Source organism: Sciurus vulgaris (genome assembly GCF_902686455.1).
Source record: "Sciurus vulgaris genome assembly, chromosome: 3".
In the NCBI taxonomy this organism is placed as follows: Eukaryota; Metazoa; Chordata; class Mammalia; order Rodentia; family Sciuridae; genus Sciurus; species Sciurus vulgaris.
The window spans coordinates 19,286,646-19,430,530 of record NC_136463.1 but is presented as its reverse complement, the minus strand read 5'-3'; the positions used below and the strand labels follow the sequence as shown (position 1 = coordinate 19,430,530).

General features: G+C 42.2%; 4 protein-coding genes across 12 annotated transcripts; 1 reads left to right on the top strand and 3 right to left on the bottom strand.

Moving 5' to 3' along the window:
* The first annotated feature begins 15,513 nt into the window (after nt 1-15,513).
* On the top strand, nt 15,514-19,926 carry GRN (granulin precursor). The gene is made up of 14 exons (XM_079133052.1): nt 15,514-15,593; nt 15,747-15,800; nt 15,873-16,017; nt 16,129-16,254; nt 16,368-16,452; nt 16,908-17,020; nt 17,121-17,256; nt 17,344-17,453; nt 17,684-17,807; nt 18,095-18,192; nt 18,282-18,527; nt 18,768-19,001; nt 19,094-19,321; nt 19,411-19,926. The coding sequence occupies exons 3-14, from the start codon at nt 15,880-15,882 to the stop codon at nt 19,561-19,563; spliced, it is 1,791 nt and encodes a 596-aa protein (XP_078989178.1). The 5' UTR covers nt 15,514-15,593; nt 15,747-15,800; nt 15,873-15,879; the 3' UTR covers nt 19,564-19,926.
* Nucleotides 19,927-20,023: 97 nt separating this feature from the next.
* On the bottom strand, nt 20,024-30,166 carry FAM171A2 (family with sequence similarity 171 member A2). The gene is made up of 8 exons (XM_079133051.1): nt 29,884-30,166; nt 26,164-26,391; nt 25,845-25,937; nt 23,250-23,408; nt 22,991-23,170; nt 22,767-22,883; nt 22,519-22,645; nt 20,024-21,986 (listed from the first exon to the last, which is right to left on the bottom strand). Exons 1-8 carry the CDS (start codon nt 29,999-30,001, stop codon nt 20,525-20,527), a joined length of 2,484 nt encoding a protein of 827 aa, XP_078989177.1. The 5' UTR covers nt 30,002-30,166; the 3' UTR covers nt 20,024-20,524.
* A 3,112-nt stretch (nt 30,167-33,278) lies between these two features.
* ITGA2B (integrin subunit alpha 2b) lies at nt 33,279-51,245 on the bottom strand. Its single transcript, XM_079134001.1, has 30 exons — nt 46,883-51,245; nt 44,958-45,079; nt 44,773-44,870; nt 44,501-44,666; nt 44,190-44,239; nt 44,067-44,112; nt 43,849-43,977; nt 43,452-43,499; nt 43,272-43,315; nt 43,061-43,114; nt 42,871-42,923; nt 42,475-42,686; nt 39,866-40,048; nt 39,562-39,607; nt 39,358-39,462; nt 39,219-39,274; nt 38,975-39,126; nt 38,651-38,776; nt 38,218-38,285; nt 37,937-38,084; nt 37,307-37,399; nt 36,965-37,044; nt 36,583-36,663; nt 36,255-36,354; nt 36,019-36,171; nt 35,777-35,899; nt 35,214-35,327; nt 34,859-34,960; nt 34,514-34,630; nt 33,279-33,561 (listed from the first exon to the last, which is right to left on the bottom strand). Exons 1-30 carry the CDS (start codon nt 47,068-47,070, stop codon nt 33,505-33,507), a joined length of 3,114 nt encoding a protein of 1,037 aa, XP_078990127.1. The 5' UTR covers nt 47,071-51,245; the 3' UTR covers nt 33,279-33,504.
* Nucleotides 51,246-51,465: 220 nt separating this feature from the next.
* GPATCH8 (G-patch domain containing 8) lies at nt 51,466-142,099 on the bottom strand. Of its 9 annotated transcripts, XM_079133992.1 has the most exons (13): nt 141,992-142,053; nt 119,524-119,598; nt 118,362-118,396; nt 112,401-112,417; nt 109,664-109,736; nt 86,599-86,643; nt 84,490-84,557; nt 83,814-83,900; nt 73,806-73,949; nt 70,767-70,803; nt 63,303-63,352; nt 62,019-62,149; nt 51,466-57,611 (listed from the first exon to the last, which is right to left on the bottom strand). In XM_079133992.1, exons 7-13 carry the CDS (start codon nt 84,514-84,516, stop codon nt 53,726-53,728), a joined length of 4,362 nt encoding a protein of 1,453 aa, XP_078990118.1. In that variant the 5' UTR covers nt 84,517-84,557; nt 86,599-86,643; nt 109,664-109,736; nt 112,401-112,417; nt 118,362-118,396; nt 119,524-119,598; nt 141,992-142,053; the 3' UTR covers nt 51,466-53,725. The 9 variants fall into 9 exon arrangements, with proteins under 9 accessions (XP_078990118.1, XP_078990117.1, XP_078990116.1 ...); XM_079133991.1 differs by lacking the exon at nt 118,362-118,396 and having other exon boundaries at nt 141,992-142,056; XM_079133990.1 differs by lacking the exon at nt 86,599-86,643.
* Nucleotides 142,100-143,885: the final 1,786 nt, after the last annotated feature.

Below are 143,885 nucleotides of genomic sequence, written 5' to 3'. Positions count from 1 at the left end.
TCAGTTGGTAGAATGCTTGCTTTGCAAGCACAAGGCCCTGGGTTCAATCCCCAGCACCACAAAAAAAAAGAGTCAGAGAAGTTGCCCTAGCTGGCCTCCAATTTGCAATCCTCCTGCCTCAAATTCCTGAGTAGCTGAGATTACAGTTTCTCCACCTTGCCTGGCTAAAAATAGTTTTAATATACATTGAACTTTCCAGGAATAAAACCACCATCCAATCCTAGGGTAGTTCGATCTTCATTCCCCCTATCCTTTACAGTATCTGAACTTTATTCAGATTTCTAAAAAATGTCGTGTGTAGGAACATTATCTATGAATTGCATTTATGAATATTACAGGAGAGCTAGAAAACAGCAATTACCAACTGCAGGTTCTGGATCTGCTTTTGTTAAAAAACCTTGCCAAGGACTGTGAGTTCATCAAACACCACCCGCCCCATGGAATGTCCCTGCTTTCTGCAGGCTACAAGTTCTGACTTCGCTGTGCATGGTGTTCATCATATGGATATGCTGTCCCGCACCTGGCAGGCCCTCTTCTTTTTTTGGAACCGGGAGTTGAATCCAGGGGTGCTTAACCACTGAGTCACATCCCAAGTCCTTTTTTTTTGTGTGTGCTGGGGATGGAACCCAGCAAGGCAAGCACTCTACCACCTGAGCTATCTCCCCAGCCCCCAAGTCCTTTTTTATATTTTATTTAGAGACAAGGTCTCTCTCAGCTGAGGCTGGCTTTGAACTTGCAATCCTCCTGCCTCAGCCTCCCCAGCCACTGGGATTACAGGCGTGTGGGCCACTGCGCTGGCCCTTTTGAAGAATATTCCACTGTTACAAACAAGACTTCATTTAGAAAGAACTGGGATAAATTGGCCACCAGACCCACGCGGCTATGCCACAGGAGTAATAATTGAAACCTACCTCAAAGTGTGTGTTAAAGATTAAAGGAGAACTTAAACAGAACCTGGAATGATAGCAATTTCAATAAGCATTAGCAAGACCTACTTTTCAAAAACACTGAAATCCAGTATACCAGCCCAATTGAATGGAAGTTTCGTTCCCAGCTAGGCATTTGAGGACAGGGTTCTCTGCTAACTTGTTGGGGGACTTTGTCTCTTTTCTGGGCTCAGTTTCTTCATCTTTTAAATGGAAAGAATAACCAGGAGTGGTGGGACATGCCTGTAATACCAGCGACTTGGGAGGCCAAGGCAGGAGGACTCCAACAAATTTGAGGCCAGCCTGGGCAACTTAGTGAGACCCTGTCTCAAAATTAAAAAATGAAAAGATTGGGGATGTAGTTCAGTGGTAAAGCACCCCAGGGTTCAGTCCCCACTACCAAAACATAAAAATAAAATGAAAAGAATAATGGTCCTGGCCCTACTTCCTTCCTGGGCTGCTGAGGTTTAAATGGAGAGGTGTGGTGGGGGACAGGTAGTTTGTGAGGGGAAGGTGCCCTGGGAGGGCAGTTCCTTCTGCCACTGCCTCTTGGCTGTTCTTCTCTGGGTTTGGGAGATGATGCCGATCTATCAGGGAAGGGTAGTTTCCTCACCTAGCCCCTGGCCCATTGCTTCAGAGACAAATCACCAGGTTAACCAGAGAAACCTTTTGATGTCCTAAGAAAGAATGTCTCCTGTTTTTAATGTGCCAGTTTACAAGATTTCCTCACATCCATTATCCTGTTTGAACCTCATGTGACTGTGGGAAGGGTGTGCTAGGGTTATTGTGTTACCCATTTTACAGATGAGGAAACTGAGGAGTTAAGTGGCCTCTCCAAGTCACTCAGAGTTGGAATTTCCAGACTCCTGGAGGAACTGCCTAGAGAAGGGCCACAAGCTCAAGTGAGTTGGAAGAGCTGTGGGGCAGCCAGCTGAGCCGTCGCTAGCACCCAGCAGAGTCTGGTATCATGTGTAAAAGCTGTGGGATCTGACTAACTTGGACTCGGATATTGACACCACTACCTCCTGGCTGGGTGACTTGGAACAAGACCCTTAGCATCTGGCTTATGCGTGAGATGGAGCTGATGCTCTGCAGTGTCACAGACATACAAAACAGTTCAGATCTTGTTCTCTCCGCTCCTGCTTCCTGCCCTACCCTCCTGAAAACCCAGCCCTAACAGTCAGTGAGTCCACAGTGGCACAGACCAGGCTATTCTTCGTTTCCAGGTGCCAGATTGTCTACTTGCTGCCCTTGATGACAGTGGGGCTCCATCTTCAAGTCCATGAGCAATGCAGAGACCATTCGGTGAGGGCTGAAGATGTAGCTCAGTGGTAGGGTGCTTGCCCAGCATGTGCAAGGCCCTGGGTTCCATTCCCAGCACAAAAAGCAAAACAAAATCTCAGAGACCAGCTGGTGACATAGCTATGCCCAACGACCCTCAAGCTCAGAAAAGCACAGGGTGGAGAAAGTTAGTCCATATACCACAGGGACTCAATACCCTGGCCAGACGCCCAAGCAGGGGATCAGGCCCTGCAAGTCTTCTAGGCCCAACAGCCACTCCCTCCCAGAGGAAGGTCATGATGTCCTTAGATGTGAGCCAAGGGACACCATCATAGAGCAGCTGGGAATGTTTTAGAGGACCTGAGTGCTTGTGTCTGGTTTGGTTTGGATGTCTTATTTTTCACTTTACTAGCATCAGATTCTATATCACTAATTTTGCCAGGCGCAGTGGCGCACGCCTGTAATCCCAGTGAGACCCTGTCTCTAAATAAAATACAAAATAGGGCTGAGGATGTGGCTCAGTGGTTGAGCACCCCTGAGTTCAATCTCTGGTACCAAAAAAAAAAAAAAAAAAAAAAAAAAAATTATCATTAATTTAGCGAAGTTCAATTGGGAAATAAATTTCCTTGTCCTGAATACATACAACTTGCTTGTGCAAATTCTTTCAAACAGATGTGATGGAGAAGGAAATAAGTTTATTGAGGAATTACTATGTGCTCAGCTTTTTACACAGCAGCTTTTCCACATTCGATCCTCCTGCACGCGCTAGAAGGTAGGTGTTACCCCATTCCCCCCGTGAAGACATTTAGGGTCAGATAAATAAGCCCAAGTCACCCAGCTGCTGAGAGTCAGAGCTGAAACTGGGCTCAGTTGACAGGGATGAGGTCTGTCTGTCTGATCCCAGCCCACTTCCAGGCTTGTGGGAAAGAGTGAACTCTTGCCTCTAGTCCCCTTGTCAGTCTGTTGGGTGGGGAAGGACAAAAGCACTGCTTCAGGTTATAAATTTTGGCATGGTGTGGATTGAACCCAGGAGTGCTTCACCACTGAGCTACATCCCCAGTCCTCACACTTTGTTAAAAACCAGTGATTGAGTAAAAAGCAAACAAAACAGGGAAGTGACCTGCTCACTGTCACTGGCAAGTTCTTGGACTATGCTGGGACAGCAACAGGGTGCTCCTAACTTCACCCAGTGCCTCTGTTCCCAAATACCCTGCCACAGCCTAGGAACCAGTCTGGTCCTGCCTCCCCTCCCCACCCCCACCCACGGCCCAGGGGCCCTGCCCCCCAGCTCTGGTTTCCCTTTCCTCCTAAAGAGGGACACTGTTATGCAATGGGACTTCCCCCGCCCCACTTGTGAGCTGAGGATTCAGCCTCCACCCCTGCTCTCTCTGCTTGCTTGTCCTGGAGTTCAGCTGGATAGAAAGAGGGAGCCAAGGGACCAGAGGGTCGCGCCTGGCTAAGGGGCTTCTGGAGACCTGGGTACACAACCCAGCCCCATCTCCCCGCTCCCCGTTACTGGGGATTGAACTCAGGGTCGCCTTACCACTGAGCTACACCCTTAGCCCTTTCGATTTCTTATTTTGGGACAGGGTCTTGCTAAATTGCTGAGGCTGGCCTAGAACTTGCGATCCTCTTGCCTCAAGACCCTCTTGTAATTACAGGTGTGCACCACCATGCCCTGCTGCCGGCTCCATCTTAAACTAAAAAACTCTGCTTCTTTAGAGCATTTGCTGTTGATGAAGCATTTTCTTGACCCTACCACTCCATCCGATCTTCATAATGAAGAAGGAATTCCAGGAATCTGCATTGCATCTTGAATTTGAGGATGCAGAGGTTGAGAGGGACCTGGGCCTAGAACTAGTTCGGGTTATATAATTTGCATGGTCCAATGCAAATGAAAATATGGGGTCCTTTGTTAGAAAATTATTTTTAAAAATTCAGGATGGGGTGTAACTCAGTGGTAGAGCACTTGCCTAGTGCGTGCGAGGTCCTGGGTTCCACCCCCAGCACCACAAAAAATAATTTCAAGAACTGGACAGATCATTCAAGCAAGCACAGGCTCCTCTCAGTGCCAGGTCTGGTGACAACCTGTGAAGTTGACCCTGCCTCAACCCAGAACCCCGGCATGGGCACTTGACACCTCGTAAGTCCTCCAGGCCTCAGCCTGAGCCTGTCTGAGCCTCAGTTTCCTCTCCTGTGAAGTGGGGGAGCACCGAGCACCAACCTCCCTTCCAGTCTAGCTTTTTGAAACAGTTGAATGTCTCCCACCTGCAAGTTTTCCCCAGTATCCTCTCCCAAAAGACCCCCCCCCCCCCCGTCAGGCTTCTGGGACTTTATCACTCCCTCGTCCACCCTTGAGAAATCTGAAAAGGTAGGTGGCTGTGTGACTCTCTCTGGGCTTCTGTGGAGGGGGTGGGGTCTCCTCTGAAAGCTAGACTTCTGGGTGACTCATCTCCCCCTCATGTCTGCTGGGTGCAGAGCCCAGCAGGTGGCCAGTCAGATGCCCCATGATGAGGGCAGATGATGGGGACAGGGGCCTCAGGAACCGGGGCAATAATTGCTCACAAGGTGACTCAGGCAGAAAGGGGGAGGTGGGGGTGGAGAAGGCGGCTGGTTTTGTGCCCTCTCTCCAACTGTAGCCTTCCAGAATGGCCAAATTTAGCAAATAAAAATACAAGGTACCCAGTGAAATTTGAATTTCAGGAACAAGAAATAATATTTTTTAAAAATGCCTCTATTAGTTGTTGGTGGACATTTATTTATTTGTTTGTGTGCGGTGCAGAGGACCGAACCCAGTGCCTCGCACATGCTAGGCAAGCACTCTACCACTGAGCCACAATCCCAGCCCCAAGGAATAATTTTTAAGAATAATAATGTCTCAGATATTTCATGGGACTTATACTACAGAAAATTCACTTGTAATCTGCAAACACAAATTTAATTGGGCATTTTGCATTTTATCTGGTAACTCCTGGGCCAAAAGACTGTGGCCTTTCTGCGGGTGCAGAATAGTAATTCTGAATGAAGAAACCCTGGATCAGGGAGAGGATGAGAGAAGTGGAGGGAGAGAAGGAGAGAAAACACCTGGAGCCGCATCTACCTCAGCAGGCAGTGCTAGGGGGGCCTACCTGGAGAAGCAGAAACGGAAGGAAGTGTGATTTCACCCTGGGGGGCCTCAATGGCCAGGCTCCAAAACAGGACCTCCTGTTGTTACTCGGAGCTGGGGCCCTCCTGAGACTGAGGCAGCTTCAAGACCTCCCTCTTCAAACCCCTATTCATGTCAGAAAGATTTCAGACATGTCACTCAGAGTAAAAAAATGAGTTTGTTGAAGGGGTGGGAAAGGGAAAAGGGACGCATTCAAGGGAGAGAGTGCGTCCTCTCAGAGAGAAGAGGGACAATGTGCCTCTCCTGCACGCCAGTTTTATTGGGGATCCCAGAGAAGTTTCCAGAGAGTCCCCACCCAGGTCCACCTCTTGACTTTTGACTGACAGCAGGGTGACATTAGATTTCAAGTCCCCCATTGTCATGGCAACTCTAGGTCACCTTAGCCCATGCTGACCGGCTCTAATTGGATTCATAACCATACATTCTTACAGATTTATGGTTGGGAGGAATTATCCCTATCTTCCAGAGTTTCAGGATCTGGTCACCAAAGTCTGCTCCTTCAGGGTAACTTGGGTTCCTCTTATCAACATCATTTTGGGCCTGCATTTCTCCTGCAGGGAACAGGTAGTTTGCTGAGGAATGTGACATAGCCTGTCCAATGAGGCCAGGCAGGGCTGCAGGTAAATTGCTTCTTAGAAAAGAACGTTTGTGGGGGTCAGCACAGTGGGCCTATTTGATAGAATTATTCTCGTCACCTTGTGTCCCCACCATCCGCATCCGCCTGTCCCCTAACACTGCCACTTGTACAGCTTCACTCCAGGGCAGGGCTAGTAAGTGGGGCAGCGGGAATGGAAATGGACCACAACACATTTGTAACTTCCCTCGTTTGTTATTTTTGCGGTGCTGGGGATGGAACCCAGGCAACATGTGCCCTACTATTGAGCTCCGCCTCAGCTCATATTTATAACTTCTTAAGCAAGAAGGGGAGGGAAGCAGAAGCCACAAAGCAAAGGCTGATAAATAGATTTCCAATGATAAAACACCACAAGAGATAAATGACAGACTGGGAGGAAATATCTGCAACATATGTAATAGCTAGAATAAATAGACATGGTGGTGTGTGCCTATAATCTAGCAACTCAGAAGGATTGCAAGTTTGAGGCCAGCCTGGGCAATTTATCAAGACCCTGTCTCAAAAACAGGGGTGGGGGCTTGGGATGGAGCTCATGGAGCTCAGTGGTAGAGTACCCTTCAGTTCAATCTCCAGTACCAAGAAATAAAACAAAAACCCCAAACAGAATATATTCACAGCTCCTACAGTTCAAAAAAAAAAAAAAACAAAGCAAAGAATAATGTGAGGGTTTATGTGTCTACTCAGCTAGTGTTTTTGGATGAGATTAACATTTAGATCACTGAATTCTGGTTAAAGCAAATTGCCCTCCATAATGTGGGTGGGCCTCATCCAATCAGTGGAAGGCCTGACTAGAACAAAAAGATGGGCCTCCCCAAGCAAGAGGGAACTCTCCGGCAGACCACCTTTGGACTTCAAATGCACAATTTGAACCTGAGTCTTGAACCTCCCCAACCACACTAAAAATTTAGAAGAGCTGGGAGGGTATAGCTCAGTGGTAGAAAAATTTGTTAGCATGCTTGAGGTCCTGGATTTCATCCCCAGCACCTCAGAAAGAAAAAAAAAGAATGGCTATGGTAACAAAGACAGGTGGTAACAGAAGTTGGTGAGGAGGAGGAGAAATTGAAACTCTGATGTATTGCTTATGGGAATGCAAAATGGTCTAGCCAATGTTTGGAAAACATTCTGGGAGTTACTCAAAATATTAAACAGAATTCCTATATGATCCAGCAATTCTACTTCTGGTTGTAGACCCAAAAGAAATGAAAACATGCCCCCACAAAAGCTTGAACAGGAATATTCACAGCAGCACTATTCACGGTAGCCAAAAAGTGGCAACAACCCCAATGTTCATCAATTTAAATAGGTGAGCTACAGGGAGAGACAGAGAAAGAAAGAGACCCTAATTATAAGGAGACCTGGATCTATGAGCATGACCAGCCATGCTTGTCATGCATTGTATGCTTGTATCAGATTAACTGAAACAAAAACATAATCCATTTAAAGGTGGCCAGGTTTAAAGACCTACACAATGCGCTCACAACTGATTTACGGCTAGACCGCTTAACCAGAAAGAAACATTCGGAACCCCAAATGATTACCATGGGATTTGATTTTCACAAAAGCTTGCCTGGGAACTTGCACTCTTCTTCCCAGGAAAATCCTGTATATAATCAGAAAGCTCATCCCTGGGTGTCACTCCCCTGAGAGGAGAGGACCTTTGGGGTATGTATGCCTTTGCTTTGCTGTCCTTTAGCAAATCTTTGCTTGTATGGTGCATTTGACGTGTTCTGAAAATTTTTTTAGCATTAGTCAAAAACCTGCCCAAGCCGAGTGGAGGTCCCACTGACCCCTTGGAGGGAGGGATCTCCTTGGACCCCTGTCCAGTGACAGATTGATGAATGACTAAACAAATTATGGCATATTTATAATAGAATATTTTTGGCAATAAAAAGGAATAAAGTACTCAGATGTGCTCCATGGTACACTTTGAAAGAAACCAGTCACAGTTCACATATTGTGAATTTTTATTTCTATCAAATGCCCCAAATAGGCAAATCTATAGATCTAGAGAGTGGATTAGTGGTTTCCTAGGACTAGAGAGGGATGGGGGACTAGGGAATGATAGCTAAGGGCACAGAGCTACCTTTGGCTTGATGGAAATGGTCTGAAATTGATTGTAGTAATGATTGCAGCATTCTGTTAACATGCTAAAACCATTGAATTGTAATTTTTTTTCCCAATACTAGGGATCAAACCCAGGGTCACTCTACCACTGACCTACACTCCCAGCCCTTTTTATTTTTGAGACAGGGTCTTCCTAAATTTCTCAGGCTGGTTGAACTCGTGATCATCCTGCCTCAGCCTCCCAAGTCTCTAGGATTACAGGGGAGGGCCACCATATTTTTGATATGGCTGACACCTCCCTATTGTGGAAATGGATGCCTGAAAGGACTTTTCCCCATAAAGAGGCCAAGTGATGGCAGGTTTAGGAAAGGATAACTGTCTTACTTGAGGGCAGTATTTCAGGCTACAAATTGAACTCTTTGTGACCTGGCGCAGGACCCCAGGGCCTTCACTCACATGGATCAGCACACACTGCCAGGGTGCTACGGGAACCAGACATCAGGCAGGACCCAGAGTGGTGGGCACAACTTAAGAACAGACTAATCACTGAGAAGTTCAAATTTGAGAGTCTTTATTAAGTGGTCAGCTGACTGCATGGCTATTGGGAGGACAGTCCCCAGTGTAGAATTGCAGGGGTTTTTATACCATAAGTAAAGCATGTTGATACATTAATCATAAGTGGCTGTTGTTATAATTTAAAACTACAAACTAACATCACGAGATCTAAAATCATAAGCAGAAGGGGAAGTGGGTCAAAATGACCTCAGTCAGGTACAAGTTAAAGAATGGGTACTAACATTTAGACAATCATTCTCTGACAGGGTACATTGTCCTCTAAAAAAAAAAAAACAATTGCCATTCGATGTTGCCAAACATGCTAAGCTAAGCAACCATTGATGGGTACAGAGTTGGGGTGTTCTCTCCAAAGAAACATTTCCTGCAAGACATGGAGTCTCAGGGTAAAATGGAGTCTGTTTTGTCATTGCCCATATAGCCTGGCCCATAACACCCACTCCTCTTCCAAGATGCCTTTCTAATTACTGTGCCTGCAAAGTGGAGAACACTGTTAGTAGAATAATATACCTTTCAATATTTTGCAAATCTAGGTTTGTGTAAGTACAATCTGGTGTTTGCACAACAAAGAAATCACTCAGTGACACTTCTCAAACCGTATCCGTGCTATTAAGTGACACATGGCTATATATCTCCTTAAAGGAGTTATTTTAATAAAACAACCAGAGCCAGACTGATGCCTGTAATTCCAAGGATGTGGGAAGCTGAGGCAGGAGGGTTGCAAGTTCAAGGATCACCTAGGCAACTTAGTGAGATCCTGTTTCAAAATAAAAAATAAAAAGGGCTGTGAATGCAGCTCAGTGGTAGCACACCCCTGGGTTCAGTCTCCAGTACTACTAAATAAACTACTTTATGAAATTAAATGGGCTGGGGAGGTGGTCGAGTACTGGCCTAACATGGGGGAGGCCCAGTACTACCACCCCACCAAATTATAAAACCTTTTGTACAATATTGCTTCGTTTATATTTAATGGAAAAAAACCCAAACTCAAACTTTTTCTATGGGTGCCAATAGATGTCAGAGAACTGGAAAAGACAATCTATAATCTATAAAGACAAACTGACATCAGGAGTCCCTGTGGAAGGTAAAAGGATAAGATTGCTCAGGAAGGGGCATAGGCCTAGCAAAAAGACTTTTTGGCGCATTTATATTGAATTATGTATTTACAACCAAACAAAACAAGAAAATAGATGGAGGAGGAGAAGAAAGGAAAGAAGAGGGGAAGGGAGGTAAGAAGATTTAAAACCCCCAAAAGGACAGAGGCTGGCTCCATGTTCCTGCCTTCCTCTGGTCACCAAGGACCGCAGGCTCTACACTGGAGCCAAAGCAAGTGCAGTGCCCACCTTGGAGCCAGACAGAAGGACAGGACATTCAGGTTAGAAGGTGAGACAGCACCCTAGGTAGAGGTGGTTGCAATCTAGGCCCACAGCAGCAGCCTTGGCAGTGGGGCCCTGCAGCAACAGGAAGCAGGAAGGAGAGCAGACAGAGTTGCAGGGACGTCTAGAGGTTGCAGACAGGCAGCACTGGTTTGCCCTGGGACCAGGGAACTGGGGTTGCAGATTTGGAGGAAAAAGCACATCTGCGGGGATTTCAGGCAGTGATTCATTTCCTCATGAGCAAAGGTGAAAGAAGCAAGGGTCGCGGTACTAACTCTCGGACTAGGCCTGATGGGCTGTGCCAGGAAAGCCAAAAGCACCCTGGAAACCGTAGCCTGGCGAAAGCAAACTGGGAGGCCTCAGGGAAGGAGATAGGGACCTGCCCCTTCACGTTACACTCTTATGGTCCTGGAAACTCGCTTCTCTTCAGTCTTCCTGTTCACAAAAGGATTCTCTATCTTTGTTGTTTTTTTTTTTATTTTATATATTTTTTTAGATGTCGATGGACCTTATTTTATTATTTATATGTGGTGCTGAGAATTGAACCCAGTGCCTCACACATGCTAGGCAAGCGCTCTTCCACTGAGCCACAACCCTAGCTCCGGATGGATTCTCCATTTTTGAAAGCAAAAAGCAGTGGAAGAGATTCCTGCTTTGGACAGTGTAAGAATGCTGGAGGTATTCTTGGGGACTGGGAGATGTTCCACAGTCCTTCCACAGTCCCACGGTATGCTCCCCTGTACTGTCTCCACTGAAGCGCCACAGGTTCATTGCCCCCATCTGACAAATTCTTCAGTAAACCTTTTTCACGTGTCTTTGCCACAGTAACCAGAGTAAGTGCATGTTTCAAACTTCTGAATGCTCCAGGCTAATACCCTGACTGTTAATTATGGTCCTTTAAGACTGATGGCCTTAAGGTATCTCTGACTGTTTGCCCTATAATCAACGTTCCCAAGAGGCAGGACTTCTATGTTATTCAGTCTGCTTTTTGCAATTTTCCCCACTGAATGCTTTCGATGTTTGCTAAACTCAAGGAGACAACTTCTAGAAACTTCAACATACATCCTCTGATCTTCCCTCAGGAAGGGAGAAGATAGAGACACACTGTCAAGTGGAGGCATACATGTGCTAAAGACCGAGCTCAGGGTCTTCCGTGCTAGGCAAGCACTACACTACTAAACTACACCCCCAGATCTCCCTGATATTTCAATAATCTATTGTTGCTGGGAGATCAGACAGCAGAATTTGTTAAAGGTGTGTGAAATAAGCTGGGCATTGTATTGTACACCTGTAAGGTGACTGACTCAGGCCAGTCAGGGCAATTTAGCAAGACCTTGTCTCCAAAAATAAAAAGAGCTGAGGACATAGCTCAGTTAGAGCACTTGCCTAATGTGTGTTAAGCCCAGGGTTCAATCACCAAACTGCGGTGTGGTGGGGGTGGGGGCAGGGAGAGTAAATAAGAAAGAAAGGAAGCTCTAATTGAGGAGAACTTCCTTCGGCTCTTTTTTTTTTTTTTTTTTTTTTTTTTTTTTGAGGTGGGGTATTGGGGATTGAACTCAGGAACACTGGATCGCTGAGCCACTTCCCAGCCAAATTTTGTATTTTATTTAGAGACAGGGTCTCACTGAGTTGTTTAGCACCTCGCCATTGCTGAGTCTGGCTTTGAACTTTCGATTCTCCTGCTTCAGCCTCTGGAGATGCTGGAATTACAGGCCAGCGCCACTACGCCTGGCAACTTTAGCTCTTTCAAGGAGAAAATGTGTGATGCCCTAGAGTAAGACTTCTCTGCCTCAGCACTATCCACTTGCTGAAAGGATGGTTCTTTGTTGTGTGGGGTTGTAGGATATTTGGTAGGATATTTGGTAGGATCCTTGACCTCTGCCACACCAGTCGCCAACATCCCTTGCTTCCAAGTGTGACAATCCAGAATTCTCCAGACACCACCAAAGGTCCCTGGTGGGCAAAACTGTCCTGTTTGAGAATCACTGATTTGAAAATTAAACTCCTGAGGTTTGTTTCAGTCACTTTGGAGTTGTTTTCTCTGCATGTATTTTTTTCTGGTTCTATGTAGTTGTGATTAATAGTTTCATTTATTGATTTGCCTCCTACTATTTCATGAAAATTGTGTGTGGTGTGTGTGTTTAGGTGGAAGCAGAAGGTATATTCCCATGGGGCTGGGTTGTGGCTCAGTGGTAGAGTACTTGCCTAGCATGTGAGAGACACTGGGTTTGATTCTCACACCACATAAACATAAATAAATTAAATAAAGGTATTGTGTCCATCTACAACTTAAAAAAATTAAAAAAAAAAAAAAAAAAAAAAAAAAAAGAAGATACATTCCCTGGCTTTGAAATACACAAGAAGGGAAATCTGGACAAATATATCGCCAGGGTAAAGAATTGTCCTAAATCCTCAGCAGGAATATAATCCATTTTTCTGGGCCCTCTATAGTTTTCAGCTAAGAAACTGACTACGCAATTCCATAGCTCTGCCAGAGTCCCACCCAACCTGAACTTGGCTATTTATCCCCCAACTCCAACCTCGCTCTCAGCTCAAGCTCTTTGTTCAGCCTGCTGAGCTTTCCTTTCACTCTGGGAAAGCAAATACCGCCCTTCCTCCAAGGCCCCAGCATCAGGCTTTCCCTGGGCCTTTCCTCCCTCCTGGCCCATCTCCCATCACCCATCTCTGCCTGGCCCAGGCCCTTTGGCACTGAGCAGTCTGGCTCTTGTCCAGGCTAATCTGCTCTGCCTGGTAAATTTTCTCCCCTCACCCCCCATGTCAATTCCTAGAAGGCAGAGGATAAACTGAAAGTAGGAAGCCATTTGGACAACTCCCATCCCCTAGTTCGTCTTAGTGCCAGGCACCCACATCTCCTCAAGCCCCTTGCCTTGAACGTAGCATTCAAACTCTACCCAAGGTTGCCCTTCCCCCCTGGTTTCCTCATCTCTTCCCGTCACCCCTCCCCCACCCCGTCTAACTACTCCTCCATCCAAAACCCCACTTCCGCTTAAAATCCTCCCAGACTCAGGTGGGGTGGCGCTTCCAAGGTGGACTTGAATCTTTTTTCCCCCGTCTTCAACTAACCTTTCCCCTCGAGGAAGAAGGGCCAGGAGGCTGTTAATCTTTGTCTTCACAACTATCCCTCAACTTCCTTCGTCGCTGGGCTACCTAGCATTTAATCAAAGTTCGTTGACTAGAACAGAGAGGAAATGAACAAATGTCCCCAATCCAGAAGCAACCATCCTGTCAAAGACCCTGAAAGGATCCCCTCAGAAACAGCCCTCCTGGTTGTCAATGTCCCTAGACACGCGACGTCCATCTCGAACATAAACTCTTCCAGGCGCCTGCAGGAAGAGGACAGGCAGTGAAGCGAGCAGGGGCTGCCCAGCCGAGGCCGGCCATGTGTCATATGATTCCATAATCACATGATCCCTAGAAATGGGGTGTGAGGAAAGGGGGAGGAGAGTGAATTGAGTAGAAAAGAAACACAGCTTTCCAGGATGGCCCTGCCTCTACGCCCAGAGATAACCAATGGGAACGCGGCAGCCCGCGTCCATGGCCAATGGAAACTGAGCTGGGCGGGCCATCACGCAGAGGGACCGTAGTCCCTGAGCTGATCGCCTGCTGCTACCCAGCGAGCGCGGACCCGGAGGCAGGTAGGAGGGCGGCGGTGAAGACCTCTCGCCTGTTCACCCCAGAGGCCTGGCTAAGGACGTGTGCACTTGGGGTTCCTCTGGAATCTCAGCCCGGAGACAAGAGTAGACCCGCTCATAGAAACTCTTTTGGAGATTTCTGGGGTTTTTTGGGGGGTGGGTCGTAAGCAGTAATTGCAGAGATCCGCATTAAAAGGGGGGTTTTTCCCTCCCCAACATGCCGGGAAGCTGCAGCCCTTTCCCCCAAAGCGAGGAACATCCCCTCTTTGAACCAGCTCCACCCCTTACGGCAGGTGCTGGCTCTTTTCCCTTCTGAGATGGTGGGTGGTCGCCGGCGGCGGCATGAAGGAGTGGGTAAGCTCGCTCCTGATCCCGGAGCTGCGAGGAGCTGGAAGTGGGTCGCGGGAGTGGACTCTGAACTCGTGGGTTGCATCTGCCTTCCTTCCTCTCTTGGGTGGTGAAACAAGCCAACTTCCGCTTCTCCCCGCCACTTTTTCCTATCTCTTAGCATCTGAGTTGGTTCACCTTTTGGGAAATTTCACTCCCCTTGGCACTCGAAGTTGGGGGGTGCCACCTAGTGGAAGATTACGGAGTTAGGGGTTTGTCGAGGCGTCTGTCCTCTGGCTGCTTTGGCCCTGTGACGCGGGAGTGAGAGAGGCCGCCGCTGAAATCCTAAGAGGAATTGGGCCTCGCTCCATAGTCTCTGGTTCTGTGTGGCGTGCCGCGCGAGCGTGTGAGTTTGTGTATATGAGTTAAGGGAGGGTCACTTGAAGAAAGCCAGGTGAGGATTTGAGTGACTGAATGGGATTTCCTGCCTCCACCTCTGCCCCCTGTCCACACATAGATATTAGGAATTGAGGCACACAAACAGGGAGCAACTTCTGAGGCCTGCACGATCCATGGATGGCAATTCTAGAAATAAGACCCACGTGTCATTTCCAGTTCCTGTACCCCCCATTTCTGTCCTGCCTGGTCCACTTGCCCAAGAAACACTTCTGTCCCTCTGCTCTGCTAGTACCTCAGGCCTTTATTCCCCTGAGGTTTGGGGCTCATTTCTAGGCAGTGTCAGGTTGCCACCCTTGTGATATGAACCCATGTCCCATATGCTCTGGAGCCATCAAAGCCTGTTATCACCATGACTTGACACATGACATGTTATTTAGCATTGCTGAGTTTCAGTTTCCTCTGTTGAAAAGTGAAGGTAATAATCACTACTTTGGATGGTTGTTGCAAAGAAATGAAGATAGTTACGATTGGCTCCCTAGAGTCACAGGACATTGCCATTTTTGCTCCCCTAGGCAGGGTAGCATCACTTCACTGCCCCATAGAACTGGCTTAGCCAGCTGAGCTGGGGGAAGACTTGTTAGGGAAGTGAGAGGCTGTTGCCCCGGAGACTGAAGGCTCAGTTCCTCCCACTGACTCAGATGGGCACCCCTGTGAGCAGGCAAGGTCTTTGCATATGCAACTGAGTTTTGCTTCCTGGCTGGGGGCAGGGATGTGTTTGGGGAGTTCAAAAGGGCCTTGGTGGTATAAGGGGGACCTCAAAGCACAATTGTCTCAAAGGCTGACTCAGCCTCTATATCCCCTTCCCCATGTCTAGGAGGGGACAGTTATGGGCAAGTGGTGACTGGCCTCTGGGAAGGCAGTCCAGTCTCTACTGGCCACCATATTTCCTTTTTCACAACTTTCTCAACCTTGTGGTTTCTCATATGATCATGTGACTGTTCCACTCTCTAAGTGTAGGTGGAGCAGGTGTAGGTGGAGCAGGCTTTAAGCACGGAGGCATCTGGAGGGGCTGGCTGCAGAAGGGAAGCCCTGACTTACCCTGGAAAGAGGAGCGAACCACAAAAAACACACCTTCCTGACTCTCATAAGCCTGCATCAGCACACTTACCATAGAGACTCAGGTTCAGTCCACGGGTAAGGACAGATCCATACACATGCTCATGTCAACATTGAGCTCACGGAAGGCACGTGCTGATGATAGGCACATACTGGTGCATGTGTGACACCTATACAAGACATATATAGGAAGCTGACTCTCAAGTCACATCTTTCTGCTTGTCTGAACAGGGAGTTGTTGGAGAAGCTCAGCAAGCCCAGGGCTGGACTTTGGCTTGGGGTTGGGTGAGTGGCTTCAGAATTGAAAATGGCATGGTCTTTATTAAGCTGGGTGCCAAACACTTTGGTATTTTGCAGGCAGACCATGTGGATCCTGGTGAGCTGGGTCATGTTAGTGGCAGGGTTGGTGGCTGGAACACAATGCCCAGATGGTCAGCTCTGTCCTATAGCCTGCTGCCTGGACCCGGGAGGAGCCAGTTACAGCTGCTGCAATCCTGTTCTAGTGAGTGAGCTTTAACCCTGGCAAAAGTTGGTAGCCTGGGTGATCTTAGATTAGCTGGAGGAGGAGACCAGGCACAGGTCCTTTGGTTTATCCTCTCCGCTCTTTTCCCAGGAAAAATGGCCTACAACATTGAGCAGGCGTCTGAGCATCCCCTGCCAGACCCCTGCCCATTGCCCTGCCGGCCACTCCTGCATCCTCACCATCTCAGGGACTTCCAGTTGCTGCCCTTTTCCTAAGGTGAGGGTGTCACTGGCTCCAAGGAGGGGTTTAAATCTGCATTTACCCTTTCCTGCACCTTCCTGCCCCCAGGTAAAGGGCCTCACCCATGCAAGCTTCTCTGTGTCCCATAGGCCGTGTCATGTGGGGATGGCAGCCACTGCTGCCCCTGGGGCTTCCACTGCAGTGCTGACGGGCAATCCTGTTTCCGAACACCAGGTATGGCAGGGGTGCTGGTGGAGGGCAGGTGGATGGGCAACATGCTCCTGGTGTGTCCAAGAGCCCAGCCAGCTGGGTGGCCCTGATTCCTGCCTTTGTGTCCTTATTTGTGTGGCATCTGTACTAAGCAAACCTGTGCTCTGGACAGAGGGGCAGCTGTAGGAGGGGGCAGGAGAAAACACAGGACTCACAGTATTGTGGGGTCGGGACCAATGGGCTGATTTGATGCCAACTGACTTTCAGTAGATGCCCTGCTCCTGGTCATCTTTCTGAGGTAGGGACTGGCTTGTCTGGGGGAGTGGATTAGGGAATCCTGGGAGGTCACAGAACCCTGGTGCCAACCCCTAGGCCCCCTGTAGCTGGGCCTGCAGGCCCTGGTGCCCCCAGTTCCTTGAGTGATGTGGGAATAACCTTCACCAACCAGTTTGTTGAATCCTGGATCATCCTGTCCACAGATGACAACCTCTTGGGTGCTGTCCAGTGCCCTGGTAGCCAATTCGAATGCCCTGACTCCTCCACGTGCTGTATTATGCTTGATGGCTCCTGGGGATGTTGCCCCATGCCCCAGGTACAGGTTTGGAGAGATGGAGGTGAATGGAAAATGGCGGGGCCAGAGCTAGAAGTTGGGGTTAGGGGACAAAGATGGATTCAGGACCATCTCTTCTCAGGCTTCGTGCTGTGAAGACAGGGTGCATTGCTGTCCTCATGGGGCATCCTGTGACCTGGTTCATACTCGCTGCATCACACCCACAGGCACCCAACCCCTGGCAAAGAAGATCCCTGCACGAAGGACTAAAGGGGAAGGTGAGAGCATCAGACTGGGGTTGGGGGCAGCTGGGAAAAAGTTCCCCTTCATCTTGGATCCCCCTTCATACCTTGCTCTTCTTCCAGCGGCTTTGCCCAACTCTATTGTGTGCCCTGATGCACAATCCCAATGCCCTGATGATTCTACCTGTTGTGAGCTGCCCAGTGGGAAGTATGGCTGCTGTCCAATGCCCAATGTGAGTAAGGGGCTGGAGCCAGCTTGGCGTTTGCCCATAGCCATATGGCCTGGACAATGCCTTACAGGGGCTTCCTGGGGCTGAGGCCCTTAGACTGGTGCTGGGAGCCTGACTGACTCAGGACTCATGCTGCCCCCTAGTGGGGAATTGGAGCAGTGCCAGCTGTCAGCCTGACAACTTGTGCTCACCTGAGGTTGGAAGTCATAAGACTCACCCCTCTCCCCACCCAGGCCATCTGCTGCTCAGACCACCTGCACTGCTGCCCCCAGGACACTGTTTGTGACCTGATCCAGAGTAAGTGCCTTTCCAAAGAAAATGCTACGGACCTTCTGACCAAGATGCCAGCACACACAGGTACTAGAGGCAAACCATAGACCCCATTCCATCTGCACCATAAGGAGGGCTCTCCTCCAAGTTATTCCAGGATGAGATGTGGGGGTGGGTGCTTATGGACACATGGAGGGATCAGGCAGCTGCAGCCCCCTTTCCTCCACATCGGCCTTGCCTTAGGATCACTACGGGGTGGCATAAACTGTACCCTCCATCCTCAACATCTGGCTCCAGCTGTGGAGCCTAAAAAGTGTGGGGTACCTTGAGGGTCCCTAGTGCCACTGCTGATCTGTCCTCTGCCTACTTCACAGTGCAGGAGGTGAAGTGTGACATGGAGGTGAGCTGCCCAGATGGCTATACCTGCTGTCGCCTCCAGTCAGGGGCTTGGGGCTGCTGCCCTTTTACACAGGTACCCGGGAACAGTGGGTAGGCTGGGTTGAGCAGAGAGGGTAGCTGGCTAGACTACTGTGCCCACTGGCCCTTCTCCGTCCACCCTAGGCTGTATGCTGTGAGGACCACATACACTGCTGCCCAGCGGGCTTTAAGTGTTACACAGAGAAGGGAACATGTGAACAGGGGACCTTCCAAGTGCCCTGGATGGAGAAGGTCCCAGCCCATCTCAGCCTGCCAGACCCACCAGCCTTGAAGACTGATGTCCCCTGTGATAACTTCACCAGCTGTCCCCCCTCTAATACCTGCTGCAGACTCTCTTCTGGGGAGTGGGGCTGCTGTCCTATCCCAGAGGTGCATGAGTAGAGGGGCAGCAAGGTGCATGGGTAGGGGAGAGCACTGGGGGGACAGCATCAAGATTGGGGCAGGTGGGTGACCAGAATCCTATTACCTTGCTCTTCTACGTTCTGCCTATCCCACAGTGGCACCCAGCTCTGTGATTTGTCTCCAGTCCTAGGAGCTATTAGCAAGAGGGGTGGGCCCTGCAGAGTTGCTTCCTGCTTCCTAGAACACCCTTTTCTGCCTCTACCCCAGGCTGTCTGCTGCTTAGACCACCTGCACTGCTGCCCCGAGGGCTACACATGTACAGCGGAGGGACAGTGTCAATGGGGGAACAAGATAGTAGCAGGACTGGAGAAGGTGCCCACCCGCCAGGCTTCTCTGTCCCACTCGAGAGACATCGGCTGTGACCAGCACACCAGCTGTCCTGTGGGGCAGACCTGCTGCCCAAGCCTGAGTGGGGGTTGGGCCTGCTGCCAGTTGCCTCATGTGAGTGCCCATCTGCCCACTAGGGGAGGAAGGTGCTAAGTCCAGTGGGGTGCAGGGAATTATAGTAGTGTGATGTCATTTTGTCACCCCAGGCCGTGTGCTGTGAGGATCGCCAGCATTGCTGCCCAGCTGGGTACACCTGCAACGTGAAGGCCCGGTCCTGTGAGAAGGAAGTGGATTCTTCCTACCCTGCTGCCCACCTGGCCCTCAGCTCTGCGGATGTGAGGGATGTGGCATGTGGATCAGGACGCTTCTGTCATGATAACCAGACCTGCTGCCAAGATAAACGAGGGAGCTGGGCCTGTTGTCCCTACCGCCAGGTCAGTTCCACCCCTGGCCCTGGGGCTATATATGGGTGAGGGCCAGGTCCTGCTTCGACCAACTCTTTCATCCTCCTCTGACCATCCAGGGTGTCTGCTGTGCTGATCGGCGTCACTGTTGTCCCATTGGCTTCCGCTGTGGAGCCAAGGGAACCAAGTGTTTGCGCAAGAACAACCTGCGCTGGGACACACCGCACTGGGACACCCCTTTAAGGGGCCCAGCCCCAAGACAGCTGCTATGAAGCGGGGCTGAGGACTGGAGACACACCACAGCCCTTGAGACCCCACTCAGAGGGTACCTGCTCAGGCCTTCCCAGCACCTCTTCCCTCCAAATTCTCCCTTACCCCCTCTCCCATTCTCAGTCTCCCCATCACCATGGGAGGTGGGGCCTCAATCTAAAGCCTTCCTATCAGAAAGGAGCTGTGGCAACAGCCACGTTACAAACTGCCATCCCCTTCCCCAATTTCTGTGGACTGTGGCCAGGTGCTCTCCCCTATCCACAGGTGTGTGTGTACTTTTGTGTGCATATGTGAGTGTGTGTGTGTGTGTGTGCACGCCCATGCGTGTGCCTGTGTGCTCGTTCCAATAAAGTTTGTACACTTTCTTAACAGTGTCTGATTTGGCAACCCTGCCTGCCCTCCCTAGGGGACCCCTGAGCAAGGGTCCTCCTCCAGTGCCAACATTCCCCCTATACCCCATAAAAAGTCACACAAGGCCTTAACCTCACCAGTTTTATATTTGCTCTTGCCCACAGCGGCCCCATCACATTACCCCCCAGTCCCCAGGGCTGCCCCAGCCACCAGCCCTGTAACATGGTAGCCCAGAGGCTAGTCAGCAAGCAGCACCCCCTCCCAACCCAGGGGTATACAGAATGCCCCTCCCTTCCCAGCCCTCACACTAGCAGCCAAGGCCAGGCAGCCCCTCCTGCTCTCCATAGAGCTTTCTATGTACAACCACGTTTATACAGGCACTGCTTCCCCCGCAGCCCTCCTCCCCAGCCCCTCCCAATGGGGACCGGACCCTTCTCGCCTCCTTTGGCTTGGAGGCAAAGCGTGGCTCCCTTCCCAAAACATGACCCAGCACATACCACAGACGGCTCCGCAGGTCCCTGGGCACTTTTCCGGGCTAAGAGCGAGTGCCCCAGGCACGCACCCTGGGGACCGGGTGGGGCGGGAGGGGCGGGGGCAGGCCCGGAGGCGGTGCTACTTGACGTTGAACACCATCAGCGGCCGCTCCTCCCTCCGCTGCCAGGGGCTCTTCTTGTCGCCCGCCTCGTCGCCCACTTCCGCCCCCAGCTCGTCCTCCGGGCTGGTGAGCGAGTCGCGCCGCAGCTCGCTGGCGCTGCTGCGGGAACTGTCCCCACGGCTGCGGCCCCGACCTCGGGGAACGGTGGCCGCGCGGCCCTCGGGAGCCGCAACCTCGTCCAGCAGCGGCGTCAGCGAGTTGTCCTCCGGAGAGCAGAGGCCAGTGCGGCTCTCGCTGCTGCTGGGCTCCGTGTCCTCGCTGAGCGCCAGGCGCGGGGGCGCAGGTGGCGGCGGCGGAGCAGCTGGCGGGGCGCGCTCCCGCTCCTCCCGCGGGGGTCGCCGGCGCGCGGGCCGCGCTTCGTGCACGTCGACGCCCGAGTCCAGGCTGGCGTCGGTGCTGCGGCCCCCGCCTCCCGCCTGCAGGTCGATGTAGGAGTGGCGCACCTGCGAGTTGGAGCGCCCATCCAGGGACACGAACCAGGCGCGCGGGTGAGGCTTCACGCCCAGTTCCAGCAGCTTCTTCTCGGTCAGCGCCTGCAGCTCCCCGTTGAGCTGCGCCATGGTGGATTCGTTGAACAGCACCGGGATAGTGACCGAGCCGCTGACGGGCGCTGAGCGCCCGCCCCCCCAGCCCTCGCCGCCGCCACCACCGCCGCCCTCGCCCCCCGCGCCCGAGTGGCCCTGCATCAGCGGGCGCTGGGGGTCGGGCTGGGGAAAAGGGCGCGCCGGGCCGGGGGCCGAACCCTCAGGCGGGGCGGGCTCATCGCCCACTCCCGCGGCGCCCGCCTCGCCGCCTAGGCGCACGTAGTGTGCGGGGATCACCAGGGTGGGCATGACGTTGCGGTAGACATTGTCCTTGAGGTGGTCGATGGAGCCACAGAAGATGAGCTGCCCCGCCTGGCTGAGCGACGGCGGCCGCGCCAGCTGGTCCACCGACTGCGACAGCAGAAAGTCGGGGGTCTTGCTCTCGGCCGCCCCCTTGTGGCCCAGGTAATGGTCGAAGGGCGGCGGCGGCGAGGGCGGCTCGTGTAGGAAGGCCGTGGCCCCCGAGGGCCCCCGCCGGTACTCCTCCAGACCGGGCTCCAGTCCGCCAGGCCCCTCGACGGAGCGGGCGCCCTTGAGCCCGGCACCCTCACCCCCGCGGGCACCCGGAGGCTCCGCGGCGGGGCGGCTGGCCGAGCGGGGCTTGGCACGGAAGAAGTCATCTCGGGAGGCGGTCAAGTCCCGGGAGCTAGAGAAGGCCGAGTGCAGAGGGCCTGGAGGTGGGGCCTCGGGGTCCCCCGACGAGGCGGGCTCCAGGGGTCCTCCACAGATGAGGTGGAGCTGGGACATCGAGGTGGCCTGGTCTCGTTTGTTACCGTCAGAAGGTCCGGAGAGTTGCAGCTTGCGGTGCTGTTGCCTCGGCTTCAGGCAGCGCCTCCTGGAGAGGGAGACGGCCAGGTTGAGGGCCAGAGTGGCTTCCTAAACCCTGCTGTTGCAGGCTGAGGGGTGAAGATAGTTGGAGGACTGGGCGCATGCCTGGGGCGTTCAGAGAGATGGGGATCCAGAGAAGGGCCTGAGAGAGGTTTATGGGACAGGGTTTAAGGGTGCAGTGTGAGGCCATCCAGCAGCTGTGGTCCATCTGCCTTCCCATGGGGGAAACTATATATCCTGGAAGGGCACCTAAGCCAACTAGGGGTGTTTGGCCTGGAGTCCCGGGGATGTGAGAGCTGGGCTGGTACGAGCAGCTGTAGATTGCCTCTGGAGGGGTCTGGCCTGCAGGTCCTACCACTTGTCCCCCCCACTTCTCTTAAGCTGCCAGACTTTCCGGTCTTCACTTGCGCACATGCATGCCTTTCCTGACAGCACCACGAGGATCAGAATCGCTGATGCATCTTTGGGGCCCCATGCTCAGCACAAGACCAGGCAGAGCAGGCCTCAGATAAAAGGAGACAGGTCCCCCACACACTCACCGGCAGTAGTAGATGAGCAGACACAGCAGAATGAGCACCAGCAGGGCCAGGGCTGCGAGGATGGTGAGCAGGAAGATGGTGTGGTAGGTGCCAATGTCCTGGATGCCCGATGTGATAGTGACCAGCCCTGTGCCAGACAAGGGCTTAGTGTTCAGGTGTGGATGCCCTTTCTGCTTTTCACAAAGTGTCCACTCTTCCATCCTTCCCTTTCACCACTGTCCCCTGCCCCAATGCCCCACCACTCTCACCAGTCGTGGGGGAGGCCATAGCAGCCACCCAGTACCCCAACTGGGGAGAGACGAAGGTCCAGTAGAGCTGCCGGCCTTCCTTCCTGATCACACCAGTGCCATTGCGTACCCACAGTCCTGGGAGAGGCAGGGGTCTCATCAAACTCAGTGTCCCTCCACCACCCACCACCTAAGTCCTATGTTCCTTCCCCAAACTCCAAACCTGAAGCTCCCTGAGAACTTACCACTCTTGGGGTCAAACCTCCAAGCTGGTATGCTGGTGCCCACAGCGAGGGCACGAGGCTCTGAGGGCACTGGCAGGGACAGGTGAATGGGACCTGAGAGTGGCACCTCTGTCCCATTGCCTGTCAGCAGGTGCACACTCACAGCAGCCAAGGGCATCAGCTCCAGCCAGGAGCCATTGCCTGAGGGAAGAGGACACAGGGCTGAGGACTAACTTCTGGGGTGGGGGTGGGGGTCCCTGCTATACAGTGCCTGGCATACCTGAGCTGGAGGACTCGGTGCCCAGGAAGGCAGGGAAAGCCCGCAACTCCTGCTGGGTGCTGGCAGGTGTGAGCGAGGCCCAGAGTTGGCTGTAGGTGGAGCTGACAGGCAGGCGGGCAGCCCGGCGCTGGAACTGCACCCAGGGCTGGGATCGGGCTCCTGGATGGAGAGAGGGACTGCAGTGGCCTGGTCAAGGACCAGGACAAAAGGCAAGTATCTAAGAAGGGGGCATGGGGTCAGGCCAATTGGGAAGGCCAGGGAGGACTTGGAGAGAATTGGGCAGTCCAAATGTTAACCTGGAAACCTCCAATCCTGACTATGTGACCCTCAGCAAGTTACTTGCTGTCCTTGAAACACTGTTTGGTTGTAAACTGAGAAAATGATGAGGGGCAAGTCCTGGAGCAATTAATTCTCCTGTATGGCAGGCATCAGGTCAGTTCCTGGGATGCAGAGATGAATATGGCCAGCTTCCCTGCCTACAGGTTCACAGTCTAGTGTGGTTCTGTCCTGTAGAGGACTGTTAGAACTTTCCATTGTGATGGATGATGGTTACGCCCACTACTGTACCCACTAGACACACATGGCTATTAAGCATTTGAAACGTGGTTAGTGTAACTGAGGAAGAGAATTTACTTTTAACTTTTAAGGATTTGAGGAAATTTTAATTTCTGTTATTTCTGTTTAAATAGACACAGTGGCTACTTCATTTGTGTGTGTGTGTGTGTGTTGAGGTGAAGGGGATAGACATAAACAGAATTCAAATACTGTATGATCATAGATAACATTTATTAAGCTTTAAAATATACTGGGCACTGTTCTAAGCTGGTTACTATAGTAACCCCTGTAATTAGCATAACAGCCCCTGAGTTAGGTGCCTTTATTATCAATTCCATTTTATAGATATGCAAATAGAGGCAAAAGTTTGATAACTTGCCCTAAGTCACCATCTGTGAGCCCAGATTGATGCCCTGGCTCTGGGGCCAGGGCCCCCTCTCACCCCCACTCCATCCTGCCTGTCTACTAAACGCTGGGAGCACCTGACCAGCCCAGCACTGACTGGAGTCTTGCAGAACAAGTGAGACTCAGCCAGGAACGTGGGAAAGGACTTCCAGGACTGGCAGGAGAAAGCTCCGCAGCGAGGCAGTGGCTGCCTGTCCTGGAGGGTGCTGCCAGCTCTGTGAAGGCTTTCACTGAAAGCAGCGATCACTGTGGGAGAGCTGTAGCTCTGGGCAACCAAAGGTCCATCTGGCACCTTAGAAACCTCCAGGAGGCTTAGAAGCCTCTGGTGCAGGGTCAGTGTGATGAAGACAACAAAGAGTTATTTAGAAACAAGGGCACAAGCTAAGAATTTTAACTGGGGAGGGTCTTCTCCCACTCCAAAACCCACTGTGGCTCTGTAGTGGTAGCTGGGTGGAATCTACCCTCAGCATGGCCAGGCCAGAACCTTCCCCAAACCCTTACTATCCCCTTCTGCCACATCACCACGATGACTTGGCCAGGCCTTACTCTCAAGCAAGTGTCTCTCCTTGCTTTCTGCTCCTGAGCCCAGAGTCCAGCTGCTTCCTCCACCGAGTGCTCTGGTCCACTTGGCTCTGTGCAGGTTAGGGACATCTCTGAACACAGCTGCCCCTTCTCCACTGCCCTGCTAGTTCTGCATCTATCCCAGGGTGTGCAATGATGTTTGTCTGTCTTCCTACTTGTCTGTGACTTTTTAAGGCAGGGAGCGGGTATGTTCATTATACCTCTGCACCAGCCACCATGCCTGGCCCAGTGCAGGTGCTGAGGTATTTAGGTGAGACTGAGAGCCTGTGGGTAGACAAGGACCACTGCAGGGTAACTCCAGGCCTTGCACTTGATTGGTGTTCAATACCTGCAGAAGGACCAACCCTCTCATGGTCTCCTAACAGCCAGGCACCCAGCACGTGACGATAAAGGTAGCAGGGAAGTAGGAGCAGAGAGAATAGAAACCACGAGAAGCCCCAACAAACTATAAACATTTATTGAACACCTCTGTATTGTTTTTTTTTGCACACTTGATGCTTTAATTAATTTGTTTGGTACTGGGGATTGAATCCAGGTGTGTTCTACCACTGAGCTACATCCCCAACACTTTTTGATTTTTATTTTGAAACAGGGTCTCACTAAGTTGCTGAGGCTGGCCTTGAACCTGCTATTCTCCTGCTTTAACCTCCGGAGTAACTGGGATTACAGGCATGAGCCACCAGACCCAGCACACTTGATGTGACTTATTCCTTACCTCAATATATTTTTTATTTATTTTATTTTTTTGTTCTAATTAGTTATACATGACAGTAGAATTCATTTATACATTTTGATAGATCATACATAAATGAAGTGTGATCTCTCATTTTTCTGATTATACAAATTGTAGGATCACACCGTCATGCCGTCTCCTTTCCTCAGTTCAATGTAGGTATTATGCTTCCACATCTTACACATGAACAAAGTATGGTTCAGAGAGGTTAAGTCTCTTGCCCAAGGGCACCCAGCTGATATGTGAAGAAGCAGAAGTTTCTGCACCCAGGTCAGGAGGAAAGAAGTGGAGCTGGTGTGGGATGGAAGTGTGGGGCTTACCAGGAGAGCCTAGGAGGATGTGCACAAGGTCCTCATAGAGGATGAGGGTGGCTGGTCGCTCGGGGAGCAGGTAGAGGCTGACAGATGCGTACACTGCAAGAGGGGTGGCCTGTCAGCTCCAGAAAAAGCACACCCCCTTCCAGGCACCCCCACATCCGAATCCCAGTGGCTTCATCTCCCTCAGCCCCCTCTGCATACCCCAGCCCAGGGAGCAGCTGCTGGAAAGCCTGTCCCCTCCACCCCCAAAGACTATTTTGGGAAGGGGCTAATGGAAGATCAGCTGCTGCTCCCCCCGCCCTCCACCTGCCCCTCCACTCACAGGGCAGCTTGTCAACACGCCAGGGCACAGAGTTGGTGAGGAAGCCAGGGCGGGCAGCAGTGACCAGCACCCAAGTGCCCAAGCGGTAACTGAGAGGCAGTGTGGCCACGCCCTCTGAGTCCGTGGTGCCCGCAGCCAGCAAGGTCCGGTTCCCAAACACGTCCACTGAGGCCCGGGCCAGGGGCACCAGCTCCCCGCTCACATACACCTGCACCTTGATCAGGATCTCTGTGGGCAAGATGGGGTGAGGGGAATGAGGAGTGGGGAGGGAGGATGAGAAGTAGGGGAAGCCCCAAGATCAAAGGAAGGGGCTGCTGGTTGCAGGGGGGATTTGGGTCTGTTGCCAGACCAGTATTATAATGAAAGCCAGTATTTATTTCCTTTTCTAGTGCTGGGCGTGGAACCCAGGGCTTCCAGAAGCACACCAGGCAAGAAGTACACTGAGCCACAGCCAGCATGTATGGAATGCTATCATTTAAGCCTAAATGCAGCCTGAGAAGTAGGTGGTGCTATTACTGTATTTCATCAAGTCTAACCCATGCAGCCTTTCACATTTTAACATTGCTGAACTCAAGCTGTATTTGTGATGTCATCATTAAAATTGACAGCACTTTTTCCTTTTTTTTTTTTTTCAGCACTGGGAATTGAACCCAGGTTTGCTCTGTCACTGAGCTGTATCTCCTGCCCTTTTAATATTTTATTTTGAGACATTGTCTTGCTAAGTTACACAAGTAGGCCTGGAACTTGTGATTCTCCTGCCTCAGCCTCTAAAGTGGCTGGGATTACAGGCAGGTGCCACTGGGCCCAGAGCAAAATAATGATGCATCTTACAGTCAGTGATGTGTTAGATTTGATAAAATATGCTCTTACCCCATTTTACACATAAACTGAGATTCAGAGTGTTTAGATACATAGACTACAGTTGAGAAATCTGGGATCCAAACCTGGTAGTCACTGCTAGGACATAAATTCTTAGCCATTTGACCCTAGGAGACCAGTGTTTGAGGAGGGGAAGGGAAATGAGGGCTGAAAAAAGGATGAATACAAGGAGGAGGGGCCTGCTGAGGTCAGGATCCAGCAGTTTGAAAGGGAGGATGGGGGCCAGGTCTGGTGGCACATGCCTGTAATCCTAGCAGCTTGAGAGGCTGAGGCAGGAGGATCATGAGTACAAAGCCAGTCTCACTCAGCAACTCAGTGAGAGTTGCTCACTGTCTCTAAATAAAATACAGAAAAGGGCTGGGGATGTGACTCAGTGGTTAAGTGCCCCTGGATTCACTCCCCAGTGCCAGTACCAAAAAAAAAAAAAAAAGGAAAGGGAGGATGAGAGTTCAGTTCTCAAGGGAAAAAAAATTGAAAAGGGGACACTAAAGAACTGGACATTTCCATCATTCCCCCTCTTCCCAGAATCCTTTGCACAAGTCTGCTTCCCTTCAAATTTAGGGATACACCCCAACCCCTAAGCCTGAACAAGGATCTCCTGACCCCTCCCCTTCATGTCTATCGCTGGTCAGTGACAGTCAGTCACCATGGCAACGCCCTCATTCCTCCCAGGAGATCAGGCAGGGAGCTGGGGCCCTAGCAAGGGGAAGGCAATCTGGAGGGCCCACCAGACTCCAAGAAAACTGATAGGCAGGGAACTGGGATGGGAAGCCCAAGTCTTCTGGTTTCCAGGGCTGCCTCTACCCCAAGTCCCTGAATAGTCAGGCCAGGCTGGCCTGCAGTTATCCTGAACTCCACTGGGGTGAAAGGGCCTTGAGTTTCCCTATGGATTCTCAGGCAGCCTCTTGGATCCACAGCCCATCTACCCTATCCTCTTTCCTTCAGGAAGACCTTACACGTGGAGCCTGACACTCAACAGTAACAGGTGTTTTATCTCAGGCTTCCAGTCCAGGGCCAGGGCCACGCCTGCTGGTGGCATCCCATCCAGCTGTTCACCAGAGCCCAGCTCCCTCTCCCCTCTCAGGCCAGAACCCAACACTGTTGGGTGGAGCACACACTCAGCCCACTCAGGTCTCTCCCAACACACAGTAGGAATTCTGAGAAGCTAGAAGGGCCTGGCTACCCCCCAGCCCTACCCTGGCAAGGAGCAGCTGGAAGAGCAGCTGGGAAGAGGGGATCCAGCAGTCTTAAAAATGGTCACTTGAAGGAATGCCTTGTGCTCAAGGGCCAGAGATGCAGAAGAGGGGAGGGGCTGGGGGCACAAAATAGAAGTGGGCAGGTAAAGCCTGAAGGAGATATCAGTGCCAACGGGGTGGGCAGGGCAGGTGTGGAGCAGATTCGCTCTCCTCAACCTGGGCTCCCAGCCAGCTGCCTGAGAACCCCCTAGCCTGGCTTATTCTGCCAATTCCCTGGGCCCTTTCCTCTGGGGTGCAGGGCCTTGAGAGAGAGACTTCCTAAGAAACTAGGGACGCCTCCTACCTGGCAAAGCCTCCTCTCCTCCCTGGGAAAGCAGAGCAGAAGAGACTGAGGCAGAGGGAGATCCTTCCCCATTCCTCAAAACTTGACATTCCATACAGTGCCTGCCTCCCGGCTTCAGCCCTGCCTCATTCCAGGAGGAAATCGGACCTCCTCCCTTCATCCGGATCCCACTTCCCGCAACCAGACCCCCCACCCTGCCTTTCCTGCCAGCTCCGTGAAGGTGCTGGTGGTGGGGATTGAGAACACAGAGAACACGGTTTCAGGCAGGGATGTGGCCCTCAGACAGGGGAGGGAAGAGCAGTATGGGGTGATGGCGCAGGAGGCTGGGAGGTGGGCGCAGGGCTGGAGTGAATGGAGGCCGAAACACCCTGGCAACGGTGTGGAGTCCTGGTCTTCTCTCCCGCTGCAGGAGCCGGCCCCACCCCCATCTCACACACCCACCTTGGCTGGGTAAGGCGCTGGGAGGGGCTCTTCCATTGGGAAGGAGAGGTGAGGCGAGGAGGGGGTGATCTGGGAGCGGGAAGAGGACAGAAGTGGCAGGACGCGGGCTGGACGGAGACCCAGGCACCTGCCCTCCCAGCTGGCACTCAGCATGGCTCCGCGACCACAGCCCAGCCATGCGCCTTGAGTTGAGAATCACAATGTACCCCCTTTTCTACGAGACCATCAACTGCAGCCTCTCCTCCATCATGGGATAATCAGCGCTTATTTGTACACCCCAAATTCTAAAACTGGGGGGCCGTCTGTAAGCTGTCAGGCTCCCTGGGCGAAGAACCCCATTCGAGCAGTCGATCCCGCCCACAGCCTCACCCACTCCCCCTTTTCCCCTCCCCCCTTCAAGCCCAGCTCTGGGCGCCCAGCCCCCGTCCGGGCCCTGGGTGGCTGTCGATGCCTGCGCCCCCACCCAACCGGGGTCCAAAGCGAGGAACCCGCGGGGGGCTGCGGAACCAGTGCCCGCCCCAGCCGGCCCCTGGGCGGGTGTCTTCCGTAGACAATGGCTCAGGCAGCAGCGCCTCGAGGACCAGGAGGGAGAAAAACAAGTCGGGAGGGGGTTGGCGACGCCAAGCCTGGGTACCCCCGCCCTCCGCATTGTGTCTCCCGGAGACCCCCCACTCCGGACAGTCTCTCCCCCACCCATCACTTTCCCCCAGAAGCCGACCCTAGGTCCCCTAGCTCCCCCCACCCCAATCCAGTGAACAGAATGCACCCCAATTCACGAGCAACGCGAAGAGGGGCAGGCGGTCTGGGGCCTGATCCGGGGGCGCAGGCCCGCGATCGCTGCCCCTCCCAACCGAGACTCACCCTGCGGGCTGGGGGGCTCCGGCGGCGACTTGCCGGGAGCCCGGGAGGCGCCGCCGAGCAGTAGCCCCAGCAGCGGCAGGAGCCGCGCTAGGACGCTGGGGCCACTCGGCGGCGGCATCGCGGGGCTCGGCTCCGCCCGGCCCTAGCGGTCCATAGCTCCCGCCTGGCCCATCTCTGCCGGCCCCGCTCAACCCCAGCTCTGCGCGGCGCCGCGCCGCTTAGGCTCCCGCTCCGGCTGCGGCGCCCGCTCAGCGCGATTGTCTCCGCCCGGAGCTGCCGTCAGCGCCCCCTGCAGGCCTGTTCTGGCACCGCGGGCCTGCGGGCACCGCCCCCTTGCGGCCCGGCTCCTCCCGCCACCCCATCACTGCCCGCCTGCTGTCCAGCCCATCCTCCCAGAATCTGAGCTGCTAGGGAGTGTAGCAATTAGAGTCCAATTTCAGGAGGACTTGGAGTTCGTAAGATTTGGTGCAAAATTGGGAGAGGGTTTTTGCTTACTTTCAAAGGGGCACAGCCATGAATGTCTCAAAAAGGTGTTAAGAATTTCCTGCCACTTCTTCCCTCAGACACTCACAGAGTGTTAGGCAGGTTGTGCTCTCTAAAAATTGGAATCTGTCAGATCTGGGGACTGGTCTAGTCTCAGCCTCTTATTAAGTCTCCTGCAAGTTAATTTAGCGTTATGGTCCTCAGTCATTGTTTATCATGGGAATTGTAATTATCTACCTGATAGGGTTGTTGTAACAATTAAATGAGATAATTATATAAAAAAAAGTCCAGCACAAACCTAACAGGAGCGGAAGTGCAATAAATACTGCTGTGCCTTAGAGCCAAGAGGGGGCTCAACTTCCCTTAGGTGATAAGACCCATGCCAGGGTAGACACCCTAGCTAGAAAGTTCTCCCAGAGAAGGAAGCAGCTTTTTTTCTCCCACTCAGGTCCCACTAGTTCTGGCCTCGTGAATGACAGCTTGGATCTTTTCCTTCTTCACCATTACACCCCATTTTGAAGAGTAGCCCCAGCCAACCTTTCTTTCCTCTCAGTTCATTATTTCCGGCTGTCAACATCACTCAGCTTCTGCTCTGCATGATCAAACCATCATCGAACTTGATGCTATAGCCCTCTCTTGTTTGTCACTGGCTTGTTACTTTCTCTTTAGCACAACATGGTGCCCAGGAGGGGACTGGATACACAAGGCAAAGACCTTATTCCCCAGAGGCCAGCAGGCTCCCCTCCTGGTGAGCTCCACTGGATATTTGTCTTCCTCCTCTGTTTTCCTCCTCCTCTCTCCTTCCTCTTCCGCTTCCTCCTCCTCCTCTTTCTCTTTTTTTCCTTCAGTGCTGGGGATTGAATCTAGGAGCGCTCAACCACTGAGCTACATCCCCAACCCTCTTTGTTTTTTTTTTTTTTTTTGTTTTTTTTTTTTTTAATTTTGAGACAGGGTCTTGCTAATTTGCTGAATCTGGTCTTGAACTTGTGATCTTCTTTCTTCAGCCTCCTGAGTCACTGGAATTACAGGTGTGCACCACCAGCTCTATTTCTTTCAACAGAAATTTCCATTTAACCAGATTCCCAGTCCGATTCTTATGTAACCAATGTATTGGAACCAAAACACAGGATTTAGCACTCATCCTTGGTGAATTTCATCTTGCTGGTTTCAACCCAACTTTACAATCTGTCAAGGCTGCTTCGAATCTACTTCAGTCACCCATTGTATTGGCGCCCCCTTTCTCCCTTCCACCCCAGCCAGCAACCATCTGCAGGGTGAAAGTGGCTTTCTCTGCCTCCCTGCAAGGAACTCATGACAATGCCAGAAAGCCCAGGGCCACAGCAGAGGTTTGAGACACCATCACAGAGATTTAGACCATCAGGTCTAAATCCAAGTCTCTATGATCCAGCTCACATTTCTGTCTTGTCTATGAGGACTAATGCCAAATGCTTTGCTGGATCAAGATGAGTTGTCTGGGGCCATCCAATCATAGGATGAAGGGGGAATTTGGCTGGTGTTCAACGATCATGGTTTAATCTTTTCTCGAATGTTCACAGTCACCCAACTAGAAATCTGTCCTGGAACTTGCCATGCATGGAGGTCAAATTATTCTTCTTAGAATTTACCATTAACCCCTTTGGTAAAAACAAATACCATCAGCTCTTGTGAGGTAAGTTTGTTCCTCCATGGCTTCCCCCACCACTTAGCATCAAATCCAAAGTTCAGCCCATGGCCACAGGGTGTGCCTGCCTGACTGCCCTTCCCTACCTTTCTGACCTCCTCTCCTGGACCTTTCACCCAGCTGCCCTTCTTGCTTTTGTTTGAACACATAAAATCTGCTCCTCAGGGTCTTCTCGCTGGCTGCTCTTTCTGCCAGAACACTATCCCCATGTCCCAGCATGCTTCCTTCATCCCTCTCTGTTCACCTCATCAAAGACACTTCCCCTGACCATTCTCCTGAAGATGGTGGCCCCCTCTCAACACCCACACATGTTCCATCACTATCTCCTTTCCTTTATTTTCACTCATAGTACTGACCACCACTGACCATTTATTTATTTCTTTTCTTTTTTTTGGGGGGGAAGGGGGTACTTGGGATTGAACCCAGGGGTGCTCTATCACTGAGCTACATCCTGGACTTTTTATTTTGAGACAGGGTCTTGCTAAGTTGCTAAGTCTGGCCTTGAACTTGCAATCCTCCTGCCTCATCCTCCCAAGTAACTGGGATTACAGGCGTGTGCCACTGTGCTCAACTCTATTTCTTGCTTTATTCTTTTCTCACTTGAATGCAAGTTCCAGGAGGGCAATGACTTTATTCACGACTTCATCCCAGCACTGGAATAGTCCAAGGCACATGGTAGGTTCTCAATAAATATTTATGGAACACAAGAATCAGTTGGAGAGTTGTCTTCCACTCCTCATCCCCTTATTGACAGAAGACCCTTCTTCTCAGTGGGGAAGAAGGAACAGCAGCAGGGTGGTAGTGGCAGGGTTTGGGGATGGGTGCAACCTTTGCTGTCCCTTCTCTGGTGTGACACTGCCCTCCTCACAGTTTTACAGGTTTTTTTTTGTTTTGGGGTGGAGAGAGGCTGGGAGATCATGTTATTTTCCCAAGGCTCAGACAATTTTAGATCTAACTCTCAAAAATCATGAAAAATACACTGTTTAAATCTGCCCGCCAGGTACCCAACTGCCCTTTTCTGCCTCACCCAACCCCACCCACCCATGCGCCAGCAGACACCCTCACCCTCCTCCAGTCTTGCCTGGAGGCCCTGCTACGCAATCTCCCTCATACCTGCCACCCCACTCTCTGCTCCTTGACAGTAAGTTGCAACATTTGCCCTGGTGGAGACGCTCTCTGCTCAGACTTCTGCCAGCTCTGGTCCCCACTCCAAATATCCCTTCACTTCCTCTCTCTTCCTCTGACCCCAAGAGGAGGCAGCACACTGGACTTTGGGGGTCAGTGTCTTTATTAGGCAGCATAAAAGGAAGGGGTGACCCTGCTCCATTGGAAGAGGAGGGACACCAAAGACCACCATGGAACAGCTCCAACCCATAGAGGTCAGAGCAAGGGTGCATGTTGGAGATGAGCGGGCAAAGCAGATACCACCCTCGGCCAGAACAGTCCCCAGCTGTGCTTCACTCCTCCTCTTCATCTTCTTCCAGGGGTGGCCGATTTCGCTTGAAGAAGCCAACCTGGGGTGCACAGGGGCTGGGATCAGGAACTAGGGATAATCGTTGGGCCTCAAAGTGTCAGTAAGAAAGTGTGCTAGGCTCCTGCAGCCACAGATCCTCTCCCTGGATCAGCACAGTACCTGAGCCCCCCTGCTGGACATAGCTGGAGACATTTCTCCATTTAGAAACAATGCAAGGCAACTAATAGTTGGGTTTTTAGGGGAAAAAAAACTTTTTTTTTTTTTTTGTTTTTTCCCCCCTCATTTTTTCCTTTTTCTTTTGGGGTACCAAGGATCAAATCCCTGGGTCTCAAGCATTCTAGGCAAGTGCTCTACCACTGAGCCATACCCCAATCCTTTTACAAATTTTATGTTTGAGACAGGGTCTCACTAAGTTGTTGAGGCTGACCTCAAACTTGGGATCCTCCTGCCTCAGCCTTCTGAGGAGCTGGGATTACAGGCTTGTGCCTCTACATCCAGCTCTGATTTTGTCTTAAATATTGAAGTTTGTCTCTACATGACTCAAGCATGTGATGATATATATGTGATGATTATAGGTCTAATGTGTTTTTTTCCCTAAAAGCACCACGTTTTCCCAGGGCTTGGGCACTGTTCTCCAGGAGCAGAGCAGTGAGTGTTCCTCCAGGGCCTCCTAAGGAGCAAGGAGCAGGGATAGGACCAATCCCAGGGTCTCTCTCCTCAATTGGGGAAGGACAGAGCTGGAGGAGGTGAACCTATCCACAGCGGTCAGGAATTCCAGAAGACAGGACTCATCCCTGTGACCCTTCCTCAAAGGGAGAAAGGGTCTAAAGGCCTTAGGATTTCAGTTGCCAACCCTTCCAGGAGGGAGAGTCCTGGAAGAGGTCCTTGGAGAATGACATTCTAATAGCAAAGATGTATACAGGACAGGCCTGGTCGCTCCCTGCCTTCTAGTCCGTGCCCACCTGGGGACTCCGCCATCCTTCATGCCTCACCTTCCACATGGCCAGGACCAGAAGGGTGAGCAGCAGCAGGCCACCCAGAGCTCCCACCAGCACCCACCAGATGGGAATGGCCCGCTCCTCCAGAGCCCGAAACAACTGTGTCTGCACCTGGGGACAAACCCTGGTGTCTCCTCAGACCCTTGACACCCACTTTTCCAAAGATTCACCCGTGGGGCCTGTGACACCGCCCTCCCCACCCCAGCCCCAGCCAAGCCATCACCTCCCTGTACCACCCCTCAGCCCCAGGGAGACCCTGGCTCCAAGCTGGCTGGGCACCGACACAGGAATACCAATGGGTCCTGCAGGCCACATCTCCCTGTGGTCCTCCCTGCTCACCAGGGCTTCTCCGCTGGGCAGGCTGAGCGCAGGCACCGCATAGGGAAGGGAAGAGACATTGAACCAAGCGTGTGACTGCAGCACAAACAGATCCAGCGGCCTCTACAGAGGGCGGGGGTAAAAGCCACTTGCACAAGTCACAGGACGCCGATGGGTGGCAGGAGTCCAAGTCCTCGCTGGGAATACCTGCTCCTGGTTTAATCACGCCCTCACACCCCAAAGCAAACCTCGCCCTCTCCTTTTCCCCGCCCCGAAACCACGCCTCCCTTCCCCGCCCCCCCGAAGCCCCGCCTCTCCCCCCAGCAAACTCGGGTCCCGCGTCCAGAGGGCCCTGCCCACTCGCGTCCAACCCCACCTGGCGGAGGCTGGGCAGCGACAGCAGGGCCAGCACCGTGACCATGGCCCGTTGCCCGCGCGCCATCTCCTGCAGCTCACACTGCACCACAGTACAGGGCGCCGACTCACAGCTCTGAGGGGATGTGTCATCAGTTCCCAGCCCCTCCTGGCCCTGATCCCCCTGCCCCTCACTCCAGGGACCCAACACAGAGAGGGCCAGGAGGGTCAAGAAGCTCGGGCTTTCCCCTCAGGAAGGGGCTCGGGTTAGAGTTTCGGATGGTATCTCTACGTGCAGTTTGCTCAACAGCCCGGAAGTTCAGGGACAAGTCTGGAAGGAGTGGGTCATGGCATAGCCTTCAATACCCAGAACGTTTGTAACCTTGCTTTGGCAATTTTTTAATGTACTGGGAAGCTTAACTGCAAGTGTCCCCCAGCCCTCTCCAGATACCAGCGCGGTATCATCTTTCATGTTCACTTTGAAGTACTCTATGGGACCAAGGTGGGGTGCTCTTCCTGCCTTTTATCCCCTCTGGCTCCTGGGCCCCAGGTAGGCCCCACCCAGAGACCTCAGGGCCTGCTCACCACCAGAACTGGATCCCGTTCTCCAGGCTGCTTAGGCCCTGGCAGTAATGCCTGTCTGCGTTCCCGCTTGTGATGGACCGGTTGAGTGGGGGAAGGGCTGGGCGTGGGCAGCCTCCAGTCCAGCTGGAGAGGCAAGGGAGCTATCAGTTCCCCTCTGTGGTCTATGCCCCCAACTTCAGAGTACTCTGACTGATGGTCTGGAGACCCCCCCCCCCAACTCTTTCTCCTACCCAGCTTCTTACCTTGAGGGGGTTGGGAGAAGGTTCTGAGGAGCACAGAAGGCCCCCCTGGGGCTGTATATCCAGGATATAGAGCAGGTCCGAGGGTTGGGACTGGCCAGGGAGATGGATGCTGAGGCGGAGGCCATTCGCAGTACCAGGACCATTATTATGGAGCTGGGGGTGGGACAGCAGGATGAGCAGGGCGTTCAGCATATAGCCCTCTCACACTAGCCTGGGACCCAGAAGCTCCTTCCTACCTCATAGGTGTGTTCCACTTTGGAGACCCAGCTCTCCAAGCTGTTCTGCTCCCTGTCACTTTCTTCTGCTGCCACCACCAGAGAGGCTGGGAAGGAGTTCCTGTAGGTGCCCAAGCCTCCGGAGTGAGTTTGATCCCTAGGAGGGTCTGTGGGGAACCCTCCGTGGCCTCAAGTTTAATTCTTTGTGTTTTTGTGTTTGTAGTGCTGCAGATGGAACCTGGAGCCCCACACATGCTAAGCATGCACTCTGTCGCTGAGCCACACCCAGCCCCGTCCCTGAACTTCACAGCCCTTCTGCCATCTCCCTTTTCCTGTCCTGGCTGCTCACCCTCGAAGCTCCACTCTGGCCTCTGCCCAGACTGGCACATCCAGCAGCACAATCTCACTGTTCGGATTCTGGCTGTTCTTGCTGTGGGGGAAAGGGTGAGAAGAGGCAGGTCAGGAAGACTGGCCCAGGGATTCTCTGGAGTTCAGTCAGAATTTCAGAGGGCTCAGAGAGAGCTAATTTCACGAATAGTCATGCTACACTGAAGATAGGCCCAGGTGGGTTGGGGGGACTTCCTCTGGAGCTCTAAGACTCAGAAACAAGTCTCTGAGGAAGCAAGAGGGCAGGGAAATGCAAAGGACAGACACCACTGAAGACCCTTCTGTAAGGAAGGGTCCCTGCATGGGGATCAGGTAGGGAAAAGGAGTGCCCCCCAGTCTAGTACCTTCTCATCTGCAGCTGGAAGGACACATGTTCTCCAGCCTCTTCTAGGTTTTCCACACTCACCCACATCGTGATTCCTATCTGGGAGAGGTGGAGGGCCAAAGTCACTGCCAAGATGTCTACTCCACTCTGGGCAGCCCTGCCCTGAATATGGCCTCCAGCCTACCCACTCCAAAGTTACCATTATTATCTCCATTTTACCCAGAAGCCCACTTGGAGAGGGAAAGTCACTCACCCAGGAACATGCTGATAGGCAGTATGAGACAAGGATGCCAGCCCAGAGCTACCTGACTCCAGACCCCGTGCCCTCGCCCGCGGTCCATGCATGCCTTAGAGGCCTCACCCTGGTGTTCTTCTTCATGGGGTTGCCCAGCTCACATAGCACCACCTTGGTCTCATTCTCCTTCTTCTGGTTGCAGACGAGCCTCTCAAAGCCCTTTTAGGAGCAGTTGGGAGGCACAGGTGGGTTGCCGAGCAGGTCAAAGTGTATTGGCGCTCCCTTGGCAAATCCGTGAGACTTATGTGCCAGGATGGGGCGGGGCTCAAGGGACTACCCCATTCTATTTTCTCTATTGCTGTGCACTTTAATATGTTTTAAAGTAAATTTTCATTTTGAAGATTCGAAAGAACACAGAATATCGCATAGAATACAGCCCCATTGTAATAAACTACATCAGCACGATGGAAAACAGATACCCAGGTAAGTACCTGCCAATGTTGGAGGAAAAAACTGGAAGGAAAGTCAGCAAATGTTAAGAGAGGTTCCTGTTAACATTTGGTTCCTGAGCCTTATTGGGCGTTTTATAATAGAGTCTTCAATTTTGTGTCATTAGCAAGAATTTTCTCTTTCAAATATGTATTTTTAAAAAGTCAGTCATCTTTTACAGCAAAAGGTAAGAGAGTGGGAGCACGCAAGTGGGAGTTGAGAGTCACCTCCCAAGCCCCTGGCAATGCCGCAGGGTGGGGGACTCACCTCCAGGTTGCCGAGGGCCCGCATGTAGTGGGCTCCCTGGGGCAGGTGCACGGCCAGCTCTGTCTCATAAGCCCCCTCACCCTCATTGGCTGCATCCATCTGTAGCTCCAGCACATTATCAGCCCCAATTAGGAGTGGAGAGCCCACCCTGTGGGGGAAAATAGGTGAAGCCAGGGAGACTGGGTCCAGGTACAGGGTCTAGGAAAAAGAGCCGGAACCCAGATGGGAAGCAGGTCTCATGGGACAGAAGGGGGCAAGGGTAGAGCGAGAGGTTCCCTTACACCATGGCAGTGAGCTGAAGCTGGGGCACACACAGGTCATCTTCCCCACAGTCCAGGATGATGCGGGTCTGCAAGGACACATCAGGATGTGTGGGTCAGCTAGAGGTGCTTGAAGTTTGGGGAGCTGGGGGTGGTTACATCAGGGTTAGGAATACAAGAATGGGTTTGGGACTTGTGTCAGAGCTCAGGAGTAAGACAACCAGAGATGAGGAATGTGGAGAAGCTCTCAAACTTTTGGGGTTGATACAAAGGATTGGGATGCTATAGGGCTTGGCGGTGATATTAGGGTTTATGAGTTTACATCAGAGCTTAGAGGATGTTGAAAGGTGACATCAAGATTTCGGCATTCACATTGCAACTTGTGCACTAAACCTAACCCTGATTTCTTGGCAGGAGTTGTGCCCCTCCCTTGCCTGCCCTCTCCCCAACCCACCTGCTCCTGGACATGCGTGTCTCCATGTAGCACGAGAGCAGGGGCTACTCCAGTCTTCTCAGGTGGCAGGGACACGTTGAGGCTGAGCACAATAGGGCTCAGCTTATCCCGGAAATCTGTCTCATCCTAAGAGGGGGTCAAGAGTTGGGCAATCTTGCTACTTGTACACCCTGCCTTCCCTGGCAAGAGTTCAGCAGTAGGGACCATGTCCTACTGACCATTTCTGGGCCCACAGCACCCATCCCAGTGCCCCAGGGCTGAATGAACAAGTCTGGTGGGTGAACTTCACACACCCAGTCCCATCAGTCCCTAGCCTGGGCATACTCGAAGGAAGGCTGTAAAGGTGCGGCAGATGGGGCTGTGCCTTCCACTCAGGTCCAGACTCCAGGTAATGCCCGCCTGTTGAGAGTTCAGCAGCAGCACCCGCCGGCCCTGGCGGGGCTTCTGCCGGTCCAGCTGCAGTTCAGCATTTATATCTGGCAGGGCAAACAATGAGGATCAGGATCTCCCTGGCCAGCCTCTGGGGAGCCCAGACCCACTTCCCTACAACATCCTCCATGACACTCACGCAGCTTCTGAGGAATGTTGTGCCCAGTGGCACCCACACATATTTGGATGTTGAAGCTACAAAGATAAGACTGGGCTCAGGGGCAGGGGCCTCTCCGAGGTTCTGGATCCTGCCCGTCCCATGCCCTCCACCACCTCACCAGCTCACTGGTGTTTTGGTCTGCTCCAGAACACAGTTCTTCACAGCAGGATTCAGTGAGTCTTGTACCAGCAGCTGGACAGTGGCCCTCACCACCGGTTGAGCTCTGATGGGATCAGGGGAAGCCTACCATGGTGACCTTTCCTGGCCTGGCCTCCTCTGATCATTTGGGTCTTCCCTACCCTGCCCGTGGCCCAGTGCTCACCTGTACACAGCTACCTTGCTGGCCCCATAGGCTCCCACCAGCAAGTCTATAGACATTGGGGGAGGAGTCAGAAGTGGCAATTAGAGAGAGCACAGAGTCTTTATGTCACCTTCCTAGAGGTGCCTCATACCATCTCCCCTACTGAAGGCTCAATTTCTCCGCCCCTGCAGGCATCCCCACCATACAGATCAGAGCTTACAGTGGGGCACCAAGTCAGGCATGGCCCCCAGCTTTGTCTGTCAGCACTTCCCGCAAATGCCCTAAGGCATTAAGGAATGTCTTGCTGGAGGCAGTCCAAGGGCACCTGGATATCCGTTATCGTCTATGTCGATGGCACCTCGAAGGGAGAAGCCAAAGCCAGAGCCTGTGGGGAAGGGACTGTCCAGGACCTGGGCAGGGCGTGAGCTCAGTCCCTCACTCTGACCCAGGAAAATCAGCACTTGGCCCCGACCACTAGGACCCCCATAGGGGGCAGCCACCGCAACATCTGGAAGGAATAACAGAAAGGGAGTGTCTGTCATTCCACCTCCTCAGGGACTCTGTAAAATCCTCCTGAGCTTCTTCTGTGAGCAGACCAGAAGAGCCAAGAAGGGTGCAAAGTCTGGGGCAAGGAGGTGGCTGCACTGCCCTCTGGGAGTTTACAATCTGGCACGAGAGAGACCAGTCAAGTAAGATTATTGTTATTGAAATAGTAAAAGTTCTTACTATCTATACAGGAAACAATATTGACACTATTTCATTTCATCTTAAAATCTAGCATTATTATTTCCATTCAAGACGCAAAAATTGAATCCCAGAAGACTAAGTAACCGAGAATTATTAAATACTGGTCCCTCTTTCCTGAGGAACCTTTTTCCCTATTTTTCTATTCCACTTTCACCATGCAAACTCAGAACCACATCAGCACCAGTTTATTATCCCTATTTTTTCCCCCACTACCGGGTGGAACCCCAGACCTTGGGCATGGAAGGTAAGTGCTCTACCACTGAGCTAACAAGCCCACTAATAATTTTTACAATCAGCTTTGAAAATGTATTTTCAATGTAAAATAATCTTATAATCTTATAAAGTTCCTTGGCCAGGCATGGTGGCACCTGCCTGTAATCCCAATGACCCAAGAAGCTGAGGCAGAAGAGTCGTAAACTTTAAGGCCTGCCTCAGCAACTTAGCAAGACCCTATCTCAAAATAAAATAAAATAAAATAAAAAGGGCTGGGGGATGTAGCTCAGTGGTAGAACGCCCTGGGTTCAATCCTCAGAACTGAAAAAAGTCTTTGCACATGTTAAGAATTAAGGTCTTTGATATATATGTTGCAACTATCTTTCCTTTGTCTTCAGATTTGGTTTATGATATGTTTTCTGTACAGCTCTTTTCCTTTGAAATGCCATTGTTGCTTTTCCTAATCAAGTTACACAGAACTTGTCCTCAGGCTGCGGTCCCCACTCTCCTGATCCCTGGCCTCCTCCTCTCTTATCTCCCTTGTCATATCCTCCTCGTTGTGGCCCCATTGCCACTTTTTGCTCTGGCTAATTCAGATTGGGCATCATGAATTCCAGATCTCTAGCCTTCACTGGGACCCCGAGGTGCACAGCCTCATGGCAATCTCAAGAGTTTTCTACTCAGCACCTATTTCAAAACTTCTCCATTCTGACAAGCCACCTCCGCCCTCTTCCTTCAGTAGGTGATCTCATCTCTACTTCACAAAGAGAAGCAGTGCAACTGTTGTTTTATAAATTCACACCTACTTTCTCTCCCTCTCCTCATATGACCCTTGAATAGGTGCTCCTCTTTGACCCTGCCTCTAGGTGGAGTGCTCCTACCCCTGACATCTCAGCGACCCTCTTCTGGCTCATCACTAAGTTTTCCCACAAGACCATTTTCCTCCACATTCAATATACTCCCTATTCTTCTGAATTGAAATAATCTTCCCTTGACCCCCATCTCCTTTCCATGAGGGTCCTTTTTCTTTTTGTTTTCTTAAGTCAAACTGGTTGAAAGAGTCTTCTATATTGCCTGCTTCCAATTCTTCACCTTAATTCATACCTTGCCCCATGGTATTCTGACTTCTGTCCCCATCCCACCCTGGATCGGTCTTGTCACTCTCACCAGTGAACTCCTTCTTGCCCATGGGATACTTCCCCAGTCCCATCTAACGGTACCTTTCAAGAGCAGGGGGAACCACTGATCCTATCCTTCCTCCTGCTTAAAGTACTCTCTTCCCTAGAGTTCTAGGTCACTGGATCTCAAGGTTCCCTTCTACCCCTCTGGACACTCCTTTTCTGTTTCCTTCTGAGTCACCTCCTCTAGGTATCCCGGAAATGCTCTGAGTGAGATAGAAGTCCCTAGGGTTCTATCCTGGGCCTCTTCTCATTTCGCAGGCTCCAGACCTGAACCATTCTCCCCAAGTAGCTATCTCCCACTCAGCCCTCTCTCCTAGAGGAGGGGGAAGTCAAGTCCAAGGATTCTCTGGGCCTTTCCACCTAATGAACCCAAGCCTTTCAGCGGTGTGGATCTCCTCCCTCCTCCAGACCTGTGCCATGGCCTGAGTTCCAGGCAGTGAAGAGCACCACCTACCCATCCAACTCCTCTCTCCCTTCCCCATATCACACAACCCATCAAGTCCTAATAATCCAATTCCTAATTATCTATGAAGTCACCCTCATCTCTAACTTCACTGCCAAATTCTGCTGTCCAGATGATCGTCTTGCCTGGATTAGGACAAATCCATCCTAATTGATCCGCTTTAACTCTCCTCTCTGCTCTTCACTCAGCCGCAGGATATTAAAACCACATATAGGATAGGGTCACTCCTTGCTTGAGTCTTTCCTGGCTCCTGCTGCCCAGAGATCAAGTTCTGCTTTTTATGTTGGCTGTCAACCCCCCTCCAGCAAGTGAGGTTCTTCTCTTCCCTACCATTGTAGCCATCCCGGTTGAGGTCGCCCAGAGGTGCAATAGCCGAGCCAAATCGCCCATAGAGGTGTGTGCCGGTTAGTAGGAGGCTGGGGGCACCCAGCGCCTGGGGGCCTCGCGGTTGCAGGAACAAATACACGCGTCCCACCTCGGCCAGCTTGCGATCGGCCCGGCTCTCCATATACAGTGGAGCGCCCACCAACAGGTCGTGCCTCCTGCAAGCCAGGTGGGTGATTAGGATTCTGGAGAGAAGGGTAAAATCTCATCCAACCCCCTTCTACTGCTCCCCTAGGTAGTCACAGGAAAGTGAGGGCGGGGCAAAGAAGAGATGGAGGCTAGCTTCGGCCTCTGTTATTTGGGTACGCAACTGGATAGGGGTGGGGCTCTCCCCCTCCTCACCCGTCCCCGTTGACGTCAGTGACGGCCACAGAATGCCCGAAATAAGAAGCCATCTGCAAGATGAGGAGCACCTTAGTTCGTGCCTCCAGATTCAACACCCTCTGTTAAACATCCGCCCTTGTATCCCATGAAATATTCTGGGGTCTCAGATCCAGGGCCTTTGGCTCTCCAAGTGGGACGTGGCGCCCACCTGCTCTCCGTGCAACCGGTGCAGGGTCTGGTAGTGGTAATCCAAAATTTCCACCTGCACGTAGAACGCAACGTAGCGCATTATTCCTGCTTCCTTGGAAGCCCCCAGCTCCCAATGAGAAAGGCCAGGAGGTTTGGGGGCGCAAGGAAGTTGTCATCGTGAGGATTGTCAGGGCTTCTGAATGTTGAGTGGCGGGGCAGGGAGAACTCACCGCTCCCAAGGTCCAGCTCCAAGTGGGGGCACCGAAGACATACTCTGGGGAACCCAGGGAATGAGATCTTTAGAATCTATCTACCACGCCCCTCCCCCATTCCGCACCCAGGGGAGATTGGGGAGATCCTCCTCCCGGTGGACTCCCCAACCCCTGCCCCTGACTAAGTGGATTTCTTGCCTGTAGTGTTCAGATCCCCGTCGAACTCTCCCACGGCTACTGAGTACCCTGAGAACAGCACAAATCAGTGTTTTCGGAAGCGTTAAGCAGGGAAGGAAAGCCAGGTCAAAGAAGCCACCGAGTTCAACCCTGCATTGTATTAACTGAAGCCATCAAAAGTAAACCCTGCCCGAGGCCTCACTGTGAGTCCAAGGCGGAAAGGGCGAGGTGGGGTGCACTCGAGTTGGGTAAGCTGCAAGGCGGGGAGAGACTGAGCTCAGAGCGGGGGCGCCTCTGTTCTGGGGCTGGCCAGCTGGGATTGTCATGGGGACTCAGACGGCGACAGGATCTCAGAGCTGAGGTGGGAGGTGACTATCTTAGAGTGCCGGGAAGCCAGGAGGGGAGGTGCCAGGGTTACCCCGATAGCCGTCGAAATACTCTGGTTTGCTGGAGTCGTAGGTAAAACTCTGGGTGGGAACGTTCCACAAAAGGGTGCCGGGGCGGTAACTTGACATAATATCGGCAATTGGAGCCCGGGCCAGGAGACCTAACAGGTGAGGGACAGGAGGCGTGTGTGACCCCGTATAAGGGAGACCTCCGGCGAGAGGGAGGGAATTGGTATCGCTCGACTCTTACCTAAGAAAAAATAGCCGCCAGGGGCCCCAAGCACCAGCTCCCCAGCCTGAAAGGGAAGCCTGAAGTTGAGGCGGGGGGGGTCCAGCTCAGGGACGCCCCACACCGCTTTTGCTCCCTACTTGCCTGGGTTACAACAGAGCTGAAGCCCGCTTCACAGTATCGCTTGTCTCCGCCTAGAGGAGGCGAGGAAAAGGGATCAGCAAAGGGACTGATGATGGATACACTTCAACCTGAAGAGGGGGGAGGGAGCAGAGGCATGTAGGGGCGGGGCCAAGGGACAGTGTGGAGGCGTGGCCTTGAGCAGAAGGGGCGGGGCCAGGAGCTGAGCGGACGCCTGATTGAAGGCAGGGCCCGGGTCGCTAGGGAGCTGTCAGATTAAGGGCCGAGGTAAATGGCAGAGAGTAGGCGGAGCCAAAATGAAGGGCGGAGCTTACTAAAAAAATTTCCTACATAAACCCTGCTCATGGTGTTGGACCGACAGGGTGAGTATTCAGCGCGGCCGCCGTTTTGAAGTTGAGCTACGAAGCAGCCACCTACGGGCGTCTTTTCAGCTTCCTGGGTCCTTTCTAGGACGTTCCAGTGTTGCCAGGGGGCGCAGGCCTGGAGCAGGGCCACAGTACAGTGGAGAATGGCGCGAGACTCGGGCTACCCCCACGTGTCCCTGTCCGCGACTGCTCCTTGTGTCCTGCCTGTCCACAGCGCCTACCACAATTATGTCGTTCCAGCTGACCACCGACGCCCCAAGTCCTTGCCGGGCTTTGAAGGTTTGGAACGTTTGGGAGCCAATATTTCGGATCTCATCCCCTGGAGGGTACAGGAGGGATGGGGAGCTGAAACCTGGCCGTTCACATCTCTATGGTCCCTCCTTTTACCTCCATGCCTGAGACTCACTGAAATTGAAGGATAGCGAGTTGCACTGGCCTCCTTCAACACTCCAGGGGCACAGGAACACGCCGCCAGTCTCCTCCTGGCTTGGGCCCAGGTTCCGCGGGGCGCCCACCACTATGGCCACTCTGTGCAGAAAAGCCGGGTGAATGCTGAGTGCGGAGCAGATTCCTGCGTATCCTGGTTGCCTGCCCTGTGAGCAGTGCTGGGAAGACGGTGTGGCCCAGCACTGGTCGATCTTTCCTCTGTCCTTCATTTTAATGTCCTTCATTTCCATTTCATTGTCCTTCATTTTATGGACAGTGAAATGGACTCTTGGTGAGGGAATTCACATGCCTATTGTAATCCAGTGAGCTGGGACTAAAACCATTTGGTTTGATTTAACACCAGGGGTTTAATATCTTTGCTGAAAGAGACCTCCTGAACGCTGTTCTTTATCCTCCTACTCCCAACAAAAAGCAGAGGTTCACATGCTCCTAGAATGCCTAGACTCACTAGATCCCTTTTTTTCTTTTTTTTTTTTTTTTTTTTTTTTTGGTACCAGAGATTGAACACTCGACCACTGAGTCGCATCCCCAGTCTACTTTGTATTTTATTTAGAGACAGGGTCTCATTGAGTTTCTTGGTGCCTTGCCATTGCTGAGGCCTCCCCAGCTGCTGGGATTATAGGTGTGCATCACCACCTAGGGCTACCAGATCCCTTCTTGAGAGTTGGTTTTAATGGTGAAGAATGAGAGAAGCTAAGGTGGGATGCGAGTGCTGGTAAAGCTGAGGATCCTTGCTGATCTAGGTTTAAATGACCATTTTGCCTTATGTAAGCTTTAACAGGGATAACACTAACCAATTAAGGCTGTCAGGAGTAAATGTAATAAATGTATGAGGGAAATTGGGTGCAGGGCGGCACACTTGTGATTCCATTGAATTCCAGTGACTCATGAGGCTGAGGAGGGATTCTAAGTTTGATGCCAGTCCAGGCAACTTAGCAAGACCCTGTCTCAAAATAAAAAAATAGAGGGCTGGGGATGTAGCTTAGTGGTAAAGCAACCTGGGTTTAATCTCCAGATATATTATATATATATATATATATATATATATATATATATATATATATATATATATAAAATTTAGCATGGTCCTGGTCAAGCACTTTTGAAAAAAATGCATGCTTCTCATTGATCACTCATTGGATGCAAGCCACCTTCAGAAGCAGACTTGATTTTAGGTGAAGTAGTTCTCTTCAGCAGAGGAAGACTGTTACTTGAAGGCTATCTGCCATCACCAGTCTCCAAAGCTGGGTATCCCAGTGTCAGCCAGAGTAAGTCATATAGCTACAGAGACTAATTCCAAAGGCTGATCAATACCAAGAAGCACTCCATTGCTTCTTTTTGAATATCTACAATTTGTATGGGGATGAGGGGATATAATTTAGGATGCGTGCTCCCCCACCTTTTTTTTTTTTTTTTTGGTCCCAGGGATTGAACCCAGGGGCATGTAACCACGCTTTTTAAAAAATGTTTTGAGACATGGTCTTGCTAAATTGTGGCCTTCACTAAGTTGCCAGGGTTGTCCTGGAACTTGCAATCCTCCTTCCCCAGCCCCGAGTTGCTGGGATTACAGGTGTGCACCACCGTGCCTGGCACTCCTTTTTACTTTTTGAAGGGATGAGGGTAAAGTGTCATACAATTGACACTTGAGGAAAAAGAATTATCTTTTGTCTTCTTGTTGTAGTTTCAGTGCTCATCTCTTCACTGGCACCCTTCCCTGACACCCTTGCCTGAACCCCAGCATTCCTGACAAGAATTTAACCCAAGTAAACCCCAGAATCTTCAACTGCTGTCACAAATGGGGAACCAGAAGCCCACAGAAGCACTGTGTATGTGTGTGTGGGGGGTGGGATCCTTTCTCTCTACCCATACTCCCCCAGGGCTTACCTTCCTTGGTTGTCCTTGTGAAAGTCCACTGAAAATCCAAAGTGGCTGCTATTGGGGCCTGTATAGAAAGTGAGTCGCACAGGGTCCAGGTTCAAGGCCAAGGCTGTTGGGGCAGCACTAGGTCCCAAGAGCAGTGGTGCCCACTCCAGAAGCCAGAAGGCATGCAGTGGACACAAAGCTCTGGCCATCCTACTCCCACCACCTCCTGAGCAGAAATGGGCAGCTCTTTCCTTTTTCCTCCAATTTCCACCACAGGAAATCTTCTTATCAAACTAGAACCCAAAGTAACTCGCTGGGCAGCAGGCAGAGCAAAGGGCTATAGCCCCTGGGTTATATAATCTCTAGGACTGACAGGAAGCGGGTGAGGCCATCCTGGGGGGTAGAAGCTTATGGTTGGAAGCCATGACTCCTCCCTTTTCCTGTGGGCAATATATCAACTCCTGTTGTTCCAGCCTCCCCACTGTGTATCTTGAACATTCATCCATCTCCCATAACAACATATTAGTCTAGAGCAACTGCTTGGGAGAGTGGAACTGTGAACCAGTAGGCCTATAAAACTACATTCCAGCCCATAATTCCAAAGCTGCCCCTTCTCCCTCATCCATCTGGTTACACTGCTGTGACACTCTGTGACTTGGCCAGAGGTAGGGGGAGTAAGGAAGCTAGCTGCAGCCCCGATAAGACCTGAGGCTGCCATCTTTTTGGACAAGGCACTTATCCACTTCCTCCTTCTAGGGCCCTGGGCAGCCTCAGCCAGCCGTATCGAGAGGTTCTATGGCTGTAGCTTCCTCACTCCTCCTCCGTCTTAAGATATGTCTTAGTGTAGCCATAGCAGTGCAGCCAGTGCTGGGGAAGGAATGGTCAGTGGGTCTTGGCCTAAGGGGCAAGGAGATGGAGAAAAGGAAGAGACATTGCAGGGCATTGTGGATCACTATCTTTGAGATTATGCACCAGCTGTTCAGTTGGAGGCAGCTCTTCACTCCTTGAATGACAGAGCTTCTGTCCAACTGTGAAGACTTGATCCTTGCTGGGGTTGTCTAGAGAAAGCCTTCCCAGCCTCTTCAGGCTGCACCCTAAGCTAACACACATGGGCACAGCACTGATCACACTGGTGAGTTATGGTCTGCTTTCTGAATGAGTCCCTTGAGAGTAAGGTTCCTTTCTGCAGCCTCAGGGACTAGCCAAGAAACCCTCATGCAGTAGGTCTTGTTGCAAGACTGAACAGAAGCATGCACTGAGGGTGAAAGATGCTAACCTAGGTTGACAAGTGGCAAGAAAAGTTTTGAGCAGAAAGGCAGTCATTTTCCATGGTCGAGGATGGAAAGATTGAGTGCCAGTCTTATTGGCACTGCATGCCTTGCCAAAAAGCAGGTTCTCAGGAAGGCAATTCAAGAGGTCTGCTAGGAGTAAAGGAAAATCCATAGCCACATCCTCCTTTTGATCTATATTTTCTGATCAAACCTAACCACTGCCTTTATCTTACTCAGCCACCCTGTGCCATTCTGAAGTCCCTTCAGCTCCTTCCTTCCTCTTGTACTTCACCTTAGCACACAGCTAAAAATCCTGTCCCTGACTAGGTTAAAAGATCCTTTAACTTGAGTCAGGGACTTCTTCATTATTGAATTCCCAGTGTCAAGTTCATATTACAAGGCATGTAACTTGTTAGAATGTCTTTTATTTACCCTCCATCCTCCCACTGTCCTCAACTGTGGTTGGTTACTGTATGGTGTATTCTGTGTAGCACAATACTAACTCACATTTTACTCAAGTTTTCAAATGTACTTACTCTCTTCAAGGTTCTGAGTTGATAAAGATCCTAAATTTAGTCCAAAGGGAGTTTAAGACATTGAACACATATAACTGCTGCAGAGGGATAACAAGTATGCCTTGAAAACAACATAGAAATTTTGAAAAGAATATTCCTCACAACGAAGTAGCTACTGTTACGACAATTTTATAAACACAGAGTGTATGACACAAGGGAGTTTTAAGTGAATTGCTGAATTTTTCAAAACCAGTGGGTAACAAAACTAGGATTCAAACACAGGCTTGAATGGATATTCCAGCATAAGGAATAACATAAGGGAGCTCAGAAGTCAACTACAAAAAGGAAGGGCAAATAATGGATTCTGGAGAGAATGCTTAAAAGGGTGGACTTGGGGCATGAGGGTGGAAAGGAAGGTGGGGCTCAAATCACTGGAGGTCCAATAATGCCATATTAGGGAATTTAATTTGTAGGGGATGGAGAATATAAAGATCTTTTAAGTCAGGGAATAAGAGATTCAATGATCAATTGTGCTCTAATTTAGAAGACTGTACTGGATGCCTGCAGAAAGAAGGAACTGGAGGATTTAGTTGGAAGACCAGATGGGTAGGGATTGCAATGCTGTGCTCTGGGTTACAGGTGATGAGGCCTGGACCTGGGCACAGGTGGAAAGAATGAGAGTGAGCAGAAATTAGACTCAATAGCTGGTTGTGGCTGGGTGTGGTGGTGTACACCTGTAAACCCAACAGCATGGGAGGCTGAGGCAGGAGGATCCTGAGTTCAAAGTCAGCCTCAGCAATGGTGAGGTACGAAGCAACACAGTGAGACCCTGTATCTAAATGAAAACACAAAATAGGGGTAGGGATGTGGCTCAGTGGTTGAGTGCCCCTGAGTTCAATCCCTGCCCCCCGTCTCCCAAAAAAAGCTGGGTCCTAGGGAGGCATCAAAAGCAAGTTTTGGTGCTTGGCTGGCTGGTTAGGAGTGTTACCACTAATTTTGAAATTAGGAGGATCAGATTTAGGAAGGTAAAGGAGTTTGGTTTTTGGTATGTGTTGTGTTCCTTTGGTGTCAGAGCTGGGTTGATCTCTAAGAGTGGGCAGAGTGCTCACACCTCGTTCCCACTTTGGCAACCTACCAGTCAGTCTTAGAATCCCTCAGTGCATTCGTAGTTCTGTTAAGGTTTCATATAGTTAGGAATTATTACAATAACCTCAACTGCTTAACCATGTGCTTGCTTGGCACTGAGCAAGGTGATGTGGAGATTAAAGAAACTGATTTTTTTTTTAAAAGACAGGGCTTGCCCCAGTTGGCCTCAAATTTGCAGTCCTCCTGCCTGTGTCCCCAGTAGCTTAGATTATACTAAAGGCATGTGCCTCCATGCCTGGCTTACAGAAATTTTTTGAAATCATTTTAAATGCTCCCTTGCTCAATCCTGATGCATAATATTCAGTTAATAGTATTTTACTTTGCTTACATCTTTCTCGAACATATGATAAAAATATTTACTATGACTCAGCATGGTGGTGCACACCTATAATCCCAGCTATCTGGGAGGTTGAGGCAAGAAGATCCCAAATTTGAGACCAGCCTAAGCAAATTAATGAGACCCTGTCTCAAAAAAGAAAAAAAGTGTGAGAAGAATCAGCTTGTCATCTCAGTGTTCACAATCCTACTAGGAAGCAGTCAACATAAAATGAATCACACCAATTCTGAAACACCAATTAGTTAGTTTCAGGGAGGCCAGACAGGAAAATGCTGCAATAATTCAGATGTGGGTTGATAGAGAGGTGAGGGTACTTCTGGCAAATATAAATGGAAATGGTTGACAAGGCCTGAATTAGTCCTCAAGGATTTAGGAATCAAGGTGGTTGAGGCCTTATCAGAACAAGGCAGCTGCACGTTCTTACACAGCATACTCTATGCAGGCCAGTTTGCCTCTTGCTTGTCACCTTCTTCGTTCCTGGAAATTTACTTTTTCTCTTTTTGCAGTACTGGGGATTGAACCTAGGGGTGCTCTACCATTGAGCTACATCCCAGGATCTTGCTAAGATGCTGAAGCTGGCCTAGAACTTGTGATCCTCCTGCCTTACCCTCCCCAAGTAACTGGGATTACACGTGTGCCCTGTTGTGGTTTTTTGACATGGTGAGTAGGGTTTTTATTGTCTCAGTAACAATTTGGGCTTATTTCCTTAAATCAGGTGGAAGGGCTCAAACACTGCAGTGGTATTAAAAGGGCTGAGGATGGTAATTCAAGCTCAGTTATACAGAACTTCAATAGGAGGACAAAGGTCAAGCAGATGACTCCCGTAATCCTTGAATTAACCCCAAATTCTAAAAACAAAAGCTGGAAGTTCCATATCAATTTAATGAGTACCTCCACACTCTATGTATTCTACTACATACAGATTATAGAGTTAAAATGGAAAAAAAAAAAAAAAAAAAGAAAAGCCGTATGAGAAAGAGGGAGCAGAAAGGTACACATTCCAAGTCATCTACCTAAAACTAAGAAATATATCACTACTAGTCCTTCTTCCCAGGGCTATCTTTCTCCTCTCTTTGGGCAAACCTGAACTTTCAGAAACACAATTCCAAACATCTCAAACTGACTCACAAGAATCTATTCTTAATAATTTCAAATAAGGTGTTATTTATAAGCCCAAACTCCAACCATTCCCAACTTGAGTGGATGGGGCAACAATCATGACAGACTCTGCTAAAGTTTCCACAAATCATTGGTTTATTAGAAAGCTCCTTTCCCTCATTTTACAGCATATATAGCTCTATCATATGTGATAAAGTTAAATACAATCTGTTATGCTTGTAAGTAAGGATAGGTTATTTTGTTTTTCCTTTTTTTTTTTTTCTTTAAGGTTTTTAAAGTCACTATTCTGGAAGTTAAAGAAAACTGCCCCCAGGAAGGCAGAGAGGTGGCCAGAGTATGGCTCAATCTACAGGCTAAAGGGAAGCAGCACAAAAATGTTAATACTGTATTATTTAAATATTTACATGGGCTGAAAGCAAAGAAAAATGAGTCCCTTCACTTCAAACAGATGGTTTCATCTTTCCAGTGCTAGCTATCCAAAAAGTGATGCTTCTGAATCAGATGAGGAGCACTGAACAGGCAGGAGTGGGTGTTCGGTCAAGAGTCTTGTTTGCCCAGCACTTGCTTCTCATCAGCTCAAAGTCTTTTTCTTTTGGGAATTTGAGAAGAAGGGCAGGAACAGAGTCTTGGCCCAGGTAAATGTTTTTTCTTGTCACGTGACCACTCAACCAATTCTAGCCACGGGAACTGGTAAGGATATGCCAAAGAGGAAACCACTAACTACACCAAAGGAGATGGGACCTGCAATACAAGCAAGCACCTTTGGGTCATTGTGTTAATTAGAGCTGAGAGCCTGGGTGAAAGGCAAGAAGATGGGAAAGCAGGGCTGAGGCAGCAATTCCTCTGGTCAGTGTCATGGGAGAGATAGAAATAGGAACCTCTACTGCTGAAACTGAGTTGGGTAGAAGGCATGGAACTCTGAAGCAACAAGTACCTATAAATGTGCTTACCTCCCAACAAAAGAAGGAGAAAACCGTCCCAACTCTATTACCTTCTGGTCTACTTCTACTTCAGTTTCTAGCCAACCCAAAAGGCACATTTAAAAAAAAAAAAAAAAAAAAATTGTCAGAGGGCTAAGTTCTAGGAAGGCAAATGGTCTGCCTGGAACAAGATACCCAGGGAAACCCAGGAATTCCAACCCCGCTACCCCAGACAATCAATGAATCTCACTGCTTCCAGAGAGTAAAGCTGTTGCATCTCCCCCTCCTCTCTGGGGCCACCTGTTTCTCTGTGTAAAACAACAAAGCACATGAGGGAGACCATCACAACTGAGCATCCCTCTGACACCCGCAGCTGACTGCTGCCCATTAACTCAAAAATCCCAGTGCTGGGGGCACCACTTACTGCAAGTTACTTAACATTTTGTCCCAGTGAAAAATGTTTTAACATTTTTATAGTTCATAACTTCAAAAAATACATGAGCTTGATAAAATATACATGCTTAGTCATTTTTGTATCTAGCAGAAAACAAATACTTTATTTTTTTTGTTTTCATTTTATAACCTTTAAAGTTTCTTAATTCAACTAGGGCAAACATATTTACACAAAGCCACCAGAACAAGGATCACTTAAAGAGCTGGATGTAAAAAATATTATTGCAGTATACTACAAATATGGAACTTTTTTATATGAGCTACAAAAAGCAGCATTTACGTTTATAGAGTTCAGTGCAATTTTTACATTAAAAAATCCTATAAATTAAGAAGGAAACATCAACACAACAGAAGAAAATATACCCTTCAGACACATGAGCTCCTCTCTGGGGAAGCACACGGGCGACTCTATGTTCCGCATAGCTTCAATTCATGATAGGATCTTCTTTACTGAGATATGCAGATGCCTTTTCTGGGATGAGGGATTTGAGGACAATAGTGCCAAATGTGTGGTTGTTTGTGTGGAAAGTGGATCAAATGGCAGCCTGAGTTGCATCTGGGTCCAGATCAGACTCCCTTTCCACCTCACCTGGGATAACATGTCACTAAGGGATAGTCAAAGACACTGCCCAAAAGTAGATCTTTCACTGTTGGAGAGACAGCTTGGCCTTCCTTGTGGCACTGAGAAGGCAGGGCGAGATGGACCTATGGCAAGTGCTTTGGTGACAACTCACCAGAGAGGAGGAAAATGTTTTAAAATTTATAGAAGGGAAGGATAAAAAGTAGAGGGAGGAGGGAACTATTTAAATTTGACATTTTGGAGACATTGCTGCAGAGGGGTGGATAGCACTTACTGGTGTTTCCCTAGCTTAGAAACACAGGAGAGGGGGGGACAAATAGAAAGGAGGAAGGGGGGGGGAATCCCTGATAATAACCCAAAGCAAACCTCAAATCTAAACCCATCCCTGCAAGCCAAAACAACTCTTTGGCTGTCTGACACTGCCCATTCCAGCTTTTACTTGCTGGTATTAATGGCTCAACACCCCCAAGGGAAGAATCCTGGGTCACCTTCCCTGGCCCTACAAACGCTCCCATCCCCCAATTCATGTGCCATGGCTGGGGGGGTGTTGCAGGTCCTGACCTGAGAAGATGGGGTGAAGTAGTGGGTGAAGGTGGAGGGCAGTAGCAGCTGCTGCAGCAGGCCGTGGGGCAAGAAGGGTAGGGTAGAGGGCAGCATGTGGAACAGGGTGGAAAGTGAAGGGTCCAGGATGGATGGCTGAGGCAGGAATGATGTGGATGGGATGGCTAGCGAGAAAGGTGGCAGGGTGGCCAGGGATAATTGAGTGAGTGAGGTGGGACAAAGAAATTGGGGTTAGATGGGGCTGGGGAATATGATGCACTTGGGCAAGTGGCTGGGGATGAGGGTGGGGGTGAATGCCAATAGCAGCAGCAGCAGCCGCAGCATGATGCTGTAGGATGGCATGCTGAACAGTTGTGATGGAGGTGGCAGAGGCCGTGGCTGGCTGCTGAATGTGGATGGGCTGCAGGGCTGGTGTTGCTGGAGCCAGGGCTGCAGAGGCTGGAAAGGCCTTTACTTGCTTGGCCAGAAGCTGCTGCTGGATGTGCTGCTGTGCGGCCTGCTGGAGCTTGCTATACTTCTCCATCTCCTCAGGGGTGAAGGTGATGGGCTGGCTCTCCAGCGGGGCCAGTGAAGCATCCTCAGCCCCATCTGTTGACTCAATACTAGGTTCCCCACTGGGAGGCGCATAACTGGGAAAGTGCTCAAGGTCTGGAGCTATAGGCAGCAAGCTGGATTCCACAGGACCTGGTTGACTGCCACTATCCAGGGACTCTAAGGTGTCCCCATCGCTGGGGTCAGGGAGGTAGTTATGGGAGATGGATGGGTCCCCAGAGTAGCAGTCAGTGTGTGCTGGGGTACCTAGTGGAGCCACAGGGTGATCAGCAGTAGCTTCTTCAGACTTTGGCTCTTCTGGGGGTGGGTCTGATAAAGGGCCAGATGTTTCCTCTGAGGGGAACTGATGCCCAAAGGGGGCATCACTATTCCCTGAGGGCCCTTCTTCCGTCTCTGACTGCTCTTGTTCTTCCCCCCTTTCCAAGCCAGACTCTTCACATTTCTTGTTGGGCTTGCGGGTAGCTGGGAGCTTCCCTATCAGTGGAAGAACAGGCTTATTGCCAAGAGAAGGGGGAAGCTTGGGCCCAAAGTAACCTTGTGGGGGGTCCTTGAGCTTGAGTCCAGCTTTACTGGGGGTGGCCAGCACCTCCTCACTCATACTGGGTTTCCTCTCCACTTTCCTAGACTGGATCTTCTCTAACAGCAGTTTGGCAGTGACAGAGTTCTTGTCTTCAGGGCTGCAGTCATTTTCTGACCCCCTTCCTGTGCCAGTGCTGCTGTTCTGGGAGGGTGGGCCTGTCCCTTTATTGTCATCTCCCCTGCCATCATCTTTCTTCCCAGGACCTTCACTCCGTCCTGATCGGAAATAGTGGGGGGACTGAGATCGATAGATCTTTGAGCGAATGAAGTCCCGACGACCAGAACGCCTTTCCTCAGGACTTTCATGACCCCATGATCCCTTTCTGGAGCCTGATCTCTGGGAAGGACTCCTGGTGCTGCGGCTGCGGTCCCGGCTATAGCTCCGGCTCCGTTGCCAGCTGTGGGCTGTGGTGCTGCGACTTCTCCTCTTACTCCGACTGCGACTACAACTGCTGCTGCGGCTGCGGCCCCGGGATCTCGAGCGCTCTCTGGTATGACTCCGAGAACGGCTTCGAGACTGGCTGCAACTGAGGCTATAGTCATCATCAGAAGATGAGTATTTGTGTCGTTTGGATCGGTGCTTGGAGCTGGCATAATCTGAGTCATCTGAGTCATGAGAGCGCTTAGAGTGTCTTCGTGACCGGTCACTATAGTCACTATAGCTGTCATCAGAGTAACTATGCTGTCTACTATAGCAGCTCTGGTCTGAAGAGGCATCTGAGCTACTTGAGTAAGAGCGCCGGGAAGAATGGTGTGAGGAATGGTGCCGGCCAGACCGTGAGCGGCTACGGGAATGCTCACTGCCTGAGTCTTCCTCCTCTTCTTCCTCTTCTTCCTCCTCACTGTACTGGGATGGAGACTTTGGGTGCTGCCTGCGGGATGAAGCATCATCACTATCCTCATCCCCACTACTGGGTCTGCTCCGATGGCTAGATCGACTGCTCCGTTTGGTGCCAGCTCTCCGCTGGCAGGATGAAGCTGGTGGTTCACCTTTATGTTTCCTCCCACCATGATCTTGGGAACTGCTACCACCCCCACCTTCATCTTTCTTGCTACTGCTCCCTTCTTCAGCAGGGAGCGATCTCCTCTGGGAGTCATCTTGAGCTCGTCGCCGTCTTCTTGGTGGTGCAGGGCTACCGCTCCCAGGAGGTTCTGGCTTGGGTCCTCGTTCAGAATCTGCTGGGGCTGATGACTTATTCTTCTTTCGTTTTCGTTTCTTACGCTTCTTAGACTTCTCCCCAGACTCTGCCTTAGAGCTTTTCTCTTCTGTGTCAGTCTTGTGTTTCCGTTTGTGTTTGCTGGACTTTTTGTGTTTCTTTTTCTTTTTGTGTCGATGGGACTTCCCAGATCGTTCTTTCTTGCTTGGAAGGCTTTTCCCTACATCTTCAGTCTCTGACCCATGGCTGCCCCCAGGCTCCTGTTTGTTCAGGTTGCTACAGGCAGGCCCTGAAGCAGGTACATCCATTCTACCTCCTGATGAATGTACTACATTCTCTCCCCCTTCCTTGCTTATATTTGGCTCCCCAGGATCAAGGCCTTGGAGATAGTCCTTTGAGGATCCTCCAATATCCTTTGGTTTTTCTGTCCCTTTAGCTCTGGCATCTTTGTTCCTTGAAAGTTTAAAGTCAAAGTATAAAGGGTTACAACTGTAGGAAATGGACGGTTCTGCCTTGGTGAAGATTAATAGTTCTGATGGCCACTGGAGGGCAGTGCTTTCATCTTTGCTCAAAACCGGGAAAAAGGGGCCAGTAGGATGTTTGGGTCCTTCCTGGCTTTCTTTCCCTGCTGGGTTGGCCTGACAGGTTTCTTTAGAAGGATTAGACTCACACATTTGGATCTCTGAAGACTTCTGACTTTCTAAACTCTGCTCATTTACATCCCCTCCTATGGTCTTCTTTGTGTCAGTTTTGCTTCCAGGCTCTGAGGGCTCAGTCACAGTGGCTTCCTTCTGCTGCTCAGAGACTTCACTCACTGTCTTTTCTGCTCCTTGGCTTGCTGTAACCTTAACACAGCCTTTAGGCTTGGGAGAACTGCTTTTTTTGCTTTCTGGGGCATTCTTTGAATGTGTAGTATTATCACCTTCCATTTGTTCACTGGCTCTCATAAAGAGTAAGAAGGGAAAATTAGGTTTTACTTTGCAGTGCGCTGGGGGAATATAGTGGTAATACTCTGGCTCTGTACCTCCAGTTCCTTCCTCTCGCTTCATCCTTTTTAACTTGGATAATGTCGAGGCAAGGGACCCTCCATCCTGAGGGTCTTCATCTTCTTTTTTACCATCAAGATTACTGCTACCATCAGCATCTCCCACCTTTTGCAGTCCTTGGTCAGCACCCTTCTCATCAGATTTTGTTCCATCTTCAGAGGTCCCCTCCTCTGCATGATCCTTGAAAACAGATGCTATTGATTCAAGTTTAACAGGAGCCTTCTTGGCAAAGGAAAATGACACTCCCAATTTTTGCAATGGGGTCCCCAAATTATTCTTAATGCCAAAGCTGATACCTTGAGAGGACGACCCAGAAGCGTGTGCCAGTCCAGGGGTATTAGTGATCTGTACTGCAGTGAAGGGGCCTCCTTTATCTGTGGAAAATTCAGATCCCAAGCCACAAGTGGCAGTACCTGTGCCACTGTTTGTAGTTGATTCATCCTTATCCTCATCTCCACCTTCTTCATCTACAGCCACTGTGGTTGGCCTGAACATAGGACCACTTCCAGGTGCACTACACAATGGTTTAAAAAAAGTGAAAGGGGGGAAAAAAAAAAGGTTTAAGGGTACATTTTATATATCTCATAAAGTACTCATCTTTTATGTCCTATCATTTATCACAGGTAGGTCTCAAAGATGCTAAGAGGTGGCCATTCTGTATCCCTGTGCTAATGAAGGAAGCTGCTCAGTGGACATTAAGCAACATTTCATTCTATTAATTTACCAACCTAAATTCCCAGGGCCAGCCAGTTACTGCTGTTTTTTCTAAGCTGTCTACACTACAAAAAAATAAGTCTTATCTCAAATACACCATCATTACCATCTTGTACAGTCTATAGCAACCGGCTTCTGATCTTTTTATTACTACATCATTCTATCCATTAGTATGCTATAAATCTATCCACAAAGGTCATATTTCATTCAGCTAAAGAAAAAAAAAAAAAAGTGCCGGGCATGGTAGCAAACACCTGTAATCCCGGAGACTCAGGAGGCTAAGGCAAGAGGACTGTAAATTCAAAGTCAGTCTCAGCAAATTAATGAGGACCTAAGCAACATACCAAGACCCTGTCTCAAAAAATAAAAAGGACGGGGGATGTAGCTCAGTGGTTAACATACCCATGAGTTGAATCCTCATTACCAAAAAACCAAAAAACAAAAACTAATTTCTCAGATTTCATTTTTTTAAAAAATGGGCATATTTTGCATTAGACACAGAAACTTCTACCATGCTATTCTATAGTAATGTGTGGGTTAGTTAGAAACGAAAAAGCCTGTGCCTATCTCCTGGACACCACATCCGAATATTTGCTTTGGTTTTATATACAATAGTACCCCCTTATCCATGGGGGAAGTTCCATCCAAGACCCACAGTAGATACCTGAAATTGTAGGTCGTATTAAACCCCACATGTGTGCATGCACACACATATACACACACTTTTTTCCCATACATACACACTCACCTATGATGAAGTTTAATTTATATACTAGGCGCAGTAAGAGATTAACAACAACAATAAGGGGGCTTGGGTTGTGGCTAAGTGGCAGAGTGCCTGCCTGATACATGTGAGGCACTGGGTTTGATTCTCAGCACAATAATAAATAAGTAAAATGTCCATCAACAACTAAAAATATATATATTTAAAAAACAACAACGGGGGCTGAAGTTGTGGCTCAGTGGTAGAATACTTGCCTGGCATGTGTGAGGCACTGGGTTCGATCCTCAGCACCACATATAAACAAACAAAAGATCCATTGACAACTAAAAATATTTAAAGAACAATAACAAAATAAAAGTTATAAGACAATATAATGTAATAAAAATTATACGTAAATGGTCTCTCTTTCTCTAGTGGGCTTACAGTGTCTATAGCACGGACATGTTGGACAGAGGGATGTTTCACGTTCCCCTAAGGATGAAGTGGGACAGCTTGGGCTTTCATTACACTATTCAGAATAGCACACAATTTAAAAAACTTACGATTTCTTTATTTATGGTATTTCAATTTAATATTTTCAGACCACAGCTGAGTGTGGATAACTGAAACCACAGAAAGTGATACCACAGGAGCTACTGTATTTTCTGGGTACTCAGAACAATGGCCATAACGCTACCAAGCATCTACAACTTTTACAACAGGAACAGTGAGAAGTCTTAAGAGTAGTATTCTAAACTGCCTATCTTGCCTGCATTTCCATGTGTGGACTATCCAGGTATCCTACGAATTCCAAACTCAAGAACTAAATAGAATTAGATCTCCATTTAGATAAAAACCCTTGTTATATGACCAGTAGCTATTAAGTGTCCTCAACTCAGGTACCAAAAGGTTCAAATGATCTCTTGCCACATGAACTGCTACTATTGGAAAATGGGAACCCAACAGATTTGGACAGTCAAGAGATACTTACACTATGCTATGAAACCTACCCCACAGAAACAAACTGCCTATACTATACAATGGAAAACTATTAAATTGAATAAAAAGGACATTTGTTTTGATTTTTTGTTTAGTCTTTGCCATGTTTTAAAAAAATTTTTTAGATGTTGATGGACCTTTATTTTATTCATTTATTTATATGCAATGCTAAGAGTTGAACCCAGTGCCTCACACATGCTAGGCAAGCAAGCGCTCTATTACGAGTCACAACTCCAGTCCCTAGTCTGTGACATGTTACTTCAATAATACTTACTATGGGGTCATGCATTATTTCTAGTATAAAGAAATACCTGATGATGGATCAAAATATACATTTTTTATTCCCTTAAAATTACTTGGTCTCTTTTTTTTCCCCCCTTTTCTTTTTATGATGCTGGGGATCAAACTCGGGACTGCGTGTGGTGGACAAGCACTCAGCCACTGCACCTCCAGCCCTACTTGGTCATCTATTAAGTATTCATTTATAAAACTAGGAACTAAAAATTACCTTTGAAGAAAAATATGTCCTGAACTAAAAGTGGCATGGTGTACATGTTTTTTTCTTAGTTTTTTTGTGGTGCTGGGGCTTGATCCCAGGGGTGCTCTACACTGAACTCTATCCCCAGCCAGCCCTTTTTATTTTTTGAGATAGGGTCTTGCTAAATTGCCCAGGCTGGCCTTGAACTTGTAATTCTCCTGCCTCAGCCTCCCAGGTAGCTGGGATTCCAGGTGTGTGCCAACACACCTGGCATAGTGTATCTATTTTAAGGAGGTACCCTTGCAACATGCCCCAGCTTTCTTCTGTGTTTACTACATAAGGAGTTGCCAGTCAGGCATGGTGGCAATTGTCTGTAAATTCCAGTGACTTGGGAGGATAGTAAATTTGATGCCAGTCTCTACAACTTAAGAGACCTTGTCTCATAGTAAAAGAATAAAAAGGGCTGGGGATATAGCTAAGTGTTTCTGGGTTCAATTCCCAGTACCAAAAAAAAAAATTTGTTAAAGACAAACAGAACTGGGGCTGGGGTTGTGGCTCAGTGGTAGAGCGCTTGCTTCGCATATGTGAGGCACTGGGTTTGATCCTCAGCACCACGTTAAAAAAATAAATATGATAAAGGCATTGTGTCCATCTACAACTAAAAATTTAAAAAAAGACAATGAACCAACATATGAAGGAAGAAAGGAAATAAATTTAAAAAAATAACAATTATTTTATAGGCAGTTTAACTCAACATTAGAACTCACAGGCTGATTCTGCTAAAAATTTACACTGCATATATATTCTTTTACTTCTTTCTTCTTCAGAATGTAAGTCAGTAAGTGGAAGGTAGGGGAGGGCAAAATAAAACCAGTAAATCCAGTGGGGAGGTAGCTCAGTGGTAGAGCATTTGTCTAGCATGTGCAAGGCCCTGGGGTTTGATCACTAGTACTACATAAAACAAAACAAAAATTTCAAAGAGTGGGTTTTCAGAGTCTAATTATTTGGAAGATCTGTCCTAGGTGAGGTAAGGTAATCTTTTTTTTTTTTTTTTTGCAGTCCTGGAGATTGAACCCAGGGCCTTGTGTTTACAAGGCAAGCACTCTACCAACTGAGCTATATTCCCAGACCGAGGTAATCTGCTTAAGGTTAAACACTAGACAAAAATTCGATAATGAGTAAGAACCATGAAGGAACATTAAAAACAGCATTCAAAGGGGCAGGACCCTACAGAGAAATAAACTAATGGAATTTTGTAAGTTTCAGAATACTTAATACTAACTATATAGTACTTAAAAAGCAATGACAACCCTTAAATCTGTGCCCTATCACTTTTTACCTGTAAAATAGAATACTGTGCTTCTCCATAAAAGAGGAATATTGGAGAATGGAAATAATGGTAGTAGTGGCATTATATACTGATTCACTGTGCATCTGAGATGTGCCAGGCACTCTTTTAAGCGCTTACAATAACTCAATCACTCCTCACAACTGTGAGAAGTAAATTGTTACTACCTTTATCCTGCAGATAAAGAAATTAAAACACAGTTTAGATACAAGTTGAATAAGCCACACAGATAGTAAGTAGAATATGGCCTCAAAAGAGCACATAATCAATATATTATTCTCCAAGTATAAATATACTGTAAGTTTGAAAGAAGGGTCTATTGCAAATCTTTTTTTTTGGTGGTGCTAGGGATTGATCCCAGGGCCTTTTGCATGGTAGGCAAGCACTCTACCAGCCGAGCTATATCCCTAATCCTGAAAATCTTAAGGCTTATAATTTATTTATTTTTAAAATCTTTTAAAACAATTTTTTGCAGTTGTAGCTGGGAAGAATGCCTTTATTTTATTTATTTTATGCAGTGCTAAGGATCAAACCCAGTGCCTCACATGTGCTAGGCAAGTGCTCTGCCACTGAGCTACCGTCCCAGTTCCTGAGGCTTATAATTTAATCTTAAATCTATTAAATTAAAATATTAAGGATTATAATTATCTGTAGAAAATTCTGAGGAAAATTTCCTCACCATTCAGCTTGTTTTCTTTGCTCTGCCAACTCATGGAGCCGCCGAAGGGCTTTTTCTTGTTTCTTCTCATCCTTGCGAGATCTTGAAGAGACATTTCGGGCAAACTCTCTCTGTTTGAGATCTTTTAATCTCTGGGTTAATGAAAAGAAAGAAACAGAGGTGGGTGATTTAAAGTAACTGAAAGCAAAGCTTTTAGAAATTTATCCTCAATCAATGCATACAGTACTAGTGCAGAATACATCATTATACTCTCTTATCATAACCAAAAACATAATAGCTGATTACTTTGTGTATGACACTTGAACTATCTGCATTTCTAATTAGGACAGCATATTATTTGCTTTATTGGGCAATATAAAATTATTTCAGAAGCAAAGAGCAAATATTTATAACATTGGCGGAAAGAAAAGGGACTATTTAATCACCTGCTCTTCCAGGATGCAAAACTAGACAAACAGAACATGAGATAAATTGCAGTAACACAGGTCAAAGAAAACAGAAAGGGTTTTTAGGCTAGTACAGAAAATCGCCCAAGGTGCAAGATCTTAAAAAGCAATGTACAGCTTACATGGGGAGGTTATTTGAATCAGAACAAATAGAAAACATACTTTTATTTCACCATAAATGGTGTTATCTCTTTTCAGCACAATTAGAGATTTCCTGGTAACTATTAAACAAACCCAAGAAAGGTCTTCTAATGCTAGCATGTTCAGAGCTCGCCAGTATGATCATTTTCATCTGGTCAGTATGTTGAAATTAGAGAGTAATATGTATAGCTTTTCATTCCTTCATGGCCTTGAGAGGAATATCCAGGGGATAGAGAAGGAGAATAGAGATAAGTCAAAAATTTTGTTACTTAAAATCCAGATAACAGAATGGTCTTTTATTTTCAGAAGCTACTGTACAATTTTCCTTAAAACAAAAGAAACAACAACAACCAAAAAGAACAGTGCCATGACACACTGGTGACAGAGTCCAGACATATCTATCTGTAATGAAGACAGAACTAAAATTATTTTCAACACATTAGATAATATTTAAAAACAAAGAAGACAAAACATACTCATTAGGTTATGCTTTTACAATAGCATTGAGAAAAGCAATTTGACCCAATATAAAGTGGACATTGCTTTGTGGAAAGGCATGATGTTCAACAGACAAAGGAATTTTCTTACCTAATATTTATGAAATGTATTTTGAGTCTTTTATAATTGGGAGGAGGAAGGGTAGAAAGACACACACAAAAAAAGATATACAGCTAAAGACACTAGTAGAAAAACTCACTCTTGTGATCTGGGCTCCCAAATTAGAAGGATTTGCTTTCAATACATCAGCTGAAAATGTCACATCACAAAGAAAAAAAAGTAAAAAATAAAACAAGAGTAGAAGAGAAAAAAAAAAAAATAAAGCAAGCATTACTACACAAGCTCTCTTAGTCAATCTACAAACTATTATACTGAACAATCAAGGACAAAGCCGTCAACTCTAAAAGGGCTGGGGAGAAGGAAGCACCTACACAACATATATAGGTGTACATACACACAGACACAGCAAACCCACCTAGATAAATGAAATTATCTGTTTTTAAAAAAAAAAAAATTGCTTACAAACTTTAAAAAAGGCCATTGCTGTCTAAAAGCAATTAGTCTTGTTTTCTTTTATCTTTATTTTGGGGAAATTCAAATAACCTACAACAGGCAAAACTATTACTGAGGTGTGCTGTCCACTTCAATATGGATGACCAACTATTTTAAGTAAAAATGAATTCTAGTTTCTTTTTTCTGATGGAGATGGGGCAGAGAGAAAGGATCCATCAGTCTATCAAATTGTTATTTTAGTCTACAAGCCTAGTTATTTTTCCTTCTCCAAATGCATTCTCCACCCCAAATTTAAATGGAATGTATTTTTCTCTTATCTGCCATCTTTCCCTAAGCCACCTCATAACCTGGAAAGGCTCCTCATGTCCAGTCATTTCCTTATTTCTTACAAATATTTCATCACTTTTAGGAGGCACTTATTAACCTACAGGACAATACTTTCCAAAAGAGCAACTTCTTATCAAAGTCTGGCACCTCCAGGTTGAATCAGAGATCAGGCTTTCCAATAATTTAGCAACCAGTTGGTGCCTCCTGGAAGTTGAAAGGATAGGACGAGGTCCACATCATCCTGAAGACATTCTACCTCAAATCCCTGCTACAGGTATACAGATGAAGGTATGGATGGAAGAAAATGGGATGATGCCAATAAAATAAAATTTAAATTGCCTAGGCCCCTTCTAGGCAAATCTATCTTGATACTCTATAAGGTATAGCAAACACTCCCAATGTCACCTTTATACAAACTCTATAGTCAAATCTGGATTATCAAAAGTAAAACTGGGAACCCCAAAATTTCGCACCAATCTTAGAGATGGGACTTAGCAAACTCTCCCAAATCCAATATATACATTTGAGGTTTCTCAGATAACGACATTCTAGTGATAATAATGGCAAGTGAAGCATTAAGGCTCATATTTTCCTTTATCTAACTCCAAGTCTTTCATTACTGAAATCCCTCATAAGAAGACTGAACTGTCAGCACTTTGTCATAACGCTCATCTAGCAACTGTCATAGTTATTCCTGTCTTTCAGAAAGACAGTATAGATACACAAGATTAAATGTCAAAATAAATGTAAAGCATTTAATAAGTCAAAACTGTTCAAAACTGTTTTTTCCTTTATGTGGGATAGGAACTATAGCTTTATTATCAACCCTGCAGTGCACAGAGCAGTATTAAATCTATAGAAGGGGTTTGGCAAATGGCTAGTGGGTAGTGTGATTTTTAACCCCAAATAAAAATTTCTATTATTTATAGAAAAGATTGATATGAAATATTCTCACATTTCTAGTAGTGACATAATCAAATTATATAATATATTCTTCCAGCTATCACTCAGATAATAGGAACTAAATCTCTCACTTAGAGAAACAAAAATCTGCATAGAAAAGACCTTAGCAGGGCTGGGGATATGGCTCAGTTGGTAGAGTGCTTGCCTGTCAAGCACAAGGCCCTGGGTTCAATCCCCAGCATTGCAAAAAGAGAAAAAGAAAGAAAAAAAAAAAGAAAGAAAGAAAGAAAGAAAAGACCTTATTTAGCAATCCCTTAACAAATGATCCAGGATTCAGTATTTTAAGTACCAACCAAATTAATTGTGGCTCTTTGGGTTAAAGGCATCTTCAAATGAAAGCGATATTCCAGTTCTTAAAAACACAGTTTAAACAGCGTTAGGCTGGCAGAAAAATGTCTTATTCAGGACACCAGTTACTGCTCTACTAACTCAGAACAGATTACACTAGGAAAATGAGACTCTGGTAAATGTCAATGTGGGTAACAAATTTACAGAAAAAGACAGCCCAGTAGCCATGCACTTCTCTTTAATTGCAGATTTCATAAACAGAAGCATTCTGCCTCATAATGACTACTAAACCAGAGGGACTATGGTAATCAGGCTTCATAGAAGATCATCTTTATAATGACCCTAAAAAAATATGGCAATTTACCACTGAGCTACAATCCAGTATTATTTTATTTTGAGACAGGTTCTCAACAAATTCCTTAGGACCTTGCTAAGTTGCTGAAGCTGGCCTCAAAATTGCAATCCGCCTGCCTCAGCCTCCCTCAAATATGGCTTCTTTCTATAGGGTTTATAGAACTTTTAAGACAATTATTACTTTGTCACCTGCAAGGAGCAGCACCTTCTAAATTGTGTTTGAATTGGGAATAAATGAGACAAAAATATTTCTGCACATAATTTCCCTAACAAAATATTAAGAGTCTAAGAAAAAATATATATATTTTGTTATCTTCTGGTACTATCCTTTCTTCTTCTATCACAACAAAATTTGATTCTAGGAGTTTATGTTTGATTGAGTCTATTTAACTAGGAATAAGTCTAATTATTATTCTCAAGCATTTAAAGTCTATTATCTGGATTAAATTAGTTAATTAATTATCCACAGCACTAGCGATTGAACCCAGTGGCACCCTACCACTGAGCTACATCCCCAGTCCTTTTCAGTTTTTATTTTGAGAAAGGGTCTCACCAAATTGCTTAAGTTGTTCTCAAACTTGCAACCCTTCTGCTTCAGCCTTCTAAGTACCTGGGATTATAAGTGTACACTGGTACACCCAGCTTCTACCATCTAAATTTAAAGAAAAACCAAACCAAAACAAAAAAACCGAAGTTCCCACAGGAAAGGTATTTTAGGAATCATAAAGCAGGCAGAGGTTAAAGTTCAATACTCTCTAGGCCACTAAAAATCCTATGTTCTTTATTAACTCAGCTCTGGAGAGAAAGCCTGATTTTGTCTCTTTAGGGTTAAAAGATTATTCATGGTTTGATTCTCTAATCAAATAGTAACTAGTCTCCTAGAACAAGGACAGAGGCTGTCCTAACACTGCACTGCCTATACTGTTGTTTGTTGTATGACAAAAAACAGATGTTCCATAAACATTTATCAAATTGGTTTCACTTTTATTTTCTTTCATTCACTCATTTACCCATTCATTAGTACTGGAGATTGAACCTAGGGGAACTCTTATCCCCAGGGATGTACACAGGGTCTCATTAAGTTGCTTAGGGCCTCACTAAGTTGCTGAAGCTGGCTTTGGACTTGTGATCCTCTTGCCTCAGCCTCCTAAGCCACTGGGATAAACAGGTGTGTGCCACTGCACCCAGCAAGCATATTTCCAAGGTTTATATATGTTAAACATAGCAGTGAGTTATTCTTTCTTACTGACAATATAATATTACCTTGTATGGTTACACTATAGTTTATTCGTCAACGATGTATAGCTTTGGGTTGTTTCTATGTTTGGTTATTATGAATAATGCTGCTATGAACACTATTGTACAAGTTTTTTGTGTAGACATGTTTTCTATTGGTCATATGGTAATTCTAGGTTTTAATATTTTCAGTAAGTATCAATCTGTCTTCCAGAAGGGCTGCACCATCTTATTATGTTATTAGCAATGTAGGAGGAGGGTTCAACCTTCTCCATAACCTCTACTACAATGGTAAATTATGCCTTGCCTTTTTTGGGGGTAGGGGGTACTGAGAATGAAACTTAGGGCTCATACATGCTAAGTATGTGCTCTACCACTGAAGTACATCCCCAGCCTTGTCTTTTTATTTTAGACATTCCAGTGGGTGTGAAATGGTATCTCATTGTGCTTTTGTGAGTATTAAGTATAGCATATATCATTCCAGACCATATCTGGAGACAAAGATTTGTCCTGTATGTAAGATTTGAAGGAACATAATTTATAAGGGATACTTCAGTTCAAAACAAATAGAAGAGCAGCATCTCAGTTAAGAATTCTCTTTAAAGCACTGTCACTCACAAACTTGTAGTAATCTTTACTCTTGCTTTAATCTTTCAGGTTACATTAGAACACAGCCTAATCCCAGAATTTCCAAACCACAGCGTATCACTATGATGAATTTAAGATTACTGGGCAGAAAACAGGTTGAAATGGCACAACATGAAAAAGGTTGAATCATTTTTATTTATATTGGGACTGTGTGGCAAGATAAAGAGCAATCAGAAATACATAAGAGAAAGCCTATTTACCTGCAATATAAGGGTATAAGATTACCACTACTCATAAAAGCAGAACATTTCCCTAAATGACAAAGATTCCCCCTAAGAAGACAAAGATTTTCCCCTTAATTAGGTTGTGATGGCTGGGTTTAAATAGTCTAATTCCAAAGTTAAGCAGAGGGGATGAGTACATAAGACTTAAAAGGTGAAAAGGCTCAAAACATACTCAATTTGTGGAAAACTCATAAAAGGATTAAATTTTCTATTAAGTGAAATAGTCCCAAAGAAAATGACATCTATAGTAACACTAAATACAAATGGATTTAAAATTTTCACCTATTTGTCAGAGGTTAGTAAAATAAAACTCCATTATGCTCAAGTTCTGAGATGCACTCCTCTCTTCATATTTGTTGTTCTGTCTCTCCCCCTCTTTACCCAGTGCTGGAGATGAAACACATGCTAGGCAAGTGCTGGACCACTGAGCTATGCCCCCAGTCCTTTTCTGTTTCTCAAAGCATAGCTTCAGAAGTGAACTGTGTTGTTTAAGTCAACATTTATGAACCTTTGGGATTCCTAAGTACTTTATGATTTTTCATTTTTCCCAATAATTACTTTCCATGTTTTTTTTTAAAGGATAAATATTCCATGAACACCCAAAATACACAGTACCTAAAGAATAGCTTCAGAAGTATCTGATCTTGGTGGTTTTATGAGTTTGTAGAAGTATTGTATTCTCTTCATTTTAGCCCTTAGGAGTACCTTCTCTTATCTTGACTTTTTCATTTACTTCTGAATTCTTTCTTCACTGAGTATCAACACAGCACTTAAAAAGGAACCTGGTCTACATTTCTTCAAATATGTAGTGGCTTGGCAGAGGTACAACTGGTTTTGATGTGACTATATGTCCTGATGCTATATGCCTGAAGCACACAGGGAATCAAATGCTGGAAAATATCTTGAGAGACAAATATCCAATAACTAAATAGTAAAACCTCAAGTGGAAAGTGACCACTCAAAATTTTAGTGAAGTCTTTGTGAAGTCCAAAAATGATCATTCCTTCTATCATCAAGGAATTTCTCAGAATACACTTAAATTCAGAACCTATTTCATTTTTGACCAATGAGGAAAATTCTAAAAATTGTTTTGTCATTTGTAATATATGCAACTGGGTACTGAAGTATTAAAAAGCAGCTGCAACAGTTGAGACAAAGCTAACCAATTTACTAATAAATTCCATTTTATAATTCATATTAGAGAAATCAAAACTAGTACCATTATTCACAGCTGAAACAGACCTTGGTATTAAATAAGATTTCAGTCTTTTCAAAACATGTAAAAAGTACAGGGGTTATCTTAGCAGAAAAAAGAGGCAGGCTGAAAGCATTCTTTCCTGACTGAGATTCTGATTTCTTTAGGGTAAAGGAATTTCTGAAACTACTTTACAATGATATTTTGACAAGTGATCAGATTATCACACACTGAAATAGCAAGGAAGTTGGTTCCACCACCAAGCGTAAGGGCACAACTTTTCAATGGGATACTTTCTCAAGAGTCAGTCAGAACTCATGGTGGTGGGAGTGGGAAGGTCACAAACTCAAGTGTTCGAGGGGTCTGGCAAATAACATAATGGGTCACACAGACTGATGTATGAGAAAAGATTAAAACCGTAGCTATTTGGAGATTGAACAGAGATAGCTTTAATTAATGCTTATGTTGAAATGTAGGCCCAAGGTCAGATATTTCAATACAAGCCAAAGCCTGAATTATGTAAATTCTCCTAAAAAAAATTTTTTTTTAAAATATAAGAGATGGGGTCTTGCTATATTGTACACAATGGCCCTGAACTGCTAGGCTCAAGTGACTACAGAAATGCATCATTGTGCCCTGCTTTGATTTTTTTTTTATTAAATATTGGGAACCAATTCAAATTAAAGGGAGAAAAAAACACCACCATGAAGACCAGACAAAGTGCATGGGTGAGACAATTTGTGTGTAATCTGCTTATGTGCTTGAAGGACCCTTAATGGCATAAATAGAAGATAAAATTAAAGGAATTGAAAAAGAAAGAAAAGAAAAACAAGCAAACAAAAGAAGACTCCTGAGTAGGTAACAAGGGACCAAGAAGGGGGGGAATGGCACTGACCATTACTATTATTATTATTATTTTCCCAGTACTGGGGATTGAACCCAAGGCCTGTGCATGCGAGGCTAGCACTCTACCACTAAGCTACATCTCCAGCCTTTTATTTATTTTATTGTATTTTGGGGGGGCACGGGTACTAGGGATTTAACCCAGGGGCAATTTACTACTGAGTTACGTCCCTGATGCTTTTTATTTTTTCTTTTGACACAGGCCTTATTAAGTTGCTGAGGCTGGACTTGAATTTGCAGTCTTCCAATCTCAACCTCCTGAGCTGCTATAGGTGTGCACTACTGTGCATGGCTCCAGTCTTTAAAAAAATTTTTCTGAGACAGTATCTTGTTAAGTGTCCCAGGGTGGCCTCAAGCTTGAGATCCTCCTGCCTCAGCTTCCTCAGTCACTGGGATTACAGGCATGTACCACTGTATCCAGCTCAAGTATTTTTTTTAATATGCAAATTATTTAAAAAGTAAGGATGTAGGGATGGAAAAATCTTTAGTTTCAATTCAACTTAAAATGAAGCGAACAGAGGTAGGAGATGATCAACTTTAATGTTTACTCAGCGTGCAGGTGCATTAGAACTTATAAAAATAGATTCAAAAGTTTAACAGTAGGGCCCATCCTTGGAGAGTTCAAAATGTAATAAAACTGATCACTTTAAACTATTGAAAAGAGCCAAAATGTTGCACTAATTTTTACATTTATGAATATTAAGTTACATCTTAATATTTTTACATTAATGACTTCACAAGACCTTAGAAAACTTGAGAAAAACTAGTAGAGGGAAAGGCACATAACACCTTCCTTCACTAAGAGGGAAAAAAATTCCACCATAATTAAGGGCAATTATAAAGCTCCTTTTTTTGAGGGATTATTTGGGCTTAGTAAAGGTAAAGGTATTTTCAGGGTCCTGCATATATTAGCAGTTTACCACTAAAAGGTCATTTCTTTGAAAAACTTCAATAGTCAAAATTTGATGGAAGATGCAAACTAATAATTACTAATGTGGGGTAAAGTACTTACCTATTATCTCAGATTCATAATAATCCTGTGTGCCTTCCTGGAAGACAAGACAGGGTGTCTTTATGATTTTATAGCATGAATTTGGAAAAGTGGTGGGCCCATTTGTACGGTGAGTTCATGTCCATCAAAGAGGAAGGAAAAATATACCCTGTCTCTTATTAGGGGTTATTTAGTTGTATTATACAAAGGTCAACTAAAGGTTCCTTAGAAATTCTAAGCGAAGAAAAGAATTGCATAAAATTTTAGTACTGGTTTTTTTTGTTGATATATTTATAACATCCTATTTCAAGATTCTACCATTTGTAGTAAAATAGCAGTATGAAGAAAGGTTTTGAAAAGGCCTACATTTCAACCAAATGAGCAACACTCCACCAAAAACTAAACAAAAAAATTAAAGTACATCTGTTCTTTTTTTAATAGTTAAGAAATGAACTCATGTACTCATTAATCATACAAGTTATAAATTTTTCCCAGACCAGGGGTCACAGATATTGTCTATTTCAGTGGACAGGCAGTTCATGAGTTCTCTATGAGAAATTTTTAATTTTATATTTTCATTTTGATGATAATCTAAAAGAGTATAATAAATGAATATTTTGTGTCACCTAGATGAGTACTTCATAAATGTTTAGAATGTCACTAGAGATGTAAAATGATAATATGCTTGTACTAAGCAAAGTCCAAATGATACCACAATATCATATGTATTTAAAGGTTTTCGGTAGCTCTAAGAGTATAGGGCTTTGTAACTTCAGCACTATTGATTGCCATTTTGGTCCAGGTAATTCTTTGTTTCAACGGGCTTCCTATGCATGGTAAGAATGCCTCTAACCACTTCATGTTGATAACACTACCCCCCACTAGTAGGGACAACCAAAAATGTCTACAGACATTGCCAAGTGCCCCTGGGGGACAAAATCTCCCCAAGTTGAGAACTACTGCAACAGAGAACAGTACAGAGAACAGGGGTGAAAGAATTGAGTTAACACAAAGTGTGCAGGAGAGTAAACAGATCAAATTCAATGAACCAAAGCTGTAACAATTTCTACTACACTCAGGTTGAGAGCAACACCACTAAAATGTTATCATAAGTCACATTAAATTAAGGTCCACATGAATTTTATTACTTCTATAATTTAGTTCAGATTTAATTTGTAAATCTGTTTTGATAGAATTGCTCCCTTTAAAAAGCAATTTAAAAAAAAAGACTTCACTAAAATAAAAAAGCAATCATTTTTCTATACAGTATTCAAATTTGAGTTATACTTCCCCTGGTTTACTTCTAGCTTAAACTTTATTTAAAAATCTTCCCATCCACTGAAAGTATAATTCTTTCTATACATTCTTTTTGTGCCTGAAGTATCATCTGGGGTCTTTTAATATATCATAGATACTTCTTAACTCAAGAAATTCTCAAGAGCTCAAAAAAGTAGGTATGTACCTTTGTCTTTGTTGTTAATTCTACTAAAAATTATCACTTGAAAATTTGAAATTATAAACACAGTGAAAAACTAGAAAAGTTACTGGATAAACAATATTCACATTGGGTGTGGGAGCACACACCTGTAATCCCAGCAGCTAGGGAGGCTGAGACAGGAGGATCACAAGTTCAAAATCAGCCTCTGCAACTTAGGAAGGCTGTAAGCAACCTAGAGACCCCGTCTCAAAAAAAAAAAAAAGGGGGGGGGCGGGCTGCAGATGTGGCTCAGTGACTAAGTGCCCTTGGGTTCACTCCCTGGTACCAAAAAAAAAGTATTCAGTTATATTTTCTTTTTTGAAAGATGATTCTCTGAAAGATTAACTGCCAATATATCTTCTCCATATATATGCTCTTTAAATTTCTCAAGCACAGCTGACAATGTATTAAAGCAATATCCCAAAGGAAGGTAATAAATTGAAAAGCTACCTTGAATATAATTTTATCCAGAAGAATCTTAACTTGGTTAGGTATGATTAAATGTGGAAAGGATTATTTCAAAAATAAAAAAATCACAACCAGCTTACAAACTCTCCTTGTCACAATAAAACTTGGTCAAAGCTTGCCTTTTTTGTTTTTTGTTTTTTTTTTTTTTGCGGTGCTGGGGACTGAACCCAGGGCCTTGTGCTTGACTCTACCAACTGAGCTATACCCCAAGCCCAAAGCTTGCCTTTGTGCACTGAAATCTTCATCTTCCACTGGTTGGATGGAAGATGAAGGAAAAGCTTTAAAAAAAAAAAAAAAAAAAAAAAAGTTCCAGCTTAGAGACACAAAATTGTAAGTCTAACAAATAAGATTTTTACCCCACAAAGACATAGCAAATCATGCAAAGACCCACAAAATCAAAAGACTCAAAATTCTTTAATAAGTCATAATTTTTTTACAGATCCTAAAAATTCATTTCCCCTTTCTAAATCTCCCAGAGGAATTACTGCCAGGAACTAATTAGTTACAAGTTTCTTTTCTAACTCCATAAAAACAAAAGAATGCAAAGAAAGTATAATTAATTTCTTAACTCTTCCAACATGCAGCATTAGAGATGTTCTTTGTTTATTTTAAAAGTTAGACAGCATCCAATTTTATTTTCCTTCTCAAGATTTATCCACCTTCCAAGGTAGTAAATAATAAAATGACTTACTGGTAGAAAACAACAGTCAATAAAACATGAACTCATACTCACAGGTTAAAAAGACCACAGCTTAGAATAACTCTTTAAAGTTTCACAAAGGGAGAAATGGAAACAAGGCTTCCAGCAATCTTAGCTGAATTACCAAATGAGATACAAATTTAGAAATTCCTCAAAGCCACAAACATATAAGACTTAGGAAACTCAGAATTCTTTATTCTACTTAACATAGTTGGGGAGTGGCAGTGAAAGGAAGGGGTGTCTATGTCAGGATTTCTGCTACTGAGAAAATCAAGTATGTTAGATGACTTCAAATAAAGACTGGAAGACACAAGAAACCATAGTCACCAAGTTTTCTGGGGATGCTCATAAAATTCAAAAGTGACAGCAAGAGATAAAGTATCTTTTGCCTCATTAGTAAATAATTATCCCTCACCTGCTTGTGTGCATGATCATAGGAGTTAATGTGGTTATCAAATTCCTGATGTTTCTGATACTGTTTATCACAGAGTTCACAGTAAAAGTTGGCTCTGAGGTCTTCCAAGGCTTTAGCAATTGCCTTCTCTTTGTCGACATAATCCTGTAAGAACCAGAAAATAACAAGAAAAAATAAACTTGGTAGAACCTAAAATGCATGTTATAAATAAGAGTCTCATATAAGCAAAGAGAGCTTTCATAAAATTTAGTGGAACTAGTAAAAACTGGGTGAAACACGGTGGCAATTTGGTAGGCAATTTGTGTGTGGTTGAACCAACAGTATTTTCAAAACAAAACCTGAGTGTAATTTTACTTTCTTTTGGCAATATGGCAGACAAGATACTCTAAACTACCCTACTCCATCACTGGCTAAAAACTAATCAGATTCAATATAAAACAATATTTATTTATTTATTTAGTGCTGGGGATTGAACTGAGGGGTGCTTAATGACTGAGATATATCCCCGACCCTTTTTGTTTTTTATTTTGAGACAGGGTCTCACTAAGTTTCTTAGTGAGAAACAAACTGAAATGCTGAGGCTGGCCTTGAACTTGTGATCCTCCTGCCTCAGCCTTCCAAGCTTCTGGGATTACAGGTACCACCATGCCTGGCTTATTTTTTAATTTTGAGACAGTGCCTTGCTAAGTTGCTGAGGTTGGTCTCAAACTTGCAATCCTATTGCCTCAGCCTCCTCAGTCAGTGGGATTACAGGTGTGAGTCACCATTCCTGGCTTATAACAATTTTTAATGCACTGCTGGAATAATAGGGAAAAAAAATCACCAAAAGGGGCCACAGGAGAAAAACAAAACAAAACTAAATTAAAGTATGATCTGAAATTGAAATCAGAGTTCCTTAGGATATGTGAGTGACATTAGGATATGTCACTGGGATTTGAACAAGGTGAGGTATAAAATCCAAGAACCTTCATTAAACAGAGGAACATGGCACGGGGAGAAATTCCAGGATCTTTTCATCTTGGCAGAAGGATCCAAAAATTCTCTGAGAGGACACACTAAAAGCTGGGAATGGTCATGGTGCATACCTATAACCCCAGGAGGCTGAGGCAAAAAGATTGCAAGTTCAAGGCTAGGCTGAGTCACTTAGGGAGATCCTGTCTCAAAATAAAAAATAAAAAGGGCTGGAATGTGGCTCAGTGGTACAGTGACCCTGGGTTCAATCCCCAGTAAGCCATACCATCCCACCAAAAAAAAAAAAAAAAAAGAATATCCAGTGTCATTGTTTATTAGGGAAATGCCAACTTCCCACAATGAGATACCACTTCAAACCCACTAGGATGCTATAATAAAATAAAAAAACAAAACAAAAAACAAGTATTGGTAAGGATAAACAGAAATGAAATTCTCATATACTACTGATAGGAAGGTAAAATGGTATAGGTGCTTCGGAAAGAGTCCAGCAGTTCCTCAAAAAGTTAAACAGAGTTACATTATGACTAGAAATTCTAGACCAAAATTCTAGACTAAAGAACTGAAAAACAAAGTTGCGGGGCTGTGGTTGTGGCTCAGTGGTATGGTGCTTGCTTAGCACCCACTAGGTTTGATCCTCAGCACCACAAAAAAATAAATAAAACAAGGTATTTTGTTTATTTACAACTGAAACACACACACACACACACACACACACACACACAAACCAAAGTTGGGCATGGTGGTGCACACCAGTATCCTAGTGACTTGGGAGCCTGAGGCAGGAGGTCCAGCCTGGGCAACTTAGCAAGGCTCTGTCTCAAAATAAAAAAATAAAAATGGATGGGGAATGTAGCTCAGTGGTAGAATACCCCTGGGTTTAATCTCTAATGTCGCAAAAAATATTTTAAAAAATATTCACAGACAAATTTTATAACAATGCTCACAGTCACATTATTCTTAACACACACACACAAAACAGTCCATCAACTGATGAACAGATAAATTGCCATATATTCATAAAATGTCATTATTTTGCAATAGAAATTACTGATACATGCAATAACATGGAAGAACCTTGAAAACACAGCTAAATGAAAGAAATGAGACACCAAAACATACTGTATAATTCCATATATTTGAAATACTCAGAATAGGAAAATCTATGGAAACAAAGCAGATTAGTGGTTACCAAGGGAAAGGGGAAAGGAGGAGAAACAAATGACTAAAGGGTACTAGGGTCTTTTTGGGGTAACGTAAATGTGCCAGAATTAGTGGTGATGGGTGCACAACATTGTGAATATGCTTAAAATCATTTTACTATAGTAATATAAAATGGTTAAATTGGTCAATATGGTGTTATATGAATTTTATCATCATCATCAACAACAACAAAAATCTACCTTAAAAATGCAAGATAATGATAACCCAAATTCAGGATAGTGCTTACCTCTAAAGAAGGAAGAAATGGAATGAAATCATAAGGTTAATGATAATGCTTTTTTCCTAAACTAAGTAGAAGATAAACAACTGCTTATAGTTTTTCCTTGTATCTTACACATGTTAAAAATACCTGGTCAATATTTAATAAAATAATAAAGTGCCAAATGGGTCTATAGCTATTTTTTCTGTTAAGGCCAAATAGCTATCCAACTTTAACAGTATATACAACTTTTAAGACCAGACAATAGCGCATGTCTGTAATCCTGAACCACTGGGGATGTGGAAGGAGGATCCCAAGTTCAAGGCCCAACTGGGCAACTTAGTGATACCCTGTCTCAAAATTTAAAAAAAATAATGAAAGAGCTGGGGATATAGCCCAATGGCAGAATGTTTGCCTAGCATGCATGAGGCTGTGGATTCAATCTCTAGTACTGCGGAAAAACAAAAATTTAAGCCAGGTGCACTGAGATGTGCCTGTAGTCCCAACTATTCTGGAGTGGGAGGTGGAAGGATAGTATGTGCCCAGGAGATGAGATCAGCCTGGGCAACACAGCGATACCACCTCAAAAAATACATGAAAAATGAAAATGTGTGTATTTCAGACAATTCAAATATATCTGGCTTTTCCCATTTTCTCAAATAACTTATTTATTCCACTAATATAGAGAGTACTTCAATGCCAGGCACTATACAGAATATAGTGTTTTTATTGGCAAAACAATAGACACAGTCTCTCTCCTCAAAGCCCTTTCTGCCCAGTACAGTAGTATATTACAAACAAGTGAATAAACAAAAATTCATAATTACAAATTAGAAGAGAGGATGTTGCAAGAGAACAAGGTAGGAAGGAGAACTGTTTAAATTGGCTGACTAGTAAAGGTCTCTAGTGAGGTAATATTAAAGTTAAGGTCTGAAGGATAAAAACTAACTCTTAAAAGATGATGAAACATGGTGTCATGACAATTCCTGGCTATAGACAGAGCACAGACAGAAAAAGAGTCCAAGTCTGGACCTGAATAATGCCAATATCCAAAGTTCAGGCAGAAAAAGGGGACAACAAAAGAATCTACATAGAAGCAGCAATAGAGATAAGAAAGAGAAATTTACAAAAGAATAAAAACTTAAAAAATTAAAGGACCTGGGTGTGGTGGGCGCACACCTGTAACCCCAGCAACTTGGGAGGCCAAGGCAGGAGGACTCCAACAAATTTGAGGTCAGCCTGGGCAACTTAGTGAGAACCTGTCTCAAAACAAAAAATGAAAACGAACTGGGAATATAGCTTAGTGGTAAAGCACATATAGGTTAGATCCCCAGTTACACACACACACACACACACACACAGAGAGAAACAGGAATGTGATATTTCTATGTCTTGGGCATGTATTAAACTTTGTCCTCTTAAGAAAATGTTTTAGAGACAGAATGGCCCATTGTATTGAGTGCTGCCAAGAAACAGAATAGGGAATAAATATTGAAAAGGTCTATTGGATTTAACAGAGTATTTAGTGGTCTTAAATAAAGTGGCTCAGTAAAAAGTACAAAAGCTAGTATGACTGGGTTGACAAGTGAATACAGAAGAATAGAAAGAAAATGGGGAAGGAAGGTGGAAGAGGGGAGATTTCACCATATTATAATTCCAGATAAAATAAAACACACACAAAATTTAGAATATAGCTGAGTTTAAAAATAAGAAAAGGGTAGTTCCCAGCTGTATGATAATAAGGTCTCAAAGAGTCTACAAAAATCTCGGATATCAAGGATTGGTCTCGTCCTTAAAATGGGGAGCAGAAACAACATTGTATCATCATCCTTTGTCCTTTGAAATCATTAAGAAACTTGCCATTGCTTTTCTAGTGGTCCCTAACTTGCCATTTATTTTTCATTTAAGTGATATTTTCCCCAACATTTTATTATGGAAACTGTCAAACACACAGAAAAGTTGAAAGAACTATGTAATGAGTACCCATATATCTATGACCTATGTCTATTATTACATTTATAAATATTGTTTTAAATTATGTTTTTTAAAAGGCTTTGAGAATTGATGCCTCTTTAAAAACTGTTAAAATCAGATTCTTTTTTCCAATTTACCTTAGTTTTTGTTTAAATAATGCCCTGCTCTTGTTGTTTTGTCATTTATTCCTGCCTTTTTCCTTTTTGAATATTTTAGATATTCTTACACTTTTTTCCAAATCTATCTGTAATACTTAATATGTATTGTGTTTAGTTTTTTTGGTACTGGGGATTGAACCCAGGGGCTCTGAACCGCTGAACCACATCTCCAGCCCTTTTAAATTTTTTTTTTTTTAAATTTCAGACAGAGTCTCACTAAGTTGCTTAGAGCCTCTAAATTGCTGAGGCTGGCTTTGAACTTGTGATCCTCCTGCCTCAGCCTCCCAGGCTGCTGGGATTACAGGTGTGCGCCACCACGCCTGGCTACTTAACACATGTTTTTATAGTCAGTTGCTTCTCCTGACTTTCTCACCATGGTTTGTCTTCTTTTGTGGTTTGCAATTTGATTGTCATCTCATTCTCTGTAGGAGTTCCTCACATCCTGGATTTTAGGAGTCACTTCCACATGTACCTTGCCCAGAGCCTTCACTGGATATGGACTGATTTTAGAAAGTTGATACCTAAGCCAAGAGTTCCTGCTGTGAATGAAAAATGTAAATTCCTTAAGGTCTACAAGTGACTCTAGTGTGAAATTCTAACTTCTTACATAGGACTCTTTCCATTTATACCCTGTTAGGGACAGCTAGAAAAGCAATTCCTAAACTTTGTTTTTTCCTTTTACATTTTAAATCTGTAATTTATCTTCAATTGATTATTTCAGGGTGTTAAGTAGGGGATCCAAATTTATTATTTTCCATATAAATAACGAATCGTCTTTGAACCTTTTATTGGGTTGGAGGTAGCTCAGAGGTAAAATGCTTGCCTAACCTGTACCAGTGTGTACAAGATGTTGTGTTTAATACCCAGCATTATCGTCCCCACCCCCAAAAAGAGTCTCCTCTTATTAAAAAGTTTATTATTTCCCCTACCTTCTTTGTTTAGTTAGTAGCCAAATATGTAAGGGTGTGTGTCTGGGTTCTCTTTTCTGTTCCATTAGTCTCCTGTGCCAAGAACATACTATCTTAATTATCATAGCTTTATGAGGACCTTTATGACTGGTAGAACAAGTCCTTCTATCTTATATAGTTGTTTAAGATTACTTTGACTATTGGCTTTTTGCAGTTCCATATAAATTTCAGAAAAGGTCTGTCAAGTTCCCTGCAAAATCCCATTGGGATTTTCATTGTGCTGCACAGAATATATGGAAAATTTTTTGGAAAACAACATCTTTACAACAGTGAATTTGCTACCACAAACAAATCATTTTAAAACCTCGCTTTTTATTCAATTGTTCTTAAGTGACTTTCAGTAATGATCCATGTAGAATTTTTGCTGTTAAGTCTTCCACATCTTGGGCTGGGTTTGTGGCTCAGTGGTAGAGCACTTGCCTAGCATGTGTGAGGCACTGGGTACAATTCTCAGCACCACATAAAAATAAATAAAGGTCCACTGACAACTAAAAAAAAAAATTTAAAAAAAAAAAAAAAAAAAAAAAAAGTCTTCCACATCTCAATAGATGTATTCCTAAGAGCTTTGTTTTATGTATTTTTGTGGTACTGGGCACTGAACCCACGGTCTCACATGCTAGGCAAGTGCTCTGCCACTGAGCTACACCTTTAGAACTAACATAGCATTTAAGGATACACATATTTGCTATCATGTATCATACTACTTTAGTTTATCCTACAAATTTTGATATATATTTTTATCTTTCAGTCCAAAATATTTTCCAAATGCTACTGTAATTTCTCTTCTAAAGGATATGTAAAGATGTGATTTAATTTCCAAGCACAAGACTTTCCCTATTATCTTTTCATTGATCACTTTATGGCTTGACAACTTGATTTCTATTCCTTAAAATTTATTGATACTTGGTTACTGATCCAGAATATGACAAAAATTGCTCAAGCAAACGTACCATATGTTTTAAATTTCTCATTTTTAAGGTGACTAGGTTCATAAGTGTATACCTAACGGTATATAACCATTAAGTGAAATTTGTTAATTGTTTGTTCAAATCTTGTGAATATTTCTGATTTTTCCCCTCTACAATCACATGACTGAGAGAGGCATGTTAAAATCCCCCTATGGTGATTGATGTAACATTTCTCTTTATAGTTCTGTCAGTTTTGTTTGTTTTTCCAGTATTAGGGATTGAACCCAGTGCTCTACCTATGAGCTGCATCGCTGGTCCTTATTTTTTTATTTTTTTTTTATTTTTTTGAGAGCTGAAGAGATAGCTCCATTTGGAGAGCGCTCGCCTAGCATGCGCAAGGACCGCAGTTCAAATCCCCGGCCGCCCCAAAGGAGAAAACAGAGAAAAATCTACAAAACTCTTTAATTTTTTTGAGACATGATCTTGCTAAGTTGACCAGGCTGGCTTCAAACTTGACTTCATATGTATTATGCCTCAGATAATTAAAAGCATAAAATAAGATAACAGAGAATAGCCCAAATATATATCAATAATTATAAAATAAATATAAACAGTCAAACTCAGGCAGGATGTCTAGCACATGCCTGTAACCTCAGCTACCTGGGAGGCTGTGGCAGGAGAATCATAAATTTGAGGCTAGCCTTGGCCTGTTTCAAGATAAAAATAAAAAGGGGCTAGGAATGTAGCTTAATAGTAGCGCACCCCTTAGTTCAATCCCCATTACCAAAGGGAGGAAAAAGAAGTTTAACTGGTTTCTAAACAATACATGCACATTATAGTCACCCATTTTGTTTTTCTTTTTAAATTCCAAAATTAGACTACACCAATAACCTATTAACATCTGACAATATCCAATGAATTGCAATCTATAGGCATTGCTGTATTTTGAAGTGTTTCTTGTGCTCAGAAAGATTTAGAAACCACTGTACTAAATAAATATCCAACAAAAAGATAAAGATTATTAAACTTAATTTTTAAAAAATCCAACTATATGCTGTTTACCAAAGATGTACCTGAAACCTAAGGTTACAGGGAGGTTAATATTAAAGAAATGAAAATATAAATATATACACCATACAAATCAAGCAGAGCCAGTTTTAGCTTTTGTCTGTAAAATAGACTGGAGTTCACTTCACCAGTAAGATAAACACTGTTAACTTCAAAGTACATAAATCAAAAACTGACAGCCAGTCGGGCAAGGTGGCACACACCTATAATCCCAGTAGCTGAGGCTGAGGCAGGAGGATCGAGAATTCAGACCTGCCTCAGCAAAATTGAGGCACTAAGCAACTCACTGAGATTCTGTCTCTAAATAAAAATACAAAATAGGGCAGGGGATATGGTTGAGTGCCCCTGAGTTCAATCCCTGGTACCCTGCCAAAGAACAAATGACAGTCAGGCAGGGACCTGTAAGCTCACAGCAAAGGGAGGTTAAAGCAGGAGGATCTCAAGTTTGAAATCAGTCTGCGCACTGAATGAGATCCTGTCTCAAAATAATCAATCAATCAAACAAACAATGGTAGAGCCCTCCTGGGTTCAATCTCCATTATCACAAAATAATGCTTATTCTAAGTTTATCTAATTATTTACCATTTTCTATATTTATTATTTATGCCTGTATCTCACATCTTTTTTGGGATCATTTTCCTTTCAAAGCATGTCCTTTACAATTTTTTCCCCAGTAAGGGTCTCACCAAATTTAGTGAATACTCATGTAACATTTGTTTGTCTAAAAATATCTTTATTTCACCTTCGTGTGTGTGTGTGTGTGTGTGTTTGTGTATGTGTGCACGGTACTGGGGATGGAACCCACATGCTAGGCAAATGCTTTACCACTGAACTATGTCCCCAACCCTTTTTACTTCTTTATTCTGTGACAGCTTCTCAGACCTAAGTTGCCCAGGCTGGCCTCAAACTTTTGATCACACAGCCTCAGCGACTTGAGACACTGAGGTTACAGACATGTGCCACTATGCCTGGCAAAACAGTAGATCTTTGATTTTCAAGACTGACAATAAATTTTTATGACCACTAGGCTGAACTATATCACTCTTTTCCTTCTTCCAAACTACTTCAAGGAAGTCAAGATCCTAGTCTAAATTTATGAACAGTCCAAAGTAGTTGAGAGACTTTATAAGATCTCATAAATTCCTGGGTAACTATAACTCACACAGCTGATGGCTATAGCTTTGCTTCTTGAACTCCTCCTTCTGATGGTGGAACAGATTTTTAAAACTAAATCACATTTCTCTTTTTCACCTTAAATATCATGACCAAAATCAGTTGCTATATGATAATCTTAGTTAAGTCTGTTTTGCAACTTCTAATTTACCTATTTTATGGAAGAGTCTAGGCACACTACAATGCCTTAAAAGGAATGCTCCCTGATCAGACTTCCCCCGCTACTCCTTGGTATCTGGGACTGAGCCCAGGTGCTTTACCATTGAGTCACATCCTGAGCCCCTTAACTTTAATTTTTTTTTTTGAAATATTTTTTTAGTTGTAGATAGACACATTACCTTTATTTTTATTTATTCATCTTTTCATGTAGGGCTGAGCATTGAACCCAGGGCCTCACATGTGCTAGGCAAGTGCTCTACCACTGAGCCACAACCCCAGCCCTTTATTTTCAATTTTGAGAAAGGGTTTTGCTAAATTGCTGAGGCTGGCCTCAACTTGCAATCCTCTTGCCTTAGCGTACCAAAGTTGCTGGGATTACAGGTGTGTGCCACTGTGCCCAGTCTTGGTTAGCCTTTTTGAAAATTAACTTATAACATGTTCTGAACTGTAGTTTTATATATAACTATATCCTTATAAAAGGAAAATACTGAAATGATAAATTCAACTTGATACTTACACAAGGCATGATAAATTGCTGCTGTAGAATTGAGTTCAATTAACAATAAACAAAAAAATTTCTTAATTTGTGATTTCAAATTTATCCATTTGAATAAAGCTTTCAAAGTACTTTTTTTTTTTTTTTTTTTTTGAGGTACTAGGGATTGAACTCAGGGAATTCAACATTTTAGGCAAGTTTTCTAACACTGAGCTACATTCTCAGGCTTTTAATTAAAAATTTTACCTCTACTACTGCTTGATTATCTATGTACCAGGTATTCTGTTTTCAAATATTAATTAGCCAGTGTGGTAGCATATGCCTATCATCCCAGCTACTTGGTAGGCTTAGGCAGGTAGATCACAGGTTTGAGGCCAGCCTCAGCAACTAAGTGAAACTCTGTCTCAAAATAAAAAATAAAAAGAACTGGGGATGTAGCTCAGTGGTAAAGCACACCTGGGTTCATTCGCCAATACCAAAAACAAAAAACAAAACTAAACCAGTAACTAATGTAACTTTATAAAGTAGTACTATTATCTCTGTAGTTTTTACAGAGGCATTAAACAGGAAAGTAACAGAAACCTGAGAACTACTAGTAATCACCACCAAATGTAAATAAATACCGTCACCAAGAGAGATCCATTTCACCAAAAATTAGTATCTCTTTTACAGCTTGAGCACCACTGACACAAGAATAACTTCATTTAGTTACCTTGTACTTTTGTCTCAGTTCTTCTGTGTCTTCTTTTTCCACTTCTAAGACACGGCGGCGTTCGGTAGCATCTTCGGCATAATCGAGCTTGACAAAAGGAGATATGATAAGTTTTATTTCCTAAGGTTAGCTATGAAAAAGTCATTTGCACTACAATGTTTGAAAACAAAAACTTGCATATTCTGCTCAGCTACCTCATGCTTTACTGTCACCCCACAGAGAGAAAAGAATACAAAATAGTTCGTAAATCCTTTCATGATGGTGGCTCCCAATAGGTACATTTGTTGATGTAGTAGTTGACTTCAGTTCTATGCTCACTGCCAAAGAATTAAGAGTAAATGCATAAAATATTTGAGACAATTAAAAAAGCAGGTATTGCCAGGTGCGGTGGTACACGCCTGTAATCCCAGCAGCTTGGGAGGCCTTGAATTCAAATACAGCCTCAGCAACTTAGGAAGACTCTGTCTCTAAATAAAACATAAAAAACAGCTGGGGATGTGATGTGACTCAGTGGTTAAGCGCCCCCTGGGTTCAATCCCTGGCACCAAAAACAAAAATAAAAAACAAAAAAACTATGTTCCATCAGATAAACATGCTCTTGTACTGGCATCTAAATTTGGAGTTAATATCAGTTTTAAATATTCATAAAATTAGTGGGTTAATGAGATCAATTTACCTCCATTTCCATTCGACCCATGCCCATGACATCATACTTGACAACAATTGGAATGGGATCTGTTCTTCCTGTAAAAGGAACACATAATCAAGGTAAGACACAAAGCTAAGCCAACAGTTCACTTTACACATTAGGTTTGGGTGGTTAGAGATCTTGCCTTGGAGTGCAGAGACCAGAAAGCTACAGTGAACCAAACACAAGCCATTCTCACAGCTTACATCCAAACTTTCCTGTCCTAGTTTAAACCCAACTAACCACTTTGGTTGACCTTCCAGTTGGGGACAACTCCACATTACTATGGCAAAATTAAAATAGTAAGTAATGCAAACCAACTTCAAGCAGTGGCACCAGGAGTTTTAAAATTTAAAACTTTAGAAGTTTCTTTTTGAAAAGATCCCCGAATAACTTCCCATCAAGGATCACTTCACTGAGTCCACCTAATATCTCTTCACTCGAAACTGGTAATAACTCATCTGATAAGCTAAAATAGCCAAAATATATATTTTAAATATGATGCAGTAAAACTCTATAATTACAAGTCAGTGTGGGTTTGTTTTTGAAAGATGCTTACAATTTTAAATGGGGCTGTAAAAATTTTAAATAAAAAGCAGGAGTTATTGCCTTGAGGGACAAAAAAAATAGTTTCAGTTTTAATCTGGTGCTTTCCCAGAGGGGATTTAACACTGGCTATGGTAAACAGTAAGCTGTGAAAAGGACTAGTTGCGAAGAAAATTGACTTTAAACTAATTGATCTATGCTGGAGATTTTTTTATAAATATATATTTAATCCACTCATAACCAGCCAAACAAAGCAAAATGGGGCAGACAAGCACTTTACTACCACAGCTGTTTTACATCACAACTTGCGCTGTTCATTGTGATGTAAGCCCACTGAAAAGAGGACTTACCTTATCCGTTGTACACCTTTAGTGAAAAAACACAATGTTTACTTCCCTCATCATTTCACTCAGGCTGGTGTAAACAATTGTTTTTTTTTTTTTTTTTGTCTTTATTGTTGCTGTTGTTGTTGTTTTGTTATACACACATACATATTATACCTTTGGGCTAAAAACAGTTTTATCAGGCTAAATTTGAAGTATTGAATTGAAAAAAAAAATTTTTAAATGTCATGATCATGACTGGCTGGGGTCCTGCAGAAAAAAGAAGAAACCATTTTCAAAATGACTAGCAACCACTTGTATCCAGTTGCTCCATATTTCTGGGATTTAATTTTTGTTCTTAAAACACAACAAAAAACAAATTCAGAAGTTTACCTACTTAGCACCACAATCCCATTATTGTTTTTAAACAATAAATAGGGAGATAATTAGGAATAATTACTATAGTTTAAAAAAACTGTTTTAAGTCAATAAATAACATCTTAGGGGGGAAAAAAAAAAAACCAAAAAAAATTCTAGAATACAGCCTTTTAGATAAAATCAGTTTTGCCAGTAAAACAAAGTTAAAAAAATACATTACTACCTTATGCCCAATGGTATAATAAATAAGCAGTGACTGCAATCTTTAGCAAAAGGACCAAATTAAAGACAGGTTATAAAAATGACTTCCTAAGTGCAATATCACTTTCATAACGTCTCAATCAGGGATTTACTGGTAAAAACAAATGGTCCAATGACAGAATTGAAAAGAAATTTATTTTCGTTTCTTTTTTGATCTATCACAATTTGTTTTTTTAAGAATCAAGAAATTTTTGGTACAAATTCATTACCTCTGTAAACCCCTGTTTATAAACTCTGCATTAGTACTTTTGCCTTCTAAGGCAGTCAAAGTTTGTTTTTATTTATTTATATATTGCAGTAGCCAAGTGCTAGTGCCCATTACATTGGGGGAAATCAAGTTTTTGACAGTATTAGAATTTAATGTGTAACTGATTTTATTTTTTTTTTTGCAGTTCTAATAACACAAACAGATACATCCCTTCTTAACATTACCCTTTAATGAACAAGGATCAGACAAGTTGCATAAGGAAAGGAAAGGAAAATGAAAAAGACCAAGCAGAAGGATGAAGGCTACAACAGAGAAAGTAAGCCTAACATATTGGTGCACTGATGACAAAAGGAGTAATTCAGTCTGAAAATAAAAAATTACCACTGCTAAGTTTACCATCACCACAACAAGTCCAGGATCATAATGCTGTAAAAAAGAAACACCATTTGTTAGGCAGAAACCATTAGGGTAGGAAATAGGCCTTCTAGCAGGCAGACAGGATAGTGTAAAGTACCAAATGGGCTTTGTCCCTCCCCCAATTTCAGCTGAGGACAGAGGAAGGACATTTTGTGCTGCAACAGCTGTTTTCAACTGGTCAGACAAGGGTGTGAGATTTTTGTACTGCTACTTGAGAACATGAACAATCTCCTTTTCAGTAATGCAAGAGTTGGGGGATGGGGTGGGATATCAGTCAGTTTAAAGGGAGAGAATTAGCTACAGCTTCCAAACTCATTTAACTATTCATTCTAGAAATGATGGGATTATTAGATGGGCCAAAGATGGGATTTTTCTGCAAAGAAATCTCAAAGACCAGATCAGATCAACTGGACAGTGATCAACTCACTGCTTCACTAAAAGAAGGCTTGGGGAAGAGTATGCGGGGCAGGGGTAGGGTTTCAAGACCTCTCTGAAAATATATAACAATTAAGAGGTCTAGAAAACAACCTTATATTTTCAGTGCTTGGAGAATGTTGTGATTTGAGTTTCGTTATAACTGAATAAAACTCTTTAAGTGGTTCTCCCCTTTGTTTTCTGCTAATGAAGACTTCCCAGGACCGCCAACATCCATCTTTCTCCAAGCAACAAAGTCAACCTTTGAAGGAGAGCTTCAAAGAAACTCCAGTAAAAAAAAAAAAAAAAAAAAAAAAAAAAAAAAAAAAAAAAATGGCATTAAAGCAGGGCACTGTACTGCCTGTCTATAAGCTGAGCTATTAGAAGGCTGAGAAGGGAGGATTACCAGTTCCAGGCCAGCCTGGGCAATTTAGCGAAACCCTTGTTTCAAAATTCAAAACGAAACAAAAAAAGGATGCCAGAAGAGTCATAACATTTACAATTACTCCATTCAGAGTTAACTCACAGAAAATAAAAAGTCTAGCTTTCAAAGCAATTGGAGAGCCAAGTAGTACTTTCTTAACATTATTAAAGAGGTTACAGGCCGAGGAAAAATCGCAGTGGGAAAAGATACTAAATAATACAGATAGGAAGAGGCTGTACCAAATTTAAAACAAACAAACTTAATTATTAATTTGCTATCAATAATAAATTCTTTCATAAAGAATATCACTTAGAATACCTAAGCAATAATTTGGAGTGATAACTTCTCAAAAGGTAGGTAGTAGACTAACTGGTAATATGTGTTCTCTACAAAACACAACTTTTTTTTTTTTTTTGGTACTGAGGATTGAACCCAGAGGCACTACTTAACCACTGATCCACATCTCCAGTTTTTTTTTTTTTTTTTTTTGGAGACAGGATCACTAAGTTACTGAGGCTGGCTTTGAACTTGTGATCCTCCTGCCTCAGCCTCCTGAGTCACTGGGATTACAAGAGTGAGCCACCGTGCCCAGTTTAACTCTTCTTAAAATAATGAACTAAATCCATGGTCTTACCTCTTGATTTCTTTTAAAGTGTAACAAGTATTACTTAAAGTCTATTAAATTATTAAGAACATTTTTATGGTTTTATTCACTACAGAGGAGGCAACTTTAAGCAGAACCCTAAATATTCTCCTTAAAAGAAACTGGCCTCCTAAGCAAAAGAGCTACAGACACTATGACTACACTCTGGTCAAATGGAAAAAGGACAGAAAAAGAACATCATTATCAAGAAAAATCAAGAATGGGCCAATACTGATACATCCATTTGATGAAAAAAACTGATATTCATATTTTCAAAATCAAAATTTAAATTGTTTTACTAATTAACTAGAATTTAATTTTAATTTTATGTATTTAATAGTGTCGGGGGTCCAACCCAGGGCCTCACAAGTGCTCTACCATTGAGCCCTACTTGTCTGTACATTCAAAGGGAGTTTTACTTCTACCATAGGCGTATTTAAATGCTCTTATTATATAACAGGTCTTGCTAAAATGAAAAGGCATTATGACTTATAATCGAAGAGTGAACAAGATCAAATACAAAGCTGGGCATGGTGGTATATGGCTGTTGTCACGCTACTTGGGAGGCTCAGGCAGAACTGCTTGAGCACAATTCAAGATCAGCCTAGGCAACATAGTGAAACCCTATCTCAAAAAGAAACCAACCAAGCTGGGCATGGTGACACATGCCTGTAATCCCAGTAACTCAGGAGGCTGAGGCAGGAGGACTACAAATCCAAGGCCAGTCTTAGCAACTTAATGAGACTCTGCCAAGAAAAAAAAAAGAAAGAAAGAAAGAAAAGAAAAGAGGAAGGAAAGGAAAGAAAAGAAAAGAAAGCTGGGGAGATAGCTCAGCTGGTAGAGTGCTTGCCTCGCAAGCACAAGGCCCTGAATTCAATCCCCAGTACCGGAAAAAAAAAAAAAAAAAAAAAGGAAAAGAAAAGAAAAAGGTAGGGGATGTGCCTTAGTGGTTAAGTGCCCCTGAATTCAATCCCTGGTACCAAACAACAAAAAACTAACCAACCAAAAACCCCAACAAGAAAAAATACAAAAACTCATTGATACTGATAGCCATCTTGTCACTGAGAACAAATCCTCAAGAATTCATTTTGATTTTAAAATATTTAAGGATATACCAATCTACACAGATAGTCCAAAGAAATGGACTATAGAGAAATACACTTTTTTTGGAGAAACACTATATTTAAAGGGACACACTCCAGGAAGAAAACAAATGGGAAGAAAATATTTAAAAGGCAATCATATTCTGGTAATTAGCCACATTTTAGAAGCAGAAGACATATATATAACTTTCCTATAGAAATAAAGAAGTTTCTAAAATGATTATTCAAATGACTGACTATAGATAGATATAAGAACACTACTATTTACCTCTGTTGCCGTTATAAATAACCATTCAATGCAAATATTTACTGCAAATATTTACTGCAAATATTTAATTAGTTCTTACTACATACCAGGCACTGTTCAAGGCACTAGGTATAAAACAGTGATCAAAAAGCATTATACCTCCTGAATTACCTATAATTAGACAAAATAATTCTCTTCTTTAACACAGGAAGGGAGAACAACTTTTGTGGACTGAATGCACAAGCAGGTTACAGAGATTTGAAATGTCTAAAGTTAGCTGAACTAGGTGGTATACATCTGGAATTCCAAAGACTCAGCAGACTGAAGCAGGAGAATAATACACTCAAGATCAGTCGGGGCAATTGAGACTCTGTCTCAAAACAGAAAGCTAAAAAGGGTTGGGGATATAGTTCAGTGGTAAAGTGCCCCTGGTTCCATCTGCATTAATGGCGGAAAAGGGTTCAAGTCTTTAAAAATTGACACTAATAGGGCACGGTGGCACACATCCAGCAGCTTGGGAGGTGGAGGCAGGAGGATCACAAGTTCAAAGCCAGTCTCAGCAAAAGCGAGGTGCTAAGCAACTCAGTGAGACCCTGTTTCTAAATAAAATACAAAAAAGAGCTGGGGATGTGGCTCAGTGGTTGAGTGTCCCTGAGTTCAATCCCCGATGCCCACCCCCTGGCCATAAAAAAGACTGACACTAATGAAGTAGAAGTAAACAAAAAAGTCAATGTAGTGGAGCTGGGCAATGGCACTCTTCTGTAATCCCAGCCTCTCCAGAGGCTAAGGCAGGAGGATTGCAAGTTCAAAGTCAGCCTCAGCAACTTAGCAAGGCCCTAAGCAATTCATAAGACCCTGTCTCAAAATAAAATATAAAGAAGTGCTGGGGATGTGGCTCAGGGTTAAGCACCCCTGGCTTCAATCCCTGGTACCAAAAAAGTAAACTCAATGCAATGGAACTTCTATAATCCTTGTGACTAGGAAGACTGAAGCAGGAGGATCCCTAGTTTGATGCCAGCCTCAGCAACTTAGTCCTGTCTTAAAATAAAAGAATTAAAAGAACTGAGGATGTGTTAAAGTGTCCCTGAGTTCAATCCCTGGTACCAAAAAATAAATAAATAACAAAACAATGAAAAGTGAAAATATTCACTTTCAAAAGACCTAAACTGATAAAGGTCAAGATACTGCCTGAACTTATTTCTTACTAGAAGCAACTAAAATAATACGTGAAAATCAAGAGTAAGATATAATTTTGGAAGGTGCCTATTCTGTGCTTTGTAAAATTATTCAAAATAAGAATCTAAAGCAGGTCAGTTTAAATATTTCACTTATTAAAACAGTGATTACATACTTTCAGAAACTGAGTAGAAAATGGTCTATTTCTAAAATAGAGCTTCACTTTTGCAAATTTATCCTGAAAATTCAGTTCTTCTGTGGCATAAAAACAATGATTCTGGGCTGGGGATATAGCTCAGTTGGTAGAGTGCTTGCCTTGCAAAGCACAAGGCCCTGGGTTCAATCCCCAGCACTGCCCCCCCAAAAAAAGATTCTTGGGCTGCAGATATAGCTCAGTAGTTCAGTGCTTGCTTATTAGCATGAGTGAGGTACTGGACTTAATCCCCAGTACCAAAAACAAACAAAAAAGTGATTACTTTCAGAATTATTTAGGTATTTCTTTTTAATTGTAGCACATTATTTATGGTACATCTCAGGAAACACTAAACAGAAACATCAAGCAGACTATTTGTTCCCTATAGAGATTATAAAGTTTATGTAAAAATGAACACTTTCTACTTGAAACAGAGTTCTTATTATCTAGTACTACAAAAGCTAATTATAGTTTTCCCATGGCCTGTTTAGTGACCTACAGAACAATCCGATTACTTTGATTTTTCACATACAGATGTTTTCTAAGGCACAAGAGTTTAACTGTGACCTTAAGGAATCTCCATTTTATACTTTAGTATCACAACTGGCTTTCAGTTCAACTTCAATCATAAAACTTTAGAATGTTAATCAACAGGAACATAGATGAGGCAAAGGCAAAAGGGTTACGGAATCAAAAAGTCTAGAAAGAATATTTCATCCAGAGAAAATGAGATCTTCAAGATCTGGGAAGAGGTAATAAAGAGAACTTATGAAGTACTTTCCATTCAAGAGTACTTAAGAATACTTTTAGACAAGATAAAATTATCTAATGAAAATTATATTGACTTGTTGAAGGTCATTTCATGCTAACCACGACGCTATGATAATTTTTTAATTTAAAAAAAATTAATAAATATAATTTTGGGCCAGGCATGGTGGCAAACACCTGTAATCCCAGCAGCTGAGGAAGAAGGATTGCAAGTTCAAAGGCAGCCTCAGCAAAAGTGAGATGCTAAGCAATTCAGTGAGACCCTGTCTCTAAATAAAATACAAAAAAAAAAAGAAAAAAAAGGGATGTGGCTCAGTGGTCAAAGAGCTCCATAATTTTGGAGCTGGGCAAGTGGCATACCCCTGAAATCCTAGCTATTCAGGGCACTTGGGCAGGAGGATCACAAATTTGAAGCCAATGTGAGTAACTTAGTGAGACACTGTCTCAAATTTTTTAAAAATAGTGAAAAAAAAGGCTGGGGATGTAGCTAAGAGATATCCTTGAGTTTGATCACCATACTGAAAAAAAAATTTTTTTAAATGAAATAAAATAAAAATTAGGGAACATAATAGCTCGAAACATAGGACTCAGGAGAAAGGGGTGGGAGGCTAACAGAAGGTCCTCAGTTTAAAAAATGGGGTGGGGTTACTGGACAAGGAGGTGCACACCTGTAATCCCAGTGGCTCAGGAGGCTGAGGCAAGAGGATCACAAGTTCAAAGCCAGTCTCAGCAAAAGAAAGGCTCAAAGAAACTCCGCGAGACTCTATCTCTAAATAAAATACAAAGAATAGGGCTGGGGATGTGGCTCAGTGGTCAAGTGCCCCTGAGTTCAATCCCTGGTACCAAAAAAAAAGGGTGGGGAGTTGGAGGTAGCACTTTAAAAACAGAGTTTTACTTATGTTTGCATACTGATATCTGACATAGTATGTGAGGCAGAGTAACATTTAATCAAAAAGCATTTGTTCACTCAGAATGAACATGTTCATAGTGGGTTTAAAACTTACTCAGATGTAAATATTCCACCATTGTGGTGCGTTTTTGCTTAACACAAGATACTCATGACTTAATTCTTCTGTAAACAAGGAATTATTTTATCAAGTAGAACATATGACTATATCATACAGGTCTCCATCTCAAAAAGTATACAAACTGTTCTAAATGAAATACTTGAATCTTGCATTCACTGTTCATTAGCAACTTGTTCAATTTATCTTATCTGTCATCACATAGCAGTAAGGGACAGAAAGCATCACTTTGAGGGGTTGGTGACAATAGGCATTGAAAACACGGATACTGAGCTACATCCCCAGTCCTTTTCATTCTTTTTCTGAAACAGGGTCTCACTAAAGTGCCCAAAATTGCCTCAAATTTGTTATCCTCCTGCCTCAGCCTCCTGAGTCTCTAGGATTACCAGCATGCACCATCTTGCCCAGTTGGCCATCAAATGTTTAAGGAAAAATAAACTGGGGCTGGGAGGGCATAGCTTAGTAGTAGAGAGTGGCCAAGCATATGTGCAAGACCTTGGATTCAATTCCAGCATCAAAAAGGAAAGAAAGAAAACTGGAGAAAGAACTTATACTTAATATCTAATAATAAAATATCAATAAAAATCTGAAATAGAAAGATTCCATAGCGGGGATGTAGCTCAGTAGTAGTGTGTGTGTTTGGCATGCCTGAGGACCTGGGTTCAATCCGGAGGGAGGAGGGAAGGAGGGAAGGAGGGAAAGAGGGAAGGAAGGAGGAGAGAAGGAGGGAGGGAGGGAGGGAGGAAAGAAGAAAGGAAGGAAGGAAGGAAGGAGTAGCTCAGTAGTTAAGTGCCCCTGGGTTCAATCACCAGCACCAATTAATTAACTTATTAATTCTGGGAATGTTTTCTCTTTTAAAAAAAAAAAAAAAAAAAAAAAAAAGCTCCAAGTGAAAATTAGTTGCTGCCTAAAGTACCTAGAGTACACTCCAGTGTACATGCAGGTGGACCAAAAATTACTGATGGACTTCCAATCTATATGGATATCTCTTAATTAAAGAATTCCAAAAGAATGTACTTAATGAAGAGTGACTGGTGGGAACTCAGGGGATGTGAACTACAATTCTGTCATTAAATGGGCATGTGACATTATCTATGTTCATGAAGGTAGGTTTTTTAAAAATATGTTTTAGTTATAGGTGGACACAGTATCTTTATTTATTTTTATGTGGTGCTGAGGATCGAACCCAGTGCCCTGCATGTGTGAGGTAAGTGCTCTACCACTGAGCCACAGCCCCAGCCCTGAGGAGTTAGATAGATTTAATAGTCTACAGGGTTTACTTTCTTTTTTCTTTGCTTTTTTTGATAGTGGTGACAGAAGCCAAGGCTTGCACATGCTAGATAGTGCTCTACCACCAAGCTTAATATCTAAAACTTATGATCCTCCTGCTTCAGTCTCCTAAGATTGGATTACAGGTATGTACAACAACCACATCTTGTTGGTTCACTTCAATCTCAAATTTGAAGGGTAGAAAATATTTAGGGAAGTTGTATAGATGGTACCAGTCTTGTGATATTATAATAATCCAATGCCTTCTTAGCGTTGAATTCTCTTATGGCTAACTCAGTGTTCCCAAACCACACTGAGAATTTTTTCATTCCAGGATCACTCTGTAACCCCAAAAGACTTTCCAGGTTCCTTTAAACTACTTTCCCTTTCCCTTTCATAGTAACCCCATCCCCCATAACTTATTTTGTCTTTATCTCCTTTCTAAATGTAGAAAGGAGCTAGGTTTCAGGTAGAACCTAAATTAGACTGGGCTACAAAATCTGTTTTCTAATAGGAGACAATATCTAAATATGTGGGTGACTTTTTACAACCAGAGCTTAGGTCTCAGCAGCCCTATCTGCAAAATGCAGACATGCCCACTTTCAGGACCAGCATACAGATCAAAAGAGATAACAAATGGAAGATGCTTTATAAATGAAAAATCACTATATACAATGCTGTTAAGCTCAAGATTTCGGGGAAAAATTATAAAGTGTTCTTTTTATTTCCAATTTTGTTTTTGTTTTGGGGGGGTACTAGAGAATGAACCTAAGGACACTTTACCACCCATCTACATCCTCAGTCACTTCCGTTTTATTTTGAGACAAGGATCTTATTACATTGCTGAGGGCCTTGCCAAATTGCCCAGGCTGGCTTTAAACATGTGATCCTCCTGTGTCACTGGGATAACAGGCATACACTACCATGCCCAGCTACTTTTTCAACTACTTCCACCTGATTAGACTATTCTAATTATAGAGAAGCATATATATATATATATATATATATATATTCTCCCCCCCCCGCCAGGCTTGGATTCAATTCCCAACATTGAAAAAAGTTAAAACGTTTTGGACATTCTACTTTTTTGCCTTAGATTCTTATTTTACCAGTTTTATTTTAATCATGCAAATTAACTTAGGGCAAGAAGTCTTATAAGTAATAAGGTATGACTATGTAAATTAGGCTAATGGTAAAACTGAAGAAAAATACATAGCATTATATCAGACCCAAAATCACTAACACACTTTGGATGAGTGAAAGAACCATCTATCCTACTAGCTATAATAAAGGCAATTTTGTTAAAAGCTCATTTTATTTATATGGTCCACAGCAATGATGTTCGAGCTATGGTTTATTCTATTTGTTTTACAATTTTTAGGGTTTTGTTTTATGAATTCACTGAGCCACTCCCCAGCCCTTTTTATAGGTGTGCGCCACCATGCCTGCCTAGCAGGGAACTTATTTAAAATGTAATTTTTTGAACCCCACCCCAGACCTGCTGAGTGTGGCTAGTTGATAATCTATACTTTTAATGAGCACTCAAGTTAATTCTGTTAAGAACCACAAGTCTAATGGAAAAACCACTGAAGTAGAGATCAGAAGACTTATATGGTAAACACAGCTCCTACCCTTAATGGTTTAACTTCAGATTTCCACTTGTTTCCCATTCTCTTTTTGCTCTTTTTTTTTGTTTTGTTTGTTTTGTCGGTACCAGGGATGCTTAACCACTGAGCCACATCACCAGCCCCTTTCTTTCTTTCTTCCTTCTTTTTTTGTGATGCTAGGGATTGAACCCCTCTTTATTATTATTATTATTATTATTATTTGTACTGGGAATTGAATTCAGGGATGCTTAACCACTGAGCCACATCCCAGCCCTTTTTTGTAATTTTTATATTGAGACAGTATCTCACTAAGTTGCTTAGAGCCTTGCTAAGTTGCTGAGGCTGGCTTTGAATTTATGATCCTCCTGCCTCAGCCTCCCAAGCTGGGATTATGGGCATGCATCACCTTACCTGGCAAGTTTCCCAACCTCTTAAAAGGCATTATTTCTCACTTTATATGCTGGGGAGTGAAAAGAGATAAGAAACAGGTATATAAAATATTTATGCCATCATATTTAATTCCTGAAGCATCTCCCAAATCTTTTAAAATTATGGGTGGGGATGTAGTTGTAGTTCATTGGTAAAACACTTGGCTAGTAAGCTTGAGACACTGAGTTTGATCCCTAACACCACAAAAAAGGGGAACAGGTTAAAAAAACAAAAACAAAACAACCTGTGTGTTTAACAAGATCATACTGCTTACTAACTGCAGCATTCACAAAGTAGTAACCCACAGGAGGTCAAACACAGGACTGTAGGGCCTGTACCCTACATTATTTTAAACTTCAGGTCAACATTTATCAACTAGGAGATTTCAAAAAGTCATCAGGATTTCTGTTATCCTTTAAAATATTCAGAAGATCTGACACTGAGACATTCCTATGTGGCATCAGCAAGAGCTGAGTGGCAACTATTCCTCTCGAATCATGGCATAGCTCACACTACTTCCTACAGTATCACTTAGTTGGCATCAACTGTATATATAACAACACCAGGCTCAATTCTTACTTCAAGGTCTACATTCTTTGCTCCCTTTTTCTGTGCTTCTGCTGGATTTTTCCTGTTAATTTCCAGTTGGTAGCTATCTCCTTTATAGGTTTTAGATGGTTTACTAAGAGCAGAAAGAAAGGAATTAAAACTAAACTAGATTTATACATGAAAAATATTATTTTGTTCTGTTTTCTAAATGTATGTGTCCAATTATTTTGAATTCTGGTGATAATTTTAAAATGAACTTCTTTTTAAGTTTTCCTGCCTTTTCTTTCTTTATTTTTTTGGCAGTAAGGAGAATTGAACCCAGGGGCACTCTACCATTGAACTACATCCCCAGCTCTTTTTTTGCCCAGCTACAAATTAATCCAACACAAAATAATCCCCTCCAACTTCATTCACTGAGGTAGTTATGTCCACAACCAAATCCGCCTCTAACCTGGAAATCAGTTGCTGACCCAGCCCCAACTTTCTTATCAGCACCAGGCGGCACAGCACTCTTTCTACAGGTACATGTCAGCTTCCCCTCTTTTGAGTCTTGTAGGCCGCTCGCCCTCCAGACCTTTGGTTAGAGGCCTACCAGTCTCTGGTCGGCTATGGTGTAGAGTGGCAGGTACAATCTTAGGCGGCAACTGGAGGTAACTGCAGAGATACTGGACACCCTCATTGGTAAGATACTAACAGAAATGCCTCCAGGCAAACTGTTCCTTCATATAGCCTTGAGACTTGAGAGACTGCACTGCCTTCAAGACATGAATGGTGGGCACATCTCATCTGCCAGTTCTGGGTGCTTGAGCATGTGGACATCTTTCTTGGATGCTCCCTCCTTAGAAAAGAGTTCATTGAATGGCAATCCAATTCTTGTGCATCAACATCACAGAGGCTTCAGGGTCAGAGGCTGAGATTGGAAAGGAAGGGGCATGTGCAACCAGTTCTTTTTATTTTTATTTTAAGACAGGGTCTGGCTAAATTGCTGAGGCTGGCCTCAAACTTGTGATCCTCCTCCCTCAGTCTCCAGTCACTGGGATTACAGGTGCGTGCTACTGTGCCCAACAGTTTTTTTTAAATAAAAGAGATTTCTTATAAAACACTTTTTACCTTGTGTTATCATCTTCACATTTCATTCTACTTTAAAATAACAAGTTCTTGAAGAATGAAGAGATTCCACCAACCCACAGATACCTGTGTTCCATGCATCTATGAACAAGTATATTTCACATGAGTTCACAAAAAAATCCATGGATAAGCATTCAGTTATGAAACAGTTGTTTGCTTCCTCATTCTCACAATCTGAGTTTTTTCCCACAGGTTGTATCATTAAAGAAATAAACCAAAATTGCAAGTTAAATTGTTTGATTTTCTCTCTCTCTCTCTATTTTGGTACTGGGACTAAACCCAAGGGCACTTGATCACTGAGTTACATTCCCAGTCCTTTTACTTTTTTATTTTGAGACAGGGTCTCACCCGAGGTTGGTCTCAAACTTTCAATCCTCCTGTCTCAGCCTCCTGAGGTGCTGGGATTACAGGCATAGGCTACCTACTGTGTCTTTAATTTTATCATTATGTTATTCATTACACAGTACTGTATTTATTTGTTACATTTATCTTCCTTTTAAACATACATAGAGGTTACATCTTACTTATTCTTAAAGACTTAGTACACATTTGGCATATTCTATGAATTTAATAAATGTGCAGAAATAAAAAATATGAAAGTAACAAGAAAACACAAACAGTAATTATCCTTTAGGAACTTGAGAATCTAATGAGGTTAAAAGAGACACATAAGTAAATAAAATATATTTATATAATATAAAATATTAAAAATCCTACAAGATTCAAGTACTAGAAGAGACCAAATTAAAAAAAAAAAAGCTGGGGACTGAACTTTCACCATGGGCCTTACACATGCAAGCCAAGCACTCTAACCACCAAGCTACATCTCTGGCCCACTATTTTCTTTTTTCCTATAGAGACCAATTACCAACCCTAAAAATTTGGCCAAGGTTCTTACCACTCATTTACCATCAAGTTTCTAGTGAATTTATATTTATCATGAAGAATGAACATGTGACCTCCTTAAGTAGCATACAAAAATATGTAACATTCAGAGTCATCTCTAATTTTTTATTTTTTGTGAGACTGGAAATTGAATTCTGGTGTGCTTTACCACTAAGCTACATCCCCAGACCCTTTTTAATATTTTGTTTTGAGACAACTGGCCTTAAACCTGAGATGTTCCTGCCTCAGCCTCCTGAGTATGTAATCATGAGTTGCTGGTATTACAGGTGTGTACAGATACACTATTTATCCATTTGTTTGTTTGTTTATGGGTAGAATAACTACCATATATTTAATTCTATAGTACAATACTGGCATTTCTCGCCACTTCATATCTCTTCAGGAGACTGAAGTGAGCCTGGACCTACGGTTTAAGTTCATGATAGCATATTGATTAAAAGCACAGGTTCTGATACCTCATACTAATTACCTGTTATGTTGAGCAAATTATTGCTCAGAATGTCAATTTCCTTATCCATTCGATGGACATTATGTCTACTTCAAAGAAAATTCAAATGAGAAAATCATGGGTAAGCACTGGGTAAATGCTTACCAAAAGTTAGCTATGATAAAGGATTAACACTAAATCCAGTGGACAGGGGCTTGCTACTCAGACACATGGACGAACTGACTACACACTGTGCTTCATAGTTGATTTGTTTTTAGTCGCCTTCATATCTATACCCCCTTTGCATTTCTATTGCTACCACTATATTCAGAACCCTTATCAACTCATACCCAGACCTCTCTAAGTCATCCATCTTCATCCTCAAACACACTTGACTAGATAGTATTTTACTTCCACAACAAATGCCTGGGTGGTATAATAAAGAGCATGAGACTGCAAATCAGTGAATGTAGGTTTGAATTTCCACATTATCACTAAGACAAGAACACCAAAACTAATTTTTTTTTTATCTGTAAAGTGAGTTTTAGATTAAATCACCTTTAATATCTCTTCTTTCTATAAAACTATATACTTCTTCTCTGATCAAAAATTGCCTTTAGCTTACAAAATAAAATTCCAAATTGGTGTAGCATTAAAGTATAGTAGATTTAGTATAGTAGTAAAGAGCATGAATTTTGAAGCCAGAAAGACCAAAGTATGAATCATGATTCTATACTTTACTGGTTGCTTATTCTTGGACAATTTACTATAAATCTCTCTGGGCCTCAGTTTTTTTCTTCTACAAAATGGGAATGACAGTAATTATCTCACAGGCTTGTTATAATAATTAGATTTTTAAAAAATGCTTAGCATATAGTAAACACTAAGTACATATGAAATTTGTGTCTTTTCTAATCAATCTCTCATTACTAACTTCTAGTTATTTATTGTTTCTGGAGTCCTACAACTCTGCTTCAACCAAAACAAGGATGCAGGTTCCTCCTCCTGCTTTTACATATTGGTGTCTAATTCTTTAAAAAATATTGAGCGTGTGCTGGGCAAGTGCTCTACCACTGAGCCACAACCCCAGCTCCTCCCAGCCCTTTTTATGTTTTATTTTGAGACAGAATTGCTCTAAGTCGCTGAGGCTGGCTTTGAACTCACAATCCTCCTGCCTCAGCCTCTGAAGTCGCTGTTAATACAAGCATGTGCAACTCGTCCAGCCCCAATTCCTTTCTATTTAAGCCATAAACTTGAACTGACTGTAGACTGCCAATTCTAGTTTTATTTAACATCTGAATTTCATCTCTTTTATTTACATTAACTAAATTCCACCAAGAATGTCAAAGGCTTTTATATAACTGGTACTTCACTAAATCTTACGTTTGCCTTAAGAAAGGAATAGAGGCTATTATAACTTAGCTACATACTTCCTGGGCTAGACCAGCTCTGTATAAGTAAGTCTTTCTGACAATCCATATCTTACTTTGTGGTGCCAGGACCTACATTTGCTGTTCTCCCCCCAATCCACTCATTCTCAGTATCAGATCTTTCTGAGAAACAAAAATGCATAAAGGTAATTAACATTGATTTCAAAATCAGACTTAAAATTAAATGGCAGAGACTCTGTAGCTATATGGCATTTCCAAAACTGTTTCACTTTATAAAATAAGCATATTAATATCTATTTCATTAAATGGGACAATAAGAGTCATCTAGATTCTGGATTAGTATTTGGCCCATAATTTGCACTTTTTCCTTTTTCAGCCATTGGCTGGCTGAAAAATATGTTGAAAGAACATTCTTAATGGTTTGGCTATTAAAACTGAGACATTCTAATGTGAAAAATTAAAAGGGTCCATTCTGTGGGAATACAGAGGCATAATTTGTTTTACTTGACCGTGCCAAGAAAAATTTTTGTAAAGGCAAGACTCATGAAGGGGAATCGAATTGCTTTTTACTTTAAGTTTTTAAAAATTTGATGATGTCTACTTGTATTACTGTTTAAAAAATAACATATAAAATCGTCTTGGAGAAGACCTAGAGTAGAAAGTATCAAAGCAGAGTAGGGTTGGGAGTGTTTCTTTAGTTTTCCGTATGAATACTCCTTTCCTTCTCTAATTCTTTAGTTATTTTCTAGGGAATAAATGGTGAAAGTAGTAGGGTAAGGCCTGCATTAGCGTTCATACTACATTTTATTACTGAAGGAAAACTAAACTCGAATTCAGTATAATAGAATAAAAATATGTAGTCTTACAATTTAGACTTTGTCTTGACATTGGAATGTTGATTTCTAAAACTTTACAACTTTGGGGCTAGGGATATATAGCTCAGTGATAGAGTATTTACCTAGCATGTGTGAGATCTTGGGTTTGATCTCTAGCAACCCTCCTGGGGCGGGGGGGGGGGGCTTAGTTGACTTCTCAAAATTTTTATTTACTTATTTTTAAAATGTTTTTTGTTTTGTAGTGCTGGAATCAAACCCCAAGGGCCTTTACACATAGGTCAAGTGTTCTACCAGGCTGAACTACATCCCCAGCCCTTTTTATTTTATTTTGAGACAGAGTCTCACTAAGTTGCCCAGGCTGACCTCAGACTTGGGATCCTCTTGCCTCAGTCTCCCACGTGGCTAGAATTACTGGCATATACCATGGCACCCAGCTTTATTTTTTATTTATTTTTTAGGCGGTGCTGGATATTGAACCCAGGGCCTCACGTGTTAGGCAACTGCTGCAGTACTGAGATACATCACCAGTTCCTACTAACCTCTTTTCAAAATTTGTTTTATTTATTTATTATTATTGAGACAGGATCTGAATATATTGTCCAGGCTGGTCTTCAACTCCTGGGATCAAGTGATCTTCTACTTCAGCCCCTTCTGCCCAGCTGTTGGGACTACAGGCTTTAACACCTGGCACTTTTTTTTTTTTTTTCCACTTTCTGTGATGGGGCCTTGTGCATGATAGGCAAACACTCTACCACTGAGCTGTATCCCCAGCTTCACTAACTTAAGGGAAAAAAAATAATTTTGTGAAAAAATAGTTTATTTAGTGACATAGGTACATTTTTCTGGATAGAACCTTTGCATAAAGCAAAGTTGACCTTTATTTTTCCTTTGAAATTTGTGTTTATTTTTAGAAAAACAAACAAGAGTGCAGCTACTTGAAACATAAGCTTTGGAGTACAACACCACATACCTGGTTTTGTTGATCATCTACTGGATTTGTGAGTCTGAATGAGTTACTTTTTTGTTTGTTGACAAAACTGGGGATTCTACTCTTGGGCGCTCTACCACTGAGCTACACCTCAAGCCCTTTGTGTTGGTTTTTAAGACAGCATCTCCCTAAATTACCCAGGCTGGCCTTGAACTTGTGGTCCCCCTGACTCAGCCTCCCCAATTTTTTATTTTTTATTTTTGGTACTGGGGATTGAACCCAGGAGCACTCAACCACTAAGCCACATCCCCAGTAGTTTTTGTATTTTATTTAGAGATGGGCTCTCACTGAGTTGCTTAGGGCCTCACTAAATTGCTGAGGCTGGCTTTGAACTTGTGATCCTCCTGCCTCAGCCTCCCAAGCTGCTGGGATTACAGATGTGCACCATTACGCCCAGCTCAGACTCCCAAATCGCTAGGATTATAAGAAAACACCACCACAACTGGCTTAACCAATGATTTTAGATAGTAACATTTTTATGTTTAAACTGTTTAAATACAATTAAGAAAAAGATGCATGAAATATCTGGCAACACGTTACAAATAAACTAGAACTCCGGAAAAGCTATTTCAGTACAAACAAAAGAGATATACATGCTATTGCACAGAAATTAACTGTATATTAAAAACCATAAAAACTATTTGGTTATCAGATAGAAATGTTTAAGGATCTTATATTCTGGATTAGGGATGTAGTTCAATGGTAGAATGCTTGCCTAACATGAGTAAAGCCCTGGATCCAATCTCCAGTTCCCCAATACCATAAAAAAATAAAAATAAAAATAATAACAAAAAAAATTTAAAGGCATTTTATATTCTAATAATTTTTTAATTTATTTTTGAATTTTGTTTTTGAGACAGGGTCTTGCTATGTTGCCCAGGCTGGCCTCAAACTACTGGACTCATAAAATTTTCTTGTCTCAGCCTCCTGAGTAGCTGAACTATAGGCATGTACCACTGCACCCAACTTTATATCATAATAAGCTTTAAAATTTCATGAACAGACAGCTTTGTGTATTTCAGAAAAGAGTTAAATTTTGAGATTAGTGTGTGGTTCATTTAAAATAATGGAATGGGGTGATGATGTGGCTCAGTGGTAGAACACTTGCCTAGCATACATGGGGCCCTGGGTTTGATACCCACCAATGTTAAAAAAAAAAAAAAAAAAAAAAATACAAATACATAAATTCAGAACATATTGAGAAATAGGTTCCCAAATAGGACTTTCATACAGAGTGCATTTTAATATCTATATCATTTAACACATATGGTAGTTCACCATATTATGCACCATTCTGTACCTTGCTTTTTCTCTTAATGTTATCTTAGAAATTATTCTATACCTATTTAGTACATACTAAATTACTCCAATCTTTTAAAACCCATATGGTTTCCCTTTATACCATTTTAGTATTCTATTGCTTCATATCTAAAATGCCATTAATCATAAAACACCATTTTATGTGCCACTAAAAAAGAAATTTAAAAGGTGCCAACTATAATTATAATATCATTAACAAAATGCACCTGATTTTAGTTTTATTAAAATATGGGGAAAATCTTAGTTGATATCAATGAAATACAATAGACTATCTCTAATCTTTGGTTATTATAATCAGTGATATGAATAACCTCCATCAAGTTATTTTGTGCAAGTACAAGAATACATTCAAGTAGACAGTTATAAATAGAATTACTAGGTTCAAGGATACCTGCATTTTAAAAAAGCGGTTTTTTTTTTCCCCTGCATGTTAACCTTTAAGCCATTCAAACTGTTCTTGGTAGTGGTTTTGCCAATTTCTATGGTTATAATACAAGTAGCTCTTTTTCCCATAACCTACTTTGGTTATTTTTTTACCTTTTTGAGTCCAAGTGAAAAATGGTGTCTCATAATTTAATATACACTGCTCTTATCAAGAGAAGGGTTGAAGGTATTTTTATATGTTTAAATGTCATCTGCACTGCTTTTCTATAAAGTGTTCATATTTCCCTTTGCCTATTCAGGTAATAAATCTTTCATAGTAATACATACATAAAGGAAATTGTCCTTTGTCTATACTGAAATATTACAGATATTTCCCCAAGTTTATTTGTTTTTAGACTTTATTTAAGATGAAGTATAGTCCCCAGTCCACATTTTTTGGGAGAGGGTGTTACTGGGTATTGAACCCAGGGGTGCTTAACCACTGAGCCAAATATATTCCCAGACCATGTTTTTTTTTGTTTTTTTTTTTTTTAATTTAAGTTGCCAATGAACCTTTATTTTATTCATTTATTTATATGTGGTGCTGAGAATCGAACCCAGTGCCTCACACATGCGAGGCAAATACCACTGAGCCACCACCCCAGCACCCCCCAGACCTTTTTATTTTTTATTTTGAGAAAGGGTCTTGCTAAATTGAGAAAGGCTGGTCTTGACCTTGTAATCCTCCTGCCTCAGTCTTCCAAGTATCTGGGATTATAGGTGTGAGCCACTACACTTAGTTCTGTATCCTTTTTTTTTTTCATTTTTTTAATGACTTCTATGTTTTGGGTTAAATTTAGAAAAGCTTTCCTTATTCAAATGTTATTTTAAAAATAATATTTTTCCCATTGAACAATCCTTATAATTTTATGATTACACTTTTTTACATTTAAATCTTTTCTACGTCTGGAACTGGGGATGTAGCTCAGTGGTATAGCACTTGGCTAGTATGCACAAGATCCTGGGTTCAAGCCCCAGTACCACACAAACTTTTATAGTCATCCGAAATCTATATTGGGGTAAAGTATGACAATGAGAATATGTCTTTTTTTAATAGGTTGTTATCCAGTTGTCCCAATAGCACTGTTGAGTGATTGAGGTTCTTTTTAGATGTAAGTCAGAGATTCAAAAGCAGAGATAACTAGTGAGCTCAGAATCAGCATGACAGGAGTTGAGTAAGGATTTAGGAGCCCTAAAACATATTCAACATTAAAAGAACAGATGCATATAATGTGTATTAACTATTATTGTTGTTATATCTGGGAAACAGAGAACAGTAAGACACAAATATTCCTGTTTATGATTTTTATACATTTAGTTCTGATTAAGACTTAAAAATGGATTATCTCTAATTCACTTACAATATCTAAATATGGCAGTGCATAGTAGCACACACATGTAATCCCAGCTACTTAGGAGGCTGGGGCAGGAAGAATGAAATTTCAAGGCCAGCCTAAGCAACTAGTCTCGAAATTGTCTCAAAATGAAATAAAAAAGGGCTGGAGATATAGTTTAGTGGTAGAGTGCATGCCTAGCAGGAATAAAGCCCTGGGTTCATATACTAGGAGGAAAAAAATTCAAATCTACGCACTGTACAACAGAGGTGTTAACAGTAAGCATTTACATGGCATCTTAAGTTTTCATAAAGTAATTCACTTACATTAATTTACTGCATCCTCATAACCATAACTTATAAAAGATGGGCAGATTTTAATTCCATTTAGCACCAAGGGAAATAATACATTGATGGTGGTTTTTCCCTTTGCTTAAAGGTAATGGCAACACAGTACCAAACTCAAACCCAGATCTTATTTTTCCAAATGTCATTACCATACTGCCTTCATACCTTGCATTAACTATTTTTACACAAAATAAATAAGAATCCTTACTCTCAAGAAACTTGAAGCAATACATTCATCAAAGATTCAGACTGATCACATGCTTAATTCTATACATGATATGAGTACTAAGAAATATAAAACGTGGTTCTTAGCCTGAAGAAACCTTCAAACACATTAAAAAGGCAAGTCTTGGGCCCTGGAAAATAAAGGGTAGGAACCCTGTCTTACCTATCCATGCCTCATTCAGCCAGCACAACTAAAACATTTTGTTAGCTCACTATACATCTACTGGTTGTCTAAATGTACTGACTGAACCTTCTAGAAAGGCTAAATAATGAAAATAATATCAACCTTCACTCATTTTTTTCCCAAGAGCTAGACTTTTGTTTGTGACCAAAGAATCAGCCAAATCATCAAACAGCTTTTAGTAACACAACAAAGGAAGTTCGGGCACTTTCTGAACTACACCTACATACTAACTTATTTCATAGCAAAATAAGATTTTGAGCTACATTCCATTACATTTCAAAGCTGCCAAATGGTTTAAAACAGTTTCTAGAACTGAATCCAATTCAACTGGTACAAAATACAACTATCATTGACTATTGCTTCATTTCCAATTAAAACACATCCTTCTGCCTCTACAATAAGCAACTGTTCATAATATTTCTCATTAACACAGTGTTATTTCCTTTAAATGATACCTTGTCAACATTTTTTCTATGTAACTTTTATTTTTAATACTATCATTTATTTATGACATACAATAAAGGTTCTTTTTTTAAAAAAAACTTCAAATATTTTAATAAAAGGAGAACAAAAGGTAATTAAATATAAAAATTCAAATACATTTCATATCCTGACACAGGAAACTTCATTCCAGAGTTAACATGCTTTATTATTCCCCACTCTATCTAGCAACAAGGTATCTATCTACACTAGACCCCCAAGGACTAACACTGAATAAGTCTTGAATAAGTCAAAATGATTTTTAAACTTGACAAAAAGGTCTAATGAGACCAGGTTTAACTTTTAGTGGATGGTTCCATGTTCAACATATTAGAATTTTAAATAGAAAGGAGAACTGAAAGTTGATAATAAACTAGTAAAGAACTTACAAAGTGGGGTAGGGATGGATGTAACTCAGTGGTAGAGTGCCCTCCTGGCATGCACAAGGTCCTGGGTTCAACCCCAGCGTGTGTGTGTGTGTATGTGTTTACACAAAAAAATCACAAGTTGTGATCAGTTCAGAAAATACCAAGGAAGCATTATCATTTTCACTGTAGTAACAGGGATTTCTTCAGTGGGTATTTATAGCAAAGGTTTAAGGGAAAAAAAGTCATAAATTACCTAAGTATGCCATAAATGTGGTTATGTTCTAGGTTAAATCAGGTATGAATTACAGAAACAGCTACGTGAGAGAAACAGCATAAGACCTGACACTGTTAAAATCTGACACTGGAAAGTAAAAAGTTATTAACAAAACAAATTCTGCCCTTAATACTGGAAACAGAATAAGTGTTTATTCTTTCCAAAGGATAAAGACATTGTACTAATCATGTAAAATGAATACGCTTCACAAAACAATGGAATATACTTACAATAGGAATACTACTAACCTATACACTTAAAGATGGTTAAGATAGAGCAAAGGTGGGTGCAGTTCAATGGTAGAGTGAGGTCCTGGGGTTCAGTCCCCAGAGTCCAAAAAAAAGAAAGAAAAAAAATGAGTAAGGTGATAAACTTCATGTGTTTTTTACCATAATTAAAAAGGGGGAAAAAAAAAAAAAAAAAAAAAACTTCAAATATAAAGGTTTCCTTTATATTTTTAAATGAACAGATTTATGAGTTAAGTGCTTACTATATTCCCATTACTAAGGAGATAGAAAATACAGATAAAGCCTAATTTCTCTTTTCAAGGAGTTCAATTAAAAGAGAACCAAAATTCAAGAGTTCTTAAATAATAATTATTTTGGATCAACAATAGTTGAGAGTTGAGTATCAATTTACCCATCCTTTCTTTTTTTAATTTTCTTTCTTTTTCTTTCCTTTTATTCTCTCTCTCTCATTTTTTCCTCTGTTTGTTTTGAACCCAGGAACACTTTACCACTAAGCTACATCCCCAGTCCCTTTTTTTAAATTTTGAGACAGAGTCTCAATAAGTTGCTGAGTCTGGCCTGGAACTTGTGATCCCTCTTCCTTGGTGTTCTCAGGTGGATCAGAGGCACTGACTACTACACCTAGTTACCTATTCTTTCTTAAAGATACACATACAAATAAATAAATATACACACTCACACACACACCCACAACCCACAATCTACTCCACCCCCAGGCTCTAGTTATACTTTAACCCATTATGTCCCAGAGTCCTATCTACAGGACACCTATAAAAGATTTGTTGCTCAATGTAAGTGTTTATAGATGTCCTACATATAGGACATAAAGTCTTTGATTCTCAACAGTGAAAAATTCTGGGATTCAAACAGATCTACTGACTCCTATGGAATGTCCCCACCTCAAAAACAAAGATAATAGCAATCAACAAAGCTCCTAGGCATCTTCAATTAGGAAGAGATGTTTCAAACAAAAGATCAGATCTAGTTTTCTGACTCTCTTCTATGCAATCACCTCCACTCAAGTGAACCCGACACAACTATGAAAATGACTTGGACAAAGTCCATCAAAAATTCATCTCTATGTCATTCCTGATTATCCTATATCTTTTTTGGATTCTGATAAAATCAGTGGTTTATGCCATACAAATTCACATTCACAGAGTATTCTTTGTATTGTCTGAAAAGAGTTCTATGCCACTCAGAAAACAAGTTATGGTAATCAAGTCTCTCTCACCACAAGAAAAGATTAATACTTGGTAATAAATATTCAGTAAAAATATATTGAGACTACTAAGTGTCACCACTGAATAGAATTTATAGAAGAATTTTAAAAGCAAAGGTTTAAATGTTTAAAACATCCTATTCCATATCCTGTTCTCTTGCTTCTCTTAACATGCTTAAACTGATTAGACTTCTATATTCAAATGGTGAAAATCCATTTTCAAAATGGATTTTGAAATCTCTTTTCAAGGACTTCAAAAGTCAACATTAGCATACCTAACTCCAAACATCCCTTTATATAATGAGTGTCTCCATAATCAGATGCAGAAGTATAATGATTTCCCTCATTTCTGAGGTAGCATCCATATTACATCTGTATCAAACAATAGCTATTGAATTTGAGAAAACTAAAAAGGAAATGCAGGTGGCTGTTTTTTTTCCAATTAGCAACTCAAAAGCAGAAATATTAGTATTTTCTTTTTATCCAAATAATTAGTATAGTTAAAAGGAAAAATATATGCAATAGAAACTTTAATCCAAACATTTTTCAGAGCCTTATCTGAACCTGAGATGTGGCCTCTCTGCTTCAAAAGTCCTACATTCTGGTTCATGTGGGTTAATTTTTTATCTTCACTGCTACATAGATTCTGATCATAGAACTAAAGATTCAATGTAATCACCAGCTTCAGAAAGACTTGGGAAGGACAAAAGATAAAAACCTGCTGTTGAATGATTCTATTTATGATACTGAAACCAGGTGTAACTCTGATACTAAGTATTCTTTTTATTCCACCAATCCATCACCTCCACTTAAAATTAATAATAAAAAAAAATGAATAGATTGAGCCACACAATATGTTTGACCTGCAAGTTTTAATGACACAGCAGCTTACTCTTGCAAATTATTGGCACATGTGGAGGCTATAGAGCAATTTATAATATAATTATAGGAAAAATGGACTATGGGGGGAGGGGGAGAAAACCCCAAACACTTTTTTAAGAAGACAACAAATATATGCAGATACAAAATTTGCATCAGAAACATTTTTTCTTTCTTTTTTTGGTAAATTTTAAAAACTTACCCTGAAGAGATTTTCCCAATCCCTGGCCCAGCTTCCACCCATGTTTCTGGAGTAAGCGGTGTCCAATATTATCCTGACAGACAGAACAGAGAGACAAACCAAAAATATTCCAATAATATATTCTTCCCTTCCTAGTGACATTTAAACAGGTGATGAGCAAGAGGTAATTCTACATATATGCATGCAAAAAAGGTGCTGATAACAGGGTAAATGTGCCCAATAAAAGGGACATTAATGTAAAAGAGATGCTGGCTAGTATTTTAAATGTGAAGAACATATTGGGTAAGGGTCCTTTTGGATGGTGTGCTGGGCAACTTTTGTACATAACACTTAAAAAGGGGAAGGGAAAAAGGGGAAGAATACATTTATGAGGTTTTAAAACTAACATTAAAAAGCATAAAATCAAGGTACTTATACAATCATATCCACCACCTAGATAGCACAACTTTAAGATTTTTCTTTAAAAAAATCTACATTGTGTTTAGTTATTTTGTTTATGTGTCAAGCTTTCAAGAAACAAAGTAAGCTGTAAGTGTAAGACTACCCCACCACTAGAAATGAAAAAAACAATCAGCAAATCCAGGCTAGACTTGATTGGTGTTGTAAATATATATAATATAAAATATAAATATTTAACTAGCATGCAGCCAATATTAAACTGAAAAAACAGTGAGGTTAGTAAACAAGAAATTAAATTGATTAAACAAAAATAAAATGAGCTCAAGCACAGACTGAGTGATGCATTTCAACATGTAGTCTAACAAAAATGCTAAGATGTTAGAATGAAACAGGCCTAGCAATAAGTTAACAGTAAAGAACCATTAGTGCATGTAGGGGGAAAAAAACCAACATACATAATGTCTCATCTTCCTAGGAGAAATCAGAAAAGTTATTTCAATGTAAATTGTAAAAAAGGTTCCAGAAACAACAATTAAGTGTCAGCTTTTGCCTAAAGGATCAAGGTATAAGCAACTTCTATAGCCCTCTGTCCAATTCTCTGCTTTTTACAGTTACTATAAAGTACTTAGATAAAGCTAGAACAACCACTGACTATACTAAGAAAAACCGATGCTACTCATCCAAAAACAACAACAACAACAACAAAACACTTAAAAATTATAAACCCAGGGCTAGCAATGTAGCTGGTGGTATAATACTTGGTCTAGCATGCATAAGTCCTTGGGCTCAGTTCCTAAACTGCATGTGTATTATGTATGTATGTGTGTACATGTATACATATGTGTATACACAAAATGTTCAATATGCATTTAATATAATTTATGGTATTAATCTAGTATTGCCATTTGGAAATAAACACACATTACATGAAATCTATTTTTTTTTTTTTACATGAAATCTATTAACAAATCTAACAAAATCACAAATCTCTCATTAAAACTAAACGATTCATATTAAACTGTTTCTCTTCCAGTTCCAAATTCAATGATAAAATGTTTTTGGAGTCACAGAGGGAAGAAAAACATTATCTGAATGTTATCTTCACTTGTGGGAAGTTAGAAATTAAGACTCTCCAGGGGCTGGGGAGATAGCTCAGTTGGTAGAGTGCTTGCCTTGTAAGCACAAGGCCCTGGGTTCGATCCCCAGCACCTCCCCCCGCACCCCCCCCTGCCAAAAAAAAAAAAAAAGACTCTCTATTGTTTGTTTTGGTTTTGGGGAGTTTTGTTGTTAAAGGAGCAATTTCCTTCCACAATTTCATGATAACATGTAAACTACAAAGTGAGTTGAAGAGTTGATTACTTCATTGATAGAGGAGAGAGATTAGGACACTTTTAAAAACAAAAAATAAAGGCAAATTATAAAGAAAAACTTGTTCCTATATGCATTTACATACATATAAAGCAACTGTGGTACACAAAAGGAAACTAGAAATTATTCTTGCTAAGAATTTAAAGAATTAGAAAACACTATGGTATGTGTAACCCCAAGAGAAGACTTTCACATTAAACATCATAAAACTTAATCAACCCTGTTGCTGCTTCCCTTCTATCCTGTATTGCCTGGAAAAGCATCCCCTAACCCAGTACTAAGTGTGTCTAACTATTTATAAATAACTTTATTATTAAAAGAAAAATTAAGTGCTGGAAATGTACCTCAGTCATAAAATGTTTGCCTAGCATTACAAGGTCAATCCTCAGCACCACAAAAAAATTAAAATAAAAATCTCAATAAGTGGGGCTGGGGAGATAGCTCAGTTGGTAGAGTGCTTGCCTTGCAAGCACAAGACCCTGGGTTCGATCCCCAGCACCGCTTTAAAAAAAAAAAAAAAAAAAAAAAAAATCTCGGTAAGTATAGCAGAAAATGGAAAGGTAAAGAGGCCCTTATGGTTTTAATATGGAAACAAACTTACCTGCATATAAAATCTTTATTTCTTATCATAATTTCTATAACTGAAAACTCTAGAAAGGATAAGAACAGTAGAATGACTAAAATTCTGTAACTGACTGAATTATTATTTAATCTATTACTAGACAAATGCTATAACTATATCTGACACTAAGACTTGGGTATTAAACAATGCTGACAAAAATTGTTGCCCCCCCAATTTGTTGTTTTGTTGTTGTTTTGTTTTTTAAAAGAAAAAAAAATTTGGCTAAGTGGAGATGAGACATTATGCTGACTGTGTTATATTATGAATGCACTAAAATAAACAGACAGATGAAGCAGTATGCTATTTCCAAAAGCAGTGCAAGTGGAGTGAAAGCATTTCCATACGAACCTGGCTTTAAAACTGGGCTGTCAAAAGAACAGTTAAATGTAACACAAAGTAAGAAACTGTCCGATCACTAATGGTCGTTTTTTTTTTTTTTTTTTTTTTTTTTTGTCTTGTTTTCAATTCACTGCTTGCAAGTAATGTATTTATTAAAGAAGAGTGAAAGCATAAGTAAATTCACGAGTCAAGACCAGCTGAGAGATTCAAGAGCAGCATGTTGTGACTGACAACAGTGAAAGGAAAAGCAAATGTTAAAGGGAAAGGGAGAAAAAAGAAAAAAATTAAAGTTATACACATTAGCACCACTTTTACAAAACCACTCAAGAGGATGGCTGTCATCTTCTCAAAAGAAAAGCTACTGATCAAAACGACAGTGACATTTCTCTTCTAAAACTTAGGTTAAAACTTTTTTTTAAAAAAATTAAACCTGCTCCCTAAGTATGAATAGGAAATGAAATGTTCAGGACTATCTTAAAATATTTAACATATCACTCTAAGTCCTTAGTCCTTCTGCTTAAAATGAAGGCAACAGAAACAGACACATCTCCCAGAACCTCCTCTACTCACCAATGTCCTTGAGTAAATGAATGACTAATACAGAAAACCTGGATCTTTCTTATTATTTTAACTACCTGCTTTTGGAGGGAGAAAAAAGCAGCTGTGACTCTTCAGAAAAGGCTAATATTTAGGATAGTTCCTTACTTAAAAAAAAAAAGAAAGAAAGTTTTATAACAATTGTCAAAACCCAGTGGGAGCTGGGTGTGGTGGCACATGCCTGTAATCCCAGCGGCTCCAGAGGATGAGAGAGGTAGGAAGATCACAACTTGGCAAGGCTCTAAGCAACTTAAAGCAACTCTGTCTCAAAATTAAAAAAAAAAAAAAAGGCTGAGGATGTGGTTCAGTGGTTAAGTACCCCTAGATTCACTCCCTGGAACCAAAAAACAAAAACACAAAAACAATGCATATGGGTAGTACAGGGAATACGCACCAGAAAAACTTATAAGATACAACAAACAAAGCAAACTCTTCTACCTCTGAAATGATCCAAACTTTTACTGTTGGGGCTGGGTAGAGCATTTGCCTAGCATGTGTGAAGCACTGGGTTCAATTCTTAGCACCACTTATAAAGAAATGAATAAAATAAAGGTGTATCGACATCTAAAAAAATTAAAAAAATAAAAAACTTTCAGTCAGAAAACAAGGAACTCAGCAAGGCATGGTGGTGCAAGTGTAATTCCCAGTGGCTTGGGAGGCTGAGGCAGAGGACTGGAAGTTCAAAGCCAGCCTCAGTAACTTAGAGAGACCCTGTCTCAAAATTAAAAATAAAAAGGGCTGGGGATATGGCTCAGTGGTTAAGGGTCCTGGGTTCAATTTCTGGTATCCTCAAGAAATAAATAAATAAAAAGGGAGTCAATCACCAGCCTACTGAAAGTCATCTATTCTCTCTGTTTAGACGTGATTTTGCTGATTATTCCTGGATGCTATTGATAGCAGTAAACTGGCACAAATAATTTATAGCTCCAACAGGTAATCTAGATAGAATAAGGGCAATATGTACTAAATTTACTTCTAAAATAATAACTATTAGGGAAATATAAAAAGAAAAAAAAGGAAAAAAAGAAAAAAAAAGTTACCTCTTTACTATTTCAGACACTACAATAGTGACTAAAAACCAACCAGGAATGATGGTACATGCCTGTAGCTCCAGCTACTAGAGAGGCATAGGTAAGAGGATCACTTCAGCTCAAGAATTCAAGACCAACCTAGGCAAAATGACAAGATGGGGGTCTCAAAAAAAAAAAAAAAAAAAAAAATTAGTTTTTATTAGTTTTCATTTATTAACAAAATTGCAAGGAAATCCTAATTTTAAGATAATTAATATGGCAACAGAATTTTGCCCAAGGGTAATAGGAAAAAGTTAGTTTTCCACATGATTCACAGAGTTCCCATAAACCACCTATTGGTTATATTCTGTACTCAAGATTCAAAATGGTGGTTATGTGGCATGCTCTTTGGAAATAAAGTTCTTCTAATTGTGGTTAAATAATGAAGCTGAACTGAAAATCCAATTTTTTTTTCACCAAGCTTACCTCAGTTGGCTCCCCCACCCCCAATTTAAATGTTCAATTAAAATGCTACACTTTCAAAGCTGGGTATGGTGGCACCTGCCTGTAATCCCAATGACTTGGGAGACTGAGGCAGGAGGATTCAAGGACAAATTCAAGGACAGCCTCAGCAACCTATTGAGATCCTAAGCAACTGAGCAAGACCCTGTCTCAAAACAAAACAAAAAAAAGGGTTGAGGATGCAGCTCAGTGGTAAAGCACCTCTGGGTTAAATTCACAGTACTGGGGTTGCGGGGGGCATATTTCCAACATTTGTTCTTCTCTATTAGGTGAGAAGAGAGATACAACTTTTTTGGTTTTTTTTGCGGTACTGGGGATCAAACCCAGGGCCTTGTGCTTGCAAGGCAAGCACTCTACCAACTGAGCTATCTCCCCAGCCCGAGATACAACTTTTAAACAGGAAAATCTTTGAAAGCAAGAAATGTGTATCATAAAAACCTACCAATATGATAAAAACAGTATCAGCAATTAAAAAAAAAAAAGAAAAGAAAACTTGCCAGGTATGACAGTGTATACCTGTCATCCAGCTATTCTGAAGGCTTATGAAAAGAGGATAGCAAATTACAGGCCACCCGAGGCAACTTAGCAAGACTCAATCTCAAAATAAAATTTAAAAAGTAGGATGAGGGGAGAAGGAAGCTCAGTGGTAGTGCTCATCTAGCATGCCTGAGGCCCTGCATTTGATCCCCAGTAGTCAGGGTGGGAAGGGGGCCATTCATTAACTATTTGTCATTCCTCAACATTTTTTTCTATTAATTATCAAGTAGAAAACTTTCCTAGGAAGTTCTCTCTGCTCCATGTAATTGTATACTACCAGTAATAAGGACCATTTTGGCAAAAGTATCACCAACATGTATGATAGGAGCCTGCCAAATCAAAGATAAAATTTTACTTTATTGTATGGGGCTGACTCCATATTTTTATACAAGGAAATACTATCATATTTCAAAAGAAAGTTTATACTACTGGCATGTCAGTGACTAGATGAATTTCACACTGCATTTTCTTTTAGATGACAGTCACACTCAATTTACAAACTTTAGCATATTTATTTTCAATAGTGACAAAAATAGCAAGTCTCTTGAGTGGATTGTAAGCTTTGCTGATTGTGTATCAAAGACTGTGTAAGCAAGAACCAAATGCTACTAGGTGAACCCATGCAAACAACAGGTTGTAAAAATTCCCCAAACAAAAAAATCTATAGCTCACTACAGATGATACAATGAAGACTAGAGAGAAAAGCCATATAGTAATGCTACACCATTCAGCTCCAAGAAGCACATTTATAGTGCAGTCCACATATGGTCACTGCTAAATGTCAAATCAGCAGTCTTACAGAGTTACAGTTTGGAACTAGTGGAGTCCACAGATCTAAACAGATAATGCAACATGACAAAAATCCAACTATACATATACTTCTAAATCCCTAGACAAGCAAACTAAACATGGGCAACTAGAATTTGAACTTAAACTAATTTTTAAAATCTACTCAATCAACCTGACAACTATTAAGCCAGGATTTTAATGCTGATTGGTAGTTGCACTTCCAACTGCAAGAATGACTGCATATTTTAAGTCTATGAAACAGGCATTTTGCCACCTGTATAACTTAACATTATTCCCCCATCTGACTTCTCACACCTTCAAACTACAGTCATAAGAACCAGACATCCTAAATCATACCAACCAATTCTTGAGACTATGATGGAATCCTACACACTGAGATACGGTTTTAGATAAAATTTTGTTTTTTAAATATTTTATCTTTAAATATGTGGAGGTCATAATTACAATGGCTGGAATCTAAACGTCATAAGCAATAATGACTTTAAAATTCGAGTTCAAAAAAGATTTTGTAATAAGGATAAATAATACTTTGTACTTTTAGTTTAATTCAGATAATCAAGTTGTCTAGCAATTCTTTTATAATTCTCTTAGAAAAGAGTTTCACTCTTGACCAGAAATTTCATCAAAGGATAGTTGGTTGGTTAAAATAAAGACAGGAAAATAGAACTTTACAGTAAATATTAAATACTTAACGAAGGTTGGATTTTCATGTGTTTTTAACATGTGTCTATTAAAACTGAAATACCTGTATCATCTAAGAAATCTAAGCTTTACTAAAAATCTAAGTTTTCTAAAAACATAATGCATTATTACATCTTTGAATCTCATTTCTCGTCTTGCTAATTTGCATCAAATTTACCCTATTACAAAACAAAAAGACCTTAATCCTATACTCACAATAACCCTTCACACGGGCATATTCTTGGCACAAACCTGTGCAGAGACTTCCACGGTTACCAGCTGCTGCAGATTACCTTTGTTAAAAAAAAAAAATGACTAGACCTTTAGCTCCTGCAATGATCTGTAGACTCCCAAAGCTGCATATTTCCAGCCACTTTTGAGTTGCATGCTGTAGCAAAACAGTCAGCACCTCTCAATAGATATTGCTGCAGAGAAAGATTTTAATTCAGCAGAGTCTCTTTTCTGTGTTAGAAACATTTCCCCCTAAGAACAAAATAGCTCGATATAGCCAGCCAGCCATATAATGCAATATATACTTATTATTTGGTGGGCATTCCTTATAATAGGGGACTTCTTTTGGGGGGGGGGGGTGGAGAAAAAGTGGAGGGAATACTACCTACTTTGATGCCAATCACAGGAGTCCTTTCAAATTTAAGTTTTATACACATATGATTAGGTAGCAGATATAAGATCCCTCCTTATCTTGTGAATCCCATTTCACACAATATAGGCTATGAGCTATAACTACCTAACACAATACAGGCTATGAAGCTATAACTACTGCTTAACCTATCACATCACAAATAATGCATATGTTTATATGCTTTTAGGAGTAAATTTTCATTAGAAACACTTTATTAGTATAATAAACACTTTTGAACATACGTTTATTTACTAAAAAATTAAATATCGAGTCTGAGTGCTATACTATTTGCTACTTCAAATGGAGAAGATATCGGTATATAATAAATGAGGTATATACATCAGTTCTACTCCTCCTCATTGAGATTATTCAACAATGATTACTCAGACTGTCTTCTAACAGTGCTTTCCCTATGATGTGCTAAAAAAAATCCTGGACATAGTGAGGCAAAACAGCATTAGCCTTATGTGCCATAGAAATATGTTTTGTGGCCTGAAAAGACAGCTTTATTACAAAACGTTAAATATCACTTAATGTTTTTTAAAAACTTTTTTGAGTACAGTAATAATGAATACTAGGCTTCAAATTCAGTCTAGTATTTCAATAAGTTTCCTGCTACTGCCAAGTCAGAATATAGAATATAACATAGAATATAAAATTCTAACATAGAATTATAGTTTATATAAGAATATTAACCAATCATACACCTTATAGAATATGGTACTGGGGCTTTTCTACTGATAGTTTGTTCTTGAACTCTGACCCAAAGAAACACTTTTAAATTGGAAAAATTATTTCTCAAGTACAAGATACTGATCATGTCTACTGATGTCATTATAAAATTCTTCCTCATAAGTCCCAAAATGATATTAAATAAGGCATAAACTTCAGTGAGTTTTAACTTAGCAAAGTGGGCTTGGCATTTTATCCTTATGTCAAAACACAAGACTGGACTTTCAGCACATAAGATGTGACTTCTCCCTCTGCAGCATTATCACATGCGTCATCAATTACTGCCATGCCTAAGTCTAGCATCATGCCAGCACATTAAGACAGAAGGTACTATACGCAGTGTTCACTGGACCAGAAGGACAGAAATAAGAAGGGGAGGTGGGGGAGAAAGAAACCCTAGAGAAGAAATTAAAAAAAGGCAGACCGTGCAATACAAACCAGATCATGGCTGCTTAGCTAATATGGGCCAACTGCTGTGGAAGAAAAATGTCGAACACCCCAAGTTGTGTAAATTTCTGTAAACATCTAAACACACACACAAACACACATAACACCAACCTAATTAGGAACATAAATATATGTTGATCCTTTACTATGCTACAATTTAGAAAAAGCTAAAGTTATAAGTATTTATACTCTGTACTTTCTAAATTGCCTTTTTTCCCTCAAGGGAAAAAAAGCTAGTGTTTCTTAAAGGGAGAGGGGGGTTTGTCTTCACTGCTATAAAGATTAAGATTCCCTCTTTGATGATTTTTCCCCATTTAGGTTTTACCAATAACTCAATGAAGCCCTTATTGATTATGTACACTTAAGCACATATATTAAATGCTGACAATAATGACAAGTTTAGACATTTTTAACAATGGACTGTGGTTTTTTTTTTTTTTTTTTTTTGTGGTGCTGGGGATTGAACCCAGGGCCTTGCACCGACTGAGCTATCTCCCCAGCCCTGGATTGTGTTATTTTAAAATATGGGTTTTTCAAAATAAATATAATGTTCAAAAATTAAATGATTTCTTTTTAAATTAAGAGATAGGGAAAGTAAACTTCCTTGTTCTACTAGCTGGTATCATTAATGTCCCAAACTAAGCAGTGTGGAAAAATATAATTAACAATTAACATTTGACCAAAAAAAAAAAAAAAAAAAACAGACATATCTTAAGCTACAGAGACCATGTTTACCATGTTTTACTAAAGTTTGGTAAAAAATTACATTATTTCTTAACTGCTTCTAATAATATCACACATGATTGGGCATCCAAGAAAGGTATTAAAGGATCAAAATACATTTTACTCCTTTATTCAATTCATAAAAACACTAAAATTGAACTTACTATCTTTATCAGAATATTGGTATGGGCCAAATGATATATTTCCATCAAAATTCTAATTTGTTTCTCTATGTTTTGGACTAATTTCCCAATATATTAAATATTAGATCACATCCCAAACTCTTATTTGATTGCTGCAAGGCATGCAAAAAAATATCTCTAACTAACTACACTATCAGTTATTAATAAGGTTAACTTCACTCACATCAAGTGTCACACGAACACTACCTAACTGGCTAACACCCAAAATTTAGCACTGATCATCTTACCGATTCTATAGGCTTGTCAAGTGATGCTTGTTCAATTTCCAAATGTCCTTCTTCATATTGATCAAAGTGATTACCCTGAAAAAACAAGACTACAGTTATTTTACAAAAGCAATAAATATCAAAATTATTAATAAGGTAATCAAATGAGGGGTTATTTTAAACTTTTCATTTTCAATGAAAAAACAAAATACTACCCCAATATCAGACTTTTTTTTTTTTTTTTTTTAAGTACTGGAGATTCCAGGGACATTCTACCATTTAGCCACATCCCTAGCCCTTTTTATTTTTTATTTTGAGACAGGATCTCACTAAATTACTGAGGCTGGTCTCAAAAACTTCAGATCCTCCTGCCTCAGCCTCCCAAGTAGTTGGGATTACAGGGGTGCTCCATCACATTCAGCACAAATTTAGACTTAAAAAAAAAAAAAATCTATTAACAACTAGGAGCTGGAGTATAGCTCAATGGTAGAGTGCTTGTCTAGCAGGTACAAAGCCCTGAGTTTGAGCCCCAACATAGAAAAGAAAAAGAAAAAAATTATTAGATCAGGTACACAGGTGCAAAATGAAATTTTAAAAGGGGGCTGGGAAGGCTGGGGGCTCAATGGTAGAATGCTGCTTGCCTAGCACACCAAGAGGCCTCAGGTTCAATATCCAGAATCCCTCCTCTCAAAAAACAGGGCTGGGGATTTAGCTTGGTGGTAGAGCAATCCTGGGCTCAATCCCCAGTACCACAAAAACAAAAACAAAACAAAACAAAATACGAAGAAAAGGAAATAGGCATCTTCTAGGAAACATCAAAGATTAGCCTTGCTACACACACACACACACACACACACACAAATCACCCATTTTTCCAAACAGATAATGAATCATTAGCAAAATCTAGTAAGCCTAAAGTTGCTTTTAAAAAATCCTACAGGTAACAAGTTAAAGATGCTTACAGTCAACAAATTAAAGATGCTTAACTTTCTAAACACAGCTAGGTAGGTTTCCAAATCATTCTAGATCTATCAGCTACAATACAAATCAGGATAAATGATACAGTTTGAGTCTAGAAAAAGGCACAGATTTATGATTAATCTTCAACAAAGTACAAAGACAAATTAATGAAGAAATAACAGCATTTTCAACAGATGGTGCTAGAACTAGATTATCTATTTAACAATTGTTAAATTGTTTCCCTATCAATTTAAAGAAACAATTTTAAAATTTTAAAAATTATGAACCATAATTTATTTATTATTTTAGATATACATGATAGTAGAGTGTATTTTGACATATTATATATACATGGAGTGTAACTTCCGATTCTTGTGGTTGTACATGATGTGCAGTTACACTGGTCAGGTATTCATATATGAACACAGGAAAGTTGTGTCTGATTCATTCTACTGTCTTTCCTACTCCCATCTCCCCTCCTCTTCCTTCATTTCCCTTTGTCTAATCTCTCCCCACACCCCTTACTGTGCTAGCATCCGCATATCAGAGAGAACATTCCACCTTTGGTTTTTTGGGATTAGCTTATTTCACTTAGCATTATAATCTCCAGGTCCATCCCTTTACCAACAAATACCATAATTTCATCTTTATGGCTGAGTAATATGCCATTGTGTACATATACCACTTTTTTGTAATCCATTCATCTGTTCAAGGGTACCTAGGTTGGTTCCATAGCTTAGCTATTGTAAATTGAGTTGCTACAAACACTGATGAGACTATGTCACTACAGTATGCTGCTTTTAAGTTCTCTGGGTAGATATGAGGAGTGGGATAACTGGGTCAAATGATGGATAAACTGTAATTTAAAGAATTAATTTGGGCTGGGGATGTAGTTCAGTGATAGTGTGTTTGCCTAGCATGTGTGAGGCCCTGGAATCAATCCTCAGAGCAGACGTTAAAAAAAAAAAAAAAAAAATGCCAGGAGCTGTGGCACACCTGTAATCCCTGTGGCTCAGGAGGCTGAGGCAGAAGAATCCTGACTTGAAAGTCAGCCTCAGCAATTTAGCAAGATCCTAAAGCAACCCAGCAAGACCAGTCTCTAAATAAAATATAATAAAGGGTTGGGGATGTGGTTCACTGGTTAAGCACCACTGGGTTCAATTTCTGGTACAAAAAAAAATGCATTGTAGACCTAAATATAAATCCTAAAATAATAAAGATTCTAGCTGGGTGCAGTGCACACACCTGTAATCTCAGCAACTCCAAAGGGTGAGACAGGAGGATTGCAAGTTTAAGGTCAGTCTGAACAACTTAGTAAGGCCCTAAGCAACATAGTGAGACCCTGGGGATGTGACTCAGTGATAAAGCACATCTGTGTTCAATACCTAGTATCAAAAACAAAAAATCTACAAGAAGATATATAGGAGAATATCTTTGTGACCTTAGGCTAAGCAAAGATTTCTTAGACAAAACACAAAAGCACAATATATAAAAGAAAAACAGGGGCTGAGGGTGCAGCTCAGTGGTAAGAGTATGTGCTTAGCATGTACAGAGGTCGTCCTCAGTTCAAATCCCAGCACACACACTACACAAGACAATCTGAAAAATCTACAATTTACATATGACATTCTGGAAAAGGTAGAACTATGAAACCAGAAAAAAGATTTACTGAAACATTAGTGGTTCCTAAGGGTTTGGGGGAGCAAGAAGGGATGAATAGGTGGAGCACAGGAGTTTTTTGGGGAAGTGGAACTATTCTCTATGATACTATAATGGTGGATACATGTCATTTGTATAAACCCACAGAACTATAAAACCTATAGTAGACCATGCATTTTGACTGATAATGAAATATCTATAATTGTTCATTTATTGTAACAAATACACAAATGTACTGTAACATATGTTCAGGATGACTGGGGTGGGGAGGCTATGTTTGTAAAGGAGGGATTAGATACATGGGAACTCTATTTTCCCCTCAACTTTGCTGGGAACGTTTCAAATAATGCTTGAAAAAAGTTTATATATTTAATTTTAAAAAACACAAAAATGAAAATAAACTCATATTCAACATTTCTAAAGCTTTCTTCCAAGTATTTAAATTTTAAAATTTACCATAAAACTGAAAGGTAACCAATTGACAAAAATGATTATTTCTAAGAAATGAAACAGAGTTAAGAAATTTTCTCATTTTTTCAATTGTTACAATGTAGCCTGAACATTTAAATTTTTGGTACTGGGGATTGAACCCAGGGGTACTTTGCCACTCAGCTACATCCTCACTCCTTTTTATTTTTTAAGACAGAGTCTCCCTAAATTGCTTAGGGCGTTGCTGTACTGCTGAGAACTTGAGATCCTCCTTCCTGCCTCATACTCCGAGATCACAGGGATTACAGGCATGTGCCATGGCACCCAGATATTATATTATTATTATTTGTTTAATAATGTATTTTTATAAATGAGGACCAAATGAGATCACAGGGATTACAGGCATGTGCCATGGCACCCAGATATATTATTATTATTTGTGTTTAATAATGTATTTTTATAAATGAGGACCACAATATTCTAAAAAATTAAAGACAAAGCTAGCACAAAGTTTCCTCACTTATGACAAGAAGTTATTCCAAAAGGTTTGGATAAGAGCACTTCACAAAAAAAAAAAAGAAAAAAGAAAAAAAAACCTTAAGAGGCCCAATGTGTAGAACACAAATCACTTTAAAGGACTAGAAATATGAAGGGTGGGGGCAAGAGCAAGAATATGAAAGTACTGCTGGGCACAGTGGTGCATACCTGTAATGCCAGTGGCTCCAGGGGCTGAGAGGCACTAAGCAACTCAGTGAGACCCTGTCTCTAAATAAAATACAAAACAGGACTGGGGATGTGGCTCAGTGGTTGAGTGCCCCTGAGTTCAATTCCCAGTACCTCCCCGCAAAATAATAATATAAAAATACTGAGTCTTTACAATGGTTAACTTAAAAAACTGAACAAAACAACAAATCCCATCAATATGTACAACTATAATGCACCAATTTAAAATGTGGGGAAAAAACACTACAAAACAGTATCTTTTCATTTTGTCTACATTGTGTTCTGCTGGGAAAAGTGGCATATGTTTGTAATCCCAATGACTAAGGAGGCTGAGAAAGGAGGATCAAAAGCCAGAGGCCAACCTCAGCAATTCAGTGAGACCCTGTCTCAAAACAAAACATTCCTATAATCCCAGTATCTAAGGAGGCTGAGGTCCTAAGCAGTTTAGCGAGACCCTGTCTCAAAATAAAATATAAAAAAGGGCTGGGGATGTGGCTCAGTAGTGAAGCACCCCCAGGTTCAATCCCTGGTACCAAAACAAACAAACGAACAAAAAACATTAAAATGGCTGAGAACATTGCTCAGTGGTAAAGTGCCCCTAGTTTTTATGCCCAGTACCTCTCCACTCAAAAATGAAGATGTTTTGTTATTGTAACCCAACACATAGCATTCACTAATTTTTCTGCCATCTATAATAACTGTCCTGGAACAGGGCATATAAATGAAGAAAGAATACCTGAACTTAAGGAACATGATTTATGGTAAACAGAGAATTACAATATGATAAGTGCCACAAGAGAGGGGTAAACAGAAAGTTGCAGCAGTACAGATTAGTAGCATCAGGCAAGAATGCAAAATGGAAATGAGCTGGATCTCAGTCAGGGTGGGAGCTAAGGAGTAATGTGAAAATTCTCCCATAGGGGGAATGGTAGCGTACAATCCTCCCAAAGTCTGACTTTATAGGGTACAAGATTTATTCTCCAAGTTATATTTATTCAATGTGCTAGTTGAGGACTTTGAGAAGATGGTATGATTACTTGATGAAGAAAAATAGAGGGGAAAAAAAAAGAATAAGAGAAAAGTACGATTTTTCTTTAAAAACTGTTTAATAGAGGACTAGGGAGATAGAGACAGAACAAGTACTTAGCAAGAGAGGCCCTGTGTTCAATCCCCAGCACCAATAAAAAAAACAAAAAACATTTATAAGGGACTGGGGTTAGATAAAAGAAAACTGTTGGAGAAGATAAAAAAGATTGGAAGGGATTGCCTTAAAGATTAAAATAAAGGGCTGAGGTTGTGGCTCAGTGGTAGTGCCTAGCACTGGGTTCAATTCTTAGCACCACATGTAAATAAATACATTTTTAAAAAGGCCCATCAACATCTAAAAAACATTTTTAAAAAAAGATTAAAATAAAAGAAATTAAAGAGTTGTTGTGGTGGTCTATACCTATAGTCCTAGCTACTGTCTGAAGCAGAAGAATGGCTTCAGCCCAGGAATTTGATGTGGGCCTGGGTACCATAGTAAGACCAGGCCTCAAAAAAAATACAGTGGCAGTGGGTTGGGGGTAGAATCTGTCAAAACCAAGAGGAGCTTAAAGGGACATAACAACTAAAAGCAATGAAGTATCCTGTATGGGATCCTGGAACAGAATATGGTCATTAAGGAACACTAAGGAAATCTGAATAAAATTTGGAATTCTGTTAATCATAATTTATCACTACTAGTTCATTAGTATGATAACAAATGTACTAAACTAACATAAGATACTAGGAGAGGGGCTGGGGTTGTGGCTCAGTGGTAGAGCATTTGCCTAACGTGTGAGGCACTGGGTTCAATTCTCAGCACCACATGTAAATAAATAAAATACAGGTCCATTGACAACTAAAAAAAAAAAAAAAAAAGGTATTAGGAGAAACTAGATACTGGGTATGTGAGGTATATGGGAACTCTGTATTATCTTAGCTATTTTACTATAAATCTAAAACTGTCCTTAAATAAAATATTTGTATAAAAAAAGGTTTTGGAATGTCAGTACCTACACACACACACACACACACACACACACACACACACACACACACACATTCAGCTTCTTTCAGCTTTGTATAATACCTTCAAAAAATCTAATAAATGTGTGAGATACTCAGTGTAGGATTTGGAAATCAGAAAATCTAATAAATGTGTGAGATACTCAGTGTAAGATTTGGAAATCAGCTGTTGAATTCAGGATTTTTTTTATCATCCCTATTTTACAATAAGAAAACTGACACAGCTAGGTATGGTGGCTCATGCCTGTAATCCTAGCGACTCAAAGGCTAAAGCAGAAGAATCACAAATTCAAGGGCAGCCTTAGCAATTTACCAACATCCTGTCTCAAAATAAAAAAGTTAAAAAAGGGCTGGAAATGTAGTTCAGTGGTACTGCACCCCCAGGTTCAATTCCTAGTAAGGGTGGGAGGGGAACTGAGAGAGATGAAATCACAAATTCAAAGATTATTGGTTCTTTTTTCTTTTTAGTTGTCAATGGATTTATCTTATTTATTTATATGTGGTGCTGAGGACTGAACCCAGGGCCTCACACATGCCAGGTTCTACCACTGAGTCACAACTCTAGCCCAGACTCTTGATTCTTAGTCCCGTATTTCCACCAATGTATTACACACACACAATCAAAAAAATATAAAAATAAAAAACCTCCATAATTTCAAAACAATATTCTCTATAGAAGGCAGAATTAGTGAAAACCTTCTGTTTATCATAAAAGACAAAAACTAGATTGACAAAGTACTACAGACACAATAAAACAACTAAATGTAATCAATGTAGAATCCTGAGTAGGATCCTAAAACAGAAAAAGGATATTATTTTTAAAACTGCTAAAATTATATCTGTGGTTCAGTTAATAATATTCTGCCATGTTAATTTCCTAGTTTGGGTAATTTTATTCTGGTTATCATAGAGATACTGTAGTACGGCAAGATGAGCAAGCGGAGGTATACCAGAATTCTCTGTACAATTTTTATAGCTACTGTACAAATCTAAAATTACTTTAAATTAAAAAAAAAAAACAAAAAACAACCTTTCAAAGTTATGGCATAATCTCCAAGACATAGTGCTAAAAAAAGAAAAATCTAAGTGCTAAAAAAACGGGCTTGTGTGCTATCCTTTGAGAAGTCAGAATGGAAAATGCATATATGTATATAATGCCTGTATGTGTATCTGTGAAAAGAACTCCCATGTAATTGGAAATAGTGGTCATATTTGTCAAGTGGTTTACTTTTCACTCTGAATCTATTTTTCCTTTTCGAATGTTACGCTAGAAAAGCAAAAAGAGGGAGAAAGGAAAACAAGATGTGATCTTAAACCCTCAGAATACAAACTACAGTAGTAATACTTGTGATGAAGGTGGTGATAACAATAGATATTTTATTTCTTGTCTCCTCTGCTGCTCTCAAATTTTTTTCAATTCATTCTGAAGCACTTATTAAGTTGATTCTTTCCAAAAATAGTCAGTATGATACCTGACTACTTGAAATTCTCAACAGATTCAGGAAAAAAAAAACTTTTTTTTTTTTAGATATTTTTTGGTTGTTGATGGACCTTTATTTTATATATTTATATGTGGTGCTGAGAATCGAACCCAGTACCTCACGCATGCCAGGCAAGCGCTCCACCACTGAACGACAACCCCAGCCCCTGGAAAAGTATTTTTTACTGCTTTCCACTGCTTTCCAAACCTTATTTAAATCTATCAAATTCCTTTAAGGTTAGATGATCATATAATGTATCATACAAACCAAGGCACTTCGAGAATAATAAAGGGAATAGTAATTATTCCAGGACAAAAGGTATAAACCAGAATATATGGTCATTCCAGTAAAATTCACCGATCCTATGTCTATAGAGCATTACTAAAATTTAGTTTTAATAATAATTGCTTGGGCCGGGCACAGTGGTGCACACCTGTAATCCCAGCAACTTAGGAGGCTAAGGTGGGAGGATTGTGAGTTCAAAGACAGTCTCAGCAATTGAGAAAGGCCCTACGCAACTCAGCAAGACCCTGTCTCTCATAAAATATTTTAAAAGGGTTGGGGATATGGCTTGGTGGTTAGGCGCCCCCTGGGTTCAATAGCTGGTACCAAAAAAAAAAAATTGGAATACTTAAGCCATTGTCTAAATCAACTCTTCCTTTCTAAATACTGTCTGTTTTCAGTCAAATTATAGCTCTTCATTTATGCTGATCAAAAATTTAAGTTCAAAAAAATCAGAAAGGAAGCAAGGTCACTTTTTAAAAAAAGGGTTCACAAATGGTATGCCTTTACGCCATGTACAAACAGAGAAACAACATGTATTCCATTTGTTCACAATAAAAAAATAAATAAATAAATAAAGGGTTAAAGATTTTTAATTGAGTGGCTCAGGAGGCTGAGGCAAGAGGATAGCAAGTTCAAAGTCAACCTCAGCAAAAGTGAGGTGCTAAGCAACTCAATGAGACCTGTCTCTAAATAAAATGCAAAATAAGCTGGGGATATGGCTCAGGGGTTGAGCGCCCCTGAGTTCAATCCCTGGTAACCAATCCCCACAAAAAAAAGATTTTTAAGTGGTCCAGGCATGGTGGTGCCTGCCTGTAATCCTAGGGACTTAGGAGGCTGAGGCAGGAGGATGGCAGGTTCAAGGCCAATGTCAGCAACTTACAGGTCAAGGATTCTGCTTCCAAAGGAGACAAATGTGAAAATGTCTCTTAACAAATTCAGCTGTGATGATAACTTTAATATATCAAATAGAGACAGAGACTGTACCCTAAATTGATCGATATAAGTAGAATCTTATTAGTTAACTAGTGATGATTTTGGTGTTCAAAAAAATCCCACAGCTATGTCCTTTTCGTGATTATCTGTATGGTAATTAGTAGAGAGAAATTAAAGTTGAAGAGGAATGAATTATCAGGACAACTATTATAATCCCTCAAATACCAAAATACAATTATGTTCCAGTGCAAAACTCCAAAGTCATGAAGGTATATTTGTCAAGGTAGGAGGATGAGATGTATATTTTATTTAACTTTTGTTGTTGATGATTTTAGTACTGGTGACTGAACCCAGGGTCACTTTACCACTGAGCTACATCCCACTTTTCATTTTATTTTGAGACAAAGTCTAACTAAATTACCCAGGATGCCCTTGAACCTGTGATCCTCCTGCCTCAGCCCCCTGAATCTCCAGTATTACAGGTTTGTGCCACCACACTTGGTGTCAATTTGATTTATAGTTTTTTTAATATTCAGAAATTTTGTGGCCTTTTATTTGGATTCTCAAGTCCTGCAAATGTTAAGAGTAGACCTGCTTACAGGAATGGAGTAGAAGTGACAAAAGTTCCAGGATGGAGTAAGTCAGTCCATATACTCATTGTAAGCGAATTCCCCACCTGTTTTTCTGGTAATAGATCCTGAACACAGGGTCGCTTTACCACTGAGCTACATCCCCAGCACTTATTTTTAATTTTGAAACAGGTTCTTGCTAAGTTGCTTAGGCTGCCCTTGAATTTGCAATTCTCCTGCTTTAGCCTCCAAAGTAGCTGGGACTACAGGCATGTGCCATCTTGCATGGCTCAGCAATTCTTAAAGGATTCAGAAAGGAGATAAATAATAGTTAGGAATTCCTCTGAAACTCATAGTAATGCTGCATTGTTTCTTTTCACTGGTTGGTATGATAGATTCCTCTATTCAGACATTTTGACCAAAATTCCACAACAGTCCACAGAAAAATAAGTGTATTTACAATATGTCACACAGAAGGAAACTCACAACTAAAAGGTGATAATTGTAATTACATAAAACAAATTCAGATTCTGACTATCCATAACACAACCTTCATACTTGAAATATTCCTTAACTGGCATTGTAAGATACCTCAGAAACTAACAGTTCAACCTGAATAATGCACCACGCAGCAGAGTCCCTAGGTCTGAACATTTTTCTCAGATTCTACTAAGCCTCTCTTTCCTACATGACTGCCTTTATTTTTTTAAAAACATGCAATATTTTTATTTTAGACATGCAAAAAAAGCTATTTCAGAATTTACTAATTTAAGTCATGTAACTGTCTATATACATGTAACAAAAGAAACAACATCTTATTACAGTTCAACACACAGCATCCAGGGCAGGTTAAATGCCTGTCTTTATTGAATCTTCAATTCAAATATCACAACTTCTACATGTCACACTCTAACTCAATAAAAGAAAAATGAGTAAAACATGAAAGACTACATTCCAGGAGTTCTAAGTCCAGTGAAGTAAGAAATTATAAGAAGGAAGTATAAGGAGGAGAGGTAAAACAAGAGAGAGCTTAAAGACTGAGACTAGTCCAAAATAACTGCAAGTTCTTTGACCTGCTAGTTGTGTGACCTTGGTTAAGCTTTTAATTTGTAAAATGGGAGTTAACGATAGAATATTCTCTATGGGTTAGTGGGGATTGCATGAGATAATACTGCATAGCATACTGTCTAACACAGAGTAAGTGCTCTGTGCTCTATCAGCTGCTACTATTACTAATAGAAGTGTTATTACTCAAATAAGACCAAAGTGTTGTAGGAGCAAAGAAAATAAAACAACTAACTCTGCCTAGGGAAGATGTCAATGTCAGAAGTAACATCAAATTGAGTCTTTTTTTTTTTAAGTTTAAAAATAAACAGATGGTGCAGATACTAAAGAAGATATAAACAACTTTATGAGGGTAAATGTGAACATTTAAAAGAAATGAACAAATTCCTAGAAACATGTAACTTATCAAAATTAAGGTGGTGCTTGGTCCAAGACCATGGTAGTCACTATTCTGCAGGAGGTGGCATCTGGCACTTACCATAGAAAGCATGCTGCGTCCCCTGTAGCTAGCACCACATCGTGGTGCAGTGTGCACTATGATGCAGAAGGCTATGTGCCTGCACCCAGGAAAGGGCTGCTGTGGTTCAGAGATGGCCTGTGTCCCCTAGGGCCTACTGTGAGATGTCCTGGTAGGAGCTGGACTCTGCCCTCTTAATTGGATTAATGCTGTCTTATGGAAATGAGCACATTCTCACTTTTGTGGGCCAGCGTTAGTTACCTAGAGAACAAGCTGTTATAAAGCCTTTGTGTTTTGCCTCTTTTGCAGGACCCTTGAATGAGCAGGAATTTTGCTAGAGAAGAGCATATGCAAAAGCAAGAATAACCAAAGAGCCTAATCATGTCCAATTAACAATAAAAAATCCAAGATACAGACAACAAGGAGAAAAAAGAAGAAATAGAGTACAGTTGTATAGTTAAGAGTTTTATAAACCAGATTAGTGAGTTTGGATTTTACAATTAAGACGTCAGGAACCATGGGGAAAGTCAAATCTTAAAAGAGGTTCAAATCTGAGTTTACTAACTATATACACTCAATTTCTCTTAAGAAATTTGTAACAGTAAAATGGGGGATATCACCACCACCTGGTTTGGAGGGTGTCTTGGATTAGAAACATATATCTAAAATGCCTTGGTACTAGACCTGGAATGCAATATGTGCTCCACAAATCATAGCTGATACTATTCTCACTAGAAAACAGAGCAGTCAATTTTCCACATCGTAACAATCAGGGGTAAGTTCGTAATATCCTCTAACTTTTTTTTTTTTTTTTTGCGGTGCTGGAGATTGAACCCAGGGCCTTGTGCATGTGAGGCAGGCACTCTACCAATTGAGCTATCTCCCCAGCCCCAATATCCTCTAACTTTACAACAGCCAGTAGAAGTATCATCCAATCTTCTCCAATGGACTCTGTTCTTGCTGTGGTGGTTGATATTTTGTTCTTGTTGTTGTTGGTTTGTTTCTTTGTTTTGTTTTGTTTTGTTTGATGGTGCTAGGGATTAAACCCAGGGTCTCTGTATATGCTGGGCAAGGCACTTACACCCTAAGCCCCAATCTATGCTTTTATTGGAAACAAATGATCAGACTTTTGTCTGTTTTCTATCTTTTTATGATGCCAAGCTAACAAACAGGTACCCAATAATGTCAATAAAAAGCTATAAACAATCAATTAACTTTATTACACCAAGATTTTTTTTTTTTTTTTTTTTTTTTTTTTTTTTGCGGTGCAGGGACTTGTGCCTGCAACGCAAGCATTCGACCGACTGAGCTATCTCCCCAGCCCTCCAAGATGTTTTTAAAACAAAAAAATATCATCTTTAAAGACAAGTATACCAGCTGGGTGCACTGGCACCCGTCTATAATCCCAGCAGCTCTGGGAGGCTGAGGAAGGAGGATCATGAGTTCAAAGCCAGCCTCAGCAAAAGCAAGGCTAAGCAACTAGTGAGGCCCTGTCTACAAATAAAATACAAAAAAATAGGGCTGGGGATGTGGCTCCGTAGTCGAGTGCCCCTGAGTTCAATCCCTGGTACCCTCCCCCACCCCAAACAGACAAGTATACCAACCATTTCTTTCTTAGGAGGGGTGTGCGAGGGGAATCAGGGATTGAACTCAGTGGCACTTGACCACAGAGCCACATCCCCAGCCCTATTTCATATTTTATTTAGAGTCAGGGTCTCACTGAGTTGCTTAGTACCTTGCCTTTGCTGAGGCTGGCTCTGAACTCGCAATCCCGAGACCGGGATTACAGGCAACTATTTCTTACCAATTAATTAATTGACAGATAACACTACCACACATGAAAAAAAATGCTTTGCAAACTAATATAGCACTAACACTCATCTCCTTGAAGAGAGGCCAATCTACACAGCACAGCAGAAAGAAACTACAACAGAAATCAGAAGATCAAAGTTTAAAACTCAACTCTAGAGCCAGGGCTGTAGCTCAATAGTAAAGAGCCTGCCTGGCAAGCACAAGCCCCTGGGTCAGATCTCCAGAACCTTAAAACAAACAAACCAAAACAAACAAACAACAACAACAACAACAAACAAACAAAAACGCTGGGTGCAGTAATCCCAGTTACTCCAGAGGCTGAGGCAGGAGGATCACAGGTTCAAGCTGGAGGACAGTCTGGGCAACTCAGCAAGACCCTGTCTCAGAACAAAAACAAAGGCTGAGGAGGCAGCTCAGTGGTATAGTGCCCCTGGGTTCAATCCCTATTACTGCAAAACAAAAGAAACAAAACAAGTAAGACTCAACTTGGCACCAGAAAAACTACATACCTCAGCTTCAATTTCCTCATCCATAAAATATGATTACTATCTTATTTAGTTCACTGAATTACTAGAATAATCAGAAAAGAATGAAATAAAGGCACTTCTTAAGCCATGACAGTATACAAGTATACCATATTACCATTCTCATCTCCAGGTTAAATGATCTTATAATATCCTGGTTCCTCAGTTCTTTAACTTCCTTTCCTACTTTAACTTCCTTTCCTACAACCATCTTGTCCCTCCATTGTACCTTAGTTATTTCACTCTCATGGTCATTAACAATAATTTCAACATTGTGCTATGCAACCACCAACTTCTATCTTCTCAGTTCATTCTCTTTAGTATACTTAACAAGTCCCTCTAACAAATCTTAGGCCCCATAAGAACCTAAAATATATTGATCCTACCAACTTTTCACCTTCTCATCATTATCATCCATCTCCAAGAACCCCAAAGTCCTCATTCATTTCCCTACCAAGTTTAAAATCACACTGCTCATTGTTATTATCACTCCCCTGTATACAACCTCAATTCACAGGGATCCATTCACATTAACTTTTGTTAATGGAGACTGGTTATCAGAGCTTTAACTCTCTGGATATAGGTTATCTAACACAACTAAACCTCAATCTTGCTATAATAAAGTTGGTAATTTGATGTTTACCCATGAACATCTTAAATCACTACTGCATTCCTGCTTAAAGCACCAAAATAAAACTTACCTTTACAGCCCGAGCTTTTACTCTGTCCTCCCCCTTCCCTCCGGCCCAGTTCTGGAGATCCAACCCAGGGCCCTGGGCACAGTAGATAAGCACAAACCACTGAGCTATATCCCCAGCTCCCACTTGTTTACTTCTGCCCTGGCTATTTTCTCCAAATAAATGTTTTCCCATTCTTTTCCTTTGCTAGGATGCAATGCCATCCTTTAAGAAATGCTAACTTCTTCATGAAGGCATAATCATTCCACTTTAAAGGTTCTTTCCTTAAGAGTTTTGCATTTACTGACTATACAATTCATCTGTTAATCATGCCAGTCTTATGAATAACAAACTAAACATCATCATTACTTTTGTTACTTCTTGATCTAGAAGTCCTTGGGGGAGGAGGAACACTTCTTAACTCCTCCCCACAGACATATACACACTTCTTAGTACAATAACTTTCTCTTTTTTCTTTTTCCCCTTGGCAGTGCTAGAAATTAAACCTAGGGCCTTATACATGCAGTCAGACATTCTACCTCTTAGCTATACCCCAAGTCCCAAATATTTAACCAAGTTTTCAGAAATTGGTCTACATTTTAGAAATTATTCTCAAGGTAAACATACCCCTTGGTATCTCTTGCACAGGTGGTACCCTAAAGTAATATTAAACCAATTAACATTTCAACCACTTTTGCCCTTTAAAATACCTCATAATTTTACTCATAATGACAAGTAAAATTATTGACACCACAGCATAAAATCTATAAGCATCTTCTTAAACTTCTATAGTAAAGACCTAGAGTAATGGGCTGGAGGTGTAGCTCGGTGGTACAGTCTATTCAGCATGTATGAAGCTCTGAGTTTAATCCTTAACACAGAAAGGAAAAAAAAAAATTGTTTTTAAAGACCTAGAGTAGCCAGGCATGGTGGTACACACCTGTAATTCCAGCAACTTGGGAGGGTGAAGAAGGAGCATTGCAAGTTTGAGGTCAGTCCCAGAAACTTAGTGAGGCCCTAAGCAACTTGGTGAGACCCTATCTCAAAAGTAAAAATATAAAAGGGCCAGAAATGTAGCTCAGTGGTAAAATGCCCCTGGGTTTGACACCAGTACCAAAAAAGAAAAAAGAAAACAAACAAAAAACAACAACAAACAAACCCTAGAGTATCAAATTAATTTCTCAATTTTGATCAGCACTGTCTACAAAAGTGATTAAGCAAAAATTAAGCTTTGCTTCCCTCATTAACTCTGGAAAAATAATGTTACATGATCCATAAGATAGGTGTTCACTTTTCCTACTACCATTATTAAAATGTCAGAAGATATGACCAATGACTTTTCTTATAAATTTTAAACTGGAGAGCCATTTTGTATTTCATTCTATAGAACACTAAAATGAGTTGTAATTCCCCTTTGAAATCAATGTAATTGCCAAAGAACAGCAAACTTAACAACTAATAATTGGAACCTCAGGAAATGAGACCAAATGTAATATTACAAAGATATTTTCTGGTGGCTTTAGTGACATGCAATGCAGAATTTATCTCCCTTAAAATGTCATAAGAAAAGAATAATTAAGGAAAGTAACAGGAACCTCCTGTATTGCTCTCTAACAACTTCAATTCCTTACTATCTATAGCATTTACTCAAATATTATGTGCTACAAACCAACCTACAATGCAAGAACAACTTGAGCTATGTTCTCTTCTATTCATTCCTAAATTAAGTATAAAATACTAACCATTGTTTAAAACTCAAAGAAATCATTTAGTATAAGCATGTCAATACAGCATATTCTTTCTTTCAGTTTGGGCATATTTAACTTTTTGCACTAACACTATGCATTAAGAAAATTTGGTTAGGCTTCCACAGTTAAAGGGACAATTCATTTTTTATAAACAGAAAATCACTACAACATCTCCTGGTATTCACTGCAATATCAAATCAATGACTTCTTTCAGAATTTGTGGCCGTCATTTGTAATTCCTTTGGTAATTACCATGAATCTGCTTTCACTAATGCTAAATGGCAATGCTAATATGAAGAGAATTAATGCCAAACATACAAGCAAAAAGTATCAGGCTGTTTCAGGGGAGGAACTTAATAGAATTCAAGAACTGGACTGACGCACACCTACAATCCAAGTGGCTAAGAAGGCTGAGGCAGGAAGATTATAAATTCAAAGTCAGCCTCAGCAACTTACTGAGACTCTGTCTCAAAATAAATGTGACTCAGTGACTGAGTGCCCCTGGGTTCAATCCCTGATATTAAAAAAAAAAAGAAAATTGGATGTATACCTCAAGGTAAAACCCGTTTTCACTAATGAAATATTAGAAACTGATTAAGTCATAAGAATAAAGACAAAACCTCTACACAGGTTTCAGATCCACAGTTCAAAATCTCATGAATTTCTGCTATTCCCTTTCAGAACACAGCTTTTTTTTTCTTTTCTTTGCATTGCTGGGGATCAAACCCAGGGCCTCACACATGCCAGGCAAGTACCCTATCATGAGCTCCACTCTCCAGCTCCTAAAAGAATTCTATCATGAGACTGGGAGTATAGCTCAATGATGGAGCATGTACTTAGCAAGCTTAAGGCCCTGGAGTTAATTCCTGGCACCAAAAATAAGAATTTTTTCAAGATGGGCAGTGGTATAGACCTGTAATCCCAGCAACTCAGGAGGCTGAGGGAGGAGGATCACAAGTTCAAGGCTAGCCTGGGCAACTTAGCAAAACTCAGTCTCAAAAAAATTTTTTAAAAATTTTAAAAAATAGCTGGGGATATAGCTCAGTTAGTAGAGTGCTTGCCTTACATGCACAAGGCCCTGGGTTTAATCTCTAGCACAACAAAATAAATAAATAAATAAATAAATAAATAAATAAATAAATTTATTTTTATAAACCCAAAAGAAAAGATACCCAAAAGATACATTTGGAAATGTATCTTAGCTATAAAGCAGCACAATCACAAAGGCTAATTATGTTTTTTTTTTAATATTTTTAAGTCAAAATTTATCATGTTCATTATATAACATATCATTAAGACCCCAGAAAATGTGATAAAAGGATCACTCTGCAGAGTAGTCTAATGACTTGCACACGAAAGAAAATGGAATAGGGACTTCTGTTTTTCTATATTTTTGACTTTACTAGAACAGCCCTGAAATAATAATTAAGAATATTTTTGTCCAGAGTTGCTTTTTCTTGGCCTCTCATGCCTAAGTATACCACCACATGAAGCCTATAATTACAGTTCTTCACAACCCCAATATAACCCCCCCCCCAAAATCTTATGTCTCTGTGGTGTTATTCCTTAATATGTCCCACATTTTCAAGTGTTTTCTGCTTCAATTATATACCCTTCACTCTTTAAATCACCTTCAGGGAACCTTCCCTATGTTGATCTTACTTTGGTCACTCTTGAATATATTAGCCAATAATACTATCATTTTGCATTTGTTAATAATCATACCAATTCATCATCATCATTTTGAAACTGGTACAGTTCCAACCCTTGCCACCTATCATACTAACGGAATGGAAACAGTAATTATTTTGCCTAAGTTTCAGTATCCCAAGCAAAACTGACATAGCTTGTGGCATTTCTTCCAAAGAGACACAGGAAACAATTAAAACACTCACCCATATGCTATCTCTGGCATGCCTGCTTTAGAATGCCAATTCTATTACATAGAACCACACAATGTACTAATCAGCTTCTGTGACTTAAGTATCTTAAAACTATTAACCTCTTCATTTAATGGTTTCAACTAAGAAAAATCTGAAGGTCATACCCTGGAACCATATAGGAAATAAAATAAGGGGGCAAGAGGTATAGTTCAGTGGTAAAACACTTGCCTACCATGCACAAGACTGGCGCCAGCACTTTAAAAAAAAAAAAAAAAAAAAAAAAATTTTTTTAAATCAGCCAAGATAACGTAGATTTACAAAGATAAAATACCACTTTAAAAAGCTAGAGGGGAAGGCTGGGGTTGTAGCTCAATGGTAAAGTGCTTGCCTAGCTTGGGTGAGGTACCGGGTTCAATTCTCAGCTAAATAAATAAATAAATAAATAAATAAATAAATATTTGTAGATGGAATCCTACAATATACTACATAAAAAGTAATACATTAACTTACTTGTTGCTATTTAACATTATGATCACTTAGATGAATTCTAGAAAGTTCCTGGGCAACTTTTACCTTTTTTTTATGGTACTGGGGATTTAACCGGGGTACAACCTCAGTCTTTTTATTTTTTATTTACAGAGAGGGTCTCACTAAGTTGCTTATGGTCTCAAATTGCTGAGGCTGGCCTCAAGTTTGATATCCTCCTGCCTCAGCATCCCATGTCTCTGGGATTACAGGCATGTGTCACCATACCTGGCCTCATTGATCTATTACTATCATTAAAAATCTAAAGAAGACTGAGTACAGCAACCATCAGTCTTCTGTGGATGCACTTACTAAAGAACATTTCTTCACTAGCATTCAACTGTATCACCATTAATGGCTGCACAACAATAAATAATAAAAAGATAAACAACTTACCACCCCAACCTGTGCTAGAGATCCAACCCAGGGGCTTGCAAATGGTAGGCAATTGCTCTACCAAAGCACTGTATCTTAATAGCATCTTAGAGCTGTACAACATAGATAAAACCAACTTTAATGGATCTGAAATTCAAAATGGTGACTACATCTGTATCTTAAATTATGTTATGTATTTTCCATTAGTTTGTATAACACTTTGATCTGTAAATAAATAAGTCTTATTTGGTAAATATAGACAGAAGTCACATCTTACTCAGAAACTGGTCAGATTCTTAAAGGAATAGCTAAAACTCAAAACATTTTTTAAAAAATCAGTCAAGATAACGTAGATTTACAAAGATAAAATACCACTTTAAAAAGCTAGAGGGGGGGCTGGGGTTGTAGCTCAATGGTAAAGTGCTTGCCTAGCTTGGGTGAGGTACCGGGTTCAATTCTCAGCACAATAAATAAATAAATAATAAAGGTATTGTGTCCTAGGGGAGGATGTAGTGGTAGAACACTTGCCTAGTACACACAAGGCCCCGGGTCTGATGCCCAGTAAAACAAAAATAAATACATAAATGAATATGTAAATATATCAAATCAACTTTTAAAAAGTTGGACAGGAGGCTGGAAGTATAGCTCAATAGTAGAGCACATGCCTAGCATGCACAAGGCCCTGAGCTTGATTCCTAGCAAGGGACTAAACCTTGACAAAAGGATATCTAAACTAAATCAGTTAACAATATATCCTTGACACAGTATAACTTATCAGTGTCAAGAAGCCTCCCTAGAAGTCCCTGGCAGATCAAAAAGAAACAGATCTGGACAAAACAGAACACAGTAAAAATTGCAATTGTATCACCTTTCTATAAGTTCACTTATACTTTGTGACCTGTAAGTTTATCCTCCACATTTGATGACTCATGTACAGCTATAAAAAATATATAATTGCCAGCAGAGATAATTTGAGCACAGGATTCAAAAAGTCATTCTGAATTCAGGTTCTGCCATTTAACGGATGTGTTATACACATCTGTTTCCTTAACTTTCTATGCCTCAGCTATTTCATCTGAAAATTGGAGTAGTAGCTATCTTATAAGGTTATTGTAAAGATTATGATGACACACATAAATCTTATAGAATAGTATCTGGGTTTTGTTTTGTTTTGGGGTATCCAGATTGAACCTAAAGACACTTTACCACTGAGCTACATACATTCCCAACCCTTTTTACTTTGTAACAGGGTTTTACTAAGTTGCTTACCTCTCCAAGTTCTTGAGGCTGGCTTTGATCCTCCTGTCTCTGCTTCTCAAGTCACTGAGATTACAAGCATGCACCACTCCAGGCACCTCTTTATTATTATAATAGTAACCAAATTTTTTAAAAAAATGTATATCACTGGTAACAATTACTCTTTATATTCACAAGGGCTTCAAATGGCATACCAACGTTAAGTTTCTCACTATATTAGACAAAACACCTTTGAGCTGAGGTCTAGCTCAGTGGTACATCCCTTGTCTAGCACCTGTGAAGTCTTGTGTTTGACCCTAGCGCAAAAAAAAAAAAAAAAATTGAAACTTTCAATATTCACAAAAATCTAATAAGCCCAACTCTTTTCTACCACGTTCAAATTCAAGAGAGAACATTCAAACTCTCCAAAATTTGCACTTGATAGTAAATTGGGAAAAAGTGAAATTTTTAAATCTTAAATTATATTGCCAAATTAAAGACAAAGAAAATGAGAGTCATTTGGAACTTACCAGAGAAGATGAACAGAGAAATTTCCAATGCTATGAGATCTGCTTAAAGCAACAAGATCTATCTACTGTGTTTGGAAACCTACTATGGGTTTGTTTTCAAGTGTAGTCAGTGGTTTCAACTCATTTATCACTTAAACCTTAAAAGGAGGCCACATTTAATCTTGAATAACATGAACTTGAAAAATGTTTCAGATACATTATTTGCAGAAGCATCCTATTACATTTCATTTTTTTCTGCAATAGTAAATCAAGGGCATCATTAATGAAAGTCAATCTATATTTTCCCCTTTAGTAAAAGCCACCCAGAAAAAAAATACCACAGTTTTCTCCTCCCTATCCCACCCCCATGCTGGGGACAAACCCAAGGTCTTATGCATGCTAGGCAGGTGTTCTACCACTGAGCTACACCCGCAGCCATTAAGGATTTTTAAGTGAATGCTTTTCAGAAATGTTAGCATAATAGTTTACAAAAGGGGTAGGGGATGTAGCTCAGTTTTAGAGTTCCTGCTTAGCACGCACAAAGTCCTGGGTTAGATACCAATCACCACGAAAAAGCATGGAATCAAGCGCGGGGGGGGGGGGGGGGGGGGGGGGTATGGTTTGTCACAAAAATTTTAACATCTTTTAATTGTCTAAAAGGCTTCCATTCCCAATACTCTATTTACCCAAAATGCTGGAACATATGAATTTAAAAAAAAAAGAAAACATTTTCCTGGCTGAACCAACACAGCACAGGTGGGTTATTTCAACATAAAAGCAGAAAATTAAATTGTATGTATCTTCAAATGACCACTAAAACAACTAAAATCAGGTCTTATAGTAACCCCCTCAGAAGAAAGCCATCTCAGAAACTAGGTACTGAAAAGAATAACCTCAATTGTGAATGTGTGTGTGTGTGTGTGTGTGTGTGTGTGTGTAACAGCATTCACACCCTGCTGCCTACAGTTTCAAAATCTTCATTCAACATCCGCAAACCCTGTCTGTTTGATAAGCCTGCTGAAATTCTGTTTGACAGCCACTTTTCTCCAAAACTTAAAACTATCCATATTATGTTTTCAATTGTATTAGGTCACCTTGGAATTCTCTTTTCTAAAAGGCATCTGAAGGTTTTTCATTATCAATACGTCTCCTTAAAAAATTATTTAAAAAAGTTTCACACATTGTATCCCACTCATGTTTTCTGGGGCGTGCTTAAAACAAAGTCTTTCTCAGGGGTCAAATGGCTAGCATGAACTGCTCCAAACTTCAGTGGACCTTCCTGGTATTCTTAAAATACCCCTGAGCTTCTGTATTGTGCTGCAGCTATTGAGCAGACGCATGATCACAAGGCTTTTCAACAGTCCCCAGATCCCTTAATGCTGCAAAACTTCTCATAGTGTTCCATGTACCCCACTGTTAACAGAGTTGGTTTTAAACTGTTAAACTGCTTTATCTGCTTATTTACCAACCCAAACATCTCAGGGAATTCGAACCCTTCAACTGCTTTCTGAAACACATCTAGAATATCCCGGTGTTGCTTTGAGGAAGATCTGCGGCGAGATTAAAAACTTGAGTCCTGAGGTTCATCCCCTGACCCAAATTGCTGTTGCCAGGATATGCGGTAGTAATGCAGTGGTTTCTTTGGGACTCAGAGGACGTATTTTACCTAGAAATAGCCAATCTCTACTAAATCTCTTTCAGTCTCTGATATTTCTGCGCAAACAATGCCCAACAGTAATATATTTTAAACAGCCAAAAGACGAGTTTTCTATTCAGCCTTTTTTTTCCCCCCCTAAATAAAACTTGCCATCACAAGGGTATTTTTCCATACCAACGTCTGGAGGAGAAAAAAAAAAAAAAAAAAAAAAAAAAAAATCTTGCTATTGGCACTTGTTATCACACACTTGGAAAGGCCATTATCATTATGCTTCTTACAAATCTCCTTTCGAGGTAGGATTTGCAGTTAAGCTGGTAGCGGCCCACACTCCTATAACTTATTGTTTTCCAAGCCCAAATAACGGCCTAATAACAACAGCCCTATCAATACCCGGAGAAATTTCAATCTTCGACTAACAAAAAAAAGCGTCTAATAACCAAAGTACCCTTTTCCCGGATGAGAAAAAAAGGAAAATCAAGACAATAGAAGAATATATCTATCACAGTGAAGAAAAAGCGGAGGATAACCCCAAGAAGATCCGTGTGAGCGAAACCTGGCAGGCGTTGGGAAGCCCTGGCCTCAGCAGCACTCGCCCCAAGCCTTTCCAACCCAGCCAACGCTCTTTTCCCCCGGGAGCCAGTCCAGCGCCCGCGCAGGACCCTGATCCGACGAAAGCACAGCCCCCCACAAAAGCGCCCGGCTGGGGTTCCGAAACGCAAAGCCAAACCTGGGCTTAAAAAGATAAGAAAATGCGGGTAAGAGATGCGGCCTCGGCTCAAGCTGAGAGGCCCCTGGAGAAATCCGAGCAGAAGAGCGAGGCGGTTCGCCAGCCCGAGCAGTGCCCAGAAGGAAAGCCAGTCAGGCGACAGGGACGAGGGAGATTCCGGGATCCGCCAGAGGCTTCCCCGGATCCTCGGCGAGGCCCGTGTTTACCTGAAAGTCTCGGTCCTCGTTGAAGCGGGAGAAGCGGTCCGCCATTTTGCCGCCTTCACTCCTCTCAGGACGACGCTCTCCGGTTCGCTCCTTCCCTCCCGCGACGCCCGCCCCCTCCCTGGTTCCCCGCCTCCTCCCACGCCCACCGGGCGCGCGCAACCGAGGGAGTGAGCGAGCGAGAACGCGCGTCCTGACGGGAGCCGCGTCGGCGCAGGCGCCTCCCAGCCCCGGAGGCGGAACCCCCCTCCAAGTCCCGGCTCCGAGAACCCCCAGAGCAACTCGGGGGACCGCGCGTGCGCCCTCGCGCCCGAAAGACAGAAGCACTTCCGGAGGGAAAGGTCAGAAGGGCAAGGTGCGGCTCGCCCTGGACGTTTTCCTCTTGCCCTCTCCGGTAGTGTCTTTTCTCGCAGTTGTTTTTGTGTTCGCAGAAGTCTACCTTCTTCGTTATTCACCAAATGACAGCATCATGTAGTGACTGGAAATGCAGACTTTAGAACCAGACTAGTTTCTATCTTTTTAAGTGTATTTTTTAATGGACACATAATATTCGTACTTATTTCTAGGGTCCATACAGTATGACAGTTCGATACCTGTATACAACGTGTAATGATCAAGTCACGGTAACTGGACTATTTAGTGTCCGATCTTCTTTCACCCTGAAGACGGAAGAGGAAGAATCCTTTCTCCCATAGGACTTATATTCCAGCGAGGGAAGTCAGATAACTAGTAAAATAATTACATAACTGAACACTTAACGACAAAACTGAGTGCCGTGGTGAGAAGGACCACCTCTAAAATGACCTTGGTCCTAAGGCACAGCAAGGGGCTCCCAGCCTTGGGGCAGAGGGAACACTAGACTTAACAGCCCAAGACTGGAAAGAGCTTGACATTTTCGAGAAATCCTTGGAGAGAAGTATTTCTCAAGGGACTGAAGTTGATCCAAATCAATTAAAGTTCTCTGGGTTTCAGTTTACTTTGTGTGTGCGCCCGCGCTGGGGATTGAATCCAGAGCCTGGCGGGAGAACTGGGGATTGAACCCTGGGGTGCTTTACCATTGAGCTACAGCCCCAGCCCTTTTTATTTTTTGTGCCAGGTGTCTCTTGTTAGGCGGGCCTCCAATTTGTGATTCTCCTGCCTCAGCCTCCCAAATCACTGGGATTACTGTTGTGTCACCCTACTCTGACATGCGTCCTTTTTATAAACTGAAAATTGAATTTAGTAATTAATCTTTACTGTGCCTGCCCAGTGCTGACTTTCTGTGGGTCAGGAATCAGTTCTTCCATCCCATACCCTTCCTGAGGACCTCACCCAGTACTCCAGCACCCCTAGCCAAAATACATAGGAAGGGTGGCAGGACTTCCCTGGTTTTGAAAAGAGTAGTTGACAGAAATCATAATGGAAAAATGATCCTTACTCTACCCTGAAAGAATCAAATGGAATGTAATTTTTTGGAGGACGGTTGTGTATCCTTCACCCTTTTGTTATCCTCAGCCCCCACACAACTTCCAGGCCTTGCAGAATACAGTAAGAATTCCCTATCTAAGGGGAGGCAGAGCCCACAATTCAAACATTGTAAAGAGGCTTTAGGATAACTGATTAGATCAGGTCACATGGCTACACACCACACATTTACCTCCTCTCTCAAAACCCCACTACAATAACAGAGGAATAAGAACAGCATAAACTCACGTGGGCAAAGAGCCCTGGCGAAGGATCAATATCAGACAAGATTTATCAATAACATTTTGGAAACTGAAGAACATGGATAAGTAAATGACTTTTAGTAGAGTGGAGAAAACTAAGTTCTGGAGTGCAGGATGCCAGGAAAGTTTATTAAAACTGAGGAGTACCAGAAAGGCCTAGGTATTGGCAGCACCTGGTACCGCTGATGGTG

Excerpts from the sequence above, each read along its gene's own strand:
- GRN (XM_079133052.1), top strand. The coding sequence starts at position 15,880 with ATGTGGATCCTGGTGAGCTGGGTCATGTTAGTGGCAGGGTTGGTGGCT. Across the intron at positions 16,453-16,907 it reads ATCCTGTTTCCGAACACCAG|ATGACAACCTCTTGGGTGCT; the intron begins GTATGGCAGGGG and ends TCCTGTCCACAG. Across the intron at positions 17,021-17,120 it reads GATGTTGCCCCATGCCCCAG|GCTTCGTGCTGTGAAGACAG; the intron begins GTACAGGTTTGG and ends ATCTCTTCTCAG.
- FAM171A2 (XM_079133051.1), bottom strand. The coding sequence starts at position 30,001 with ATGCCGCCGCCGAGTGGCCCCAGCGTCCTAGCGCGGCTCCTGCCGCTG. Across the intron at positions 25,938-26,163 it reads GCGTGTTGACAAGCTGCCCT|TGTACGCATCTGTCAGCCTC; the intron begins GTGAGTGGAGGG and ends CCCCTCTTGCAG. Across the intron at positions 22,884-22,990 it reads GAGGTTTGACCCCAAGAGTG|GACTGTGGGTACGCAATGGC; the intron begins GTAAGTTCTCAG and ends TGCCTCTCCCAG.
- GPATCH8 (XM_079133987.1), bottom strand. The coding sequence starts at position 142,036 with ATGGCGGACCGCTTCTCCCGCTTCAACGAGGACCGAGACTTTCAG. Across the intron at positions 119,599-141,991 it reads ACGAGGACCGAGACTTTCAG|GGTAATCACTTTGATCAATA; the intron begins GTAAACACGGGC and ends TTGTTTTTTCAG. Across the intron at positions 73,950-83,813 it reads AACTGAGACAAAAGTACAAG|GATTATGTCGACAAAGAGAA; the intron begins GTAACTAAATGA and ends TGGTTCTTACAG.
- ITGA2B (XM_079134001.1), bottom strand. The coding sequence starts at position 47,070 with ATGGCCAGAGCTTTGTGTCCACTGCATGCCTTCTGGCTTCTGGAGTGG. Across the intron at positions 45,080-46,882 it reads CACAAGGACAACCAAGGAAG|AGTGGCCATAGTGGTGGGCG; the intron begins GTAAGCCCTGGG and ends TTTTCTGCACAG. Across the intron at positions 36,172-36,254 it reads AAGTGGAACACACCTATGAG|CTCCATAATAATGGTCCTGG; the intron begins GTAGGAAGGAGC and ends TCCCACCCCCAG.